Raw genomic sequence first — 144,179 nt, forward strand, 5'->3', positions numbered from 1 at the left:
TGTAGGATAAAACTTTGAATTTTCATACATACATGGAAATTGGATTAAAATAGAATTATTGGCTGGATTGAAAGTTTAAAGTTCTATCAAATAATTCAATCTTTATGTCCAATTACAGTATTAAAGATGGACCAAAGATGTATCTTTTAGCTTCTTTGCAAGCTTCTTATACTGCTGTGTCTGATTATTGACAATGACAAATTGCAAGTTGCAACCTATCAAGAATGTCTAGTGTAAAAGCCTGGTCTACTCCAATTTTAATTTAAATTAAGTGCCTTTCAAGTAGTTTGTATGGAGAATCAATTTTGAAGTTATCTCTACATTTCAAATAGATGTATGATTACATTATTTTGTGTGGAACCTAAAACTTCTGGAAAATGGGCTGAATCTTACACCTTTAACTGCCTTCAATTAAAAACAGCTCAGGCCATACAATACGTCATGAGATATGTGTGATGTATACATGAGATGCTAATTGTATTTCACAATAAAACTTCAGAGATGATTGAAATCACCACCTATTGAAATTCGCTGAAACTTATCATAAAAGCTATTATTCTGTAGTTATGTTGATATATAGAAGTTTCTGATTCTGATAAACCTGAAAATAGGATTCATGGACTTGGCATTATATTTTAAATAAATAAGAAGTAATTTTTTTTATATAACATTGAGGACAATAATGGATTATGTAATTGGATATCTTATGATTTTTATGTGTCATATTCATATACCTTTAGGCAATTGATTTACGGTATTTATTGTTGTATTTGCGATAGAAAATTTCATCTAAAAAGTGAAGAGTTGCATGATAAATGTTCGTCATTCTTGTCATAAGGAAATGACAAAAGGTTTGTAAGCGCTGCTCTGCGGTCTGAGTGCAATTTTGTTGACATGCATATTGTTGATGCATAGCAATCGTGCAATCCTATTGGAGGATTTCTTGGAATATTTTGCAGCAATCCCTTCATCTTAATTTTGTTTACAATCCTTATACTCTTTATTAATTAAATTCAAATCAAAATAACATCATTTTCTATTGAAATGGCAAAACACTTGTCTGATTAGCATAATAAGATTTTAATCCTTACTAAGGGTCTTTTTACTCATATGAATAACCACATCACCAGTCCAACACTACCATAGCCCTTCAAATTTCTTCAAAAGCCTCAGATAAAAAAAATAAAATTTAAAAAACAATTATTTTTTAGCTTGATGTAAGTTTTTGAAATTTACCGAACTTCCAAATAACTCCCAAACTTAAAATTGAAATACAATGGTGAAAAATAATTTTTTTGGGAATTTATTTTTCTAATGTTCATATACTTTGGATGCCAAAAGGTGAGCCCAAGGTTAGTCGAAAACAGTAAAATATTTTAGAGAAGCATTTTTCCTACTAACTTAGAAAGATTTGAAATCTTACTATCATTGAGCTCAAATAAATTACCAAATTGGCAAATCCAAAACTAAGGTTTCTGATCTTGAAAAAAAAATTAAAAAAATAATTTATGAAAAAAGAAAAAACTATATTTTTTGAATGAAAATGATTTCTTTGAAAATTCAGATAAAAATAATAAAAATGAATGAAAAATATTAATAATGAATGAAAATTATTTTTCTAATTAACCTGCAAAAATAAAAGGAGCTGTTTCAACCTTTTATTAGGAGAGACATTTTAAGAGAGAGGTTATTGACACCTCAACTTTTATTTATTACATCCCAATTACTTAAATTAATTATCACATCCGAATTAAAGGTCAAAACCCACTCTTCAAATATTACTAAGGTTTGCCTCAAATTACAATCTCATCATAATAAAATACTATAGCACTCATTCAAATAATTTCAGTAGCTTTTTACAATTAAAAAAGGTTCATATAAAATCCTAAACCTAAAACAAAATAATCTAAATAAAAAAATTTAAATAAGAGTTTCTATTGGCACCCCTACTTTTATTTATTCTCAACTATTCACTTATTTTCTTTATTTATTACTTAGGTTTGCCACTAATTACAATATCAACAAAATAAAATATTATAGCACTCATTCAAACAATTTCAACAGTTTTTTACAATTAAAAAAAGAGGTTCACATCATATCTTAAACCTAAAACAAAAAAATCTAAGGAAAAAAAATGAGAGTTTCTATTGGCATCCCAACTTTTACTTATTCTCAAACATTCACTTATTTTCTTTATTTATTACTAAGGTTTACCTCAAATTACAATCTCAACATAATAAAATATTATAACACTCATTCAAATAATTTTACTAGTTTTTTACTATTAAAAAAAGGTTCATATAAAAAATAAAAGAATGTAAGCAAAAGACAAGAAAAAAATGAGAGTTTCTATTAGCACCTCAACTTTTACTTATTCTCAACTATTCAATTGTTTTCTTTATTTTTATTTGGGGTGTAATAAGCTAAAGTTGGGGTGCCAATAACACTTATCTTAAAATATCTCTCATAGTAAAAAGTCGAAACACCTCTTATTTTTGCAGGTTAATTAGAAAAATATTTTTCATTCATTCATTATTATTATTTTTTCATTATTTTTTCTGAATTTTCAAGGAAATTATTTTCATTCAAAAAGCATAATTTGTTTTACATAAATTACTTTTATGATTTTCTTTTTCATAATCGAAAACCTTGGTATTGGATTGCCAATTTGGTAATTCATTTGAGCTCAATAACCCTTAGTAAGATTTCAAATTTTACTAAGTTAGTAGGAAAAGTGCTTCTCTAAAATACTTTATTGTGTCCAAGTAACCTTGGGCTCCCCTTGTGGCATCCAAAAACAATATCGGATGCTTCAATATTGTAGTGGACAAAAGCATATGAATTTTGAAAATACAAATCCCAAAAAAATAGTTATTTTTCACCGTTGTATTTCAATTTTAAGTTTGGGAGTTATTTGAAAGTTCAGTAGCCATCAATTTTCAAAAACTTAAATCAAGCTAAAAAAAAATTGTTTCTTGAATTTTAATTTTTTTATCTAAGTTTTCAATGAAACTTAGAGGGCTGTGGTAGTGTTGGAATGGTGATGTGGTTATCCATATGAGTAAAACGAGTAAGGATTAAAATCTTACCACATTAGTAAGACAAGTGTTTTGCTACTTCAATTGAAAATGACAATCCCTCCACAGACACAGTCCGCTCTTAGTGTTCTCTGCCAATCATTTGGGCAGAAGTTAATGGATGGGCAAGACTTCACCACCTAAACTCAAACTCAAAACCTTTGACTTTTTATGAAACTTCAATCCATCTATGCAATTGTTGACTGGAAATTTAAAACACAAACATTGAAAAAAAAAAAAAAAAAAAGACAAAAGTTGGAGATGATAAAGATGATGACTTACCTGACAGACTTGCAAAGATGAAGATGGAAAGAGAGCTTCTTGATTGTAAGATCAGAGAGAGAGAGATGGCGCCAACTTTCTATTCTGTTTTTGTGAAAGCTTGTTCAACCGTGTGATTTTGCGGTGGCTCATTGAAGTGTTGGTAGTCGAAAGATTTGATTGATTTTTCTGAACGAATCGGCAACTAAAAAGACTTGTTAATGATACCAAGCACTGAAATTCTGAAAAAGGAACCAGTTCAGATGAATTTAACCTTCACACGGCTTTTCCAAACGCAGTAATAGTCATTTTTATATGAAGGGGCATATAGGGATTCAAAGGTGACCTGAGAGCAGACACAGTCGCCCTTACCATCTCAACTAATCCCTGGTAGTTATGTGGAAGCCATATAAATAATATTTGCAGTGTTAACAAATGATTCAGAATACCGCAACAATTTCTATCTCTGTGAACAGTTCAATCATTTTATACAACATCCCACATACGGCTAGGTATGAGATTATTTGGATCTTGTGATCAGATCACATAGCTGTATTTCATAAATAATGATCAAGAGCTGCTGCTGGTTTGCATAATCCTCTAAGGGAAGGAGGAGATGACAACCAAGACTAAAACTAGTCAGGTAGCTGGCGAGTTAATGGTGGAACGCAAGGTATTTGAGTTTAAGGAAGTTTGGATCCAACGTAAGAGAGGGTTTGAGATAAAGGAGAAGGGAAGAAGATTGGAATCTACACTTCAGTTGCTGGATGAAGAAGCATTTTGGGTTGCTGAGCAACTTGACTTAGCGAGAACTTCATCGACATTATTCAAGGCAATATTCGAAGGATGGCAAAATCTTTCTGTTTCAGGGAGACCAAAACCTATATGGTAGATTTTTGAAACTCCAACAGTTCTCGGAGAAATTTCGATCACGTGGGATAGTGTTCCCAGCGGGGTTAGGAGGAAATGGATGGGGAGTAATGAGTATCGCGGTGAAAACACGATTAAACCCATAAGAGAAGATGAAGGTATTGGAGGAAGAGGGTGGGTCAGTCAATCCGTGGGGGAAGGTTCTTAACAAAACCTCTGAGTCTAAGCCAGAGTTCCCTGTTTTTTCAGTGGAGGAGAAGAGCCAAAGATGTGAGGTAAAGCAAGTTTACAACAATGGTATAGTGTTTGGCAAATGGAGATGGGCCTTCATCTGCAGTTCGAGCTCTAAGGAGGCAGACTGGAAGGTATTCTTCTCTAGAATGAAGCGATATCATGCTCAGTCTACGAAGATGAAATTGTTAGAGTGGGAACCATGTACTCGGATTCTGATGGTGGGTAATTAATTAGAATTCCAGAAGGTGAACTCTAGGAGAACAATCTCGGTGGGGAATGAATCTTTCAATTTACGACCTTAGTTTGCGGATTGCAATGCTTTAAAAGCAACATGGAACGATAAGGGAACGTGGGTTTGCATTAGCGGTCTGCCATTCCATTTATGGATGAACGACGCCTTCAAAAAGATTGGAGCTCAGTTAGGCAGACTTCTAGAGGTGGACAAGAATACTCTAAGCTGTGCGAGATTGGTTAGTGCGAAGCTTAAGGTCAGAGACAATCCTTGGAAGATGCCACGAGGTCTATCTATATGGATTGACGGCTTTCGATACAAGCTAGGAGTTGAGGTGACAGGAGAAGAAGCTCAGTGGCTGGAACTAGAAAAAGACTTGGGGGAAGGAGAGGATTGTGGGGTTAGAATCCTAGAGACTATAGATACCCAGGCAATTGACGATGATTTACGGCTAGTAGAAAACGTTGGAGACTTGGAGAAGACAATACCTGGAAATAGCAAATCAGGTCTGGCAGAAGCATATCTGGACAGAGGTTACGTGAGAAACCATTGTTTTTTCAAATCCTGTCATCGCTTAGGGACACGCGTCTCCCGAATTAGAATACTGCAGCCACGGCGTCGAATTACAAAGAACGAGCGTACAGTGCTCTTATTAAGAAAGGCAGCTCGTAACCTAGTCTATACTAAGTGGCTACGAAAGAAGAGTCTAGTGGCGGTTTTAAAGCCCAAGGAAGGAGGTAACAGGCCTCGGTGTGTAGGGGCCCAAGAAGACGTTGTTCGGGCAACAGAAGTTAAGAGTGGGCACAAACACTACATCGGGCTGGGCTTTGAAGGCCCATTGGGTAATAGGAAGGCTTATAAAGCTTCAGGCCTAGGCCCTACTAGGAGGACAGCAGGCCAGAAACTAAGGAGGGCTAAGACTTGATCAGGCCCGTTTACTATGAGGACTGGACCGAAAAAGAAGAAGGCCCGTGGGTGCTGTCAGCAAACTATTGAGATTATTAGAGCTTTAAGGAGACTGTTAACGAGAGTAACACATTCGTTCTCATCTCAACATTCGGATAAAAAGTCAGACGGGGTCATGGAGAGGGAGGTGTGGATGGGATTTGAAGTGGACGACACTCCGACAATAGTGGGCGAAGAAGATGACCATGCTGGGAATGAGTTCAGAGGAAGTGGGCAGAATTTAGAGGCGATGAGAAGAACGGGGAGAAACATGGAATCTGGGCAGAGGGATTTTTCGTTTGAATGTCCCAGTGACATATCCAATCCAGAGGTGGATATTGTGGCACGAACATCAGCAATAGAACAGTTGAAACAAGCTGAAAAGGTTGGTGCAGAGGAGTTAGTGGATGGGCATCTGAAAGCCTGGTTGCAGCCTGAATCTGGGGCTGTAGCTAGCTATACTATCGAGGTGCTGGACTCTTGTTCGGATAGTATACGAGAACTGGGCAGACAAGATAGGAATCAGGTGGTCGAGAATTATGAGGCAGCAATGATATCAGAAGCTTCAAGGCAGAAGGAAAAGGGAGAGGAGCAAGGCAAACACCATCTAGTTGCAGTATCCAGAATCTGGGACAGATTGCGAGCTGACTTATGGCGACATTCAGTTAATTCGAAGGTTCTGGAAACCCCAAGCAGTAGATTCGAAGAGTATAGGATCGCGGGTACCTTAATGGTGAAAATCGTCACTGGTCCATTTTCCCTTCCTCAGGTATTAGTGGTGTATCCTGGTGAGTCATTCCGTTTTAGTGGACATAATTTTTCCCGTTAGCATCGTTGTTTCTTTCTATAGATATCCCTTTGTGTGGTCCATGTGTTGTTTTATCTAAGTACAGATCTCGAGTTCCTTCAGCCTTTATCGATTCCCTTCACTCCTGTGAGCTTGCCCAAGAGAAGGAAGGTAGAAGGGAGAACAGGTCAGATGACAGTCAGTTAGCTTTGGTATCATTACACTCAACTTAGAAAACAAGGCAGGGGGATGTTGCTAATCGAACAGAGGTGTACAGGGATAGATTTTGGGTTGATAGAGACGTAGATGAGTTGATAACTGAAACTCGTGAGGATGCGATAGTGAGGACAGAATTGGAGACAGTGGAATGGTTAGTTAGTGAAGCGTTGAATTTGGCAGAAGACTTTGGCTTAGTTCCAGAGACAGAGGATAGGGAGTCATCTCTGATTTTGAGAGTGGCAGTTGGGGATTTGAGAGATAGAACTATCTTAGAAGAGGAACTCAAACGCAACAATCAAGAATTTGGAATTGAGGAGAAGAATGAGCAAATAGACTACGAGTACCCCCAGGAAATCCGAAGTTATAGGGATGGTGAGAATAATGAGTTGGTGGTGGTCGCCCCTTTGGAGATGACAAGAAGTTTAAATAGATCAAGAGCGGATAAGGTTTTGGTTAGGTTGGAGAAAAGGTAGGTGTTTCTGTCAGCGGTGGGTTTTTGATAGGTGTTTAATGTCGCTCAAAGTATTATCTTGGAATGTTAGGGGTTTGGGGAATAGGAGGAAAAGGGCAGCAGTAAAAGCTTTTATTAGAAGTAAAAATCCTCTTATTGTCACGCTTCAAGAATCGAAGTTAGCTAGTTGTGATGATCAGATCATTAAGGAAATTTGGGGGAGAAACATTGACTGGATAGCCCTTCCTGCTATAGGTTCTGCAGGGGGTATTCTTATGATGTGGAACAAAGAATGGATTCAAGTGACAGACAATTTAATAGGGGCGTTTTCGATTTCTATTTTATGTAAGAATCGGAGTGCAGACTTTCAGTGGGTGTTTTCAGGAATTTATGGCCCAACCATCAATAGGGAGAGAGAGCAATTTTGGGAGGAACTTGAAGATGTTGCAGGTTATTGGAATAAACCTTGGGTTCTAGGAGGGGATTTTAATGTCACCAGATTTACACATGACAAAAATAAGGGATCGAACATATCTAAAGGGATGAGAGATTTCAATGAATTTGTAGGGAGACATTGCTTAATGGATTTCCCTCTCCTAGGTAGACGATTCACGTGGTCTAATAACCAAGGTAATTCCAGGATGTCCAGATTAGACAGGTTTTTGGTAGACAATGAGTGGGAGGAAAAGTTTCAGAATGTTATTCAATCTGCCAGCCCTAGCCCAATCTCTGATCACACCCCGATTATGTTGGAAGCGGGTCACCCTAGAAAGTACCCTCTGCCTTTTAGGTTTGAAAACATGTGGTTGACCCAACCAAACTTTTTAGAGCTCGTAAGGAACTGGTGGAATGAATGCCCTGCACTAGGGAATCCGGGTGCGGTGTTCAAGAAGAAACTCAAATTCTTGAAAGAAAGGCTGAAGACTTGGAACAAAGAGGTTTTGGGGAGTATAGAGGAGAAAAAAAAGGGATCATGACAGAGATTGATATCCTGGACAAAAAGGAGGAAGAAAGGGAGTTGAGTTTAGAGGAAAGAAGTAAGAGAATGGAGTTGGAATCGGAATTTCAAAGAGTGGCGTTTATGGAGGAGATAAGTTGGAAACAGAAATCAAGGGTCAAATGGTTGAAAGAAGGGGATAATAATACAAAAATTTTTCACAAAATCGTAAATTTCAATAGAAGAAGTAATCGGCTAGACAAAATCATCATCAAAGACTTCATGAGGGTAGGAGAAGAAGATGTTAGGGAAGGGGTGGTGAGCTTTTACAAAGATTTGTATAAGGAAAAGGAACCCTTAAGACCGAGGCCGGAAAATCTAGAGTTCAAGTCTTTGAATCAGGAGGACAGGGAGTGGTTGGAAAGACAAATAGGGGTAGAGGAGGTTAGGTCAGTTCTTTTCTCAATGAAAGGGGATAAGCGCTGGAACCGGATGGATTTAATATGGATTTTTTCAAACATTGTTGGGATATTGTATCGAAAGACTTCATGGAGGTTGTTAAGGAATTGCAAGATAAGGAGTATCTAGATTACAGTCTTAACAGTACTTTTGTGGCTTTGATTCCTAAGAAAGTCGGGGCGGAAAAGATAGAAGATTTCAGACCCATTAGTTTGGTGAGCTCGGTGTACAAGATTATATCCAAAGTGTTTGCGTCCCGGTTGAAAACAGTTCTCCCTAGTCTGATCGGTGAGGAGCAAGGGGCCTTCATTAAGGGTAGACAAATTCTAGATGGAGTTCTGATGGCCAATGAATGTCTTGACTCTAGGATTAAGAATAAGGAAAAGGGGATGATAGGGAAAGTTGACTTACAAAAGGCTTACGATCATGTGAGTTGGGACTTCTTAGAGTACATGATGAGGAGGATGGGCTTTGGAGAGAAGTGGATCAGGTGGATAATGAAATGTGTCACAACAATTTCTTATTCGATTCTTGTCAACGGGAGTCCGGCTGGTTTTTTTAGGGGGTCGAGAGGTTTGAGGCAAGGGGATCATTTATCTCCGTTCTTATTTCTTATTATAGCTGAAGCCTTGGGTAGATTGTTCTATAGAGCTGTGGATTTAGGTAAGCTTTCGGGGTTTAGAGTGAAGGACGGTCCAATGATTTCTCACCTACAATTTGCAGATGATACACTCGTTTTTTTAGAGCATTCGAGGGACCAGGTAAGGGTGCTTCGAGTTTTATTGTGTTGCTTCGAGGCAATGTCAGGTCTACATATTAACTTGCAGAAGAGTAAGCTTTTTGGGGTAGGAGAGGTGAATGATATCCATTTGATGGCTACAACGTTGGGTTGCGGGTACGATACCCTGCCCACGTCATATTTAGGATTACCCTTGGGAGCACCCTACAATAGTATCAAAATTTGGGATGGAGTGATTGAGAGATTAGAGAAAAGGTTGAGCATGTGGAAGGCTAATTATTTGTCGAAAGGAGGGAGAGTGACTTTGATCAAAAGCACCCTAACGAGTATTCCAGTTTACTTTCTCTCGTTGTTTACTCTTCCTAGGTCCGTCGAAATTAAGTTGGAGAGGCTTATGAGAAATTTCTTGTGGAATGATAGGAGTGGCAGGAAGAGGTATCATTTGGTTAGATGGAAAGTGATTTGCATGCCAAAGAAGAACGGAGGTCTGGGTGTAAGGGGACTTAGATTAACTAATAGAGCTCTTCTAGGAAAATGGATTTGGAGATTTGGTGAGGAGAGGGGTAGTTTGTGGAGAAAAGTGATTATGGCTAAGTACGGAGAGAGGAGGTTAGGTTGGTATAACGGCGTGTCTAAAGATTCATATGGGTGTAGTGTTTGGAAAGGGGTACTAAAAGTTAACGAGGATTTTGAAAAAGGGATTAGGTTCAAAGCGGGGTTGGGAAATAGAATTAGATTTTGGGAGGACACATGGTGTGGCACGTCGTCTCTGGCAATACAATTTCATTCATTGTACGCATGTTCTATGAAGAAGAACCGCTCTATCTAGCAGTGTTTGATTGGTAATGAGTCCGGGCCTACTTGGGATTTGGGGTTCAGGAGAAACTTTAATGATTGGGAGCTAACTGAGGTGACATCTTTCCTTATACGTTTCACCTCAATGGCAGCGAACATGACAAATGGGAATGGACTAGGGCTAAGGATTTGAGATTCTCAGTTAAGTCTTTCTTTGAGTGGCTTACTCCCTCTGCAGAGCGGTCTCTTTTGGGGCCCATCATTTGGTCCAGGTTAGTACCCTCGAAAGTATCTTTTTTTGTTTGGTTAGCTTCTCTTGGTAGGATTCTTACATTGGATAATTTGATTGTGCGGGGTTTGATCACTCCTAATTGCTGTCCCCTTTTCTTGAGAGATGGAGAATCCGTTGATCATATTTTAATCCATTGCCCATTCTTGTATAATATATGGTCTACTTTCCTTGATCTGTTCCATATAAACTGGGTTCTTCCTTGTAAGTTTTTCTCGTTGTTGGTAGAATGGACCAGTAATGCTTTCCAATCCAAAAAACGGGTCCTGTGGACTATGCTTCCTTCGACTATTGCTTGGAGGGTCTAGAAAGAGAGAAATAACAGAGTGTTCAATAATAAGACTAGTAGCGTCCATGCAGGTTCCTTGGAGATCCTGGGGTGTTTATACATGTGGTCTAAGCAGGATATAGAGTTCGCGGGGACTACTTTTGATGACTTTGTATTTAGATGGCACTTTCTTTGTGATCATTGATGTTCTAAATTCTTTTTTCTTTTCTGTGTAGTTGTTCGGAAGGCCTTCTCGGCCTCCTTGTACCTCTTTTGCCTTCTTTATCAAAATATTATACCTTTCAAAAAAAAAAATGATCAAGAAATTAAAATTCATTTATAACCATTTTTCAATTGTGATTTTTTTTTTTTTTTTTCAGAAGTTTTTCTGTGCACCTATTGGTATGACTTGTCAATAATAAATACATCGAAATACAAACCAAAGACGAAAGGAGAAAGTACCGAAATGGAGATGTATGGGGCCAAATCCAAAATTACAGGACGCCGTCATGTTTTATAAAGTATCTATCAAAAGAGTCATAAACCCATTTTGATATTTATTTACTTTTACCAAAATGAGCAGAGTCTGTATGGTCACATTTGCGATTTTAGTTTTAAAGCCTTCCAGTGATCCTCAAATAAAGTACCATAGTTTTCTTCCAAAATTATGAAAAAGCATCAACTATATTTAGGGTTTAAGGTTTGTTTCTGGATCAAAATCAGGGTAGAAAGATAAATACAACATAGGTACATGGTTATGTATCCCAAGCTCAGGATCAGATTTCATAGTCTAAAAATCACCAAATAAATAATATACATATATATATTAATTCTCAGAACCAAATAAATAATCAATGTAATATCATGCACATAAACCACCATCACACCTCTAAATACAAACACAAAACACAAACCATGCCCTACTCCCCCTAAAGAAACTAACAACTTTCATGAAAATTCGGTTGAACCAACTGCTTGAGCAGAAAGACACTCCATTCCATGACCTTGTCGTCCCAAATTCAATCAGAGCTCACCAACCAACATACAGAATAAATAAATTGAATAGAGGTAGTTCAAGAAATGGATGTGACTCGGACGGAGTGGTCTGCTGATCCAGTCAAGAAGATTGGCATGGTGGGATGCCAGTCCACTGTCGTTATAGCTGCAGTATGTGGAAGTGTTCTCAAACCCCTCATATGACCTTGAACCTGAGAGCCAAATTAAATATTATGCTTGCATTAGGATGGAGAACACAGGCAGAAAGTTCACTTCGGTGACAAATAGGATGGTCAGGATCAATTAGTCTATATATGCTAAGGTCCTTACTTTAATGGCATTAGTCTCACAAAACCTTCTATTTTTTCAAGGTCATGTTTAACACGTGTTTTATCCCTCTAACAAAGAAAATGATAAAGAACAAATTTGTCTAGAAAAAAAATATGTTAAAAATGTCTTTTTTTTTTAAATTCTAAATATATATATATATATGGGTGTGGTTCAGCAGCCCTAAAACATTTTTCAAAACATGGGTTAGAAGTTTTGGAATGAGCTGATTTTTTGTGAGGATAATCTCTACGGTGAAGAGATCGTCTCCAAAAATCAGCTTATTTTGAAATTTCTAACCCTAGTTTACAAATTGAAGAATCGTGGACCGTCCAATTTTTGTAAATCACTTTTGATGGGGTTAGAAGTTTTGGAATAGGCTTATTTTTGGTAAGGATGATCTCCTCATCATAGAGATCATCCTCACAAAAAATCAGCTCATTCCAAAACTTCTAACCCATGTTTTGAAAAATGTTTGGCAAACTTTAGGGCTGCTTAACCGCTCCCATATATATATATAGATATATATGAAGGAAAAAAAATTGTGTTTATTTGTTTTAATTCTTTGTTATTTTTAACACATTATTTTGCTAAAAAGATATGTTGATGGTCAAAACTTTTTTAGCATGACAGCATGACGATTATGTATGAAACATGTCATAATGTATAAATATTTAATAAGCTTGTTTTTCACTAAAAATATGTTGAAAACTTGTAATAAATATCTAATGTATGACACATATACACAATATTTCACCTTTTCATAAATTTTAATATATCATATATATAGGATCCCGTTTTCCCCTTGTTTTCTTCCTACTTTTCTGAAGTTCTCCAACCCCATTACATGTATATTCCAAAGGGAAAAAAAAAATTCCACAGAAGTTAACCTGATATATTGGTGATCTAACTGAATCAGATGTGACTAATAGGCTCCTCCCGTTACCATCCAACACCATTTCGTGTCTGCAGATTTTCTCATTCTCGTTGTTGAAGAACCTACAGAATAAACAAACGTTTTGAAGGTTCTCTCAGCATATTTGGTTGTATGTGTTACATGGACTAATATGAACATAACAATGTGCAGGATGTAATAACCTAACATAAGTTCAACAAATAGCCGAGTGTTTGGGGAAAAATGACCTATGTAAGGCATCCATTTTGCGAAAGAAAACGGAGGCATACCAATCTGGATTGTACAGACGTGTAGGTCAACCACAAGTATCTTGTCAATAAATATTAATTTGTTAGATTAACCTACATATAACACCTCAAGGTGTAAGGCATAAGGTGCAAAGTGACCAACTGGACCTATAAAAGGTTATTTTTTAATATATTTTCAATTGTGTTTAAAATTTCCCTCTCGTCTTCTATCCAAAAAAAGAACCCTCATCGAAATAATTTGAATAATCTGTTCCCCTCCTTTATGTAAGTAAATATGACTTACATGATCTAGGTAGCATCAACCACAAGTGCTTTTGAATTTCAAGTTGAGGAGGTACAAAAAATGCTTGTGCATCAAACTCTGAAAAACTTGAGCGTTATGTTAGGACAAAGATTTTTGCTAGAGTATACCACATTAGCAATATGTAATTATGTATTAGTGGATTGAAGTTGCTAAACAAAAAGAGAAAAAGAAAAAAATTAATAAAAATGCAAGATCACGCAAGAAAAACCATCATGGACATCCCGCTATAATTAGATAAGAGTTATAAAAATCTTGCCTTAAGTGATTAAGTTTTACTTTAAATATTAAAAAATAAAATAAAAAGAGAGATCATAACTTTGTTTCTTATTGTTTCTTTATTGATGTTTCATTTATTTAGATTTTCATATGATCTTGTGAAGGTTTTTCTCTATAAAAAAAATGAGTCTTATGCCTCATACAACCTCAAGGCTTAAGCCTCAGATATGCCTCAAAACATTGCTTTTGACTAAGTTACACCAGCTGCAGTCTGCAGGGATTTAGAACCCTTAAAAAAATATGGGAGAAAATTAACATCCATTTGAACTTTTCTAATACTCAGACGGAATGCATTACACCATATGCAAGGAGTGTCAAGTTGTGCATGTACCTGCTGCAATCTCTTGACCAAAGAACTTGACCTTGGTTCTGTAGGCTCCATTCAAATATCTGCAATCACACAATAATCCCGAGTTGAATTTCACAAAACATTACTGTAAGGGGGCTTATCTATGAATAAAAACCTCGAGCGAGAAGGCTGATGAAATAATTCAAGTTTAAAGGATAATCTGAAGAGTCTGTCTAGCCTTACCAAGTAAGATTTCAACTCTTACTAAGGGTCGTTGAGCTCACCTTGTGGCATCCAAAAACATGATCCGATGCCACAGGGTTGTAGAGAAAAAAAAATTTATGAACTTTGAAAAAAAAATTTGTTATTTTTTTTACCATTGAATTTTACTTTTTAATATGGGAGTTCTGTGGAAGTTCGATAAATTGTCTATTTTCAAAACATTGGATCAAGTCCAAAAAATAATTTGTTTCTTGAATTTTTTTTGGATCTGAGTTTTTCCATGAAATCTAGAGGGATGTGGTGTTGGATTGTCAATGTGGTAATCCATTTGAGCTCAAGGACTCTTAGTAAGAGTTAAAATCTTACGAAGTAAGGAAAGCGTTTTTCTAGTCTGAATGCTTTTCCAACATGCAGCCTAACATCAAACCAAAAGTAAAAAAATGAGTAATTAGAAAGGGAGAGAGGTACTTGCCTTTCCATCAGAACCCAAGCTAAAAATGCTGGTTTCATCAGGTCCAAATAGAACAGAGCTTACAGCGGAATCATGAGCAGGCCAGCCCGTTATTTGAAGGCCCGCGGACATATCTTCAACTAGTTAAGAATTATATGTGCTTGTATTTGTATGCAATATTGGACCCTAGCATATAGAAGCAATATAGCTATACAAGGATACCAAACATGTGAATCATTCCATCAGTTGCCGAAGCAGCTAAAATCTTCCCATTGTGATTGAAGCAAAGAGAAGTAATTGCAGGAGGATCTTCACCAAGAGGAAGGACTGTCTTCATTGAAGACAAAATTTTGTTATGGCTTAATAGCTCCAGTTCAAAACAAAAACCAACGATATGTCAAAATTCAAAGTTTTCTTGGACAGTTAAACATGTACCATAGCCTTCCATGTCTTCATGTTCCAAACTGTTAATGAAGCAAACCCCATTTTGTCAAAATTACTCGAGCCATGCCTACAAGAATAACCACATGATACGAACACTTGCAACCAAGGAGGAACAAAAAAAAGGAGAAAAAAAAAAAACTGCAAGCATTTACGGAACCACATTCAGATTATTTGATTCTTTACTATTGCCGGGAACTAAAAAGCAGAACCAATGTCCTCAAATAAAGCTGTTCACATAGCAGCATGCATCTTCATTGGGAATTCCTTTGCTTTTATAATTTTACTAATTTCTCCACATTTGTTCTTGCTAGATCCAGACTCTAATATCCGGTATGGAAGCTTAGAAAACTTTTCCAAGGAAATTATGTCATCCATAAAATGGAATTTCTACCTTCTTGGAATTCACAAAGAACAGCCATTTCTTTTTTGAGGAAGTTTTCTAAGCCTTTATATAAGCCTAACTGGATACTATTCTTTAATAAATAATTTCTTGTTGCCTAATTCCCTTTGCAATGTTTACAGTAAATTCTATATATTATATAAAAAAAAATTGAAAAAAATGAAAGATTCTTTTTTGGGAAAATTACTTAATGATGTAGGGGCTTCCCCCTAACTTTTGGGTGGTAACTTGATAGCCCAATTGGTAAAATCTTTCTTTCTAAATGCCCCCTCATCTTAAGAAAAATTTGAAACTATTTGTTGATAGGCATTTTTGAACCTTGATTGGCACAATTCTTGAGGGTGCCAGCTACGACGTACACTTCAACCCCTCGAGGCTACAATGCTACGTTGTACATCTCTAGTTGCTGATGGCGCCCTGATGGTCACTACGCTAGTGCGTTCCCTTAGTCATGACAGCACAGTACCAATGCGCCCACATCGATGGTCATTGTCCTACAGGTGAATGGTGTGCATGGTACCCACATGAATGATCCAAGTAGGGGGGAAGTATGAGGTCAAGGTTCAATGGGCTTTAATGAGATCTGAGGTCACCAAACAAGTAGGCATGAAAAGCCTGGGGGCTACTGCTTCACATAGCAGAGGTATCAGAGTCACTGACACCATCCCTAGCAAGCTCCCAGGTTGACTCCCAGCCGACACAGACAAAGGCAGGAAGGAGGTTAGACTGGGATCGTGACACATCCTACCTTCCACCTGTCACCTCGTTTGGCACTTGTTTCAGACAAGGAGAGAGAAAAGGGCCCTCTATATAAATCAAGTGGTCCCTGAGATGGGACATCAGTCATCCGACCCTCAACTCTCTGCATATTCTTTTGATCCCCCCAAGCTCTCTCTCACTCACTCTCCACCACTTGGTGTCACACCCTCTTGGTTCAGGTTCAATCAGTCCTACTTTGTCTCTTCCTCAATCAAACGGGTGACCATACGTGCACGCGATTGGCATAAGTGGACATGGGATCCTATTCAGCCCATGAATCTACCAGATGAACAAAACCTTATCTACTTTTCATTTTTAACGGTGAAAAGTATCCAAATACCCTTTCTCATCTCCTTTACCTGAGTTTTTAATGGCTATTGTGATCCATTTTGACGAACAGAGAAAAACATACTTATAATTTCAAATATTTAGACTTAACTTATTCAATTCCAATGATTTGTGATGACAAACGAAGAACGGGTATCATACATTAGCAAAGATTAAGACATAATGTTTGATCTAAATATCCATTTTGCCAAGATAATATATGCATTTCGAGAGACCTATCTAGTGGCAAGCTTGAAATCTATTCAATGGCGAGATCATTGCTTGGGAAAAACAACAAGCTTGATACTTTTGAGAAGTGACGAGCTCACCATTGGATAGATCTTCTCGAAAGACCAAAACACTTTTTCTAAGATTAGGGTTTGATCCAAATGTATGTTTTGTCAAGATAATAAATGCATTTCGGGTATTCGAGAAGACCTATCCAATGAGAAGTGGCAAGCTCGCCCCTTTTCCCAACCTCGTCACTTGACGAGAGAGACTTCTGCTCCATAGATGAGATGGTTGTGATTCAACCGTGTTAATTTGTTCACACAAGACATCTCCTATGTTAAATCCATAAAAAAAAAAGGTTCTCTTGGAAGCCCAACCAGAAGGTCAAGTTCCCTAATATTGCATTTTGGGACATTTGGAAGGAGCACAACAGCAAGGTCGTCGAGGGGAAGGTGCACTCCATGCGTGAGGTCATTACCACTACTGTGTGGGTCATCTTCTTTTGGTGCAAAGTGTTTGATGAGTTTAAAGAGGCTTTCTTGTAGGATTCTCTCTTCAAATAGGAGATTGTGCAAGGAGAGAATGTAAGGGTGTGGTCATTTTTTTCTTTCCTGGTCTATTGTCTTTTTTCTCTTCATTTTCTTTTTCCCCTTTGTTCCATGTAGTTCTTCTCGACCTCCTCCTATTTTTTCTAACAATTAAATTTATACCTAAAAAGAGAACGCATCTAGCATCATTCTCTGTAAAGCTTGGAAGCCAACAATTCTACAATACAGGAAGCAGCATATTAAGATAATCCAACTTAGTATCATTGTGACAAGTGAGAAAGAATTCAACTGGTTTCAAGGGAAGGAGTAAGATGGCTGGTAAAGTACCGTCTAGATGCTGCAGCAGAGACAAAAATCGGCTCCACGGGGCTGCACTTCAGATCCAAGACACTGCAGTACAAAAAATTTACATAAGATACACAAATAACAAGCACAAAAAGGAATAATTGAGATCATGGGCAAAGATTTTGCAATAAGGACCTCGGATATGCCTCAGTTGTGTTGAGATCACAGACAACTCTCTTAGCATCAACATTCCATGCTTTAATGCCACTATCAGCTGTGCCTATGAGAAGCTATTGTCAAGAAGAATGAGGGAACTTGGAAAGCGTGAATTTCTAGCATCAAAAGTATCCAAGCATCAACATCACAAATACTACAAAAGATTAGTTAAATTACTCATCACTAAGATGTTCTATTTTACCCACCAAGCGATCAGATTTGCAGTCCCAGTCAAGTGATGTAATCTCAGCCCCACAATATATTGTTGCATTTCTAGATGTCGGTGCTGATGAATCATATGTCCATATCCTTCATTAAAAACATATAGTGAAAAAGGAATGTTAATTTAGTTTGACACACAATCAAGGAGAACAATTCTGTATTGAGGGACCTAGGTTACCCAATTCTTTGATATGGTACCGAACCGTGAACCGGTTCAAACCGAACCAGTTCGCGGTACAGTTCGTTGTGGGTTTATGATATGTAGCGAACTAAAGCGAATTCATTTTTACACTTTAACGTTTTTTCATCCCCTCCACATTTCCTTATATTTGAGATGTCCCCCTAAGTTTTCAGACTGATAGTATGCCCATTTGACCTTGATCTTTATTAATAGACTAATAAAAATGACCATTTACCCTCATTTTCAACATAAAAAGAAAAACGTTGATTTTTTCTTTCTTTCCAAAATCAGCTATCTTTAATCTGTTTTTTTTACCCTACTCATCACTTCAACCTTCAAATGCCCTATCTTTGTCTACCCCTACAAACCTGGTACATTCTCGAGTGGCAAAACACAAACCTGAATTCGAATCGAGTGAACCCACGAATCAGGTAACATAGTGAGGAACAATGGGATTGCAGTGGGGCATAATGACCTATTGATCGGTAATCCAGATAAATGAACATGTACAAGTGCATTATACAAAACCCAGTGTTGATAAATATGGTGGGCTCCAAGGCTGTCACATTTATTTTCTTTTATGTAATTTAAACAAGGGAGATTCTATTGCCACACCAACTTTTGATAATTCAACCCCAATGCATATGTAAATCACCAAAGAATTAGCACACATCTTGGGGTCGCATTAGCAAATGTTGGTGTGGCAATAGAGGCTCTCTTTATATAAAAATTGACCTTCCTTTCATGGTAACTACCTGACTGTGCCATCCACAGATGCACTTGCAATATTGTTTCCAGATGAAGAAAAGCGGCACCTACTAATTGGACTCGTGTGGCCTAAGAATGTTTCCTGAAAGCCAAAAAAATTAAGTGAGTGCTTCGTACATAAACTAGCAAAAATGTAAATCTGAAAGACATCTGTGGTAGAAAACATCATTGTTTGGATTACAGGATGAGGGACCAAATGCAAAACAAAAATGGATCTGGGTTTCAGAAAAAAGGGTCGGGATCAGTAGACTCGTGAAGAAAAGCTCATAAACAAACACACAACCCTAACCATTAAAACGTGAAATCCAACTGTTGGGATATTTACCTTACAGATACTTGATGAATCCTCAAGATATGTTTTTACGCCAACTGTTGGATTTCATGTTTTAGTGGCCGGGATTTTTTGTTTGTTTATTTTTTACATGAATCTATGGATCCCAAGCAATATAAAAAACACTTGACAAGCAATTTAACCTGGAATTCTACTTTCACTTCCGGGAAGTCGTCCTCTCTCTGCATTTCACCATTTTCTGTTGCAATACAGCCAACAAATTACTTAGTTGAGCATAGATAAAAGGAATAAATATAGTAGAAAAATGCACATTATTTGAGAGGAATGAGCATAAAAGAAAGAGACATTGGATGAAAAGGAGATATCTTGAAACAAAGCGCTTTGGTTAAGAAAGAAAAATGCTTCAAGCTTCATGTTTTTGCTTCATTTTTCTGTTCTTTTCTTTTCAATAAATGCCTAAACCGAAAATCTTTCTTTATGTCCTAAGAGATTTCTTCTTTTTTTTTATAAGTAATGTCTTAAGAGATTTCTCATTCTCCCTAGACCTAAATACAACCAAATAATAATAAATAAAAAAAGGAAGCCCAGTATTTTATCTTCAACAATTATTCCTTTAGTAAAGATGTAGATTAATGTGAATCACTGATACAGGACAACCCCGGTTTTATCCTACAGTCCATGACTTCTGATGCCCCCCATCAACCACTGATAGCTTAACCCAAAAGACAAGCACGTTTACTTCAAACCAGCAAGAGATGGCAAGCATCAAGTCAGGAACAACAACAAACCTGAATAAACACTTTCTTGAAACATTTGAATAGTACCCTTACTTCCACCATCTCCAACAGGAAGCTTTGCTGAAGAACTGGAATCATGTACTGACTCATATGGGGATGATCCTGTTGAAAGCTTAGCAGAGACACCAATATCCCCTTCCCGAGCCCCGACTTCCTTCTCTCCTAAGTGGGAACTAGAATGTGAAGCACTAGTTTCAATAAAGCTCTTGGCCGGAAGATTACCGTTATGTACACCCTTTCCTTGAGTGCCTATTAGACTGTTGGTAGAGCTACTCTTTTGAAATATGCTTGCTTCCTTTGCCAATGGGATAGTACTGAGAGGGAAAGAAACATCAACACATAATAAGAAACATAAGTAAAAATAATTAAAATCTCGATAAATAGCCATATGAAACATAGTTACCTCCGTAACTGGCATATTTGAACCTCTTTTTCCTCTAATAAAGCCTGGAGTTGTGACAACTTAAGATTAAGTTGCTTAATGTCTTTCTTGAGACATTTGACGGTGTTCTTCTCAGTACTAATCTTTAGTAGGGCAGGGGTACGTGGGATGGTTAAGGAAAATAATTGGGAAGTCAAGAAAAACCTTTAACAGCAATATCAATTTATCCTGAAAAATGTCCACTTGGTTTTTACCATATAATAATTTGTATAAGAATGAAATTAATAAGATATATACCTTTCTTCAATGACATCACAACAATCTACCATTTTTTTTTTCTTTTTTCTGTATCTTAACTTCAAATCTAGAACCTTCAATTTGATTATTAAAACAAAGTTATATACAACATCAAATTCAAAGATGATATTTCAAGTGTTAAGCAACTTAAAGGGGAAAAAAAAAAACTAGTTTCTTACTCACCAATTTTACAATAACTAGGTTTAACACATCATAATCTATCAAATTTCACTTTAAGATAAATTATAAAATGGCCTCCCTGATAAAGTCCAGATAAAACCACCACCAATACGATATAGAATCCAATATTTGTTATCATGTTCGGAAAGAATTCATACCCCAAGTCTAAGATGTAAAATTCTTAATAAATTTATCATGTTTGAATACTATGAGCTCACCATAGATATGACACAAGTAAAAGTTTATCCTAGTCTCATAAGATCTAAATACAAGTGAACTGGTTATTGAAAAAAACTTATCAAGTTCATATCAGTACCATAACAATTAACTTTTTGAAGGATATGAGTACCGTTGAAGATCTCGCTTAGAAAATTTCTGAATGAAAGATGTAACGCATCGAACCACTCCTTCGAAAAGTAAATGCGAAACAGAGGATCTAAACTTGGGTTTTTTATATATGGAATGGCTGCATTGTCAATGGTACAAAAATGAGAAATAAGAAACAGATCAAATACACTTATCTAAAAAAAAGGACTAAATAGAATTTATAACAAAAACCAGAGGAAATAAAAAATCAAGTATAGGAAGAGAGGGACCCACCAAACCATGGAATCCAATCCTGGCCTCTTTGCGACAAATTATTACCATTTGTTCCAAAAAATTCTACAACTTTGTCCATCCTTCCTGATTGTACAGCATAAACAATATAGTATCGCAGAATCGACACCTCTAATTTTGTTAGAGTAGAAATAAGTACAGCTTCAGTGGATGTAGAGAAACACTGCTTGAAGAAACTCAGTAGACCAACTAATTTTTCGGCCTGAAAATTGGGCACATATACCGAGAATACCAAATCTAAGATCTTATCAACTTGAAACCCTTTACCAATATCAGTGGACAACTCCGTCTCGAAAGCTTTGAGAGTATTTGTAAAACCTCTGAAAATAAGAAACTCTCTTACAAGCTCCTCTGCATACTGAATGTTCTCCATCCTATCCAGTGAGCCATGCAAAGAAGAGATACTTTAAGGCCTCGTTAACAAATGACATCTAGTATGGTCTCGTTCTAATTTTTCTTTACCGTGTGCAATTTAACACTTAAAACAGCTTCAAGAAAGAGACAAAGTCTGAAAGAGGTCATATTATTATTGACTTCTAGAATATAATATGCATATCATACAGACACTTATAATGAAAACATATTTCATATTATAATACTACTTATGTTTTCTCATTTGCATTTCTCACTATAATATTTTCTTCTCAAAAAATAATTTACAGATCAAGAATCCAGCAGACAGATTAAATAGGGTGATGGACAAAATGTTCCAATGGCCCAAAGAATGAGATGAAAAACCAGGGCAGGTTCCTAAAAGAAATTTAGGATAAGTTACACTGAAAAAACATTGATCTAATTTTTGGCATAAAAGGGATGTTTTTCTAGCTATTATTTGACCTAGAAAAGCTTTAATGGGGGTAAAATTGAATTGATAAATTGTGATTCTATGTAACAATAATATTTTCTAAGTATTTCTTTTGTGGCAGAACAATGCCTTACCCATGTGTAATACACATGCCGACACAATTTACAAAGGCACATGCTTCACAAGCTAAACATTGCATCCATAGAATTAGTGTAGCACAGAAGGAGATTTGAGATGAACAAAATAAAATAAAAAAGGAGTACAATTGATAGAATTTAGGAATAAATCCAATTGGAGAATATATAAAGATTGAAATGGTTTGAGAATTGTCAAAGAAAACTAGTAACAACATCAATGAGTGAGGAGAAACACTTATGTGCAAAACAAGGTGTTAAAAGGCAAAGAGTGAAGTGGATGAAAATAGTGAGAAAGGATAAAAAGGCACAAGAATTAAAGGAAGATATGGCTCAAGAGACAGTTGAATGGAAAATCAAGAATTCTTGTCACCAGCTCTAGTGATTGGGAAAAGGCGTGGATGATGACGAAGATTTAGAGATAAAATGGCAATTGTCTTATTCTAAAATATAAAGGGATGTTCATGTTTTAAATTATTCAACATGCTCCTTGCTAAAAAGATTAACATATATGTGCATGTTCCAAATAATTCAACTGATATACTTGTTCAAAAGATTAACATGTGTATGTTTCAAATAATTCAACGCATATGCTTGTTCATGAATAAATAAACATATGTCGTCACAATCAGTTTGAAAAAGAGAACATAATACATATGAAAGTGCCAACTTCAACCCCCAAGGGTCGGTGAGATGGCCAAGAGCATGCCTCAAGAAGCAAAGGTCATCAGTTCGAAACCCCCCTTAGGGGCCACCGTCAAGGGAGGCCTAGATACCTTGGTTCAAAAAAAAGAGTGCCAACTTCATAAGTTAGTAAAGTTTGTGAGTAGAAATACGAAGGACGGTTTCAAAACCGAGCTTCCAAATGGTACACACACAAAGTACAAAAACAATGCTCCTTCCACAATGAGGTTAATGAAATGAGCAATCGATGCGAGAGATCATCATTTCTGTTTTGAATTTCTTGCTTGTGGTGCAAAGCATTTAAGGAGTTCAAATACCCTTCTTCGGTTTTTTTTTTTTTTATAACTAAATAAAACCCGTTAAAAAAGACATAGTCAGTCAAGATGACCAACCAAGCCGCATCCGAGCACAAATGAACTAATTATTATTTGTAGTTTATTTGTTATTGTTGATGGTATTTTGATGTTTTCCTTTTCATATACTAGGTTGGTCATCTCAATCCACAATTTCTTCTATAAAAACAAATAAAAAAAAAAAAAATTCTAAAACACTTATAAAAAAGAAAAATGAGAAAATCAATGCTTAGCCAGTATATTCATGGATTCTTTGTTATTGTTGATGTTATTTTCGTTTGTTCCTTTCCATATGCTTTGTTCGTCATTGTAAAGGAATAAAATTACACTTAATCCAGACTGAACACGTGTCAATGCAAATCTCTATGAAGAACTTGATTTAGTACACTATATGCACCAAAATTTTAAAGAGTGCCTCATAAATTTTATAAATCAAAATAAATTCCTAAACATCATAGTTGGGCCCACAAGTTTAAATTGGGGGTCCATTAATCGGGACGGGCACCATACATTTGGGTTTGGATTTTCACAGATAAAGCCCATGATCTAAACAAAACCAAGTGATCCACATAAATATTGGGCCCTACAGCCAAATAAATGGATTTAGCCCAATAATAACCCATAGAATCCTTAAAATTGGATTTGGACAAATTTAGCCTTTTAAACAAAGCAATTAAACCTCTTTAAGTTGGGGGTATAATTGGAAAGATAAATGACCTTTAAGTCTATAAATACAAGAGCCTCTCTCATGGAGAGGGGATCTGGATCACTTTCTCTCAGAAGACAGAAGCTCTCCCTCTAGAAAAGAAGAAGCTCCCAAGCCCTCCTCCAGAGATAAAGCAAGGTTCTTCAGAGATTCGGACTCCGATTAAAGAAAAGATCAAGCATAAAGCCCTTCTCCAGAAGCCAAGAAAACATTCTCAACCGATAAAGTGCGAAGCCCGGAGAGAAGAAAATTTACAGAAGATCAAGAACAAAACAAAGCCAACGTCAAAGCATCCTTCTCAACCGATAAAGCGCAAAGCTCGGAGAGAAGAAAAGTCATCATCACTATTTTTTTGTACTTAACTGTCAATCAAAGAAAACATTGAGATCTATATCTACTTTTTATCAAAAATCAATAAAATCATTTGTGATCATATTTCACGAATCTTGAGTTAGATTTGCTGAAATTTATTGTCGACAAATTTCTGGCACGCCCGGTGGGACTATCTCAACCTCATATTTCAGTCAACTGCAAGAACATCAACTAAAGCATCAATGGCATCTCGCAACGTCAACATCATCGCATCAACTACTGCTGAGAAAGGTAAGAAAATCAGTTCTTCCAACCTTGAGTCTACTCAGGTTATCAGTCGCAATCATCATGTAACGCGAACAATGACGAAAACTGGTGGATCCAAGCTAGTGGAACCTCTCCAGCATCACTCCAAGAAGCGTGCCACAAAAACGGCACTTACAACAAAGGCATTGTGGGCGGATGTTGTAGAAGATAACTTGTCACATTCTGAATCTGATTCGAAGTCAAGCGAGGGATCGTTTAGATCTCTATCGATCACTTCTCCGTCGCAAACTTACATCTCTATCAGAGCAATGATGACAGCTAGAGCGCTACCAATAGAGGAACAAGTGGCTCAAATGGCAAACACCATCAACAAATTGACAAAGGCAATGGAGGACAAAGACATCTAAATTGCAACTCTTGTTAGTCGTCTGGAGCATAAAGACAAGGAGAATGAATCAAGTGCTGAACCTTCGCATCCTCCAAGATTTACTCCTGAAGCGTACACAGTTCCGCGTGAAGAAGAACGAGAAGACTATGCTGGCTCACATAAAGCTACGCGAGACCCACCACAGGGGTCTGTTGCCTCACTTTCCATTCAACGGTTATAAGCAATGATTACTGACACCATTCGTGCTCAGTATGGGGGCATGCCTCAGTCCTCATTGGTCTATTCCAAACCCTACACTCAACCCATCGAACAAATGTGTCTTCCAGCGGAATATCAGCCGCCAAAATTCCAATAATTCGAAGGAAAAGGCAATCCAAAGCAGCATATTGCCCATTTCATCGAAACTTGCAACAACACTGGTACATTCGATGACTTCATGGTGAAACAATTTGTTCGCTTCCTCCACAGCAATGTGTTCGATTGGTATACCGACTTGAAACCCAACTCAATAGATAGTTGGGATCAACTTGAAAGAGTGTATCTCGGTCGCTTCGACAGTATTAGAAGAACAGTGAGTATGGTGGAACTTGCTGCCATCAAACAAAGGAAATATGAACTAGTCATCGAGTACATTGAACGCTGGAAAAATCTTTCTCTCAACTACATGGATCGACTCTCTCAATTTTCCGCTATCAAGATGTGTGTTCAAGGGGTGCACTGACAGCTCATTTACATCCTGAAAGAAATTAAACCACATACTTTCGAAAAGCTAGCTACTCAAGCTCACGACATGGAGCAAAGAATAACTGTGCATCAGACTCCACGACCAAGCGACTCTCGAAGGCAGGAAAAGAAGGATGGCAAGTCCTTCAAAACTAAAGAAGTCTTATCTACCATCACCAGTAAACCTGTCAAGATCACAGGTAAGAGAAGAGAAGATCAGTCAAGAACCGATTCAACACAAGAAAAAGGAAAAGCTTGGAAAACTCTCCAAGAGCTTGAGGCAAAAGAGTACCATTTTCCTAATGCTAACGTCTTGGGCATGTTCGAAGAACTGTTAAAATTAAAACTCATTGAACTTCCAGTGCCCAAACGACCCGAGGAAGCAGGTCGCGACAATGATCCAAAGTATTGTCGTTATCATAGGGTGATTAGTCACTCGATTTAAAAATGCTTCGTCTTCAAGGAGAAGATTATGAATTTGGCACGTCAAGGGAAAATTGAACTTGATTGTGTTGAAAATGTTGCTACTTCCAACATGACTTCTCTCACCTTTGGATCTTTTGATCAAATACTCTTGGCAAGTCAGTATGCAACGCAGACTCCATCTCTTCAGATCACCAAAATTTTACCTAAACCATCACAACTCATATCCGTACATTCCGAAGTTGAAAAGGCCCATCCCACGCTGGGGGCAAGGCCAAATCAAAGAAAAATCATCACATTTCCCACTCCACCTCGACAAGGACAACAATCTCAGTCGACTTCAAATTCAAAGTCGAATATCTCAGTCTGCTTCAATTGATGACAAAGGGTGGACAGTTTTCATTCGTCGAGAAAGACGCCCAACATATGTGCCAACTCCTTCTATTTCAAAGTCAAAGAGAAAGAGAAGAAAGTCAAAACCAAGTACAGGGTCAAAGAAACGAAATAGAGCAACAAAGAAAAAGGCTTTCCGAGTTCCGCCCGCAAACCCCGAAGACATCTTTCAGCAACCTCCCCGTGTGCCGATTACTTTTCTAAAATTCTTACCCAAGAAGCTCATGAAGGAAGTCTGCACAGTTTCATGTCATCAAGTGGAAACGGAAATGCTAGAAAATGATATTGATGATAAGTCCAAAGAACATCCTACTACTTCTAGTGATGTAGATCAACGACTTGAGAAAGACAATAACACCTCAGAAACAAAAGATTCGCAGGTTGACTTGGATTTCTCCAGTGAATTCCAAAAAATTCAACATACTTCGAAGCAAAGCTCAACTAAATCAAAACAGGAAGTTCAACCTGACATAAATCCAAAACAAGACAATATGTGCATGGTCACAATTACCTTCACTAATGAGGATCTCCAATTGGGATCTCGACCTCACAATATACCTCTTTACGTCACAGGTTATGGAGAGAGAATAAAGTTCAAAGAATCCTCCTGAATTGTGGTTCTGCGGTCAACATCATGCCAATTCGTACCATGATACAAGTTGCGATCTCGTTGAATCAACTTGCTCGCAGTAAGTTGATGATCCAAGACTTCAATTTGGGTGGTCAGAGAGCTATCAGCATGATAAGAGTCAAGCTCTCTATCGCAGATTTGGAATCAACAGCTCTTTTCGACATGATTGATTGTAAAACTTCGTATCACTTACTTCTCGGTCGACCGTGGCTGCATGAAACTGGAGTAATACTATCCACGCTACACCAGTGTTTCAAGTATTACCAAGATGGTGTGTATAAACGTGTAGTAGCTGAAGATCAACCATTTGATAAAATAGAAACGTATTTTGCTGATGCAAAATTTTATTTTGGAGGCAACGTCATTTAAGAAGCACTTTTAGTTTCGGTACCCACTTCTAGTAAGCAAAAACCTGACAAAGGAAAGCATACTATGAATGATACCGAGAAGGTTTTTCCCGGTCCTCAACTTCAAAAAGAACGAGTAAAGAAGCAAGAACTAGAAACTCAACGGGTTAAGGTAAGTCGATCAATAGTGGATGCGTCATCCACAATTGTGTTGCCAACCCTAATGCTTCGTTACGTGCCGCAATCACGACGGAAGCCGGGACAATCACCTTACGAAGAGATTTCTTCAAAAACCAAACCTTATGTCTCTAAAGTCGAATTAGAGATGCTAAAAGTAGAGTTAACCCTTCCGATTACACCTTTCCAGAAATCTTACATGGTAAGGACACCTGTGAAAAATGTTATCTCAACTACGTCAATCACAAAAAGCCATGAAGACAATCTCACAAAAGTAGACTCCAAAAGTTGGTTCAGTCATAGGACTTTAAAGTTATTCAAGATTGTCAGTTATGGGAAAGGTGAACTTGTACGATTGGGTAAACTACCACAAACTGATCAAATTCATGGCTTAATCACAACACAAGTCAAACTTATTCAAGCTGGAGAAAAATTTTCATTCACATGAGCAGTGCTAGGATATACGCAAGAGACTCCAATCAAAATTTCTAAGGTAAAGACGACTTCTTCACAACATACTACAGTAGAAATCAGTTGACGTTGTGATGCTGCTAGCCAGTTGACGTTTGTCAGCCAATTAACGTTTTCCACTCCTAAACACTACTGATGAATAGCTACTTTAGAGATTGGCCAACTAACTGGACAAATAGGTCGTCGTATGGTTCTTCTGCGTATACAAATCTTGAGTCTCGTTATTCTGCAAGTCAGTTGACGTTATCCACTCCTAAGCATTACTGATGAACAGCTGCTTTAGAGATTGACCAACTAACTGGATAAATAGGTCGTCGCATGGTTCTTTTGCGTATACAAATCTTGAGTCTTGTGATTCTGCAAGTCAGTTGACGTTTGTCAGCCAGTTGACACTGTCTATTCCTAAGCACTACTGATAAATAGTTGCCTTAGAGATTGGCCAACTAGCTAGACAAATAGGTCGTCACATGGTTTTTCTGCATATACAAATCTTGTGTTTCGTGATTCTACAAGCCAGTTGACGTTTGTCAACTAGTTAACATTGTCCACTCCTAAGCACTATTGATAAACAACTACTTTAGATATTGGCCAACTAACTGGAAAAATAGTTCGTCGCATGGTTCTTCTATGTGTACATCGTTTATCACGCAACGCTTTTAACAATTCAACATTGTCCTCGTTAAGCAGACTAATAGATAAATGCTCCAGAAATTGAATAACAAGGGTTATAAGTTCTCGATTTGTAATTCTCACTACAATTCATAAAAAGGAATATGCGAAGATGATAAAGTAAAAAAAAAAATAGGGGAGGAATGACTAAGGTCCATACCTTCTATGGTTTCAAAGTTGTAGTCGAGTTGCAGTTAGTTCAAAAGAATCAGACCTTTATATCAATATTACTGATAGTCTTGGATTTGTAAGAAAAAGAGAAGCTCCAATGTTAATTCATTCACAAGTTCTGAATCATAAAAAAGCAAGACCCAATAAGGAAAAGAGACCAAGTGTGACAAAGTAATCAAAATTGGAATCAAGTTTCTTGTCAAATTAATCAGTATTACTTAATTTAAATTGATCAATCAGCAAAAGAATTTTCTTCTCCGTCGATGATGATGACAATGATGATGAAAGTGTAAGCAAGTCTGAATAATTAAGGAGTCGATACCTGATTCAGCAACATTGTTTATTCTCAATTAATTCAGTTTTCAAACCTATCCCAATCTCAAAGAGAGTCCAAAAGGGACTTTACTTTGTTGACAGATACGGATCTTTGGTTTGTTACCAAAAAAAAAAATTGGAGGGCAAATTACCCTACTCTTTTGGTCTGTTACTATAAAAAGTCAGTGTGACAATAAAATCTCTAACAAAACCAGTCAATCCAAAGGGTTTATAAATCTCTGTTCATCAACATCCATCAATAGAGGAAAGAGAGTGAAAAGGAAATCGAAGAGTTCGGCATCAATAGAGCAGGTTGGGATTAAAATTTTAAGACCCGATTCGGCTCAACCCCGTTGACTGTCTGCCAAACAGTTGGTGTGTTCCAACTATTTCACATTTCTGCCGTCATAATTTCTGCAGAAATTGGCATAATATTACTTCTAGAATGGTTTTTCATGGAATCTCACCCAAAAACAAAACTAAAAAAATAATAAGGCCTCACACACATTAACTGTTGTTATCGAAAGATTTTGGTAAATTTTTACCGTCAGATGTTCCGTTTCTTGATGATTTCTTCGATTTTCAAGGTCCAAGGGATCATTTAATTGGGAAAGATTTCAGAAAAAAGATTTCTTGGTCTGAATAATTTTTTTTTTTGAATCTTTGAAGCCATTAACGTTGCAAGTCGAAGATTATTTTGAAGAAATCGATGATTGCTGATCACCTATTGGCTTTTGGATTCAGATTGTTTTATCAAATTTTTTTTTTTTTTTTAAATTGAATTGAAAGAAGAAGAAGGAGAAGAAGAAGAGGGTACCTGTGGGCATGTAGTAGTCCAAGAATCGATGTGTTGCAGCAACAGCCCTTCAAGAATCAGCCATTAACAGCAGAAGGATTGAAAGAGATTCACCTAACCGGCTCGATCGGTTTGTAGAAGAAGTCCTTCTTGGACACGGTTATGGGGCAGAGATATGAAGAAGAAGAGAAGAAAAGAAGGTTTGAGAGAGAGGAGACGACGAGAATCACCGTTATTCGCCAAAGAGCAAGACAGAGCACATCGATTCGTCAAACTCTCAAGAATGAGCAACCATGGAAGAGATTTTTAGTTTTGATATAACTTATATCGGCACCCCAATTTTTTACTTTTTAAACTCCCACTTTATATCAGCACCCCAATTTTTAATTGTTAAACCTCAAAGGTTTCGCACAAAATCGTAAAAAAAAAAAAAAAAAAAAAAAAAAAAAAAAAAAAAGAGGATAGCCAGCTAAGCTTACTAACTTAGTAAGATTGCAATCTTATTAAGGATCCTTGCTTCACTTTCAATAAACCTGAAGCCCATTGTAATCTATTCAAAGCTGCCCAACCCGATACGAGATGACTCAATTAATATAAACCGACTCAATCGAATACTGAGGCGACGTAGTCACGACACACCAAAAGAGCTATATCAATTGAAGTGGGTTAAAAATCTGGAAAATAAAAAACTCATTTTTCCCAAAGCTTTTCCTTTTGAACTTTTAGAGGCCGGGCTTTGAGTTCACCACCTGAGGACATCATCACCATCAACAGCAACAATCGTTGATAGAGATTCAAACTAATCAATGGGTTTGCAATACTTAAAATCCCTTTTCTTGACCGTTGCTATCATCAATAAGGATAAATCAATTCTAAAAGGAAATAAGATCAGAAAGGATGCAATAAGATCTTCGTGGATAAATCCCCCAGTCATACCGTCGACCACCATAAGGAAAAATCTGATTTTGTTACCTAAACCCTGTTAGTGTCTGAGTTGAAGATTCGGATTGATCTTTTTCAAATTCTGCCAGCGTTTTTATTTACCACGAGCCCCTCCTTTAGTTCAGTCTTCAGTGGAAGAAAAGAATAAAAAATTAAAAATTTTAATTCGTTTACACCCCAACTCCAATGTTGTATTACACGTGGCAAAGCCCGTCATCATGTTAAGAGATACAAAATTGTCCGGTATGAGTCATACCTTTAAAGCCCAAATACTTCAGTCTGTTTTGTCTCTTGTGGCACCTAAGCTTTATGTTTTATCTTTTATAACCTCACATTTATGAGTTTTTTTTATAATAAAAAAAAAAAAAAAAAAGTTTCACTTCCAAGTCAGACAACTCCACCACTCAAACAGTATAACCAACTACCTCCGTTAACATCAAATCCTAGTTGTTGAAAAACAAAATGTACTCCAATCTCTTCCATTTGTGAGGAAGTGATTTGACTGCATGCACCCTAATGCTCTGTTTGGAAAAGCTGTATGTAAAGTTGCTGATGCTGAATTAAGTTGCTGAAGCTGAGAGAAAGTTGTTGTTGCTGTTGCTGAAGCAACTTGCTGAATTGAGTATATTGTTTGGTAACATGCTGTCTAACTATGCTGTTAAGATGTTGAATTGTTTGGTAACCTGCTGTTTCTAAAAATTGCTGGATGAAATTAAAAATAATATTAAAAAAAAATTTATTTATCTTATATAAGTAATAATATGTTAACAATAAGTATAAACATAGGATTTAATATTAAAAAATAAAAATAAAAATTCAATTTTATTTTTTCTATACTAACATATTTAATGTCTATCAAATAAATAATTAAATAAAATTTTACATCATGTATATATGGCATTATAAATTTGTTGAGCAATCTCATCTCGTACAATATTCATATCAGCAACCAATTCATCATCAACTTCATTTGGTGTCGTATTAGATGCGCCTCCTCTATCAATGTCAACATTTTCATCCTCATATTGTGTAAACCAACTATCAGTAACTGATTGTTGTCGAATAAAGTTATGTAAGGCCATGCACACACATACAATACGTATCTGAGTCACAAAAGAGTATGAAGCCATCCGTTTCAAAATCGAAAATCGTTTTTTCAGTACACCAAAACAACGCTCAATAACGTTTTTGCATGAAGAGTGATAATAATTGAACCACTCCTCCTTCGTTCTTGGTCCATTTCCTCTACGAAAATCATGAATGTGATACCGTGTATTACGATATGGTGCAAGATATCCTCGCATATTTTGGTAACCCGCATCAACCATGTAATATTTTCCTAAGACAATTAAGATATTTTTTTTCAGTAAATTTAAATTACCTTAATGGATATAAAAAATATCAAAAATAAAATAAAATAACATTTCATTACCAACAGGAGGATATGGGAAATTCAAACTCGGATCGCTAAGCATAGATTGAAAGACTCGCCAATCGTGTGCTGAACCTTCCCATCCAGCCAAAACAAAAGTAAATTGTATGTCAAATGAACAAATAGCCAAGACATTTTGTGTACATTCGGTCTTTCTTCCTGATCGAAATGGTATTTGTTTGTCAAATGGTATAACTGCAGGTATATGAGTCCCGTCAATTGCACCCACGCAATCCTATTTTATTTAAAAGTAAACATTAAACAACTATTATGTTATTGATTATATTAATTCAAATATTAAATAATCAATTACCTTAAACCATGGAAAATATCGTCGATCTGCTAATATTTTTGGTGGTGTGACGCTCAAGTCAGGTGCTTTTATTAAGTCATGGGCAAAATTATATAATGCTTGTAATACATGATGAAAATATCGACTTATCGTTTCACCAGAATGTTGGAATCTATCCTGATTATTTCTATTTCTAACATTATGCCCAACTGTATATAAAAAAATTGTAATTTGTTCTTCAACTCTCACTGCTCTACTATCTTGAAGTAATCCTCTATCTCTCATAAAATAACATAATCTATTGAAGACATACTTATCCATACGAAAATTGTCGTAACAAGGCACTGGATTGTCTGAATCAAGTATTTCTCTGACATATGAATCACCAGAAAGTAGTGAAGTTCGACATGGTTGCTTCATGCGTTGATTCCTTGTACGGTAGTAATGCCACAGTAAAATAAAAAAGAAAATTTTCTTCTTTGTGCTATCATCCATCTGATATTATGCAAATCACATAATCATAAACAGATAATAATTCATAATTATCCAATCATATAGAGTTTAAATGAAAAATAAAAAAATTAAACACAAATATTTCTACCAACCATAACGTAAAACTATTAAGTAAAAAATGAATTTAAGAATTTAATAAACTAAAATAATGTCTTCTAACAATTATGGTAATAAAAAAAATATCACTATTCTATTATAGTATTTAATATAATTTGGAATCATAAATCTACCCTATCCTTATAAGATTGTCCATTACGAGATCCCATGAGTCTCTTCAAACTTCATTTTAATCCACTCTGATGCAGACATACGGTCAATATCCATCAATCCAACAAAAATCTCCCTGTTAGAAGACTCTTTGAATAATTTGTCCACTAAAAACATCCATACTGGTCCACATCGATCTATGTCATTGAAAGTACTCAACAAGTTGATGCATGAGATAATAGACGTGTCTTTCTTTGCATTCTGCGTCATTTCTTGTTTTTTCAAATCCGCCTCTATACTATCAGTCATTACAGAAAGCATTCTATGGATTTCAATATCGCCTATTTTTGCATTCATTTTCGCATTCACACTTGTGGTAGAAGAGGGGTCAAACTCACTCGATCTCTTATGACGTCTTCTAGGCATATCTTCAACAGATTTTTCAACTAGATCAATTGAAGTATTTGGTATTGACCCTTCATTCACTTCATCAATATCTGCATCCAAATCATCGAGAGAAACACGACTATCTTGCATAATTGAAGAAGACGTCTCGTTTGGAGTCATACAATGTTTTCCAGTTGCAACGGTCCCACCAAATATTTGGTCTAGTTCATCTTCATACTCTAGTGCCTTATATCGAAATTGATTGGAATGTTTATTTAACTGATAAAAAATATATAACATAATCAGGAAAAAAATAATTAACTAACTCATTTAACTTCAATTATCATATGAAAAAAAAAATTACCAAAACATATGACTTCCATTGTTCATCAGTTGCTTCAAAGGATCTCGTATTCACATCCCATCCTAATCCAGATTTCATCCTAAGATTCTTCCATGCTTTCCATCTATCCTTCACATAATCCCAACGATGCTTGTATTGAACTTTGGTGTAAGATTTTTTTGACTTTTCTTCAAATATAGTTATAAAATAATCATGTCCTTTTGAGGTTAGACCCCCTCCTCCTTTACCATACTTTTGAACTACTTCAACATAACATTCCACCCAAATTTTATGTATTGTTGAATCCCAATATGCCTTTACTGATGGTTGACTAGACATTATCTTGATAAAAACTACAAAAATAAAATTTAAATTTAAAAAAAAATTAAGAAAATGAAAGTAATAAATTAATCTACACACAAATTTGTTTATGCATTAACCTGACTAAGTTCTTGTTCAACTTACTTGTAGACATGTCACCAAGCACTCTAATTAAAAAACTATTGTAACTCAAATATAGAATGAGTTTGCATTTTGTAGGACAGGACTTTGAATTTTCATTCACACATGAAAATTGGATTAAAATAAAATTATTATCTAGAGTAAAGGGTTAAAGTTTTGTTAAATAATTCAATATTTATGTCCACTTACAATATCAAATATGGACCAAAGATGTATCTTTTAGCTTCTTTGCAAGTTTTCTGTATTGTTGTGTCCTATTTTCTTTATTTATTACTAAGGTTTGTCTCTAATTACAAAATATTATAGTACTCATTCAAACAATTTCAATAGTTTTTTACAATTAAAAAAAAAGGTTCATATAAAATCTTAAACCTAAAATAAAAGAATCTAAGTAAAAAAATGAGAGTTTCTATTAGCATCCCAACTTTTTCTTATTTTCAACCATTCACCTATTTTCTTTATTTATTACTAAGGTTTGCCTCTAATTACAATCTCAACATAATAAAATATTATAGTACTCATTGAAACAATTTCAAAAGTTTTTTACAATTAAAAAAATATATATTCATATAAAATCTTAAACCTAAAACAAAATAATCTAAGAAAAAAATAAATTGAGATAATAAAAACATGATAACAAAATCCTAAAAACATATATAAACACACTTCGATTTCTTAGGGAATATCTTTACATCTCAATGATTTATTGGACATTACAATTTTCCAAGGAAAATTAAAGAACACAAAAGTGTTCACTTTTAAAAATAGAGAGCTTTTATTGCCACACCAACTTTTATTAAGAAGAATGCAAGATGGGTGCTAATTCCTTGTTGATATCATAGGAATGGTGGTGGTGTTAGTAAAAATTGTCGAGACAATATAGTCTCTTTAAAAATAATATTATTATTAGTCTCACACGTGCTTTGATAATGTTCATTAAACAAACGGTTGAGATGGGTGCATAGTCCCAAAGATTTTCAGAAAATTGCAGAGCTAAACTAATTCCTAAAAAACAAGAACTCATTTTTGAAAAATTTTAATCTCTCCACATATCTCAACCACCCTTTAATGGAGATCCTGGGCCTAGCAATGAATTGAATATTTTTTTGATACCCAATCCGATCCGATAAATATACGAACCATCGTGTTAGATCCTTCTCAATCCAATGGTTGTAATGTCAAGTAAAAAAATATGTCACACCCACATTTACTAAATGCACACCAATTCACATTGTCACTATTAAATTCCATCACTATCCCTAAATCTATAGGAAAATGACAAAACCATCAAATTGGATAAGAAAATAATCTAAAAATAAACTAATATCTAATCAAATTTATCCTAATCTCATCCAAATCCTTAGGGACAGAACATCATATCTTAATATTCTAAAATCTTCCCTCAAACTCATGGCGATCAAAGACTGATATGAGTTAGACAAAATCAATAACCCCTGATTAAGAGTCGTCATGTTGCAAAAAGGAGTTGTTGAAGGGAGTAACTGAAAAGATTATTGATTTTGTTGATGAGATAAAGTTTTGCAGGTCGTTGATGATTGATGATACACCCACATGTGTAGAAGAGATGGAGGAGCAATAGCTCAACTCAAACGAGCTTTCATTGGCCATCATCGGTTTAAGGTAGATTGTTCAACCTATGGGATTGTAATCCAAAAATGAAAAAGGCCTCTATGGGCCATGATGAACTTGATCATGAAGGATTCAAAGATTCAAAACAAATAAGAAGGAGTTTGATCACTATGGATTTAGGGCCATGATGAACTTGTTCAACTTACTTGTACCTATTTCAATGCCCCCTTCAAGGATTCAACGTAGTTTGACCAACTTGACGTGCTCCTACCCCTTCATGTGGACCTAGTATTTGTAATTGGTGTAAAAAAAAAAAAAAACTGTACACAAGTTTCTTTATAAATGATTAACATACAACTCTCTAAAAATTTCAAAATGATATTCATGTAACAAATTCTTGAAATTGAAAGGCAATTGTAATTCAAACTTCTTTTATTTTTTGATAACCACTACTTTCTAACTCTCCACGTGAGGGTCATCCATCTCATGGATGAAAAATAAGACAAAAGTTGGCAAGCCCTACCCACACAACTCTTTAAATCAACTAAAAGGTCAATGTCAACTATTAGACAAAAGTTGGTGTAGCATTAACAAAAGTTGGTGTGACAATATAACTCTATTTTTCTTAACTCTGTTTCTAACCACATGTTTCTGTGGTTGTAAGAGAACATTGTTGTCTCAAGTTCAGATTCAAAGAGTTGTGTGGGTGAATCTTGTGGGTGTTGTCGAGAGCCCAAAGGTGAGTTGAGTGTGACGAAGATGGGTTCCATGGGTGAGTCGTGAGTGAGAGAGTGTGTTGATACTGCGTTGGCCATTAATGGATGGCTGCGGTGCTGCTGTGCAAGTGAGCATTTGGAGTTAAAAGGAGAAGAGATGATGAAGGTTTGTGAGTGATGGGTGAGAAGACAAGTGTGTTAATTGTGAATATGAGTGAGGGAGGGAGATGAATATGATGCTCTTGTAGGTGTTGGAACGAAGAGAATGAGGGTGAGTTTGGGTTCGATTGAGTTGGAGAAGATGACAATGGTGTTGAGACCGAAGGTTTCTCTTTTTTCTCTCTTTTTTTTTTTCCTTCTAGATTCTCTTAAAATTTTCGATGAATAACATGCTGTGGGAAGGATTGATTTAACACACAAATATTGAAAAATAAAATAAAATTGCTTACCTGAGGGAGTTGCAGAGATGATTTCTTATTGTAAAATCAGAGAGAGATGACGCCAAGCTCTTCAAGCACTCTGTTTTTGTGGAAGAACCACGTGATGTTGAGGAGACTCGTTGTTGAAGAGTTGGAAGTCGAGAGACTCTGTTTTTGCGGAAGAACCGTGTGATGTTGCGGAGACTCGTTGAAGAGTTGGAAGTCGAGAGAGTCGGCTGTTTTTGACGAAGGAATCGGCAATTAAAAAGAGTTCCACTCCATCCCAAACACTAAAGTTCGAAAAAACCGAACGTGTTCGGATGAAATTAGCCTTCAACCGGCTTTTCCAAACAGAGCATAAGTAGGTCAAGTTTGAGTCTAAGCATTTGGGACCCAATGTACCTTAGTATCTCTTAAGCAATACCCATGATTGGGTAATACAGCACATGACCCTCACAAACAATGTTTTAGTCCAACACTTTGAAGACATAACCCAAGCCCACACCGAAGATAAAACGAGGCATACAAGAATAATTAACCGATGGTTCAAAGAAAGAACATGTAAAAAAAATCCTCATGAAAAGATATGTTCAAAATATCAAAAAAATCTTTTCTTGAGGATTGATAAAAGTCGTTTCTCTCATGATTGCAAATCAAAGCCGTGCGTTATCAACTCCTTTAAGCTAAGATACATGTAATTTTCCTATAAATCCAATGAATTCACCAAGTAAATCTTTCAAAAGACCAAGTCGAAAAGACAGAAGTTCGTCTCGATTGCTTTCTCCGACTACAAATTATCAAAGAAGCAAAGTGCGATCGATCTCAAATTTGAGATCTTCACTAGGCTTCAGTAACTTGAAAGACAAATACACTAAAAGGTGCAACAAGGAGATCCTGAGTTCTACTCAATGTGAGGATGAGAATGCCAACATAAAGGTTAATCTTTCGCTAAAGTATTCGCATGTCTGATAGCATAATCAATGATACATTATTGTCACCTACGTTACCGACCATGCATCCTTGAGGGGGCATTTGTAGGCACCAAAATTTTAAAGAGTCCCTCATAAATTTATAAATCAAAATAAAGTCCTAAACATCATAGTTGGGCCCACAAGTCTAAATTGGGGGTCCATTAATCGAAACGGGCACTATATGTTTGGGTTTGGGTTTTCACAGATAAAACCCATGATCTAAACAAAACCAAATGATCCACATAAATATTGGGCCCTATAGCCAAATAAATGGGTTTAGCCCAATAATAACCCATAGAATTCTTAAAATTGGATTTGGACAAATTTAACCTTTTAAACAAAACAATTAAACTTCTTTAAGTTGGGGGTATAATTGGAAAGCTAAATGACCTTTAAGTCTATAAATATAAGAGCCTTTCTCATGGAGAGGGGATCTGGATCACTTTCTCTTAGAAAACAGAAGCTCTTCCTCTAAAGAAGAAGAAACTCTCAAGCCCTCTTCCAGACACAAAGCAAGGTTCTTCAGAGATCCGGACTCTGACTAAAGAGAAGATCAAGCACAAAGCCCTTCTCCGGAAGCCAAGAAAATATTCTCAACAGATAAAGCGTGAAACCCGAAGAGAAGAAAATCTACAGAAGCCTCTACAGAAGATCAAGCACAAAACAAAGCCAACGTCAAAGCATAATTCTCAACCGATAAAGCGCGAAGCTCGAAGAGAAGAAAAGCTACATACATCATCATCACTATTTTTTGTACTTGACTGTTAATCAGAGAAAACACTGAGATTTGTATCTACTTTTCTTCAAAAATCAATAAAATCATTTGTGATCATATTTCACGAATCTCGAGTTAGATTTGTTGAAATTTATTGTTGAAAATACAAAACTCAAGGAGTATACTGATACATATCCTGAGACTTGTACCATATCATCTATCGCGTGGAATGAAAAAACCAAACGTGGGCGACAGCCTAAAAGAAATTTAGGATAAGTTGCAATGAAAAAAAAATATTGATCTAATTTTGGCATAAAAAGGATGTTTTTCTAGCTATTATTTAACCTAAAAAAGCTTTAATGAGGATAAAATCGAATTGATAAATTGTGATTCTATGCAACAAGAATATCAGAGACCGCTAGGCAAGCAAAAAAAGAAATCTTTGAAGGCACCTTTGCCCCTCAAATGGGGGCAACAGGAAAGACCGAGAACTATTAGACTCCAAGGTGGTCCTGGAGGACCTAATAGAGAGCCATCTCTCCTTGTTACAAGTCCATTCCCAACAAGGAACGCATATGCTGACACAATTTACGAATGCACATGCTTTACAAGCTAAACAATGCTTTCGTAGAATAAGTGTAGCACAGACAGAGACTTGAGATGAACAGTAAAAAAAATAAAAAATAAAATGAGTATAATTGAGAGAATTCAGGAATAACTCCAATTGGAGAGTGTATAAAGATTGAAATGGTTTGGGAATGGGCAAAGAAAACTAGTAACAACACCAATGAGTGAGAATAAACGTGTTGCTACAAATCAAAGTGTTAAAGGCAAAGAGTGAAGTAGATGAAGATAGTGAGACAGGATACAAAGGCACAACAATTAAATGAAGATATAGCTCAAGAGATAGTTAAATAAAAAAAAAAAACAAGAATTCGTGTCACCAACTCTAGTGATTGGGATAAGGTGTGGATGAGGAAGAATATTTAGAGATAAAACAACATTCAATTTATTCTAAAATATAAAGTGTTGTGTATGTTTAAAATTAATCAACATGTAAGTCCTTGCTGAAAAGATTAACACATTTTTATGTTTCAAATAATTCAAATCATATGCTTGTTAATGAATAATTAAACTTATGTCGTCACAATCGGTTTGCAAAAGAGAACATACTATATGCAAATCCCAACTTCAACCCCCATGCTTCAAGAAATTAAGGTCATCAGTTCGAATATCCCCTTACGGGCCACCCTCAAGAGAGGACCGGATACCTAGATTCCAAAAAATGAAAAGTTTCAACTTTGTAAGTTAGTAAAGTTTAAGAGTTGGAAATTTGATGGATGGTTTCAAAACCCACCTTCCAAAGGGTACACACAAAATACAAAAATAATGCTCCTTCCACTAATGAAATGAGCAATTGGTGCAAGAGATCATCATTTCCATTTTTGATTTTCTTGATTTTGGTGAGAAGTGTTTAAAGAGTTCAAATAAGCGTTCTTCGAAGATTTTTCTTTTTTTGGAAATTAAAATAAAATCCATTAAAAAAAGGTATGGTCAGTCGAGATGACCAACCAAGCCGCAGTTGAGTACAAACAAACTAATTACTATTTGTGGAATATTTGTTATTGTTGATATTTTCCTTTTGTTATACTGGGTTGGTCATCTCAACCCAAATTTATTTTTTCAAAAATTCTATTGCACTTATAGAAAAGAAAAATGAGAAGGTCTATGTTTAGCTAATTTATTTGTGGCTTATTTGCTATTGATGACTTATTTTCCATGTGTTCCTTTCCCTATGCTTGGTTAGTCCTTGTGAAGGGACAAAATTTCACTTGATCCGGACTGAACACATGTCAATGCGAATCTCTATCAAGGACTTGATTTAGTACAAAACTCAAGGAGTATACTGCTCCATATCCCGGGACTTGTACCATATCATCTATCGTATGGAATGACTGAGATTTGATCTTATTTGACACAAAAAAAAAAGTGATCTTAACACTCTTGATTGAGAAGAGTGGCCTTACATAGATGAGGATTAACTAGGTAATTAGGATGAATTAAGATTCCTTGGGTTTAATATTTATCTATTTAAGCATGTCCCATGTAATGGGAAAGGAGGGAAGAGAGACTTGTAACAAGATTTTGCTAAAAATTAGTGGAATGGCTCTTTCGAGCGTGGGGACGTAGTCGTTGGCTTCACAATGAACACCATAAATAAATATCGCTTGTGTTTTCTCTATTTTTTTCATATTGAATGATTGAATAGGAATGAACTTGAAATCAATGGTTGTTGGAAGAATCTGGGAGATCCACAACATCCTGAATTTTGTTTCTTCATAATCATCTCAACCCCCTATCTTTTTTTCAACAATTTTATTACACTTATCAAGAAAAGAAAAAAACAAGAACTAATAAAATGAAGCAACTCACTTAAGGACTGTTTGAAATTGAAAATGACTATTGGGAATAAAAAAATTCAATTACTCAAACATTCTGTTATCTGCCTTTTGAACACAATCGAATCCAAGGGGTCCAACTCAAGTCCCTAAAATCAAATACTTTAGCAGATAACAAACAATACTTTAGATTTAGATATTAAAATAATAAAAATATGATGAAAACAATCGGGGGTTTCTATAATCTTCAATTTAATCAAATATTCAAAACAAATATAGGGTTTGTTGTAGTAGAAATTAAATTGAACCAACACTACAAAGATTAGAGAGAAAATAAAACCAACAAACAATACCTCGCAGTGTTTCAGAGGAAAAGACAAACATGGATGTGAAGATTCTTAAGTTCTGCGATTGAGGAAAGAGGACCTGCTTCTGGATGGCATCGAAAGCATAGGGTTCATGATTTGCTCGTATCCGAGTTGACTCGTCCTAGTCGTTTAGTTTTGGACAAGTTAAATTAATTTACATTTAGTTAATATTTCATGAGTCAAGGGATTCAGACCCATTTATTTATATTTAAATAACTAGTGGGCCCTAGATGTGTGTATAATCCAAATTTCAAACAGAAAAAATGATGAATGAAATATTATATTTAGTAGGGCGAGGACATTTATGAATTAGATAATCTTGATTTTAATTTAACCAAGCAATATTAGATTTGGAGATTAAATCTAATACCTTCTTTATTTTATATCATTAACTTCACAAATATATAAATGTAGACCCACTCATTTTTAAAAGTATGATGATCAGAGCCACTCACCCAATACTCATTGGATGGGTCAAAAAAATCTATAAGGAGCCCAGGATTTGAGAAACTTGAGATATAAAAAAAACTCCTATAACCATAGTACATCATAGTTAACTATTGAACTCATGTTATCATACAACCATACCTCAACATGAGCATCAATCTACAAAATCACAAGGCCTTTCAAGAAAGAAACCAATCACCAGTGACATATCCAGAAAGTATACATCAATAATGGTAGGTTATATTAATCAAGCCAAATAAGGAGGTGTTCAAAAGAGCAATGTGACATTATCTCTATATCGAAATAAAATAATCATTCGTCAAGATTATTGATTCCTACACAAATGTATGATAAATTTAAACGACTGTCACTTTAGTACTGCTGAACTTTAATGTCAAAAAGATAATTTTTGAATAAAGAACTATTTAAAATATTGCTGAATTTTAAAAAGCTTTCTTCCTAAAAATGTAAATGCACATATAAAATTTGTAAGTTAAAATCTATATTTAGTAATAGTATTATTAACAATAATAGTGGATTTTTGAAGTAGGCATTGTAGTTTAAATATTTATTACCTTTAATTTTTGGAGAACATCGACATTACATTTGAATAACTTTTCTACCTCAGTATCAAATAGTGTCACATAAATTTTATCAGTTTCATCAGCAACATATACCTATTAAAATAATAAGATTAAAATTGTATTTTTGAATGATTAAAAATATAAATAATTATATGAAATAATATCTTCAATATATTCTTATTTAAGTTTTATAAAATTTTCCTATATAAAATATTAACATTCGTTTTGTTGCATTTATGACAATTATATTTTCCTATAATCTGAACAACTTTTTTATTACAAATCTTGCATACAATATACAACGGGTCTTTAGTGTTGTTCAATTCCATAATTTCTATCTTAACTTAGAATAAAGGTTGGAAAAAAATCAATAAAAAGAAATACAATAAATTAAATTAAAAAATAATTAAGCTATTGTAGTATTATTTTACTTACATGTTTAATGTCTTCTGATAATGAAAGAAGTTCTTTCAATGTTATTCATTCATATTTTGTAGTTTGTTGACATTTCAGCAATTCAAAATTTTGTATCTCCATCATTGGAAAATATTTGTTAAACATATTTTGAGAGATCAATTAAAATCTTCAAAAAATAATATGTTATTTAGAAATTAAATTAAAAATTAAAATGGATAAAAATATTTTATACCATTATCTCAATTTGAAGACTTCTTCATTTGAAGGATTGATATCTAATATTGAATTCGTAATAGAAGAAAGAGAAAATCTTGTAAAGAAAAAAATAAGATGATAAGAGATAATATCAATTAAATGTAAGAATTAAAATGAGAATTTTTAACATTAAATAATTCTAAATAAAATATATTAAAATATGTATCTCAAAATGATTGTACTTTCAAAGATGTTGCAATTATTATCGGATTACTTTTAACAATTTGACTGAGTTTTTCACCAATAATTTTTGTTAAATTTGCCCATAATGTCAAATGTATTGGGAACGACGAACTTATCAAATTAAAAAAAAATAGTAATAAATGAATTTAAGATAAATACATAATTAATAATTTTAAATAATATATTTACTTACGTTAAATCTATTAAAGTGATTTGACGTCGAAAAATCTCAATTCCTTCATATATATATATATATATATATAAATACAATTCAAAAGGAAAAAATATATATATGAGATGAAAACAAAATCTATATCATAATTATAATAATTACATAAGAGCATTAATATAAAATTTTATATTTCACAATGAAAATCAATTGATTTTCCTAGAAAAATAGGGATTGGAATGATGGATTTTAGAGATGGGTAGATTTGTCATCGCTATATCATATAAAGATGGATTTATGGCCTATAATGACGGGTTTTTCAATCTCTATAACCATTCTTTCTTCTATTGACATCAAGCCAACAACCCAAATCCTTACGATTTTACACTTAAAAAGTTGGCATCTTCAAATTGTTCAACATTATCTTATCCAATTTGACCAATTCATCAACAATATGCCAAAAGCTCAACGACAATATATAATTTTACTACATTAGTTCACCAAGGTTTGAAACATACATCCATGAGTTAGTGGACTTCAAATAGTATGCAATGTGGCATGTTTATATGTTACCCATTAACCCAATAATCAGAGAGACAACAGAAAATTGAATAAATACAAAGTTAACAGCGAATAAGTTTTCAAATATGTATTTTCTTTTACACAAAGAAAATGACGTGTCATTACAGTTGTTATCAATCTCTCTACTTTACCCCCATTTCGTTATCACTCCAGTGCCTTTCTCCTTTTATCTCCCTCGACACAACAATAACTACTTAATGACTATCAACTTAATTTAGACAGAAGTTGGAGTCACCTCTCTCAAATTATATCTGACTTGTCCAACGTCTTCAAGGTCTTTATCTTAGTGATTTTATTTTTACTACATTGGTTCACCAAGGTTTGAAACAGAAACAATAAGGAAAATCCACACAATGTAACCAAAAAACAAAAATCTATAATAGGAATTTGATCAAACACCTAGCATGATTTGATCTTAAATCATAAAAAGAATAAATTTCAATAACAAGTTTGTATAAAAACCATACAACCAAAAAACTAATTAAAAAATAACTTGATCATCCCTAATTAAGAAACAGATCGATCAAAATAGCACGAGAAATAAGTAAATTGAAGCAAAATCCACACAATGTACCCAAGAAACAATATAAATGAATTAATTTTTGTGTTTGTGGAGAGAGAGATTACTATGTTCAAAGAAGTAGCTTGTTCACGCCTTCGAGCAATCCAAAGTAACAACTTATTGATGCTTGGGAGAATCCAAATCCAATACAAAATTCAAAATGAGAAAAAGAATATGGTTTTGGAATATGTTTATGTTGAAGATGATGGTTTGTTAATAATAATTATTAAAAAAAATATGATTTTAAATTAAAAACGTAAGAAAGGTAGACGTATCCGCTGAATTAGAATAAAAAAGAGTAGTTAATAATAATTATTAAAAAAATATTTTTAAATTAATTTTTTTTAAAACGTAAAATAAATGTGTGAAACATTTTAAAAAGGGACGTATCTATTTCAATCGAAATAAAAAATAGTGAAACATTATAAGAAGCAACGTTCTTGAATCTAAATAAAAAATAGATTTTTTAATAATAATTATTAAAAAAATATTTTTAAATTTATTCTTAAAAAAGAAAATGTAAGAAAATTAATTTCCTGAAATAAATAAGAAATTTGTTAATAATAATTATTTAATAATAATTATTTAATAATATATTTTTAAGTTAATTTTTTAAAGAGAAAACATAAGAAAAGTAGATGAATCCGCTTGAATCAGAATAAAAAAAATTAATAAATAATAATTATTTTAAAAATTAGTTAATAAAAAAAAAGTTATTTAAAAAAAAATTTAAACATAAGAAAAATGTTTCAAATATATTTTTAAAATAATTTTTTTATTTAAAGAGAAACATAAGAAATGTAGACCGCTTGAGTTAGAATAAAAAAAAATTAGTTAATAATAATTATTTTTTAAAATATTTAATTTATAATATTCATTAAAAAATATTTTTAAATTAATTAAAAAATGTTATAAGAAAGACGCATCCGTTTGAATCGAAATAAAAAAGAGATTTTTTTTAAAACGTAAGAAAAATGTTTCAAATATATTTTTAAAATAATTTTTTATTTAGAGAGAAACGTAAGAAAGGTAGACCGCTTGAATTAGAATAAAAAAAATTAGTTAAAAAAATTATTTTTAAAATATTTAATTTATAGTAATTATTAAAAAAATATTTTTAAATTAATTAAAAAAAGATTACAAGAAGAGACGTTTCCGTTTGAATCGAAATAAAAAGAGATTTATTAATAATAATTATTAAAAAATATAATTTTAAATTAATTTTTTAAATAGAAAACGTAAGAAAGGTAGACGTATTCACTTGAATCAGAATAAAAAAAATTACTTAATAATAATTATTAAAAAATATTTTTAAATTGATTTTTTTAAAACGTAAGATAAATGTATGAAATGTTTTAAGAAGGGACGTATCCATTTGAATCGAAATAAAAAAAAAGTGTGAAACGTTATAAGAAAAGACATATCCGCTTAAATCGAAATAAAAAAGAAATTTGTTAATAATAATTATTAAAAAAATATTTTTTAATTAATTTTTAAAAGAGAAAACGTAAGAAAATTAATTTCCTTTTTAGGAGGTAGAGGATTAGTGGGCTTTGCACGTGCGATACACGTGCAGGCTATATGATCCAAAATTCAAACTGAAAAATAATGAATTAAATAATATGTTTAGTAGGGCGAGGACATTTATGAATTAGACAATCTTGATTTTAATTTAAGTAAGCAATATTGAATTTGGAGATTAAATCTAATACCCTCTTTATTTTATATCTTTAACTTCACAAATACATAAGTGGAGATCTACTCATTTTTAAAAGTATGACGATGAAAACCACTGACCCAATACCCATTGGATGGGTCAAGAGAATGTAGAAGGAGCCCAAGACATGAGAATCTTGAGACATAAACAAAACTCCTACAATCATAGCACATCATAGTTAATTCTTGAACCCATATTATCATACAACCATGTCTCAACATGAGCATCAATCTACAAAACTACAAGGACTTTTAAGAAAGAAACCAATCACCATTTGTTGGAGTAGATACAAGATAAAAATTAAAATTCTGAAAAAAATTAAAAAAAAAAACTTACAAGGAGTCCTGAAATTGAAAAACTTGAGATCAAAACATAACTTCTACAACTATAGTATATCATAGTCAACTCTTTAACCCATATCATCATACAACCATGCCTCAACACGAGTATTAATATATAAAATCACTATTAACTATCAATCATCATCTACAGTAAATTAAAAATCCACATCATCCCAACTTACACCAGTGTTATTGCATAATATTATATTCCAACATTCCCATATACTTTTTGTTCTATTCCATTTATTCTTCATTTGACTTCGTACATATCTAAAGTATTCATTCGTCAAGATTTTTGATGTCCACACAAGTACATGACAGATTTAAACTACTACCACTTTGGTACTGTTGAACTTTAATGTCAAAAAAATAATTTTTGAATAGACTACTATCCAAAATATTGCTGAATTTTAAAAAGTCTTCTTCCTGAAAATATAAATGCACATATAAAATTTATAAGTTAAAATCTATATTTAGTAATAGTATTATTAATAATAATAGTTGATTTTTGAAGTAGACATTGTAGTTTAAATATTTATTACCTTTAATTTTTGTAGAACATCGACATTACATTTGAATAACTTTTCTACCTCAGTATCAAATAGTGTCATCCAAACTTTGTCAGTATCATTAGCAACATATAAACGTAACATATACCTGTTAAAAATATAAGATTAAAATTTTATTTTTCAATGATTACAAATATAAATATTTATATGAAACAATAACTTCAATATATTCTTATTTAAGTTTTATAAAATTTACCTATATAAAATATTAACACCTGTTTTGTTGTATTTATGACAATTATATTTTCTTGTAACTTGAACAACTTTTGTATTGCAAATCTTGCATGCAATATACCACGGGTCTTTAGTGTTGTTTAATTCCATAATTTCTATCTTAACTTGGAATAAAGGCTGAAAAATAAAAAAACCAATAAAAAATATAATAAATTAAATTAAAAAATAATTAAGCTATCGTAGTATTATTTTACTTGCATGTTTAATATCTTTTGATAATGAAAGAAGTTCTTTCAATGTTAATCGTTCATATTTTCTAGTTTGTTGACATTTCAACAATTCAAAATTTTGTTTCTCCGTTGTTGGAAAAGATTTGTTAAATCTATTTTGAGAGATTAATTAAAATTTTGAAAAAATAATATGTTATTTAGAAATTAAATTAAAAATTAAAAATTAAAAAAAACGTATTCGTTTGAATCAGAATAAAAAAATTAGTTAATAATAATTATTAAAAAAATATTTTTAAATTTTTTTTAAAAAACGTAAGATAAACGTATGAAACAATTTAAGAAGGGACGTATCCGCTTGAATCGAAATAAAAAGTGTGTGAAACATTATAAGAAGAGACGTATCCACTTGAATCAAAATAAAAAAGAAATTTGTTAATAATAATTATTAAAAAATATATTTTTAAATTAATTTCTTAAAGAGAAAACGTAAGAAAGGTAAACGTATCCTCTTGAATCAGAATAAAAAAAATTAGTTGATAATAATTATTTTAAAAATTAGTTAATAAAAATAATTAGTTATTTTAAATTATTTTTTTTTAAAATGTAAGAAAAATGTATCAAATATAGTTTTACAATATTTTTTTTATTGAAAGAGAAACGTAAGAAAGGTAGAACGCTTGAATTAGAATAAAAAAATAGTTAATAATAATTATTTTTTAAAATATTTAATTTATAATATTTATTAAAATAATATTTTTAAATTAATTTAAAAAAACATTATAAAAAGATACGTATCCGTTTGAATCGAAATAAAAAGAGATTTTTTTAAAGAAAAATGTTTCAAATATATTTTTAAAATAATTTTTTATTTAAAGAGAAATGTAAGCGCTTGAATCAGAATTAAAAAAAAATAGTTAATAAATTTTTTAAAATATTTAATTTATAGTAATTATTAAAAAAATATAATTTTAAATTAATTTTTTAAATACAAAATGTAAGAAAGGTAGACGTATCCGCTTGAATCAGAATAAAAAAAATAGTTAATACTAATTATTAAAAAAATATTTTTAAATTATTATTTTTAAAACGTAAGATAAATGTGTGAAATGTTTTAAGAAGGGACGTATCCACTTGAATCGAAATAAAAAAGAGTATGAAATGTTATAACAAGAGACGTATCCACTTGAATCGAAATACAAAAGAGATTTTTTTAATAATAGTTATTAGAAAATATTTTTAAATTAATTTTTAAAAGAGAAAACGTAAGAAAATTAATTTCCTTTTTGGAGGTAGAGGATTATTATTATAGTTTGTTTTCCTTATAATAAGTTGGATTTGCATAACTGGTGAACATGCTCAATCCCAAAATGTATATTTTGAACATTTAAATCACTAAAAATTTAATTATTTTAGATATTAAAAAAAAACACAGCCTAATTGAGCTAGTCAAATTTTTAAAAAATTTATATTCAAAATATAATATGAGTTGATTTGGATTTTGAATGAGTCAATATGATAATAATAGACGATTCACATTGACCATCTTGCCTGATTACCTTCCTGATCAAGATGACCTGCTTGAGCAATTAGGGGCAAAGCCAGGATTTTGCCCATGTGAGGGCAGTATGGAAAAAAAATATTGTAGGCGCAATAGCGAATGATTTTTTTTTTATCCATCAATGTTATCTAACATAATAGGTAAAAAAATTTAGAGTTTGAAAATTATTGTGGACCCCCATTGTAAATTTGCCCTTGTGAGCCATCTCAATCCCGTATGAGTTCTAAAAATATAATGTGTGTGATGTGGTTGACAATTAAAAATATCGGGCTTCGTACCATGTCTAGTCCTAGATGGGAGGGGGGGTGAATATGATAAATTAAAATTTCTTTCGATTATCCAATTTTAACTTAGATTGATAATTTAACTATGTGTTCTAAGTCATTTACCTAACATCGATTTTGTATTCATGTCTCTCATTTGCATTTAATAAAAATACACTTGAAATAAAAACAATCATTTAACCATGTCATTCAATGGCACATTCATATACGATTTACCTATTCAGCATTTATGACATCTTATGACATTCAAAGCATTCAAGTGTAAGTTGTGGAATCATAATGGTTTGACAATCTGCTTACATCCATTCTTACGGTAAGTCTTTAGTTTGCAATGTAATAGTTATTCATGTAGAATCTAACATTTATGGCATATCATACATAACATAATATTCATTCATAACATGCATTCATCTAATTATAACTTAATAGAGGCATTTCCACAAATAATAGACAAACATTTTATAGTGGTTCGATAACGTGCCTACATCCACTCCCATGGTTCCTCCTTAAGAACTTGGTATTCACTATCAAAGAGGTTTATGGTTCACCTCGAACCTTTTACATAGAATTTTTATACCTAGGCTAAATTCTAAAATCTTAAGATCAAGAGAACGCATCATCTCGAAATTTATGAGTTTTATATATCGGAAACTCACGAACCTCTACTTTTGTCAAGAATTATTAATTCGAACAAGAACTTGATTTTTTAGAGCTGAACCAAGTAATCACATACAATGTTTTTAACATTAAAAATAAAATAACAAGGACTCACTCAACACAAGAGATTTACTAGTAAAGTTTTAAGGTCTTCAAGTTCTTGAGTCAACAAGAGCTTTTCGACGATTCGATGTTCCAATCACGTCTTCAAATTCTTCGACTCTTTATGTTTCACTCCTTCATTCAACATCAACTCATTGCTCCAATAGATACGCCAATGTATGAAAAAGTTGAGGGAATGTGAAGAAAGGATTGAATCAAAAGAAGGGCATAGGTTGAATGGAGTTTCAACTAAGATTTGGACATTCCAATGTGTAGAGAATGCTCTCTAAATGAGAGAGGGGGGACTATAAGTTCTCTAGGGATCAATCCAACCCACAAATGAACTCAAGAGTAAGTTTTATAGGCATTTGAGGGGTTTTCAAAGCCTAATGATAAAAATATGACCATTTGGCACTTGGTGTTGACGGCGCTGTGAGCCACCATGAGTTTCATCGATGACGCAGTGAAGTTAACTTGGTGGTGTTGTGAAATTATCAAAATGCCACTAAAGGATATTTCAGCCATAACTTTCAAACGGTAGCTCCGATTGACATGTCATTCGGGAATCTGATAGATCTTACTATTTAAACTGCCACCAATGGGCCGGGTCATGGCATAAGTGGGTGAAAGGACCAAAATGCCTTTTTTGCCACTTTGGGTCAAAACAAGCTTTCAAAAAGTTCGGTGATGAAACGATTTGAAGGTGCAGTAAATCTTACCTATATAAGGTCCCCAAACAATCACCTAGGAAAGATGATGGTCTTAAGGTGGTCAAATTTCTAATGTCCCATAAATAACCAAATTTGGTTCTTGAAGGTTAGATAAAGGAACGGTTCGAGGAAAGAATTTTTCTAATTAATATGGGTCAACCTATCAATCATCTAAGTGTTGAGGAATGGTTTAGGTGGTCTCATTACCTTTTAGGCTTTGTGCACATACATTGAGACTTTTTGTCGAGGTGCGTGCGATTGAGTAGTTTTATAGGAGTCTTCATGCGTCTTCAATAACAAATCAATCCGACACTCAACATTAGTCTCATTATTGACAAAATATTGAACTAACAACAATGTGGTTTTAAAACTCAAATGGGTCTAAGTTGACTAAGGCTATTCAACAAAATCCATCGTGCAGGTTTTTTTACTGTGAATGACACACGTCTTGAAACTGAATGAATTGATTGACCCACTTAAATATATTTCTTTATTCTTTTAATTTAATTTATTTAATTAATTATTTTTTACTCAACAAGGAGCAAGAGAGGTTTCATAGTAATAGAAAAATATTTATAGACTCATAAGGCATTTTGAAAAAACAAAAACTGGAATAAAAAAGAAGACACATGTTGACACAGAGGTCGCGTGTTTCAGTCATAAGGGGTCCATTTTTTTATGTTCTATTTGTTATTTATTGGCTCTATCTTTTTCCTTACAAAATTATTTGACGTCTGACGAGTGTAATGGGTCCAAATACATCAACTAATACCAATTACGAATAAAGTCTTTTTGACTAAAAATCCATCCCTCTAACAAAATCTCCCATGCGTATATTGGATTGTGAGAGAGGGGGACCATTCTTACCTGGAACCTTACTTCTCCACCTAGATGACATTGATGGCATAGGTGGACGATGCCTATGGATGACGTAGGTGGACGGATGTAGGTAGACGTTGCCTATAAAAATGTTGGCCGGTGGAACGAGTCAAAAGGGAAGGCGAATGAAAAAGAGGATCCAAGAGATAAGGAGATCCCTTGTAGGGAGGAAAATGGGAAAAAAAATTCAAACCCTTCTTTGATGCCCAAGCTCTTTTTTTATAGGCAAGCAAGCATTAAATTACTAAAATGTCCATTTATCCCATGACCCATAAAGTAATGAATTCTTTAGATAAAATGTTAGAATTTGCGATTACGTGGATCATAAGATCTCTTGGTCTCCAAACCTATGGTCTCTTTGTCCCCTACATTGACTACGTTTTTGCCCCCTCATTTACGGTCAGTCCATATGACGTAGACATGGAGCAACTTATTTTTGAGTATCGACATTTAGCCCCATGCACGGTGCGGATGTTGTAATGACATGGGGCAGGCAATCCTTAGTACAAACCATAACATTGGAGACTAGCGATTGTAAGTCATGATGCTTGAGTCCCCACTTCATGGGCACAACATAAATTTGAGCCCTCCGATCATATTGTATAAGTATATAAATTTGTGCCAACAAGCATTTGAGAAGACAAGTGATTGTATCGAAGATTGCGTTAGGAAGCCAGTGAGCGATTGGAAAAACAAAAGCCTAAGAAGGCAGATGCTTGTGGCGAAAAACGTGCTAAGAAGTCAATGAGTGTCTTGAAAGATAAGCTCCTAGGAAAACGATGGTTGCAACGAAGAATGTGCCAGGGAGTTAGTGAGTGTTTGGAAAGACGAGTGTTCAAAGTGGTTGTGGCGAAAAGCATGCCAGAGAGTCAATGAGTGTCTAAAAAGATGAATGCCTAATGAGATGGACGGTTATGGCAAAGAGCGTGTCAGGGAGCTAGTGAGTGTCTAGGAAGAGAGCACCTACGGAGCCGGGTGACTGTGGTAAAGAGTATACCAGGGAGCCAATGAGTATCTAAAAAGACGAACGCCTAAGGATGTGAGTCGATATGGAAAAAAAAACACTCCAGGGAGCTAATGAGCATTTGGAAGAGACAAACGACTATGGCGAAGAGTGTGCTAGGGAGCCAGTAAACATCTAAAAAGATAAACGTCTATGACTAAAAGTATGCAAGGGAGCCAATAGGTGTTTGGAAAAACGACTGTCTAAGAAGATGAAGGACTATGACTAAAAATACGCTAGGGAACCAGTGAGCATTTGGAAAAACAAACACCTAAGGAAGCAGACGGTTGTGGCGAAGAATGTATCAAGGAGTTAGTAACCATTTAAAAAGACAAACAATTATGACTTAGAGTGCCCCAAGGAGCCAATGGGCGTTGGAAAAATGAGTGTCTAAAAGGACGAGTGATTATGACAAAGAGTGCACTAGAGAGCACGTAAGCGTTAGAAGAGGATAATGACGAAAGAGGCAAGCGATTGTGGCTAAGAGTGCACCAGGGAGTCAATAGTCGTCTAAAAAAACAAATAGCAAGGCTAGTGGCTATAATAAAAAGTGCAACATGGAGCAGTAAATGTCTGGAAAGATGAGCGCCTAAAGAGGCAAGTAATTATGGCAAAAAGTACGTCACAGAACCAGTAAGTATCTTGGAAAACGAGCGTCGAATGAGGCTAGTGGTTGTGGCTAAGAGCACATTAGGGAGCCAATAAGTATCTTGGAAAACGAGCACTAAATAAGGATAGCAGCTATGGCTAAAAGCACACCAGGGAGCCAATAAATGTTTAGAAAGACGAATCCCTCAAAGATGTTGCGTAGACCTACAATGGCACCGTCAATTTAGATCGAAAATATGGCCTCTACCCTCATGTGTTCAACGATAAGGTCAATGGTATTGTTGCCCCAAACTTGGGATTCCAATGAAGCCCGAACTTAGATAATAGTTACTTTGCATTTGCTACAATGTCGTTACCTAAATCGAGGGCTATTGTCGAAACTCAAAGTACACAAAGTATTTGGCACCATCACCTAGAATCCAAATGGCATTTGTAGACACCCCAATTTGCATGAACCCATTAGAAGAATCCAAAATTTTCTCGAGTTGCTTTCAATTTAGAGCTTAAGCCCTCTAACGGCACATTGCCACTTGGCACCATTTTCATGCATACATGCATACATGCATCATGTCATATAGTTTTGCATGCCCATACCTTGTCCTTAATCCAATCTAATTTCACACCCACCTTCCTAATCATAGACCGACTTAATTTCATATTCACTCTTCATTAATCAACCCATTATCCATAACCTAAGTCCATACTAAATCCACTCTCAAACTTAACCTTAATACTCAAAGTCCATTATCCATTATCCATAACCTAAGTCCATACTAAACCTAGTCTTACTAGCAAAAGTCCATGACCCATTATCCATAATCTAAGTCCATACTAAACCCATTCTCAAAATTAGCCTTAATACCCAAAGTCTATAATCGAAGTCCATAACTAAAATCCAAACCCAAGTCCATTCTAAGTTCAATATCAAGCCCATTCTAAGTTCATTCCCTTACACCCTCCCAAAAGGTGACACATGTTGATCTCTCATAAGCCCTCAATACCTAATGCTTTAATCTAATTGGATAGTGAACTCCCTCTTGTGAAAACCCAAGAATACCCTTCTAAAAAAGTATGGTTAAACTAAAAATATACTTTGATCTTTCGTAAAAATTGATAAAATTGAGATAACTTTATGGAACTCTCACATTAGTCAATTTCAAAAATATACATTCACCCTTACTTTATGAGTTATATACAAATGAACTAAGGTATACTTTTTACCAAATACTTCACCTTTACACATGTTATTCTTCCACTCACTCTTTTATTAATCTATTTCAAAAATATACATCCACCTTTTGCTTTATGAGTTATTTACAAATGAACCAAGATCTACTTTTCACCTATCATTCCACATTTACATATGTCACTCCCCTACTCACCCTCCCAAAAGTACTTTTTATTCTCTCACCTTTATTTATCAAAAAATCAAAGATCAAAAAATATTTTTTGGATTTCTTCACAAATGTCACTTTTACCCTCATACAAATAAAAAATTCAAAAAGAAATAACATAAACCTCATATCCATTCTCTTTATTTTTAGGGTTTGACCACTTTATCCTCAAAAGTTTTTCAAAAACTCTATAAATACCCTCATTTTCTATGAACAAGGCATGTTCTCAAGCCCCCATCTCTCAACCTAAAACTCTACCAAAATCCCTACTCATTCTCTCATATTCCAACTTCCAACTCAACAACTCTCATCTTCTACCCTCAACTAAATCATTCAACCTTCAAGTTCATCTCTCAAGGCTCAAGCTCATTCAAAACTATTAATGGACAAGGTGGGTTAGGATCTAGTTTACTTTTGAGTTTGCATATTCTTTTTCTATCCTTCTCTTTTTTTCATTTTTAAAAATCTTTAAGATATAATGGAGAACCCTCATTTATCCTAAGTAAATTAAACCTCAACCTTGGGTATGAAATGCTTGAAGCAGTTTGATCAAAATGAATGAGGTTGAAACTTTTTTTTAATCTATTGCCTCTCATGCATCATATGTACACTATGCACACACCACACATGTTTGACCATGATAAAGAAACGTGTAACTCTTTTGATAGAGTTGAAATTCTAAGTTTCTAGCTAATCATACATGTATTAAAATTATGGATCTAAGGGGACTCTATCCATGGAACTTCTCTAAAATCCTAAGCCAACATTTCAACTCATATAAAATGTGGTGACTCCATGGGATGTCCTCTTCCATAAGATACTCCCTATCTCAACACTAACATTATACTATCTTCCAAAAAGGTACATACCCCCCATGGGCGCACACCCATTTCATGCATCTCATGCATTTGTTGTTTAGTTAACTTATTCAAAAATGGTCAAATTTAAAAAGTAACACCTTAGGTGGAGAGAATGAGGTGTTTAACACCTTTCCTATTCTCTAATCGAATTCCCTTACCTAAATCATAGGTAGACCATACATTTTCTATGAATGAGAGTCACTAAAATATCATGAAAAATGATTTTTTTTTTTTTTAAATCAATTCGAGTGCTCATTCACACCCATTTTCAAAAAGAATGGTGACGACTCCAAACAATGTAGCATTGAAGTTCAAAAATAAACATTCTCATGTCTACAATGATGAGTAACGAAGCAATGTTGTCGTCATCCCAACTTGAAAGTGCATCTAAGAAGACGATTGTTGTGGCAAAGAGCACACTAGTGTCGAGTTTAGAGGGGAGAATTACATACCTTTTAGTGCCTTTGTCTATGTATTGATAGATGTGAAATCCTAGGATCCTTTTTGATACTCTTTTAAATTTTACCCTTATCCATTTTAATAAGTGGATATTGATTGGGAATATCCCTCATTGATATCATTTCCTTATTTAACCCGTCCTTTTCGAGATTTTCCTTTAATAAAGATTTCAACTACATTTAACCACGCCCAATTCTTGATTTTATTGGGATTTGGGTTGATTAAGCCATTCTGCAACGTAATCTTTACCCGATATTCTTTCGACCAACTGAGACCTGAGCCCACGGTTGATTTGCGACTGAGCTTACCCTTGGATATCCATGCCTAATCCGAATCCCCAGGTTCCACAAGTCGCTCCTTGGTACCCAATGAAAAACATCCTCCACAATCATCATAATCACGATTATTATATCATCATTTTCACCCACATCATCACATAATCATCACCATATCATAATCATCATAGTCATGATTATGATTATCATCATGATCGCCCCCACCATTATTGTCATCCCCATCATCATGATCATCTTAAATGGTTGAAGCTGATTAGGTTTGGAAAGAAATAAACAAGGGCCTTTTTATTATTTAGGTATTTTTCATTAATCAATTAAAGGAGACCAAAGTCAAGGAGCATGTCATAAATTTTTATATCCTCCATCAAAGGAATTTTTAGTACACACTTTTAGATTAATGGCTTCTACCATCATTTTCCCTAATGTTAAAAACTTCGAGAACTTTTTCGATAAATTATCTTTGGGAGCGACTAGTTGCACATCACCCATTACTGCTTGCATCCCATCACTTGAAAAATACCCCTTGCACTCCATTTTTACCAATAATTTGTAAACCACTTTTGATGGATTTAGAAGTTTCAGGTTGGACTGATTTTCTATGAAGATCTTCTCATCATAGAGATTACCCTTACAAAAAATCAGCTCAATTCAAAACTTTTAACCCATATTTTGAAAAATGATCGTTTTTTACATATATTTTTACTTATGTCCCTTGGAAGCCCAGGTCCCCTCGACTCCTAAGAATGACTCGCCAAAAAAACAAATGATCCCGACCCTTTAAATGCAAAATCCAATGGTTGAGATTTATCCTTGGGATAAATATCTCCGAGATTTATGTTGTCAAGATACTCGTAAAACTCAACCATTGGATTTTGTGTTTAAAGATCATTTGTTTTTTTTTTTTTTCAGGAGTTATTCTTAAGAGTCAACGGATCCCAAACCACACACACACACACACACACAGGGTGGCATTTAGAGGCCATAAAGAGAGTCAAACATTTTTTTAATGTATGAGTTAGGAGTTTCAGCACGGGCTGATTTTTTGTGAAGATGATCTCTATGATGAGGAGATCATCCTCACCAAAAATATGCCCATTCGAAACTTCTAACCCTATCAAAAGTGACTTACAAAAATTGAACGGTCCATGATTCTTCAACTTGTATACTAGGGTAAGAAGTTTCAAAATGAGCTGATTTTTGATGAGGATTATCTCTCACCATAGAGATCATCCTCACAAAAAATCAGCAGAATCCAAAACTTGTAACCCCTATTTTGAAAATGTTTGGCACAATATTTGGCTCTCTTTAGGGCATTCAAACGCTTCACACACACACACACACACACACACACACACACACAAGTGGATATTTTTAAGATTGGGGTGCAACAAAAGGCTTGTGGTGTGGAACTAGTCGGCCTTTTCCTTTTAGGGATGCACTCCACTGCCGCCACCACCACCACCTCACTCACTCACTCACTCAAAAACACACACACAGACATTGTTTGCTGCCATTCAAACTGCATAGCCCAAAAATCAAACTTATCAGAGATCCATTAGTGGATCTTAATCATCCAGATAGAGATAAAACCGTGGACAGCTAACAAAATATGAATGTTACAAGCCCACACATATTTACAAAACAGTGAAAATCAGTTCGATCCGAGTCCCCAAGATTATTACAGTACTGCTAGCAGATAATACAGAAGACAGAAATATGATATAAACAATGCAACTAAACTGAGGAAAATCAATGTATGGATTCGTCGATCTGGATTGCTTACTCAATGGGCTCAACCACAAACGATGAACACAAACATGAGATGGAAAAGTGGAGGATCACCTAATAGGAGTGATTTACACTCTTTGGCTCCCCAGATCGATGGACACATACATCACCTAGTCAGTTGAAGGCACGGACACATATAGATGATTTCGACAAGGTTGTATCCTTGAATTATTCGGGAGGAATATCACGAAACATAGCTGGACTTGGGTTTTGTTTTTTGTTTGACGAAGAATGCTGATAACATGCTTTTGCTGCGAATAGGGGCACGGACAATCTCATGACGAACCCCATTGTCAAAGGACTTGAATGTTGTTAATGGTTTTGAGGCCTCCAAAGAATCCTGCATAAAGAAATATATGTCAGAAATACACTTATAGAAAATAGAAAATGAAAGAATGACCCAAAGAGACCCATCAAAAGGAAATATTCCTTTCAACATACGCACCCCCAGAACCTCCCATTGCAATGGGTTTTCGGTCTTTTCTTTTGTGGATAGAATAAGCTACATTGATTAGAGTCCCATCATATATTCATCAATCAATAGAAATGTCGTGTAATTTATGATTCTAAAGATAATGTCAAAGGTTCCTTAGATCAAATATAGAGTAATCTTAAAACTCCAAAAATATGGTGCATTCAACAAGAATTTCTTATTACTTGATTTTTTTTGTCATGGGTATGTAGCATTCGCACGTAGAACAAGCAAGGCCTGATTTTGGGTGAAGCTAATCCCCCCTATGGCAGCCCATTGTAAGACTTCCAACCCAATGAAATATGGATTTAAAATTAGTGGTGAAATGAAGGGCCCAGAGTGTTGATTAAAAGTTAAAACACTCTAGACTGTTCATTCCAGTGTTTAGTCCATTTTTCATAAGGTTGGGATATGTTGCATGTATTTTTTCAAACATCAAATGATAAATGGATGTGGGGTCCACGTGGAGATGAATCGATGACCGGTTTTTGGCGAGGATGATCTTCTTATAATAAAGAATCCTCATAAAAAACTATTAATTTTTTTCGTTTAAACCTAGAACCCTAAGAATTGTGGAATTCAACTTAACAACGAAATGGATGGTCCAATTTTTTTTTCTAACCTATAAACCACTTTTCACAAGGCTCAAAATGGAGAAATATGTAGTTCATGTAGGAATAGAAGGGTGAAAGAAATAAGGAAATCGATGAAAGATTCAAAATTTCTCTAAGGTACATAGATCATTATGTTGTCTTAGACGACACATGTCCTCACTCTACTTGAAAATGTGTTATAAGGTTCCCAACGAATTTGTCTCCAGGATACAACAAAGCCCAAATTTACACAACTATATGTTTCTTCAAAGTTCGTACCAACTATGAAGAAAACCTATCCTACAAGTTCTCTGATGCACAATGCCTCTTAAACACCAAATGATAAAGAAAATATTACAATGAGAGAGAGCAAGGGAGTTGTTTTTGAATTGTTATTGTACATTTTCAATTGAAATCGGCCATTCTATAAATAGACTATTGTCTCTTAATTGAGGATAGCAATAATGATGAGGGGCCTTCTCTCTCTCTCTCTCTCTCTAGCACTTTGCCCAGGAGAATTCCTACCTTGAACTCTGAGTCCCATGAGCATTGATGCGTAGTACAGACCTCGCATTACGCCAAATTAATGTGGTTTAAGCAGTAACTGGGGAACTACCTTTGCATGCTCGGCACTTGACGTGTCTAAGACCTTATCCACCTTGTAATACCTTATTTTGTACATCCACAGTCTCAAATTACATTAACTCAAACTAGTAGAAAACGTCCCTAAGAGGTCCTATTTATAAGTTTCTCCTCAATCTCCACCTTCCCTCACTTAACACAATTATACTTAAAATAAATAAATAAAAATTCCAAATAATACCTAACAACTAAGAACTAATATTAATGAAATTAAATCTAGTTGTCCAGAAAATTGCAGATTCAGCGCATATGGACAATTGGGAACCAAACTCCCATGTCTTCCCGACCTCTAATACATAATTTCCAATGTGAAAAACCAACCCACAAGGTGTAAGATCTCCTCCCTATTTATGGCTTTATTTTGTTCTTGGCTCAATGAACCAATATTTTCTTCCAGCTAAAGCAAGCTTCTACATCCTCATCTCCCTCAATAGTTCAAATAATGAGGCGCAACTCCCTCTGGACAAGATGCGGGACATCCCCCCTTGTGAGTTGAAATTTTTAGGCTCAATGGATCATGGACTTGAATTTGGCTGAGGCCGATTTTCTCACAGTATCATCTTTCCCGAGTTGCCAAAAACACTTGTTCTCAAGTTTTAAATAATGTGCAGCTTCGACCGATAATATTTAATACTCCATTCTTTTCTCTTTTTCTCCTGTGTTTTCTCAACCTTTTTTATGCACCAATTCGTCCATACCTTTTTTTTGCATCGCTTCAAACTTTTCTGATGATGGTAGATACATTAGCTCAAGATCATGTCCTTGATACAACTATTAGGAATGTCAAGAGAATTCACTAAGGACTATAGGATCAGTCCTTTGATGCTATATCTAGCAAATCACTAGGGAAACAACCCGCTCAGATACTAATTTGATGCAATTATGCAAATGATTCTTCGAAAGATGGTTGAATCACCGCTTGATCGATGACATCATCAAATCAATCAAATAGATTGACAAATCACACGTACCTTTTCTGCATTTTTCTAACTCTTTTGATGACCATCGATGTGCTATGATTTAGCTCAAGTTCACATACTTGATACAACAATTACGATCATCAATAGAACTTGCCAAGCACTATTGGATCAATTATTTGCTTACACAACTAGCAAATCAGCAGGAAAGTACCCATTTTGATATTAATTTGATACAAATGATTCTCCAAAAGATGGGTTGGATTATTGATTCATCAATGACACCCTTAAATCAATTGAATAGACTGACAAATCACATATACATTAAAGAAAATTTCAGCATACATATGAGAAGGAATGGTTAATTTGGATAGCTATTTGAAGCCTGATGCTACTGGTGGTAAGACCGTGACCATATAAGACTAAATGTATAGATCCAAATGTGTAAAAAATCCAGAAGATAATCTAAACTAAATGGAATGCTCCCCCTTAGTCCTGTTAATATAGTTTCTCTACAACCCTAACCACTCAAATTAACTTTACAATTTATTTATATAATTACCAGCCTTCCCAACTACCTTATTTAATTCGTCAACAGTATTCTTCAATTCCTTCAAAAAGAATTTAATTCCAAATTCATTAGGTGCCTAAAAGACTCCCTTATGTACCTAGCATAATGGTGTTTGAGTTCAACACCAAAACTAACATCAATATTTGTGGACTTTCAACAAAAATGGATCCCGGTAATGTTCATGTGTCGTTTTGACACACTGATTCCCTTTCTTTTCTGATTATCCATTAAATGGGCTTCTATCTGAGATGCCACATGAACTATCATGTGGCCCACTCACTATTAGATGGCATGAAAAATCATGTTATCCCTTTTCATACTGATAGTTTGTTTGTAACCAAGACTAAACTATTTTGAACTTTGTTTGCATCATTTAAAACTAAGTCTAAAATAAGCGTAGGTTGTTAGAAAACAAAGTGCAAGCTGCAACAAAGTTCTTGCCTATAGACTTTACCCAAAGACATTTTGCCCTCAAGATGGAAATCAACTTTTCCCTTTCTACTTCATCCAGGTCCAAATTTAGACCCTTTTCATCTTCCATGTCCCAAATTGAACCAGTCCACTTCTTTTAATACCACCAATTTCCTAAAATTGCAGCAAATCACCAACCTTCTTTGTCATCAAATTCAGTAGAAAAACAAATTAGTTATTTCCTTTATTGTAAAATCGAGCATCATTCCTTTCAACATCCCAAATAAGTCATGAAGTTGAGACCCATTTTACAAATCCCATCGATGATGAGGTTCAAGATGAGCTCAATGATAAAGCAGTTATTAAACTTAAGCTTCACAAGGAGGAAGATCCAAAACTTCTTTCCATTTGTTAAAGAAAGCAGAAAAAAAAGTGAGGTTGTGAGTTTTGGTCGTCAAAGATGAGATCAATCCCACATCTATGCCAAAGTGATCTTTTGAACAGTTACCATGTGAATTATCTCTTAGGGATATTCAACACCCTTATGAGATAAACAAGACTACGACTTTGGATTAATTACCTTTGAAATTGTGATCCCTAATGATTCAGATGCTCTAATTATCTTTTGAGCTTATGACTCTTACAAGTATTTGGAAGAGATGATGTCCCTACAACACGTAAGGGGCATTCAGACTTCCAATTCAATTGGTAAGATTGTTTACAAATTGATTAAAACTGATGTATTGAATCAATGCTTTGATCAAACTAGAGGACAAGTTTTTGTTAAACTCAGGGTAAACAATACAAACAATATTCCTCAAATCAAAGATCAAATCACCGATGTACCACCATCAAGCCATCCAAAGGCTAAAGACATCACCCAGTTTGAAGTTGTTTGATCTCGGGATCAAACTACATGAAAGGTATGCTTGACTTCCATCTTATCTAATGGTAAATGAACTGCATGGTAACCCACGTGGCACCACAAATGACTATTGTAATATGTTATGATCAATTTATGTCTTTATGTTTAGATGTTTATTTTTTTCTTTTGTAAGGGCCTTTATGCCTTTTCACTCTTATTATTTTAACATATACTCTTCCCTTGCTCTGATGGTGGCCGACGATTCTCTTTCTATTACTCTTCTTGGTATCAGAGCCCTAAAACCCCATTGACAGCTCCTCTTGGGTCCTTCTATTTCTTCGGTTCTTTGGTCCCTTGAAGTATCATCACATTACTCTCTTCTCCTCCAACTTTGTCATTTGATCTTGGAATCAAGCACACCTAGCAGCAGGTTTGTTTAAGAGTTCCCCTCCTTCGGGGGTTCCTTTTCCTTTTATTCCTTTCTGACCTGGAGTGTTCTACTCGCATGCTGCAACAGAACTATTTGGCTGTTTTTTGCAATAAGCCTACACTGCAGGCTGTTTTCTATGCTGCCAGGAGGTCACTGCAATAGTGCTGTGGGCTGCGATAGGACTTCTAGCTGTCTGTTCAGAGCTTTGTGAAAGTTCTGTGGACTATGCAACAGTTCTAAGGGTCTTGCAATAGTTTTTTTGCTGTTGTGTGATTGTGATTGGGCTGTTAGCCTCTTGCGACACTGCTGTGTGGTAGTTCTGTGCAGTGAAACAGGGGTGTGGCCTTGCGATAGTGCAGAAGAATTTTAAAAGAGAAAAATATCAAGTCTCATAAAGAGAGCTTGAAATATTTTTATAACCCATAAGAAAGAAATGGACATAAACGCCCTTACACAGAAAGCATAACAGAAATAAATTTATATAAATCAAACTATAACTAACTATCTATTCTAATATTTCCAATACTCCCCCTCAAGCTGGGGCAAATATATCAACTAGGCCCAGCTTGGCTAGATGAGAGTTTGTGACAGAAGGTCCAACAGACTTTGTAAGCATATCGGCTAGTTGATCTGAAGAAGAAACAAAGATTGTCTTAAGTACACCAGATCGAACTTTCTCCCTGAGAAAGTGAACATCAACCTCAATGTGCTTAGTTCTTTCGTGAAGGACTAAGTCAGATGCAAGCATGATAGCAGACTTGTTGTCACAGAACAACGAGGATGAGCCAACAGTAGGAAATTCCAACTCTATTAGCAAAGATCTAAGCCAAAGAATCTCACATGTGCCAAGAGCCATAGCACGATACTCAGCTTCAGCAGAGGAACGAGAAACCATACTCTATTTCTTACTTTTCCATGAGATAAGATTACCGCCATAGAAAGTACAGAAACCAGATGTAGATCTCTTATCTGTAAGAGAACCCGCATAATCAACATCAGTGAAACATGACAGATGTGGCTGAGCAGTAGATGAATAAAATAAGCCTAGACCAGGACGAGACTTCAAGTAGCGAAGGATACGATACACGGCATCAAGATGGTACGCGGAACATGCATAAACTGACTGACTACACTAACTGCGAAGGTCAAATCTGGTCTAGTGTTAGTCAGATAAATCAAACGGCCTATGAGTCTCTGGTAAGATGAGGGATCAGATAAAAGTTTCCTAGATTCAACATGAAGGCGATGATTCTGATCCATCGGAGAAGAGGCAGGACGACAACCAAGCATACCAGTGTCCTGAAGAAGATCCAATGTGTATTTACGTTGAGATAACGAAATGCCACGGCGTGAGCGCGCTATCTCTAAACCCAAAAAGTACTTAAGGGGACCTAAGTCCTTAACCTCAAAAGCACTACCCAACTGACTCTTAACCCTGTCAATCCAATGTGCATCATCTCCAATTACTATAATATCATCTACATAAACCAAGACAATGGTATTACGGCCATCTACTCCTCGTCGAATAAAGCAAGTATGGTCAGAGTGGCATCTGAAAAATCCCATAGATAAAATGACCTCAGAGAAACGTTGGAACCAAGCTCGCGGAAATTGCTTTAGGCCATACAGAGATTTAAGAAGGCGACATACTTTCCTAGAATACTCCCCCTGAAGATGAAACCCAGGAGGGGGATCCATATAAATGACCTCTGTCAGATCACCATTGAGAAATGCATTCTTCACATCAAGCTGGTGAAGAGGCCATGAATGACAGGCCGCTAAAGAGATTAGTAAACGGACAGTAGACAGTTTGGCTACAGGAGCAAATGTGGCCCCAAAGTCCTTTCCCGGAGTCTGCGTAAACCCTTAGCGACGAGTCGAGCCTTGTAGCGATTAACAGTACCATCTGCGAGATACTTAATGGTGAAAACCCATTTACAACCAACAGTTCGCTCCTCAGAAGGAAGAGAAACAAAATCTCAGGTGTAATTCTTCTGCAATGCATCCATCTCAGTAGTCATGGCTCTAGTCCACATAGGATCACGTAAAGCCTCAGATACAGATCGAGGAACCTGAATAGAGTTTGTGGTGGAAAGATAGGCTCGATAGGAAGGAGAAAGACCCTGATAAGAAACAAATTGGGCGATAGGGTGATCAGTAACACACCCTCGCTTACCTTTGCGAAGTGCAATAGGTAAGTGAGAGTCAGAAATAGAAGGGGCAAGCGGAAATGTATAGGGGGATATACCTGAGTCCAAGGAGGAGGTTGGCAAAGTTTGAGAGAGGAGAGGCGACGAGAATAAACTTGTAACGGCGGCGACGAAGATGAAGATGGAGAGAAAATTGTAGATGGTAGCACTATTGGAGAAGAATCCTGTAAAGAAGAAGAGTCCTGCAAAAAAGATGAAGTACGAAAATATGGAACATTTAAAAAAGAAAGTGACATCCAGGGAATGAATAATACGATGAGAGAGGGGATCATAGCACCGATACCCCTTTGACATAGAAGAGTAACCCAAGAAGACACAACGGGTAGCTTTGTTATTTAGTTTGGTGCGATGAGGGGTTCTATCCTGAACAGAGCAAGTACACCAAAAAAATCTAGGTGTAATAGTGAAGAGAGTGCTATCAGGTCGAAGAACATGAAGAGGCACCTGTCCCCCTAAAGTACGGCTCGGAACACGATTTAGGAGGAAAGCAGCAGTAAGAACTACCATATTCCAATATGACTTGGGAACATGCATCCCTCGCAGAAGGCAACGAACGATGTTCATGAGGTGGTAATTCTTACGTTCCGCCACCCCGTTTTGCTCAGGAGTGTATGGGCAAGTTAACTGATGAAGCATACCACGCTCATGGAGATGGGAGCGAATCCCATCAGAAATATATTCCCCGTCATTATCTGTTCTAAGAGATTTGACGGTAATGTTGTATTGAGTTTGAATCATTTTAAAGAAATTAACAAAAATAGGTAGTACCTCAGAGCGAGAACGCATTAAATAAACCTAAGTACAACGAGAATAGTCATCAATAAATGTAACATAATATCTATGACCATTAAAAGTAGTAACAGGGGAAGGTCCCCCACACATCAGAATGAACCAAATAAAAAATAGCATTAACTCTATGCATGCGAGGAATATAAGAGGTACGGGTGTGTTTAGAAAGTTCACACACAGAACACTGAAATTTGTGTCCACTACAAGATTGTTTTAAATTAGGGAATAATGAACATAAGTGCTGAAAATTAGCATGTCCTAAGTGAGCATGCCATAAGTCTAAAGTCTGAAAAGAAAAATTATGATTTCCAGTGAGTGGGAGCACGGAAGTTGGAGCAGCAGTAGATGGAGCTTCAAACATGTACAGCCCATCCCTCTCATATCCCTTGCCAAAAATCCTCCTCGAAGTCAGGTCCTGAAAGACACAGTGAGTAGGAAAAAACGTTACAGAACAATTAAGCGATTTTGTAATACTACTTACAGACAGAAGGTTAAGGGATAAGTGTGGAACATGGAGAACAGAATCAAGAGAAAAACCAGGGATTAGAGATATAGAACCCTTACTGTGAACTGAGGTAAGAGATCCATTGGCAAGACGAACCTCCTTATGAGTAGTAGGAAAAATAGAAGAAATAAAATGATTGGACTCACCGGTCATGTGATCAGAGGCACCAGAATCAATGACCCAAGTCAGAGGAGCAGAACCAGACTGAGTGGCATGAAATGCAGAAGAGGTACCTGGAGGAGTGGTAGTAACAGATGCGACTGTCGAGGATGAGGGAGTCTGAGCCTGGAGTTGATCTCGTACAATAGCTGTAATCTGTGTCTAAAGATGTTGCAAATCAAGAGTAACAAGGGAAGCATGATCAACAGAGGTAGATTCCACAACAGCAGCACGGGACTGTCCCCCAGAAGATCTCAACAGGTGGGGATAGAGCTGAAAGTAGCGAGCTTTCTCATGGCCAATCTTCCGACAGTGACTACATGTAAGACCACCTCCTTTACCACGCCCACGGCTCCCACGGCCTCGATTCCCGAATCCTTGAGTACGGGAATTAGAAAAATCCGAATTGGCTGCAAGAGCCATCTGATCTGTATCTGGAGCGGAGATAGTGACAGGAGACTAAGTCTGTGAGGGAATGACACGGCGACGACGCTCATCACTATCAATAGTCACAAATGTCTCAAATAATGAAGTTAGAGGAGTGGTATTAAGGATTTGGGTCCGTAGTGCCTCAAACTCAGGGCGCAAACCCATGAGGAACTGGTATGTCTGACGTCGAGCAATCCTTTTGACCACATACCCGGCTACCTCTGCAGATAACTCAGCTATAGACTCATAGTGTGAGAGCTCCTCCCAACGGGACTGGAGGAATCCAAAATAATCTGCAACACTCTGATGTCCTTGGGTAGCTTAAGCAATATCCCGGTACAGTTCATAAATCCTCGAGTCATTGCGAGCATGTGCATATGTCTGAGTGAGAGCTACCCACAAAGAAGAGATAATCTCATGATACATAAACATAGTGTAGATGCGTTGCTCCATGGAATTGAATAACCAACCAAGAATAGTGCAATTATCAATTTCCCATTGTTCAAATTTGGGATCAGTGGGGGGTGGCTTAGGAATACTGCCTAACAACCAACCAGATTTCCCTCTACTACCCAAATAAAGGCGTACAGACCGAGACCAACTCTGAAGGTTCGACCATCTAATGGGGCATTGATGATGCGTTGGACGGAGAAATTAGCCCCAAGAGTGGTGGTAGAGTCCTTAGTCTCGTGAGTCGTAGTCATTGCAAACAAGTAGTACTGTATTTGGATTGAAGGGAGGTCTCCCGTAGTAGTACTGTTTAAGACTAAAGAATCCTACTAATAGTTGTCTGCAACCCAGAAACAGCCCCTACTGCTGTTGTGGGTGTGATCTAATCAAAGAAACAACCCCAAAGAATCCTACTAATTGTTGTAGGGGCTGATTATCGATCACCCAACAGCTGTGTGTTGTTGTCGAAGAGCAGATCAGGTCTTGTAGGGCTGATCGAGGTGTACCCAATAGTGGACTGCTGCTGTATGGTGCAATAGAACTGATCGTAGGTGCTATAAGGTGTTGTTGGACAGATCGTAAGAAAGATATAGGCTTGAGGAGGTCTACTACTGCTGTCGCAAAGCACTCGAGAGAGTGTAGGTGGAATCGCAACACAGGTAAGCACCTGCTGTAAGAACACGGACCTGTAGAAACCTTTTGTTGCTGTCGTAGATCACTATAGGACTAATAGACCTGATCGCAGATGAGATTCAACCACTCTAGAGCATGTAGGTTAAATAGCAACACCTGTATGAACCTACTGTTGCTGTCGCAGGTCACTGAAGATCATCTAGATCTGATCGTAGGTGGGAGACAGATCTGTATGAACCTACTGGTGCTGTCGCAGGTCACTGAAGAGCATCTAGATCTAATCGTAGGTGGGAGACAGACCTGTAGGAACCTCCTGTTGCTATCGCATAGCACTTTAGGGCTTGTAGGTCTGATCGCAGATGAGATTCAGACCTACTACTACTGTCGCAAGGTATTAAAAAAGCCTAAAGGCTGATCGCAGGTCAGATTCTGATCTGTTGAAGAGATGTGTGGGCTGATTGCCGAAAGAAACCCTAACGTAGGGTACAAAAAAAAAAATTAATCACAGTGCAAATCTCTATTGCAGCATGTGAAGGGTTACTAAAGTCTCTATCGCAACATGCGATTGAGAAGACAAGAATCAGAAAAAAAAGAAACCCCCGAAAGGGAGAAAATCCGGATGAAGCTGAGTGAAGTAAGTAGGGAAGAGGAGGAACAGAGTTAGGTTTTTTCTTTTTGGCTCTGATACCAAGAAGAATTTTAGAAGAGAAAAATATCAAGTCTCATAAAGAGAGCTTGAAATATATTTATAACCCATAAGAAAGAAATGGACATAAATGCCCTTACACAGAAAGCATAACAGAAATAAATTTATATAAATCAAATTAGAACTAACTATCTATTCTAATATTTCCAATAAGTGCTAAGCAGGTTTGTTGTGATGCTGTTTTGGCGAATGGCTGCTATGGACTATTGTTGTTCCCTTCTTTCTTTTTAAGATCACACATTGGACTTTGGTTTGCCTGCGACCTCCCTTCAAACCAAATCTTACAATATTTGTTTTGTTATTCCTCTTGGCGAGAACTTCTATTTTTTTTAAAAGCTGCTGTGAGTTCAGTTCTTTGCCTCTTTTTCAGTTATCTAGAAATCTCGTATTTCTTGTTCTTTTTTTTTATTCATCTGTTTTTGAAAATTATGGCATCGAATCAAGAAAACAAGGAATCAAAAACTTCTTTTGGGCACGACTCCTCAATCCAACGTATTACTACTGCCCTTTTGGATGATTGAAACTTTTAGTCTTCGTCTCGGTCTCGGTTTGTGAGACTCTATTTGGGAAGTTGCGGCAAATCTGGATGGCTTTTGGGTAATGTTATCAAGCCACCTACTACTGATCCCAAATCTGAACAATAGGAAATCAATAATTGCATTATTCTCAGATGGTCGTTTAATTTTATGGAGCAGCGGATCTACATTATGTTTATATACCATCAGATTGTCTTATCTTTGTGGTCAACTCTCACTCAGACATATGCGCATACTCAGAATGATTTGTGGATTTATGAGCTTTATCGAGATATTGCTCACACTACTCAGGGGTCTCAAAGTGTATCAGATTATTTTGGGTTTCTTCAGTCTCGATGGGAGGATATCTCTCATTATGAGTCTATGACTGAGTTATCTGCAGAAGCAGCCGAACATGTGGTTAAGAGAATTGCTCAACATTAGACATATTAGTTTCTCATGAGCTTACGCCCCGAGTTTGAAGCTCTTCGGACACAAATTCTTAACACATCTCCTTTGTCTCCCTTATTTAAGACTTTTGCGACTATCGATAGTGATGAGCATTGTGGTCGTGTAGTTCCATCTCAGACTCAAACTTCGGGTAATCTTTTTTGCTCCAGCGACAGATCAAATGGCTCTTGTAGCCAATTCGAGTTTCTCTGGCTCTTGTACTTAGGGAGCTGGGAGTCCTGGCCGTGGGGGCCGTGGTTTAGGGAGTGGTTTCATTTGTAGACATTGTGTGAGGACTAGTCATGAGAAGGCCCGTTGCTTTCAGCTCTACCCTTACTTGTTACAACCTACTGCTACTCCTTCTTTGGGGCAATTTGCTCCTCGTGCTGCCACTATGGATTCCTTACTAATTTCGACCATTAACCCTCCAATTTCTCTTGGAACTATTATTTGCAGCAACTTCAGACCCAGATTGCCACTATCGTTCGAGATCAGATCCATGCCCATACTCGATCATCTTCAACTATGGCCTCAATTACCACACTTCCAGGCACATCTTCTGCATTTTATGTCTCTTAGTTGGGTCCAGCTCCTCTGACATGGTTATTGATTTTGGTGTCTCTGATCACATAACCGATGAGTCCAACCATTTTACCTCTTCTACTTCTCTCGCGACTCCTAGGGAGGTTCGCCTAGCTGATGGTCCCTTACACCTATACATAGCAAATGTACCATTCCCGTATCCTCTGATATTTCTCTTGATTCTGTGCTTCATGTTCCTCATCTTTCTCTTAACCTCTTGTATGTGAGTAGTATTACGAAATCTTTAAATTGTTCAATGACTTTCTTTCCTACTCACTGTATTTTTCAGGACCTGATTTCGAGGAGAATTTTTGGCAAGGGATATGAGCGGGATGAGTTGTATTTATTTGGTTCTTCGCATACTACTGCTCCAGTTTCTGTGCTTCCCTCCTCTGGGAGTCATACGTTTTCTTCTCAATCTTTAAACTTATGGCATCCTCACTTAGGACATGTTAATTTTCAGCACTTATGTTCTTTATTTCCTACTTTAAAAAATTCTTGTAGTGGACAAGAAAACTTTTGTAAACAAATGAAATTTCAGGAAAAATACTCCTCTAAAACGCCAGGGAGAGTTCGAAACAACTTCATTATATATAACATATTACAAGGGGATAAACTAGTTTGGTTCTCTAAAACTAATTCCATAACAAACTTCTATAACAAAATTAATTAATTACAATCTTCTAGAAATCTAGCTGGATCCAAGTCATCATGATGAGCTGTCACATGCTGACTTGTCAAGTGTAGAAGCTTCTTCTAAGTTCTTATGGCTTTCATCCCCCAGCAAGCTGAAGGGTCGAGGTACGATACATAGTCTGGACTTCAAAGAATCGAACCTTGAGCTTGATAAATGCTTTGTTAACAAGTCTGCTACTTGATCTTCAGTTAGAACATAGCAGAGTTATAACTTATTTTTAAGAAATAGATCTCGGACAAAATGAATGTCTATTTCAATGTGTTTAGATCGAGCATGAAACACAGGGTTTGCTGCCATATAGCTAAAACTGATGTTGTCAAACCATATAATAGATACTTGTTGTTGACGAACACACAATTCTTGTAAGAGTGATAAAGTCCAGACAATCTCAGTTGCTGTTATGGCTAGTCCTCTATACTCTGATTCAGCACTACTTCTAGAGATCACCTTCTTTTTTCTTGCAAACCAAGACACTAGATTATCTCCAAGAAACAAACAATAACCACTAGAGCTTCTTCTGTCATCAGGAGTCGAAGCATAATCAACATCTGTATAGGTTTGTATCTAAAGATGAGTAGAAGGATTAAGCCTAAAGCCTTGTTGCATAGTACCCCTCAGGTATCTTAGAATCCTCTTTGTAGAAAGCCAGTGAGCCATTGTTGGGTTATGCATGAATTGACAAGCTTTGTTGACAGCAAAAGCAATGTCGAGTCTAGTTAGAGTGACATATTGTAAGCTCCTACTATGCGTCGATACTTGGTTTGATCATCAAATGGTTCTCCATCAGACTTAGACAAACTTTTGCCAATAACTCTTGAGGTTTTTGCTGGTTTACAGTCAAGCATCTCTGTTTTCTCAAGCAAATCAGCAATATACTTGATTTGAGATAGGTGTATAGATTGAGCATCATAAAGCACCTCTATTCCAAGAAAGTAAGATAATTGACCTAGATCCCTCATTGCAAAAGTAGAGTGCAGGTGTATTATTAAAGCATAAATCTGAGTTTTTGAGCTTCCAGTGACAAAGATATCATCAACATAAACCAACACAAGTAAAGTATATGTTGAAATAAAAATAAGTCTAGATGTCCTTTTTAGTCATTTTACCTACTTGGATTATGTAATAGATTTAAAGCCTAATTAGGGCTAATTAATAATCTAATTTTCTCTTCTCTCTATTTCGAACTTGGTATCAGAGCCTGCTCTCTGAAGCTATATCGAACTCCTCCTTCTTCATCTGTAACAAACCTCAATCGACTTCTTCCTTAAAACAAATCTCTACACCACTCGTCTTCAACCCATATCACCCCTACGGGGGTTTTCTGCTACTGCAAACCCTAATCGCATCATGTGATAGGGAGTTAAACAATATTCAAAGCCTGCGATCAGGCTGTACTTACAGCAACGATGCTGTTTAGGGCCTGCAACTTCTAAGGTGGCTGTATCTCAGCCTTGCGACACCCAAGGTGGCTTTAGTGAAGTCCTGCGACACCCAAGGTAGAGCCTAGACATCTGCAATCACAGCAAGTGACTGTGTTTAAGCTTTTTCAACACAGCAGCTGGCTGTTCTGGTTCGTGCGACACAGCTGGTGACTGTTTGGACCCTACAACTACAGCAGGTAGTTGATTCTTGAGCAGACGAACCCAATAAGTGGCTACTCTGCCCTGTGCGACACAGCAGGTGGCTCTTTTAATTGTTTTTTTGAGCAAACGACACCAATAGGTGGTTGTTGTGTCTTGTGCGACACAGCAGGTGGCTGTGTTTTAGTTTTCCGATCCCCGTAGTGGTTATATGAGGGTGCCGACAGTGTTTTTGAACACCTACGGAATTTTTCGATTACAGCAGGGTACTGTTTAAGGCTGTTCTCACACTTATTTTGCTCATTGATTCCCTGTACTTGCGGTAATGATTACTTGGGTCACCCACAACAGTGTTTAATCAACCTTTATAACTCTTTCGATCCTGCATTGTCACCTTTAGGGTGTTGCGATCACTTTATTCTAGAGAGTCGTGCCCTCATCTTCTTGAACTCTCTTCAAACCAAAGTACTTGGATTATTTGATGGGTTCTGAATCATCCTCTTCCTCGATCACTGGTATTAGTAATGGATCAAGTGGTCTTCCTTCTCATTCAGCTGACTTTCCAGGCATTCAAATTACTACCGTGAAATTAGATGGTCCTAACTATCTCCTTTGGGCACGATCGGTTGAAATGTTCATTGGTGGAAAAGGGAAGATCGGTTACCTCACAGGGGCAGACAAACAACCTGCACAGACCGACAGTTCTTACTCACATTGGTTTGCTAATGATTCTATGGTCCGTTTTTGGTTGGTTACATCTATGCAACCACATATTGTAGCCAGTTTTATGTTCTCCTCGACAACAAAACAGATATGGGATTCCGCAAAGAGCATTTACTCACAATGTCAAAACAATGTCCGGATTTTTAACCTAGAGCGTGAGATTTCTCGACTCTTATAAGGTGACTCTTCTGTTACTACTTATATATCACAACTACGTGCTTGGTGGGAAGAGTTGACATTTTATTCTTCGTATTACACTTGGAAGGACCTTGATGAGACATTGTATGCGTCAATTCTGGATAAGAATCGGCTTTTTCAGCTTCTAGCAGGTCTCCGGGATGAGTTTGAGTATGTGAAAGTTCATTTATTGGGTATGGATCATTTTCCGTCTCTACAAAATGCATATTCTTATGTCTTGGCTGATGAGAGTCGTCGCGCAGCTGTCTTACCTCTTTCTTCAGGAGATCACTCCACTATGCTTGCTCGCCTTCCTTCTTCACAGCCTCCCAGTGGATCGCTGCTTACCCGTCAACGACATAAGTGTGATCATTGTGGAAAGTTGGGTCATGTGAAGGCTCGTTGTTATGCACTTTATGGTCGTCCTAATCAGAATCGTCAACAGTCTCAACGATCTTCCGCTCATGTAGTCTCTCAACAGACAACTGACTTAGCACATCCTTCAACTACTACTTCCTCATCGGATTCAGTATCTCTATCCCAAGTCGAGCTTGACAAGTTTAGAAAATTCTTCAATCAGATGGAGACCTCATCTCAGTCAATTTCTACCTTTGCTCACTTAGGTACCTTTGCATCTGCAAATAGTGTTTCCACCACTTCCTCACCATGGATCATTGATTCTGGTGCCTCCAATAACATGACCGGTACGTCTTCCTTTTTTAAAACCTATAGTGTTTGTTCAGGTCATCGTAAGGTTCGCCTGGCCGATGGTTCGTTGTCTTCTATAGCTGGTCAAGGTCATTTTCCTATTACATCTTCGTTGTCCCTAAATAACACACTACATGTTCCTCAACTTACTACTAACCTTATATCTATTAGTAGTCTTACTAAAAATTTGAACTGCAGTGTAACTTTTTATCCCTTATTGTGTCTTTCAGGATCTATGGTCGAAGAAGACGATTGGAACTGGACGTGAAGTGAATGGATTGTATCTCTTGGATGTATCAGGTTCATCTAGCACCCATTCTGTTTTTCAACTTAATAGTAATAGTAATAGTCAGTCCAATAAGGCTCTTGTAATGCGTTGACACTTACGCTTAGGCCATATTTCCTTTGGTTATTTGAAACACATGTTCCCTGATTTATTTAATAATAACAAATTACTTGATTTTTCTTGTGAAACTTGTCAATTAGCTAAACATGTGCGTTCTTCTTATCCTATTAGTATGAATACTACTGCACCTGATTTGTTTGACCTCATTCATTCTGATGTGTGGGGTCCTTCCCCAGTTACATCCACTCTTGATTTTCGATATTTTGTCTTATTCATTGATGACCACAGTCACATTACTTGGATCTATCTTATGAAACACAAGAGTGAAGTTTGTGGGATCTTCAAGCAATTTCTTGCTATGGTCCATACCCAGTTTGGTCGTACAGTCAAGACTTTCCGTTCTGATCATGGAACTGAATGCACCTATAATGAGGTCTTAAAACTTTGTTTAGAGTTTGGCATTGAGCATCAAATGTCTAATGTTAAGACCCCTCAGCAGAATGGTCGTTTAGAACGAAAAAATCGTCATACTCTAGAGTTAGCCCGTGCCATCTTTATTGGTATGAACGTGCCACAATCCTATTGGGCCGATATAGTTCTTACTGCTGTCTACCTTATTAATCGAACCCCCTCTCGGGTTCTTCAGTTTGCCACGCCTCTGTCTCAGCTCTGTCCAGATCGTCCCGTGTTTCCCCTGTCTCCGCGTGTGTTTGGGTGTGTTTGTTTTGTTCAAATTCTTGACCAAACTCGTACTAAACTTGACCCTAAGGCCGTAAAATGTATTTTTTTGGGTTATTCTTCTACCCAGAAAGATTATCGTTGTTATCATCCTCATTCTCGATGGCGTTTCATTTCTCGGGATGTTTCATTTTTTGAGCATACTCCCTACTACAATGGATCCGTCGGAATTCAATCTGAATGATTTCCCCTAGACTCTCCTGATGATCCCCTACCTGTCCCCTTACCTCTTCCCTTACCTGTTACTCCCTCCCCCTCCCTGTTCGTTTGTCACCTCTTCCCATGTAGGTTTACTCTCGGCGTCCATGTGATACTATCATCACTCCTATACCAGACTAGCTCGCCTCCTCGCCTCCAGCTTCGCCTCTTTCTGTTCCATGTGATGATCGTCCTATTGCCACTCGTAAGGGTAAGCGCACTTGTACTTATTCCATTTCTAATTATGTATCAGATTCAGCTCTCTCACCCTCCTATCAAAGTTTTCTTGCTTTTGTTTCCGCTATTTCTCTTCCTACTACTATTGCAGATGCTATTACCCATCAAGAGTGGGGAGCAGCTATGATTGATGAGTTGACTGCTCTTGATAAGACTTAAACTTGGGAAATTGTTCCTCTCCCACCAGGAAGGAAAGCTGTGGGATGTCGCTGGGTTTTCACCCTTAAGCATAATCCGGATGGTTCTATTGCTCGTTATAAGGCCCGTTTGGTGGCCAAGAGTTATGCTCAGACTTATGGGATTGATTATCAGGAGACATTTGCTCCGGTTGCCAAGATGACCACCATTCGTGTTCTTCTTTCTGTTGCTGCTATTAGGGGCTGGCCTCTCTATCAGTTAGATGTTAAGAATGCATTTCTCAATGGTGATCTTCAGGAAGAAGTATATATGGTCCAACCTCTTGGGTTTCTTTCATCTGCTTCTCCTACCCATGTTTGTCGTCTTCGCCGTTCACTTTATGGACTGAAACAGTCCCCTCGCACATGGTCTGAGCGCTTTACTATGGCCATGCATCAATTTGGATTCCATCAGAGTTCTGCTGATCACACTCTGTTCTTGCGTCACTCCCAGGGTAAAACTGTTGCTTTGATTGTTTATGTGGATGACATTGTTCTTACTGGAGATGATGATGATGGCATTACCGAGGTAAAAACTTACTTAGGCCGTCAATTTGAGATTAAGGATCTTGAAAATCTTCGCTATTTTCTGGGTATTGAGGTTGCACGGTCCCGGTCTGGTATATTTATTTCTCAACGCAAGTATGTCTTGGATTTACTGGGAGACTCCGGTCAGCTTGGTTCTCGTTCCGTTGATACTCCTATTGAGCAGAATCACAGGTTGGCTGATTCTTAGGAGTGTGTGTCGGATATTGGTCAATATCAGCGTTTTGTGGGAAAACTGATCCATTTGTCTATGACTCACCCTAACATTGCCTATGCTGTTAGTGTTGTAAGTCAGTTTATGCACTCGTCTCGAACATCTCATCTTATTATTGTTTATCGTATTCTTAGATATCTTAAAGGATGTCCTGGTCGAGGTATTTTATTCAGTAATCATGGTCATCTTTGTGTTGAAGCATGGACAGATGCAGATTATGCTGGTTCAGTGACTGATAGACGGTCTACTTCTGGGTATTGTACTCAAGTTTGTGGTAACTTGGTAACGTGGCGCAGTAAGAAGCAGGATGTGGTATCTCGCTCGAGTGCTGAGTCAGAATACAGAGCTATAACACTTGGAGTGTGTGAATTGTTGTGGCTCAAGATCTTACTAGCTGACTTGTGTCTTCCTGTGCCAATTCCATTCTTCCTATATTGCGATAATAAATCAGCTATTAACATAGCGGCAAATCCGGTTCAACATGACAGAACGAAGCATATCGAAGTTGATCACCATTTCATTAGAGAAAAAATTATTTCTGGATAGATTTGTACTCCTTTTGTTCCTACATCTCAACAACTTGTTGATGTTCTTACAAAAAGGTGTTAGCAAAACCACCTTTGAAGGTGTCTTATCCAAGTTGGGCGTTATTGATATCCACGCACCAACTTGAGAGGGAGTGTTGAAATAAAAATAAGTCTAGATGTCCTTTTTAATCATTTTACCTACTTGGATTATGTAATAGATTTAAAGCCTAATTAGGGCTAATTAATAATCTAATTTTCTCTTCTCTCTATTTCGAACTGTATCTGTTTTTCCAAAATAAACAAACATTGAACTATTTGACCTTGAGCATATGAATCCCTAATTTAACAGAGCTTGACTCAATTTTGTAAACCAAGCCTTTGGTGCTCGCTTCAAGCCATACAAGGCTTTCTTTAGTTTGCATACTCTGTGTGGGAACTGCTGATGTGAAAACCCAGGTGGCTGAGACATAAACACGTTTTCTTCTAGATCGCCATTTAAGAAGGCATTTTGGACATCTAGTTGCCTAACTTTCCATCCAAAAGTAAGAGCAAGAATTAGCACTATTTTTATCGTTGCTAGCTTAACCACAGGGCTGAAAGTATCAAAAAAATCAAGCCCTTGAGTCTGCTTATAGCTCTTTGCCACCAATCATGCCTTGTGCTTCTCTAAAGTCCCATTTGCTTTGTATTTGAACTTAAACACCCATTTACATCCTATGATGCTAACATTTGAAGGAGGATAAACCAATTCCCATGTGTTGTTTTTTTGTAATGCCTCAATTTCCTTTTGCATTGCTGCTACCCAATCAGGACATTTCATAGTTTGCTTGATTGTAGATGGCTCCTTCTATCGTGTTGCTAGAAACAGTTGTTTTTTTTTTACCATCCCATTTTGAGACATGGTTACCATCCTTCTTATTTCTAGTACAAATTCTGCAGGAATAATTTGAACTGGTTGTTGGACAATTGGAGATGAAGGAGAAGTTGTTGGTGGATCAGCTTATTCTGAAGGAATAGCAACATGTTGGTGAGTAGATTGTGTAAGAACAGGAGCATGACGAGATTCAGGAGTAGGACTTGTTGATGAGAGTGTTATAAGAGCAAGTGTCTGAGCAAGTTCTTGTGTAGCAACAACAATTGGAAAAGAATATGAGATTAAAGGAAACTTGCTTTCATAAAAAACAACATGGCGAGTTAGATACACTCTTCCTGACTTGTAATCTAGACACAAATAACCCTTATGAACAGTAGAGTATCCAAGAAAAGACATTGAATGAATCTGTATTGTAACTTGCGTCTATTGTATGGTCTGATAAAAGGGTAGCATAGACACCCAAAAAATTTCAACATAGTATAGTCAAGTTCCTTATGAAAGATAAGAGAGTATGGAAAGGTAAAATCTAATACTTTTGTTAGCATTCTATTGATTAAATGAACTGTTGTTTGAAAAGCATATGGCCAAAATCTCAAGGGTAAAGATGCATGAGCCAAAAGAGCCAAACCTGTCTCCACGACATGTCTATGCTTCCTCTCCACTTTCCCATTTTGAGCAGAAGTGTAAGGACATGAGAATCTGTGAGCAATGCCATGGGAATGAAGGTAGCGAGCAAAAACCTTGAATTCTCCTCCATTATTAGATTGAAGAGTTTTTATTTTGATATTAAACTGATTTTCAACTAGACTTTTGTGCTGAATAAAAACTTGCAATGCTTGATCTTTAGTCTGCAAAGGAAAAAGCCATGTGAATCTTCTATTATCATCAACAAAAAAGATAAAATATCTAAAGCCTAAAGTAGATAAAACAGGAGCTGGTCCCCAGATATCAGTATGGACAAGCTTTAATGGTGAAGTTGCTCGAGAATTTGATATTTGGAATGGCAATCTGTGACTTTTTGCATGTTGGCAAGAGGAACAAACCAAATTCTTATTCTCTGAGCATGAAATATTACAATCACTCAGAATCTTTTGTACAACATTAGGTGAGACATGTCCAAGGTGATCATGCCAAACCTCACTACTATCAGTAGAAATGTTAAAGGCTAATACAGAGTCTTTATTCAGAAAGAAAGCACTATTATTCTTTGAATCTTGTAAACTAGTGACTGAAACTTATACAACCCATTCTCAAGTCTGCCTCGAGCTAGAACCTTCTTCGAACACCAATCCTTCACAATGAAATATTTGGGATAAAACTCAATCATAGAGTTATTTTTAGCACATAGTTTAGCAATATTGATTAGATTGCCAGAAAGAGAAAGCACATGATAAACCTTGTTAAGAAAAAAAACTGTAGAATTAGAAACTAGAGATTTAGTACCAACATTTGAGATAGGGATTTGTTTACCATTACCAATTGTAACTTGTTTTGAACCAGTATAAGGAGTCATATTCGAAAGAGTAGTTGCATTTTGGGTCATGTGATGGGTAGCTCTAGAGTCAAGGTACTAGGAATCATCTGCAATAGTCTTAGGAGTAGCAACCATTGTTGACATTTGACTCTGAGCTTGATTGTTGTTAGTGGATTGTTGAATCTGAAAGGTAATATCAAATCTATGAAAACAATTTTGAATAGTGTGTCCAAATTTACCACAAAGTTGACATTGAGACTTTGTATTATTGTTGTTGCCTCTTCCACCCTGGCTTCCACGACCACCACGACCTCTACCTCTTTAGGTATAGTTTGAATTTCCTCCTTGTCCAGTACCCTGGTCTGATGGCTTCTGATATCCCTGATTGCTCTTGCATAGTTCTTTCAACCTGCATACTTGTAGTTCTGAACAAGATTTGCAGACATTGTTCCAGTCTGATCAAAGGAGTTTTATTGTTCTAAATGATGCTCGAAAGTCAGGAGCAAGCTATAAATAGCTTCAAGAGAGAGCTGGTTGTCTCTAGCACTGATTGATGTTACCACAACATTGTAATCAGCTCCTAATCCAGCCGAAAGATTCATAATCTGATCTTGTTCAGAAACAGGTTCCCCTATGGCTGCAAGACTGTCCGAGAAACCTTTAATCTTCATGATAAACTCAATCATTGACATTTGAGTTTTTCTTTGTTGTTTGTAACTACAATCTCAATTGCATAATTTGAGGAAGATGGGAAAATTTTCTCAAGACCATTCCAGGCAGAATGTGACGTGGTATGGCCTACAATCTGAGCCATAATCTTAGGAGTTAGAGAAGAATAGATCAAACTTAGGATCAATCTATCCTGTCTACGCCAAGTTACAAACTCTGGATTGACAGCTCTAGTAAGAGTAACAATTTTCTCAGGACAAACTGATAAACCTTCAATGAAATTCTCAAATCCATTTGCATAGATCACATTATCCATTTACGATCTCCAAAGGACATAGTTAGATTGATCTAGCTTAACAGGAAGAGTATGATTGAAGAACTGCGAACCTGAAGCCGGAGCAAGAGAAGAAGATTGAGACGCTCCAATCGATTCTGAGAAGGAAGAAGAAGAGGTTGATCCAGATGCAGAGGTCGACATGATTGAATCACCAGGAAGAGAGAAGAAAAATGATTGGTTTCCAGAAAAATAGCGAGAAAGCGAAAGAACTTTGCTCTGATACCAAGAAAACTTTTGTAAACAAATGAAATTTCTGAAAAAATACTTTTCTCTAAAACGTGAGCGAGAGTTCTGAACAACTTCATTATATATAACATATTACAAGGGGATAAACTAGTTTGTTTCTCTCAAACTAATTCCATAACAAATTCTATAACAGAATTAGTTAATTACAATTTTCTAGAATTCCAACTGGATCCAAGTCATCATGATGAGCGGTCACATGCTGACTTGTCAACTGTAAAAGCTTTTTGTAAGTTCTTACGGCTTTCAGGACACAAGTTACAATGCTTTGTGTATGAGCTTTCTAAACTCATACGTACTTCTTATATTCATTGTATGCATTGATTTAATACAATGTTTGATTTGATTCATTCTGATATATGGGGGTTTCCCCTTATTACTGTTTTTACTAGTCATCGGTATTATGTTATATTTATTGACGACTATTCTCGTTGTACTTGGGTCTATTTGATGCATTCTCGGTCTAAGGTGTTACCTATTTTTGTTAATTTTCTTAAAATGATTCAAACCCAGTACAACATTACTGTTAAATCTCTTAGCTTCGACAACGGAGGGGAATATATATTTGATGGAATTCGTTATCATTTTCATGAGCATGATATACTTCACCAATTGACTAGTCCCTACACCCCTAAACATAATGGGGTGGCGAAACATAAGAATTGCCACCTTATAAACATTGTCCGTTACCTTCTTCGAAGAATACATGTTCCTAAGTTATATTGGAATATGGTTGTCCTCACCGCGATTTTTTTTTCTTAACTACGTTCCGAGTCGCACCTTAGGGGGTTACGCCTCTACATGTTCTTCGTCCTGATAGCACCCTCTTTTGTATTACACCCAAAGTCTTTAAGTGCACTTGTTCTATTCAAGATAGGATCCCTTATCACACGAAATTAGATGACAAAATCGTTCGATGTGTTTTCTTGGGTTACTCTTCTATGTTGAAGGGATATCGGTGTTATGATCCCGTTTCTCATTGTGTCATACATTCCCTCGATGTTACTTACTTTCCTGCCACATTTTCTTTGTATGATCTTTTTCCTGTAGTGTTGCCTTCTCCATCTTCACCAATGCTTCAGGTTTACTCTCACTGCCCTCGCCCCTCTCCAACCTTGCCAATCTCCTCCTTGGACTCAGGTACATTCTCCCCTACCCATGCTCATATCCCTTCTATTTCTGATCTTCACTTACCTATTACACTTCGCAAAGGTAAGCGGGAGTGTGTTACTGATTATCTTATTGTCCAGTTTGTTTCCTATCAAGGACTCTCTTCTTTTTATCAGGTTTACCTTGCTGTCATTGATTCTATTCGAGTTCCTCGATCTATTTCAGAAGCTTTACGAGATCTTCAGTGGATTGCTACCATAACTGTTGAGATGAATGCTTTGTAGAAAAACCATGCCTGGGAGCTTGTTCCTCTTCCTACTGGGGAGCGTACTGTTGGTTGTAAATAGGTTTTCACTATCAAGTACATTGCGGATGACACTGTTGATTGATACAAGTCACGCCTTGTTGCTAAGGGATTTACACACTCTAGGAAAGGATTTTGGTGCTACTTTTACTCCTGTAGCTAAACTTTCTATTGTTCGCCTCCTTGTCTCCTTAGTTGCGTGTCACTCATGATCTCTTCACTAACTTGATGTGAAGAATGCCTTTCTGCATGGTGATCTGACTGAGGTTATCTATATGGATCCCCTCGTGGGTTTCGTCTTCAAGGGGAGTATTCTGGGAAGGTATGTCGCCTTTTCAAATCTTTGTATGGCCTGAAGTAATCCCCGCGAGTTTGGTTTCAACGCTTTTCTGAGTTCATTTTATCTATGGAGTTCTCTAGATGCCATTCAGATCATACATGCTTTATTCACCGAAGGATTTAATGGTTGTTATGTTATTGTTCTGATTTATGTGGATGATATTATCCTGATTGGAGATGATACCCAGTGGATTGAGAGGCTAAAAATGTTATTGGGTAGTGCTTTTGAGATTAAGGACCTGCGTCCTCTCAAGTACTTCTTAGGGATAGAAGTGGCCTGCTCTCGCCATGGTATTTCGCTATCTCAGCATAAATACACATTGGATCTTCTTCAGGACACTAGTATGCTTGGTTATCGTCCTGTTTCTTCTCCTATGGATCAAAATCATCACCTTCATGCCGAATCTGACGATCTATTATCTGATTCTTCTTCTTATCAAGGACTCGTACGCTGTTTGATTTATCTAACTAACACCAGACTAGATTTGACTTTTGCGATTAGTGTGATTAGTCAATTTATGCATGCTCCGCGCACTTCACATCTTGATGTTGTTTATCGCATTCTTCGCCATTTGAAGTCGCGTCCAGGTCTTGGACTCTTTTATTCATCCACTGCTCAACCTCATTTGTTATGCTTTACTGACACTGATTATGCTGGTTCTATTACGAATAGGAGATCTACCTCTGGTTTCTATACTTTCTATGGTAGTAACCTGATCTCATGGAAAAGTAAGAAATAAAGTGTGGTTTCACGCTCTTCGGCTAAAGTTAAGTATCAAGCTATGACCCTTGACACATGTGAGCTTATTTGGCTTTGATCTTTTCTGACAGAGCTGGGATTTCTTGTTTCCAGTTCCTCCATACTGTTTTGTAACAATAAGTTTGCTATTATGCTTACTTCTAACTCTGTCCTTCACGAGAAAACCAAGCATATAGAAGTTGATGTTCACTTTCTCGGGGAGAAAATTTGATCTGGTGTCTTTCAAACCGTATGTGTATCTTCTTTCGATCAACTTGCTGACATGCTTACGAAGTCTGTTGGTCCTTCTGTTACTAACTCTCATCTTATCAAGCTGGGTTTAGTTGATATATTTGCTCCAACTTGAGGGGGAGTATTGGAATATGTTATAACCAGTTTATGTCTTTATGTTTAGATGTTTAGTTTTTCCCTTTGTTAGGGCATTTATGCCTTTTCACTCTCATTATTTTAATATATACTCTTCCCAGCCCTGATTGTGGCTGACGATTCTCTTTCTATTACTCTTCTATGACAACCCATTCTGAGACTCCTATTGGGACTCAAATTGAAGAACCAATCCCAAATTATAAAATAGATAATCATAAAGATCAGAAAACAGTGTGTATTAAAGCGACACATGAACATCATTGGGATCTATTTTCAATTAAAGACCACCAACATCAATGTTTTAGTGTCAAAGTTAAACCCTGCCAACTAGGGACTTTGGGAGTTTCCTAGGCACCTAACCAAATTAGAGTTATGTTCTTTTGTTGGGGAGTAATAAATATAGTTGAGAAATTAATTGATGTAGTTTGGTAATGTAAATAATTATCTAAGTAGGTGGGGTAAGTGGGAATGTTAATACTTTAGTAATTAATTTGGGTAATTGAGGGTCATCAAAAAACCCTACTACTATGACGAAGGGATGTCACAGTCAATTTAAATTATATTATTTTTGTGTTTTTATTCATTTGTGTATATAGGTTCAATCTTGGAAGGTTGGTCTTCACAATTGATAGCTGAAGTTCGGATTATCCATCCAAATTAACTCTTCAGTCTCTTATATAGAAATTTTTTTCTTAATATCTGTGTGATTTGTCAATTATCTGAATAATTTGAGGGTGTTGTTGATTAACGGTGGTTCAACCCACCTTCAAGAAATAGTTCACATCAATCCTCTTCCTCTTCATGAATTTGCTCATGATTATGCTCATCAACTCTTTAGGCCCAACAAATATTTCCCCCTTATCACTAAGGGAAAAAATAACCAAATATTATCAAATAATAATAATAATAATAATAATAATCTTAGAAGACACTGATAGTGCCACAATGAAGTATCATTTTCGAACTCCTAATCAGGCTTGTTGCTGTAGAAATCTAATTTAGGGCTTAGAGAACATAAAGAGAGAATGAAGAGAAAAGAAATTATAAAAAATTGATTCTTTATTTCTCCTTGTAACGTGTTTACATAAGTTACATAATAAATAGGAAAAGACAGATAAGGACATGAACATAAATCAGAGGAACTAAATAAAAAGAAAACTATCAATGATACTCCCCGTCAAGCTGGTGCAAAGATATCACACATGCCCAACTTGCCCACAAGACTATCAAATTGGCATGACCCAAGGCTTTAGTGAGGACATCGGCTAATTGTTGTGTGGTAGGAACGAAGATGGTGTAGATGTCATCGAAAGTAACGTTATCCCTAACGAAATGACGGTCGACCTCAATGTGTTTGGTGCAATCATGTTGGACTGGATTATGAGTTATGCTAATGGCAACCTTGCTATCACAGTACAACTGAAAAGACATAAGAGGTGAATAGCTGAGTTCACAAAATAATAGTCGTAACCAAAGTAACTCACATATGACAAGAGCCATGGCTTTGAACTTGACTTCAACACTTGAACGGGCAACTACAGACTGTTTCTTACTGGGCCAAGTTACCAAATTACCACCCACTATAGTGCAATACCAGAAGTCAAACGACAATCAGTAATAGAGCCCACCCAATCAACATCGATCCATGCTTCCATACACGTGTGACCATAGGAACGAAATAGTAAGCCTTTCTCCGGACATCCTTTCTGGTATATGTCATACGAGGGGCATGAATTAATTGGCTAACAACGCTTACGGCATAGGCAATGTCGGGTCACGTATGAGATAAGTAGATGAGTTTACCCACCAAAAGTTGGTGATTGGACTCGATTAGAGTATCAACTGGTTTAGCCCCAAATTTGCCCACCTCCTGGAGCAAATCTAACACATACTTGCGCTATGAGATAAAAATGCATGTCTTAGACCGAGCTACCTCAATACCTAAAAAATATCTCAAAAGTCCAAGGTCTTTTACTTCAAAGCGATTTCCAAGAAGACGCTTCAAAGTTTGGATCTCAGTAAGGCAATTGCTTGTAATGACAATGTCATCGACATACACAATAAGAACTGTAGTCTAAGGTCCACTATGTTTGAAAAATAATATGTGATCAACCTGACATTGTTTGTAACCCACATCCTACATAACAAAGCGGAACCATTCAAACCACATGTACGGGGATTGCTTGAGGCTATATAAGGACTTCTTTAGGCGACATACTTTCCCATCAGCATTGGAAAAAAGAACTCCTGAAGGAGTATCCATGTATACTTTTTCCTGAAAATCACCATACAAGAAGGCATTCTTCATATCTAGTTGGTGAAACTCCTACGAAAAGTTAGCTGCCAAGGAGAGAAAGACATGAATAGAATTCATTTTTGCTAATGGGACAAAGGTTTCTTGAAAGTCAATGCCGTAAGTTTGAGCATAGCCTTTGGCAACCAACCGAGCCTTGTACCTGTCAATCAATCCATCTAACTTGTACTTCACTGTAAACACCCACTTCCAGCCAACAGATTTGTTTCCCTATGGTAATGACACCAACTCCCAGGTATCATTCTTTGCTAAAGCTCTCATTTTCTCATCCATAGCCTGTTTTCACTTAGGATTGAAGATAGCTCTTTTCACACTGGATGGGATGGAACCAGAAGACATAGTAGCTATAAAAAGAGCAATAGGATAGAGACACATCATGATAAGAAACAAACTAAGAAATAGGGTGCAAGGTACAAGTACGTTTACCTTTCCGAAGAGCAATGGGAATAGTAAAATCTGAACAAACCGAATTTGGCTCCTTAGTGGTGTGGCATGGTATATCCGCATTAGCTTGTTTTTCCTTTCTAGTGTTAATGCGTCCAAACAGATTAGGATTAGGCACTGACATAGGTGGTTGCACGGCTTCTCCAATAGATTCTGGATTAATTGGTAAAGGTAGTGAAACGGGGAAAATGACTCCAGAAGCGACTCATGATTAGTGGATGGAAGAAACCACTTCCCTTGAAAAGATTATCAATCAGGACTAGGAAAGTAATACTAATCTTCAAAGAATGTGATGTCCATTGTATCAAATAAAAAACGAGTAGGTGGATGATAAAATTTATAACCCTTCTGAGAATTGGAGTAACTAAGAAACATAGGGTCAAGTTTAGTGCGAGCAAGACTGAATACATGAGCAAAACCTACACACCCAAAGACTCGTGGAACCACAAGAAACAAAGGACGATCAGGAGAAAGGAACAACAAAAGGGGTTGGAAAAGTATAATTGATAATGTAACATACAGTAATAACTACTTCAGATAAAAAATGCTTAGCAACGTTCATCCCAAGCAACAAAACTCTTCCTAATTAACAAGTTACATTTTTCCTTTCTGCAATACCATTTAATTGAGGTGTAAAAGCACATGAAGTTTGTTGTTCTGTCCCTTGAGTAGCACAAAAATTTTTCAAGCCCCCATAGGAATACTCCTCTCCCTTATATGAATGAAAGATTTTGATATTTACTCCAAATTGCATTAGAACCATCGCATGAAAATCTTAGAATATGGAATAAATATCATCTTTTGTTTTCATTAAATATACCCACATATATTTGCTATAATCATTCACAAAGGTAACAAAATAACGAAAACCCAACAAAGAAGTAACGAGGGATGGACACATTAGAATGCACAAGAGAGAATAAAGATGAACTTTTATTTTAACTTGTTGGATAAGAGGAATGACAATGCTTTGATAATTGACAAACTTCACATTGTAACTCTGATAATGACATAAACTGAAACAAAGAAGGAAATAAACGTTGTAAATATTGAAAAGAAACATGACCCAATCGAATATACCACCGCATTATTCGAGATTTATTGACTACCCTACTACTACTACTCTGAGAAGCATGAACATGTGGGATGTGTTGAGAAGTTGGGACATTGAGAAGGTATAAACCATTTGCTTCACGACCATTGCCAATCACCTTCTTCGTTGCCAAATCCTAAAAGACACAATGAGAGAAAAAAAAAGGTAACACTGCAATTCAAATTTTTTGTAATACTACTAACAGACAAAAGATTAGTAGTGAGATTAGAAACATGTAAAACATTGGACAAAGGGAAACTATGAGGAACCTTAATGGTTTTTTTACCGACTATGGATGATAAGGAACCATTTGCTAGGCGGACTTTGTCCTTGCCTGAACAAGGGCTATAGGAAAGAAAGACAACATACCTATCATGTCCTCTAAAGGTCCTGAATCAAGAATTCAGGAGTTGGAGTGAGATGAGGATAAATGATGAGCAGTGGCAGGAGTACTTGTGTGTGCAGATGAAAAGGTCGCAGTGGAACCATCCAATAAAGCCCTCAAACAAATAATACCCTCCACAGAGAATAGTGAATGTATTGCTAGAGATGGTATATCTAAACTCGGGGAATCATTTAGTATGTCGACAGTAGAAGCATGATGAACTGAGAAAGATCGACCCATAGGTTGAAATGAATCAGGACGGCCTATCAAGTCCTAGCACTTTGCTCGATTATGCCCAAATTTGCCACAACGGTTACACTTCGGCTTTTTTCTGCTATTGTGTGCCTTGGTGGATTTATCAAACTTCTTCACTCTTGAAACTTGTCCTTCTCCTTGTCTACTAGCTGCCATGATAAATCTATCACTAATAGGAATGTCTAGATATCCCATAGCCAAGCATCGACTCTCCTCACTTTGAACATGAGAGTACACAATGCTCAAAGGAAGTAGGGGATCTCTGTTCAGAATTTGAACTCTAACCATCCCAAACTCGGGATTCAAACCGACGAGAAATTGGAAGTTGCGACGTGCCTCAACATGTTTGTTGATCTGTACACAAGCTTTAAGGCTTTCCCAATTGAAGGGTGAATAATGATCGAGTTTTTCCCACATGCTGTGCAATTTAGAAAAATAGCCTGACAATGTCTTTTCCCCCCTATTTAAGATGTGATATATTTTGTTCCAACTGATAGATTCCAGCACTATTCTGAGTCTGAGAGTAAGTTTGAGTCACCGATTCCCAAATCTGATGTGCGGTCTTCAAGAAAATGTATCTTCTACTAATATGAGGTTGCATTAAATGCAACAACCAAGACATAACTTAAACATTCTTAGCATCCCATCGGTCGTACTTAGGATCTAAGATATTAGGTTGTTTCTCTTTCCCATTCAAATAGCCTACCTTCCGTCTTTCATGGATGGTTAGTTTCGTAAATCGATCCCACTCCAGGTAGTTTGTGCCATCGAGTTTGACTATGGTGATTTGGAGGTTTGGATTTTCATCTCTGACGTGCGAGGATCCAAAACCACCATTGGTAGATTGTCTTGAAGTTATTTCTGACATGACTTCGGAGAAATAAACTACTCATGAAATATCCAGATCAAACTAGAAATTACTTGGAAACACTAATGAACCATGTAGAACCTAAGATAAGAATTCCTGATGAAAGAAAAGGCCCTAGGTGATTGGAGGCAACCCTAGAGATTGGCCCTAGGTGATTGGAGGCAGTCCTAACATGTGGCTGAGGTGGGGTGACAGCCCCTAAGAGGTGGCTGTTGATGTGCGGCAGCCCTTAGGTGGGTTGTTGACTTGTGGCACCCCTAGGACGTGTTTGTTGTCTTGTGACAGATCTAGGATGCTATTGGATGACCTATGATAGCACCTAGATGGTAGCTACTGGCCTGCTACAACCCTAGAAGAGTGGGTGACAACCCTAGAAGGGTGGGTGACAACCCTAGGGCTACAGAAGGGTTTCGGAACTCTCTTCGATCTTCTCGGTCATCACCAAAGCTCTGATACCATGTAGAAATCTGACATAAGGTTTAAAGAAGATAAAGAGATAAAGAAGAGAAAATAAATTCTAGAAAAATTGATTCTTTATTTCTCCTTGTAACTTGTTTATGTAAATTACATAATAAATGGGAAAAGATAGAAAAGGATATGAACATAAATAAACATAAATCAGTGGAACTAAATAAAAAAGAAACTATCATTGATAACAATTATGTTTATTTGAAAACATTTTATCCATTACACATGACGTAAAATCCAAATCAAGCTAGAATTCTCTCGAAACCAGAAGATTGTTTTAAAGACCTTAACTTCTAGGATTATCAAGATGCTACGACATTCTCCATCTTCATTCAAAACCACATCGAAAAACATTCCTGGTTCATTATGTTTAATGAACATTTTAATTCTAATATCCCCTATTTCTTTAAATAATGGTGGTTAAATTTCCTAACCTATGTTGACATTCCCCAATGGTGTTCACTAAACTCTATGGAAAAAATCATCCAAATCATCAAAAATCCAATTCCTGTCCAACTCTTAAATTTACCATTAACCATAAACTTCAATGAATCATAATGTGAAAATTCAAAATCAATAAACTTAATTACCTATGAAACGTCAATGCTTATACACCAAATCTATACTAAATGATGGAACAAATTCTCCTTCTAGTTCTAAAAAACCACCTCACCTTATTCTTCTCTAAAATCTGAAGTCGAATCTCATTCGTCTAATAAAAATACCGATTCTTCATCCAATACTTAACCTTTGTTTTGGTCTTATTGGTCCTCTTCAAAAAATACAAAATAAAAAGGCAAAAAATCTTCAGATAAATCGACATAAATTCTTTAACCAAATAAAGAAAATTCTTGAAGATAAAAATTCGATTAAACAATCTGATCTTGAAAGAGAGAATCTTGAGGATCTAAATATAAAATGATTGTTTTAACCTTGGCACATTATTCAAAGATATTTTGGTAAAATTACCATTTGATTCATTTATTATCTTTCTATAATATTGCCCATTACACCAAAGTTCAACACTTTTACCAAGCCTATTTGATTGCAAGGAATTAGTTTTCAAGGGAATAAATATTTCTTAAGAAAATGATCATGGGAAAATGAATTCCATTTTTAGATTTGCATGTAGGAAAATATCAAAAAGAGTGTTGGCTTTTAGCAGAGTTTTAAAACTCATCAAGTCAACTAGACCAAGTCAACCTGACTTGATTGGATTATGAGGTAACTTGACCCCAAAAATTTGATTGAACCACCTCAACTAGTCAACTCAAAAATGCAGCTAGTCAGGTCTGAAACTCAATTGAGTTATTCAGCTTTGGATAATAATTTTGTAGAGAACAAAAATTAAATATTTTGTTTATTTTAATACAATAAAGCTATTTTTTAACTTTTTTGTAAATTCAATATATATTTATTCGACTTATTCAACTCGAATCGTGAATTGTTGACTTGACTCGACTCAATGAACATCCGTTGAGTTTTAAAACTATGATTTTTAATTTTGAGGGTGGAGGTAAATCATTAAAAAATAGGGAAAATTACTTAAAGAACCTTTGTGGAGGGACTTCTTTCTAAATAGTCCCTACGTTTTGGGGGGTCTCTGAATAGTCCATTTAGTAAACTTTTCTTTTCTTAACAATCACTAGACCTTATCTCCCACATTTCTCGTGATTGAAGGCCCTAACTGTTCGAACTCATCGTTTTCATCCAAAAAATATTGGATTTTTGGCACCTCAATCATGTTTCGGAAACTCCATTCTGTCGGGAAGGATTTAAGAAATTTTCATACAATTTGAAGATGTATATAAAAAACTATTTTTTCAAATTTTTCTTAGTTTTTGGATGAAAATGGATCAAGAATGGTTCTTTTGGGCTTAAATCATCTAGACAAGTCGTTATCGCAAGTTTTTAGTCAGTCTTTCCATGTATTTTAGTCGAAAAAACTCGAAAATTGAAAATGGGTGGGTTTAACTAGTGTCGAGTTCACCACTCTTTATTTAAAAAGTGGTGAACTCAACAGTAAATAAAAAGAGTCGAGTTTGACATTAAGTAGTGTTGAGTTAGATAGTAAAAATTGTGAACTCGACACTAAATAAAAAAGCATTGAGTTCAACAGTAAATAAAAGTGGTGAACTCAATAGTAAATATTGGTGAGTTCGACAATAAAAAATTGTGAACTTGACATTAAATAAAAATCGTCAACTTCGACAATAAATAAAAGTGGTGAACTCGACAGTACATAAAAAAGCAGTGAGTTCACCAATAATGAGGGAACATTTAGAAAAGAAAAGTTTACTAAATGTCCTGCCAAGACATCGTCGAAAATTTAGGTCCTTTAAGTAATTTTCCAAAGAAAATAACACTAGATGGGTAAATCATTTTCCCTAGGGTAGGATGGGAATCCACTTTCCTTCATGAAGATTCTTTCTTAACCCCCACTCAATCGACTCCACTGGTCAAGACATGTAGTAGAAGCTCTCAAAAAATCATTGTAGAGTGGGAAAAACAGCCCATGTGAAGACTATGGGCCGTCACGTGGAAATATCTTACTCAACTTTCCTTAAAAGTCTACAAATATGAGATTTTTTTAAAGTAATACAAGATGTTCTTTGCAATGTTGGTATCTTCTAAAAATTTATAAGTATTGAAGAAGGTATGAATATCTGTGAAATCTTGTGTGTTTTAGATTCTTCAAATTCTATAAGTCCTTTGATCGCACTTTGGTCTCACATTTTATTACATTGGGTTTTGTGGCATCCCTTTGATTTCACATTGAGTTTTTGCTCAATCTTTTCCAACGTTGGGATCAATCCTTGTTTGCCGATAGGAAAAAATCTTGTGGGGGTTCCTATCTTTTGCAATCTATTGGGGTTTGTGGTTGAAAGAAATAGAAGAGTTTTCAATGACTCAATTTCCACAAGTTAGGAAGCCTTTTTAGACGTTCTAGGTTTGCTTTTCTATTGGTTTAAGATTTGTTCGGAGTTCAAGGGTGTATTTTGTGAGGACTTTGTTTTTTAGATGGGCTTAGGGCTTAAAATGGTTTGGATTTTATCCAAAATCCGAGTGATCCGAATACGAGTTTTAGTGGATTTGATTTCTTCAAGCATATCCGAATTAAAGCATGGGTTGATGTCTCTTGACCTGAGACAGATACGGGTCAGATACGGATCCATCCCTATATTCGCCAATATCCAAATGATATATTATTTTGTATGTCGTATGTTATATTTTTATATTTTTCAGTCTATCATTCATCAAGTATTAGGTGTAGTGTTCAAAGCTTCTTTTAAAAAAGGGAGAGGTCTCAAGTTCAAATCACATTTAAACCACATTTTTCAACAAATTACTTTGCAATGGTTTGAAATTATCCAACCCGACTGACCCGATTCAATTAATTCGGTTGGATCGGATCCAGATATGAGTTTAATGAAAGTAAAAAAAAATCAGATATGGTTTGAGCTAGTAGGATATGGATCCAGATTTGGACCCGAATTAAAATCCAGACATGGATATGGGTAGACACATATCCAGCCCGAACCCGACCCGTTTTAAGCCCTAGATGGACTTCTTTGTGTGAGCCTTAGGCACTGCTTTCTCTTGGTTGACCTCGACTACCTTTTGTATTCTCTTTTTTCGTGAAATACAATTTATACTTATCCGAAAAATAAAAATAAATCAAGTCCTTAAGTTTTTATAATATTTAGTCAGTTGAGTTACAATTCACACTGCGTTCATCAGTATTTATGTAAAGTTATTGCTCACTCCTGTGTTCATAAATTAACAATATTCAGCACTATTTGACACTATTTAGTACTCTTCAATTTTGCATATTTCAAATCCTAATTTTAAATAGTGAGATTTTAAATTTGAAGATTCAAGGTTACCATTTTGTTCAGACAATAACAGTGACAGTTGTCCTTTCAAGATTAATCATAATCAGAAATTACTGCACATTAAAAGATAACTGAACATATGCTCAAATATGCAAAGCTAACCCAATGCCAAAAATACGAAAACTAATTCTGTAAACAATCATGCATTCATTAGAAAAGTGTAGTGTCTGCCTGAGTTGTTTTTGTTGTTGATTTTGAGATTGCCCTCCATGTGAAACCAAATGTCTGCATAACCGCACTAGAAGCTGGACTTCTGCTGGCTGGTTGAGGATGAGCATATGAGAAGTTTGATTGTACCACCTCTTCAGAATCTACAAACATAAGAATTTGCAGCATAAGAAATATTACTTGTTTTACAAAGAAACTACCACGGGAAAGGGTTTGTAATCTAGTCTTGCAGTAGTGTGTTCTGTGGGGTGTTCCCTTTCATAGTTCTTTTAGTTCTGTACTCTTTTGGGTGGTCACCTCAACCCCCTTTTACTTAATGAAATTATCTTGATCTTTACCTATCCAAAAAAAAAAAAAAAAAAAGAAGTTTTTTGCCTTTTCAGAATGATTCAGCAGAGACTGAATTGAAACATTGAATGTTTTGAGAAAATTTCGGAATGTCTTGGAATGTTTCGGTTGAAACTGTCTCAGTTTTTCTCCTCACCAAAACATTGTATCAAAACAAGATTTTAAACCTTATTTACTATACCTTGAACCTAGAGCACAAACAGTGGCAAAGATGATCAGAATTAAAAGAAAATTTATGCAGAAAGCACTCTAATGAGAGATACCAAACAGATGGAAGACCCCAGAAATTGTTCCAGAAACCTTTGGATCTTTAGAACTGCATAATAATAAGAAAATGTCAAAAACTTTTAAGCTCTCAGAGATTCTTTAGCAGCAACTCTGTTGACTACATGTAGTAAAGATGTAAAAAGGAGAGCATAAACTTACCCTGGCGATTCACGTTGGATCCCATTCAAGTTTGATTTAGTTTCTGATGCTAAATGCCAGGAAAGAGGTTTTGATGCAGGAGTACCTAGAGCTTGTGCATAAAGATCAACAATAGTAATATGATCATGTACTGCAACATGGTTTCAAAACTCGTTTTACAATTATTTATATATATATATATATATATATATATATATAATTAGGTAGATTAGAAGATGTTTAATCCTTAAATCATATTTTATTTAGATAATAAATATTAATATTTTTAAAAAATAACTATTTTATTAAAATATACAAAATCCTTGTTGACTTGGATGTGTTTTGACCGACTCAATCAAGATTTTCAAAATATCGTCCGAGTCATCTCGCTTGTCTCGTGAGACTTTGCACATGTGAGATGCCTTGCCTATTTATCTCGTTCATGGACGATACCAAGATGACTGGGGCGAGTCATCTTGGTCTCGAACGAGATTTAAAACCATAATTGGATAAGAATGCCACCAGACGATCAACAACTAATAATGAATGGATTTTAGCGTGCTCCAGATCCTCCACAAAAGAAACTAAGTACCTGAAGGATTAATATGTGGCCTTGCTTGAAAGAGTTTTTGCCTGGCATCTATCTGCACGTATGGACTAAAATGCACCTTTTTGTTGACAGAATCTAGCTTGGAATTTCAGCCAAACAACACAAGATACAATCACACATTATTCTTAAAATCACAAATGAGGGTTTAACATGTTCCCTAAGGGCACATGACAAGGTCCACTAAATACACCTTGGAAATAAGCATTTGATGGTAAAAAAAATCTTTTTAGGGTATTTTTGGTAGGAAATTCAATTTTCAAGGTGTATTTAATGCACCTTATCGTGTGCCCTTAGAGCACATATTAAGAAAACTCCACAAATGAAGCTAACCGCATACTTGGTAAGGTGTAACGCTTGTGATGTCTCGGAAAGACAGTGAACAACTGCTGCTGCCTTAGACCTTCTTTATCCGTGTATGTTTCGCATGTAAGAAGTTGCTAATTAACATGGTAAGCAGGTCAACTTCTTTTCACATTGATAATATTTGTAGGATAACGTGTTCAGTAAAGTAGACAAGTTACCTGACTAAGACATGAAATATTTAGCTCCATTGTCGCAACATCGACCATTTTTTGCTCAAAGAGGTCAGTTAATTTGTAAGCAACAGTTCCAAGGTGATCAACAACCTTTACAATGGCCCGTACTGCATAGTCTTTCAGGTTTTCTAGTACCCTGGCACAAGATTGCATAACATTTACGTAGTGGAAACCAAGAAAAAAATGAACAAAAATCCAAACACAGAGTAACCATGCTATGTGTATGCTGTTCGGGACATGTGATTCAAGCCAGGGTTAAAAATCCAAAGCTCATGATTCCATATGAACACGTATTACGAACACATGCTTCGCGACACACACAAAGTTATAAGTGTCAAGTATGAAGAATCAAAACAAGTACATTGCAAAAATCTACCTCAAAAAGATGAACATCATTGTTTTGTTTTTAATAAACGTGAGTAATAAGTAATTATTACTAGGGGTAGTATCGTTTACTTATTACTAGGGGTAGTATCGTTTTTTCTTTACTTTTTTATTTGATTGTGATGTATAATAAATTGTGTGGCTACGGTGGGAGTCAATTTCGACTACTTCCAAGTTTCTAAAACCTCCTCTTCAAACTCTTAATCTACAATAAAATAACCAGGTTCCCCCAAATCCTATAAGCTTGGGACTCATTCAGAACCTCTTCTTATCAGCAATAAATTGCTAGTTTTCCTTGTAAACTATTCATTTGGATGTATGAATCACTCTTGTGCCTTATTCTCAGCTTATAGCCACTATCATATTTAATTTGTGGATAGTAACTTGGATAACCTTAGATTCTTCCAAAAGGCATTAAAAAAAGTGATGAATGCATCATTTCAAATAAAATTGGTTGGAGAAGTACTCTTACATCTGTTTCTGCTCACTATGAAGATAAGACTTTTCACAATATTCAGCAGCAGAATAAAGTTGAGGCCGTATGTTCTTCAATTCCTGAAATAGCCAACCACAACAAAGTATCAAGCCAAGAACTAAGCAACAATGTTTGTAGTTCAACGGCTCAAACATTGGCACGATAGACAAAATTATCAAGAAAAAACATACTTATCACATTGTTTTTCAAAAGAAGATCGGCTTAAAAGTCAAGGTCCATGGATTTGCATTTCTCCCTCACAAAACCACCACACAGTTCACCAATAGCTTGAATAGTGGTGAGGATCCAAAAGGATTTTAAGATCAAAAACTGTCACCCAAATGTTACTAGGTTTAGAAATCTTCACCCGAACAGCCCACTCTGGAACTCCAGCTTTTTACCAAATTTCTCCAGTCTGAAGAATAGGATATTTTGTCATCTACTCTATGGGAATCAAAAGCACAAAATTTCTTAGAAAATCTGCCAAGGATGTGCAACCCTAGTAGCAGGAAGCTTCTACCTTGCATGCCACTCCCGCATCAGGGTCCCAATCCCGCCTCTAGTGATAAAATTGTTGAAATTTCTAATTTTTTTAGGACACTCGCGCTTCCAAAATAAAACCGCTTCTTGGTGCTTCTAATAACTAAGGGTGCAATCAGTACCCATGTACCAAAGGTTGACTTCAGCAACTTCTTCGAAACTTTTAATACCCCCTAGTTGAATATTTAGATATTCTTCCCTTCATTCAACATTAACTTTCACCAAATAAAAGGTCAAGTTTCTGAGGTCGAGGGCACATTTTGGGGAACCAATAAGACCTTCCCCTATTCCTATAAATAAAAAATGGGGATGATTTCTATTGATGGCGGTTGTCCTACGAGGTCTCCAAGGGGCTAAGAGTGGCCATAGAGAAGGGAAGGTTTTTTGGAGCAGGCTGATTGAGAATATAGGTGCACCACAAGAGGTGGAAAATTAACACAATTATTCTTCTTACAAAATTAGTATATGAAAAAGTATTAGAATGCTAGCAATGAATTCAGAAGGGGAATCTGCTTTGGAAAAGGGGATAGGAGTCTCATTTTGGGAAGATTTATGGTGTGGAGACAAGACTCCAAACACTATCTTCATGTTTAAAATTTTCTAATTGGAAAAAAACAGCTTAATGAATGACTTTTGCTGAAGGTTGGAGATAGTACTGAGTGAAAGTCAACTCTAGGTGAAAATTGAATGACTGAGTATTGGATTCAATGGACCCTCTACTTGATGAGAGGTACTCAATTTCAATTGATAATGAAGGAAGATCATGGACCTATGATATGATGGCCACTTTTCAGTTTGATCGTTTATCTTACATTATCTCGTCAACTAGACCTTTGGTCTTTCTAACTAGCTATGTGTGGGGAGCTCAAGTTACTTCTAAAATTGTTTGCTTCGCTTGCAAAACAATTTTGGATAAGGTTATGAAGATGAATTACATGAGATCAAGAAAGAAGATTATTGCAGACCTTAGTGTCATGTTCATGTACAAGGTTAGTGGCCAGACGTATGATCACTTGCTAATGCATTCAGTGCTTTTTTGGGCATCCACAAATATGCCAACAGAGCACCATGCAAAGCCAAAGAGGAACATTAGTGTGCTCTAAACAAGTTCTTAGAATGAAGCATGACACCTTACCCCAGGATCAGAATTCCTATTTGCAACCGCCTGTACAGTTGTTGAATTCAAATTCGCCCGATCGTGGGAGATAGAAGAACCATTCATTATGTTATATCATTAGGGTAATGATCCACCAACCTGCTAATGCTTTTTATGAGGCACAAACAGGAGAATTTTTCTTGGAAACGAAAGAACTACTGAAACTCAGCGAAACCCTCACAAGGGCTTATGTAGAAAGAACAGGCAAACCTTTATGGGTAGTATCTGAAGACATGGAAAGAGCAACAAATTTAGAGTTCCTAAAATGAAGCATGAAACCTTACCCCAGGATCAAAATTCCTATTTGCAACATGGTGTCATAGGAGTAAACATCACTCTGTTGTAATTGGAGGCAAAGACCAAGATTCCATTAGAAGGAGATGCCCTCGCTTGGCACCTCACTGCAAAATGCCCTCGTGACAAGTAAGAAGCCAAGGCCATGAAACTTCCCTAACAATTAGCATATTGCATAACTAACCATATTTTCAAGTGTTAGGACTTGTTTTGACACTCATGACTGATTCAATTAAAGTGAATTTTTTTCTCATTGCACACTGCATAATCTATAAATAAAGGGTCCGAGATATTGTGACAGGATAATGGCCTCAATTTCTTGTGCAACTTTTATGCCATTACTCCCCCCACTCCTCTCTCGTTTTGGTTCCAACAACTTCACACTTCTTGTATTCCCTCAATGCAACGATGATAGCCATCAATTTGATTTAGGAGGAAGTCGGAGCCAACCCACCCACATCACATTTGACTCATTAAGCTACGACACCAAGTCCCTACCGATCTCACACAATTGGTGTACAAGGTTGAAGGGTTTTTTTTTATTATTACTTCAATCACTAATATTTATTCTCTATAAGATGACTCATTTACCTAGTGGCAAAACAGCACCCATCAAATTGAAATCCATCCAATATATTACAAATCTGCAGCAACTTGGTTCTTTGGTCACATCATTTAGATTCTTAACAATGCCCGTAATTTATTCAGATTTTGGAACCCAAAATAGTTGCATTTGTATGAATTGCGGCTCACACAAGGGACACACTTAACTTAATCATTCCAAAAGAATATAGCAGCCAATGTCAAAGAATTTCATCATAAGCATACATTTATGATATTTTTGGTTAGATAGCAGTCCTCTCTTTTAAGAGATACACAAATCAAATCAGTGTGTTTAGAGCCATATGATGACTTATGAAGATAAGTCGAGTCAAGTCAAAGAATCGTTCGTTGACTTGATGAGTCAAAAATTAATTTATAAATATCTAAAAAATTTGAAAAAAAAAAATTATAATAACTTTTTTTTTTTTTGTTCTGTACAAAATATAAAAGAGTCGTGCTGGAGTAACATTGGGATTTACTGCGATTCTCAATTTCTGACGTGGGGTGCGCACATAACCATAGATTATTTCCTCCAGATACGAGTAAAAACCATCTACGGTTATGTGTACACCTCAACGTCAGAAATGAGAGAATGGCAGTAAATCCAATGATACCCCAGCATTAGTGAATATAAAATATAGCCACGTAACAGGGTCAATTTGTTTGACCCAACTCGCTGATTTTGTGAGCTGACTTGGCTGAGTTGATGAATTGGAAAGTTCAGGGCCGAGTCGAGTCAATTAAAGCGAGTTTCGAGTTAAATCGACGAGTTCTAAAGCTATTCCTGTAGCTAAGTAGCAATTAGAGACGGCTATCAAACAAAAAGTAGGAACGGAGATGATTGAGAAGCTCAAGTTCAAAATTTGAGGGAAATTGAAAAACAGAAACATACATACTAGCAGAAAAGGGCTACAAACTTGAAGAAATCTGAAGTGATATAACTATCACTGAGAGAGATTCAAAACCATAAAATTTAGTAGCTAAGAAAACCTAAATGAGATCAAATCCAAGAACACCAATAATCTACTCCACAAAACCTAATTTGTGAGAAGAGAGAAAGAGAGAGAGACGAACCTGCAACGCCTTGACGAAGTCCATGCTTCTCTCCATGGAGACCTCATCGAAGGTCATGGAAGGATTCTGTGGCCGTAATTTCTGCATTTTGATCTCTCTGGATGTCTGATTTACAGAAAAAATTCGACAAACGAAGAAACTCTCGACATTGGAAAAAAATTTACAGAGCAAACTTGAAGGTTAAAGTTGGTGGTAGGTGATGGTGGGAAAACTATAATAAACAGTAAGAGAGACTGAGACTGAGAGAGATAGAAGTCGAGTCGTTGAGAAGTCGAGTCATGAATGGATGGACCCCACAAGAAAGAAAAAAAAATACACGTGGCACATTTCTGAAAGTTATTCATTGAAAAATTATTTAAAGGACACTGCCGGTGAAAGGATTTTTTTTCTATATAGTGCTTTAAGTTTTGGACAGTAACTTGATAGCCATTTAGTAAACTTTTTATTGCTAATGATTTTCGAATTCGATATTTTTCCCTTACTCGGCTGACGTTACAAGCACCTAAAACAGTAGATCTTTTTCCACATCAGCCGAGCATAAATGAGTGAAAAAAATCGAATCAGAAAATCACGACTCACTTTCTATTTCTTAATGGTATTAAAACCGCATCTCACGTTGTAGTATTTTTAAAATATTTAAACTATTCTTTTTCTCATCTGTTTCACATACTTAAGGTTTTCTAATTGTGATTGCAATTTTTTTAAAAGTGAATAGTGAATGGATATAATATATTTTTAATTTAAAATATTTAAATATATTTTTTAATTTATTTTAATGATTTAAAAAAATATATTAAAATTTCAAAATTTTTATAAAGTGTCCAGCTCTCTACTTTTATTTATTGTCTGGTTCATCATTTTTTTTTGTTGAGCTCACTATTTTTTATTTTTGAGTTCGATATTTTTTATTGTTAAATTCGATAATTTTTAATAGAATATTGAACTCGACAATAAAAAGTGGTGAACTCAACACTATAAATGTGATCTAGATTTTTTTTTTATTTTTTATTGTAATTATTATTATTTTTTCTTTTACTACGATAATGGATTGATCTTCTTGAAATACCTAAAATACATATATCATAATTGTGATGGAAATACCCAAAAGTAAAGTTGAAATCTTCAAAATATTTAGAATCTCAATTTTGTTTTTTAGTTATTATCAAAATCATTGAAATAAATTGAAAGATACATTTAAATATTCAAAATTAAAAGTATATCATTCTTCATTCATCAATTTTGATAAATAAAAAAATCGTTGGAATTGATATCAATCCCAATTGAAAAATCTAAGTATATGAAGAAGATGAAAAAATGATAGTTCAACTATTTTAAAAACATTATAAGGTGAGATGAGGTTGAGGGACCTTTACAAAGATAAAAGTTTAACTAAATCAACTATATAGAAAGAAATCCTTCCCTACGATCCTTTAGGTAATTTTTTCTTAAAAGTTTGACCCACTATTATGTGAACCTACAGATGATGAGTGATTTCTAGCCGTTGAATCCATAAGGGTTTAATTTGATTGGCTTGAAATGTAAACTAAAAATTCAAGGAAATAGTGAGCTTAAAACATGTGCCAAAGATAGCACGTATTGGAATGTTCAGACCCCCCTAAGATCGATACTAACAAGAAAAATATTGAAATGAACTAAATCAAATTTTTCCTTGACCAAAATAATGCCTTGAGAAAATATTTTAGAACTTTAGATAATTGAGGGTGATGGAAAAAAGAAAATGAAAACCTAGATATGATTTCTCAAAATGTCACATGACACTTTCTTTGATCTATCATTTGGCCTAATTAGAATTATCAATATGGAGCAGATTTGATCCAGGACAAATCCAATATCAAACTTGAAGCTAAAAAAATAAGAATATGATCAAGTCAACTTATTTACCAAATCTAGACATTTGGATCCAAATATCCTTCATTAATAAAAATATTACAAAACAAAATATTTAATATACCATTGGGACAAAGATTATCCAAACCCATTTCCATAGATTATCAAATTGGATCTTTATCGTGATCGAAATCCTTGATCCATTGCATAAAAAATCATTATCATTTGATAAGATTTGAGAATCATTTTAAATTAATCAATATATAAAATCATTCATCAATCTAATTTTTATTGAGTCTTATAAAGTTGGTGTTATGGAAATTTAGAATATCTTTATCAAAATTCTTGGTAAAGTTGTCTTTCATGGTAGGCGGGACCATGAGTGATGGTGACGCACCATGAAAATTGAGTTTTGGGATTTAAAAATTCCGAACCCACCACCTCAAAGAATTAAAGCAATACTCTCTCTTGCGTGACGTGACCCATAATAATTCACTTGGTGACGGGTTGGATTCCACCGTTCACAAAATGACAAGAAATAACACACGATCCTGAGAGAGAGACGAACATCAAACTAAGTCGGTAAAAACCATTTCTTAAAGACTTGAAAATCTTGTGTGAACCAAGCAACTAGGCCGGTCATTTTTAGAGGAAAAGTGATATTATATCTAGTGGTGACCCATGGCTATCAAGTTTTAAATGACTCCCAGTCGTAGTACCTAGTTGTGGCCCCTTGATTTGAAGCACTCCACCTCTTTGTAACCCAAAACTTCATTATTATTTTATTGGTCCAAAGTTAAACAAAGATCTAGACAAAATTTCATAACCGTTGGATCTCCACAGTTCCAACAACATAGATTGTTTAAGACCACATGTTCAATTGGTTTCACTTATAATTTGTCAAAATTACAAACACCACCTCGTGTTTAAACAACCCCAAACCAAACCCCTCTTCTTCACTCTCTTCTCTAAACCTAGCCCTAATCTCTCCCATCTCTAGTGGTTTTTCTTCTCGACTGCTATTGTCTTCATTTCAGGCAACGATGAAGGTTTAGGTGGCCTTCAACAAACCAATAAAAAAATTCATGATCAACATGGTGACTAACAGCTAATGCGCCACTAGCTTGCAAAAAATAATTTAACAGGTAAATTTGAAGGAAAATACTTTGTAAACCAAAGGAAGAACTCATCAACACCAATGTTGATAGTATGCAACACTCGTATATAAAATACAAAAAATACTTGAAACAAATTTTAAAATCATATAGCAAATTGAAATTCAAGATCCAAGCCATAAAAATGTTAAAACTAAAACAAATCCCTTCAAGTGAGAATATTAAAAGATTGAATAGGAAATGACAATCCAATTATATAGTTTAGTTTTCTACGGCTTGAGCCTTCCATAGAACTTGGACTTCTCTTGTGTAGTCTGGAACCGGCCATGGCCAAACTTTGAGGATGTATCAATGGATTTGAGCTTAATTTTCTCCATTATAATCGTAGATGTTTGCTTTAGTTGTAATAACATAAAAGTTCAACTCTTATCTCAAGAAAATTTGAAGTTATGACTTTGTAAATTTTGAGTTTATACTATAATTTAAAAGTAAATCTTGATTTATAAATATTTTAGAAAATCCGACATCACCAATGATTTAAAAAGATCGAAAAACATATCTTAGCCTGTAAGCACGTCTTAATCAGACGTCGAATGAAAAAAATTGTCAAATCCTTGAATTTTATGTTAAGTTTATACCTAAAAGGAAAAATAATTGTTAGTTAGAATTTAGGAAATACGATCATACCATTATATTCATGGTAAAATTTTTTTATGAATAGAGTCTAAGTTTTTGAAACCATCGATGCCACCGTCAAAAATTTCTTCTACCATCGTCAAAATGCTCTCTATCGATGGCACCGACTATACTATCAGTGGCACATACATTTTAAGCACCTTCTTTCCACTAAAAATATTTAAATAAATTTTAGTTTTCCATTTGGAAATAATGGGAATAATTTAAAAATCTAAATATCAAATAATTAAAATCTAATTTTTTGGTTCAAGAATAAAATACAGATTATGGTGTTTTTGTCAAATTTTGAAATCTCGTTTTCTCTAACCTTCCTTCTTATTAAGCTTCAAAAATTATATTCATTTATTAAGACTTTAATTTCTAAAAACCTATTTTACGTTTGAAGAACTTTGAAAAATTACATTTTTAACACTTAACCAAATTTTCATAACTTTAACCATTTATTGTTTTGTCACGATTTTCGGGTCTTTCTACTCAATCAAGACTATTATATGTGATCGGTTGATATCTAATCACAAACATTTTCTAGAAAATATATACTTAGGAAGATAAGAGATTGATTAATTTATTAATGGATGGATAGTGAGAATTTATGTTCTCCCCAGATTGAATGGGATAGTATTGTAGATACCCCAACTTGAACATGCCCCTACTCGAAAGGGCCCCAAAAAATTAGATTTTATACATACTTGCCAACGGGCCTAAAAAGTCCAGGTTCCTAAGATCCTGTAAACACCCCATTTTTCGCACTCGCCTAATTAATCAACTCAACAACCTGATTACAACGGTTCCCAATATGGATGTTTATTCCAGTGCTCTATTTTATTACTAGATATGTTTCAGAAATTTGGATGAGGTATCTCAAGCAAACAAAACCTTAGAAACCATGCTACGCTAGGAAAATATAATCCCAAAAACATAGAAATCATTATCTTATAGACAAAAAGAAGTTTCACGATAAAAATCAGTAAAAAATTATCAAATTATCAAAATACCTCTTACCTCAAAACATCCCTAGAGCCTACATTATGTTTAGAAAAATTCTTTCAAACACATAAAACAATAAATCGAAACCAAATAAACCATTTCGCTAATTTTGACAAAATTCAACAAAATTATGAAAATGCCCCTTATAAAGATCACGACCATTTCGCACAAAAAAATTCATAAATGACACAAACCAATACTCCCATTAAATTCCTTAAGAAAAATCGATTCCAAAACATCCTGGAACATTAAAAAATGACTTAAAATGCAAAAAGTCATCTCCTAGGGTAAAACGGTAATTTTATAATTTTAATAATTAAAAATTCTGAAATTAATAATTAAAATATTAATTAATGTAAAGTAAAATCCTAATTAAAATTAAAGTCAATCAAGTAAGACTTAAGTCAAAATCTTAAATTCTAGTCAATCAAGTGAGATCAAAGTCAAACCCTAACCTTAAAAGAATTCTAACTAAACTCTAAAATTATCTAAAAGAATTCTAATTAAACTCTAAAACTATCTAAAATAATTCTAATTAAATAATAAAACTATCTAATGTAATTCTAATTAAACACTAACTCTATTTAAAAATAATTCTAATTAAACACTAACTCTATTTAAAATAATTCTAATTAAGCACTAACTCTATCTAAAAAGCACCTAAAAAAATCTATAAATAAGGTTCTCTACAACTTATTTTTGGATCCATAAATAAACCCTAGAAAAAGTAGGTCAAAAAACTTCCCTAACCCTAAAAGAATTCCAATTAAACTTTAAAACTATCTAAAAGAATTCTAATTAAACAATAAAACTATCTAATGTAATTCTAATTAAACACTAACTCTATTTAAAATAATTCTAATTAAACACTAACTCTATCTAAAAAGCACCTAAAAAAATCTATAAATAAGGATTTCTACAATTTATTTTCGGATAAAAAAATAAATCCTAGAAAAAATATGTCAAAAAACTTCCCTAGCCTCCCATAGACTCTAATTTTGAAGCCCTAACTTCTTACCTAACATCTATACCCAAACTTTAGCTCAAAAAATACCCAAAAATTGTTCAAAAACACTCAGAAATCCAGAAAAAAGTTAGAAAAATCAGATCTAAGAAGAAATTACCTTGTCTTGTAGATCTGAAGCGAATCCAGTGACAAGACAAAGCAAGGAATATTAATCAAGGGATCTCTCCTTCAGATCTGAGGGAATCAAAATCATTGCGTTCGTGAAGGTAAATATTTTTTATTTTGTTTATTTAGGTCTTTTTAGCAATGTAGTTTTATTTAGGGAAAAGTAGAGACCAACATTTACCGGGCGAGGTTGGTGCCTAACACCTTCCAACCCAGTAACGTGATCCTCGGACCCATATTTTCTTTCGTAGATTAGTGTTATTTGTCTTTTAGAGTCAAAGTTCGGTTTATAGACCATAATAACTAGGTGGCGACTCCCAAATCTCAAAGGTCAAAAGCGGATCCGCTCACCTGGTGAATCGAGAACGCTTTCAGATCCCCTAAAGGTCTAATGGATCCACAGAAAAGACTTGGCGTACCCCCACTTTCCCCACCTTTCACCGCTCTACTCTTGAAATCAAAAAATCCTAAGCCTGCTTAAGGCTCACAAACCATCAACTCACCAAAAGCCATTTCTCACATTATCCAACCTAACCTAGACTTAATCCCACATCATCTAAATCCTAAAACGTACCTACCATCAAAATCCCATCCTAAAATAATCATAATCAATTCCAATAACCTAAAATCATTTAAAAAACCCAAGCCCAATAGACCAAAACCTAAACCACTTCAAACCCACATCCATAATCCAAAACCCTAACCCACAAACCATTATCTATATTAACCAATCACCCTTTGATCATCAAATGGGACACATATCATCACCTTAACTCACCTTTCTCATCCAACTACCTACTCCCATCACCTTTCTTTAAAAATCATCTCAACTCATACCCTTCCCTAACATACCCACATCACCTCTCTAAAAATCATTTCAACCCATACCCTTCCCTAACCTACCCCCATCACCATCTCTAAAAAAATCATCTACCATCATCTCAACCTATACTTTTATCTAACCTACCTTTATCACCACTTACAAATCCATCTCCACAAACCAAACTCACAACCCTTTTTCTCCAATCAAACACTCATTTTCTCCAATCACTTCATCTAATCACTTCACCTCCCCATCTCTTTTTGATACATGTCATCATCCCCTTAACTCTCCCAAAATTCAATCAACTAATCCCTTACACAATGCATTTTCCTAATCAAAACATCACTCTCCTTTAATCTACCTAACACTCAATCAACAAATCATTTTCTTACACCCTCATTCTCTTAAATCAAACACTCATCATCTTACCTCACGAAACACTCCACCAAAATGAATTGGGTAGGATCCAAACCATTTGGATAAAAAAATTATCTACTTACCCTCATCACAACTACCTTCATCCCAACTCTAAATTTCAAACCCCTCACCTTCAAATCCTATGTCATTCTCTACTCTTTCATTACTTCACCCTATTATAAATATCCCTCATCCCCTTCCAAAATGGGTACCAAGTCTTAAACTAAAAAAGTTCTATTCTCAACTCACCTTTCTACTCTCAACTATTTTCTACTATATTTTCACATTTTCACATTAATAAAAAATACATTATCATATTTTACTAAGAACTCAAAGAAGAAGACATAGAAAAAGAAGAAGAAAGGAAAGAAAGAAGATCTCTAAAGCTTCAAGGTGGGTCAAAGGAACACATATCCTCATCTCTCTCTCTATTCTCTCCATATCTCTCTTCTATTATCCCCTTCATCTCTTTAATTTCTTTTTAGAGAAATATAGGATGTGATGCTCCCCCTCCCCTATCTCTAGTAGATTAGACTTCGATTCGATTGAAAGTATAGGGGTTGTAACCATTTTCAAAACAAAAATCAATTTTAAAATTTTTAAACCATTTTAAGGCAATAGGTATTCGGGTCCTTCTCAATTCATGAGAATGGATCCATGACCATAGCCAATACTTTTCAAAACACATATAGTTCCCACAACTAAGTATTTATAAGGATCATCTCCTTTAATGGATGATTTTATAATCGAGCCAAAAGTAAATCCCTATTTAAGATACAAGTTATCGACATGTGGCACTTTATTTTACTTTACATTTTCAATCAAAATGACAAAGTTCTTTGAGATTACCACCACTTGGTAGAGAGAAAGGGGTGCCTAACACCTTTCCTTTCTTTAATTGAGCTGTTTACATTGATCTTCGATTGGATCGGTATCTTATCCATCGAGACACTAAACGTCAAAAATGACACTTTTTCTAAAATGGACATCAGGTGACTATTCACACCTTTTTACATATATGAATGGTGGTGATTTCAAATCTTCGTAGAAGTGATATTCATAATTGAAAATCATGCATCTACAAGTATCTCTAGAGATATGAAAGATGAATGGATAAATATCTTATGTTCATACGACCATGTGAAGATATGAGGGATGGGTTGATAGACAGATAGATGGATTGCAAAAGTGACTAGAGAACACTACCATTACTTGTATTTTTGATAAAAATAAATTGTATATATGTAACAAAATAAAACTATTTGTTTACCAATAAATGATCATAGAAAGCTTAGAAAAAGTAATGCATTGCAATTTTTTTTGAAGTGGCGGATCAATCTAGGATAACACTTAATGTTATATATTTTTTGTAGTATGGGATACCATAGAACGTAATACAACTTTTGAGATCTAATAATTTCTTATCTTCTTTCCTGATGAACATTTGTATGTAAACCCAATTTTTGTACAGTGTAAAATTAGTCAAAGTTCATATGTATTGTTTCTTGATAGACTTAGACATAGGGAGTTCACTCTTAGGCTAATTAGTAATCATTAAGAGTCTGTAGTCATTATCGACTTCATCGTTAGTTGAACTTACTATTGAGTTCTTGGTCAATGGTTAGTTTGAGCTAGATAAATGCTCATCCAACTGTGGTATTGTAGACCGACCACAAAATCAGATAAAAATGGTGGGATTTCACATTGGAGATTAAGTATTGAAATATTAATTTTTCATAATCGAGGAGGTTATATTGACGTGTTCATCAACTCCCTTATCGATTATATCGCCCTATTTATATTATGTACTTTTCTTTATTTTGTAAGATAGATAAATGTTTTTACTTTAAAGGCATGATCGATTATTTTCCTGATAGAAATGATAGATTGATGATTTTTACAAATGTTTACTACTTTTATTTAGTAATTATTCAAATACTTTAGTATGATAAAACTTGTATTATTTAATTGTTCAACATGATTATATGTTGCATGTGTAACTAGATGTTAAAACAGTATATATCCTATTGAGAAACTCCTCATTACTCACCTTACCATTTACCATTTCAGATTACCCTGCTATTGAAGAGCCTATATATAAGGAGTCATACGAAGAGGTCCTTAAGGAAGAATATGTTGATGAGCTGCAACCTCCATCGGCATGAAGATGGTATTAGGGTTTAGTAGTTGTCTATACTTTTTATCTTCAGAAACTTGTATTTATTTCAAAACACTTTATTTTTATTAGAATGATGATTATGGATCATGTTTATGATTGATGTTAGCATCCATAAATTGTTAATTATTATCTATTGGTTATAAATTTTCATTGCCTTACAATTGTTAAAAATAAGAATTGTTGTTTATTATTATATACTAAAATGGGTTAGGATTGTTAATCACACCTCGAGATTTTAACACTTAATTATGGGGATATGTGTCAAGATTTTGGGGCATGACACTGAAAGTATCCTCGATCCACAGGGAACGCGGATATGCTTTTGATTTTTGAAGTTTGAGAATCGCCACCTAGTTATTACGGTATAGGAACCGAACATCGACTCTAAAAGGATAAAACAACTAATCTATAAAAAAAAACTAAGTCTGGGGATCAAGTTATGGAGTTGGAAGGTGTTAGGCACAAACCCCGCCCGTTAAACGTTGGTTTCTACTTTTTCCAAATAAAATTATATTATTAAAAGACCTAAATAAATAATAAAAATATAAGAATGAAAAATACATAGATGATCACGACGATAGTTCCCTTAGAGTTTGCGGAGAAATTTCTTTCTTGTGATTCCTTGTTTCGTTTCCGTTATTGGATCCGCTTCGGATCTCTAAGATGAAGTATCTTCTCCTTAGATCTAAGTGTTTTTTAATTTTTAATAAATTTCTAGATATTTTTGAAAGGGTTTCTGGGTGTTTTTTGAGCAAAAGTTGGGGTTTGGATGGTAGGTAAGGGGTATGTCTTCAAAATTAGGATTTTTGGAAGGTTGGGAAGGCTTCTTGATTTATTTTTTCTAATGTTTTCTTTTTCATACGAAAATAGGTTGTAGAGACCCTTATTTATAGATTTTTTAAAGAATTTTTTAGATAGAGTTAGAGTTAGATTATATTTCTTTTAGATATTTTTAGAGTTTAATTATGTTTTTTTTAGATAGTTTTAGAGTTTAATTAGAATTCTATTAGATAGTTTTAGAGTTTAATTAGAATTTTTTTAGATAGTTTGACTTTGGTCTTATTAGATTGATTAGGGTTTTGACTTAAGTCTCACTTGAGTGACTTGATTTTAGGGTTTTGACTTAAGTCTTACTTAATTGACTAGATTTTAGGATTTTGAGTTAAGTCTCACTTGATTGACTTGACTTAAAAAAATTTAATTTTAATTAGGATTTCACTTTACATTAATTAATATTTTAATTATTAATTTTAAAATTTTTAATTAATATTTTAATTATTAATTTCAGAATTTTTAATTATTAAAATTGTAAAATTATTATTTTACCCTCAGAAAGGACTTTTTGCGTTTTAAGTCATTTTTCAATGTTCCAAGATGTTTTGGAATCGATTTTTCGTAAGGAATTCAATGGGAATATTGGTTTGTGTCATTTATAAATTTTTTTTGTGCGAAATTGTCATGAACTTTATGAGTGGTATTTTCATAATTTTACCAAATTTTTAAAAATTGACGAAATGGTTTATTTGATTTTGATTTGTTGTTTTATATGTTTGACAATGTTTTTCTAAGCGTAATGTAGGCTCTAGGGATGTTTTGAGATTAGAAATATTTTGGTAATTTGGTCATTTTTAGTGATTTTTATCGTAAAACTTCTTTTTGTCTGAAAAATGATGATCTCTATATTTTTTGGATTATATTTTCCTAACGTATCGTGATTTTTAAGGTTTTGTTTGTTTGAGATACCTCATTCAAATTTCTGAAATATATCTGATAACAAACAGAGTATTGGAATAACCATCCATCATTGGGAATCGTTGCAATCGGATTGACGAGTTGATTAATCAAGCGAGTGCAAAAATGGGGTGTTTACATATGCCCCTCTTTGGCAGTGGGTTGAAGCAAACTAGATAGCAAATCTATTTTGGTAGATAGTACAATATCCGAATGTCAAAGCTAGTGACAGGTCATTTTATAGTCTGATTTAACAATTCGTCGGGACGTTCGGATCCTTGAGGGTAAAACTTTCCCCGAACAAGTTTGTCGGGTCCTCGAGCTTGAACTCTCACTGACAATGTCAAATCCTCAAATTTTAGAAAATTCTTTTTAACTAATACAAAAGTGTACGTATGTGCAATGATGTGATGCTTACTGAGTAAAAATGTGTCAGGTCCTAGAGATTTTCTCTCACTGACAATAATGATTCAAAATTAAAATGTGCTTATGCAACGAAAGCAATCATGGCAAGGTTGAACAATGAGGTAATTAGAGTCATAACATTGTAGGAACTTCGTTAAATCCTATTTAAAATTCTTTTTTAGAGTTCGAAAAAGTTTGAGTCTTGTTTATCGGACTCGAGTCTATTGTAACCACACTTATCGGGCTAAGGAACTTAAACAATCCTGTTAATTCATTCTATGATTCAAAAAAATTGGAGTCTTGTTTCTCAAACTCGAACTTATTAGAGCCATGCTTCTCAGGCTAAGGTTTATAGGAACTTAAACAATTCTGTTAATTCATTCTATGATTCAAAAAAAGTTTGAGTCTCGTTTCTCGAATTCGAACTTACTAAGCCACGTTTCTCGGGTTTAGATATATAGGAAGTTAAACAATCCTTTTAATTCATTCTATGATTCAAAAAAAGTTGGAGTTTCATTTTTCGGACTCGAATTTTTTAAGTCACGTTTCTCGGACTTAGATTTATAGGAACTTAAACAATCCTATTAATTTATTCTATGATTTAAAAAAAGTTGGAGTCTCATTTCTCGGACTCGATCTTATTAAGCCACGTTTCTCGGGCTTAAATTTATAGGAACTTAAACAATCCTACTAATTCATTCTATGATTTAAAAAATTTGGAATCTCATTTCTTGGACTCGAACTTACTAAGCCACATTTCTCAGGCTCAGATTTATAGGAACTTAAACAATCCTATTAATTCATTCTATGATTCAAAAAAAATTTGAAGTCTAGTTTCTCGGACTCGAATTTACTAAGCCACGTTTCTCGGGCTTAGATTTATAGGAATTTAAATAATTCTATTAATTCATTCCATGATTCAAAAAAAGTTTGAGTCTCATTTCTCGGACTTTGGCTGAGGTTTACAGGAACTTAAATAATCATGTTAAAGTTGGAGTTTCACTTCTCGGACTCGAACTAAGGTTTATAGGAACTTAAACAATTCTTTTAATTCATTCTATGATTCAAATAAAGCTGGAGTCTCATTTCTCGGACTCTGTTTGAGGTTTACAGGAATTTAAACGATCCCGTTAATTCATTCTATGATTTGAAAAAGTTTGAGTCTCGTTTCTCGGACTCGAACTTATTGGAGTCACGCTTCTCGAACTTGGATTAATTAAGGACTCGGTATTATCGAGCTCAAAAATTGGGAGATTAGGCCTTTATTGGCTTATCATGCATCTGGATTCATAATTATCATTGGATTTCGTTGGACTTTAAAGTTTTTGTAAGATTTCCCTTTTTATCATGTAATTAAGAACAAAACTTTGGAATCACAAAGACTTTAAAAAATGCCCCTAGTTTCAAGGTTGGCTTTAACTGGAACTTGACTACGAAATTGATGGAATGGATTGCATGAATATCTATGGAGTCTAATATATGAGAGATAGAAAAATCGACATTCCTTTAAATTTTCAAAACTCTTAAGATTATCATATGTGCAATAAAGAATTTGATCATTTTCTTTTGAGAAATGTTTAAGCTGAACTTAAAACCTTGATAATTATTGGAATAGAAGATCTTTTTCTTCAAAGTCGTAGATGGTTCTACATTTTCCTTTGGCGAACACTTGAACAAGTAAACATACTCCTAAATATTGTACAATATTCAAAATGTCTTCTGAGTTTTTTCGACTTCAACATTGTTTTAATCGAATGTTGTGGTTTGAATGGTTCTGCATTTCCTAGTTTCTACACAAACTTCTTTCTGAATTTTTCTTTTTGATGAGACCTTTACTCTAATTTGATGATGCCCTAATTTTTGTTTAGGTTGCTTTTCCAGGTTTTCAACCTAGCGGATTTTTCTTTTCTTTTTCTAAAGATGCCTTGATTTTTATTTAGGTTACTTTTTCATATTTTCAACCTAACAGGCTTTCTTTTTTATGGTTATGCCCTAACTTTTGCCTAAGTCACATTTTCAGATTTTTGACTTAGCGGACTTCTCTTTTTTCTCGATGATCTTGAATATTCAACTCGACAGCTTCTTGGTTCCCTACACCTTAACCGAGTCAATTAGCATTCAGGAGGACTTAATAGGTGGGCTTAGGAAATGGTTTAGAAAGAAAGGGTAAAAAGCTTGACTTCCTAAAATGCTCATAATATAATATTATCTTTTTTTGTCATTCTTTTCTGTAAATTCATTTGACTCTTTTTTTCTAATGCCCTTAGTTTGACATTTTTTTCTTTTCTGTCAATTTTTTCTAATGCCTCTAGTTTGACATTCTCTTCTTTTGAACGTTTCAATAAGAGATTTTCCTTTTGGATGACACTTTTCTTAAGATAATACATTTTTTTACATGATCGGGCCTGAAGTAACTTCTCAGGTTGCCTACGTAGCCCAAATATTTCTTTTTCTTTTGGGATCAGGTCAAATCGTAGCTCATACTTAGACTTCCTTCCCGAGGTTGGTTGGTGTGGTTTAGAAAGAAACATGCTATTTGATTTTTTTAGAGGCTACGAGGGGCTAAAGAAGGTTATTTTCTTCTTGGAAAGACAAGAAAATGATTTGACTAAATGAGGCCTCCTTTGGTGAAATGCTACTTGACTTAGTCCAAGTTTCATGAACTCGATATCTAGATTGCTTTGTCAAGTAAAGTCTTCTTTTGAAAATGAAAAATCTCCAGTCTTCTTCTATGAAATTGAGTTCTTTGTATTTGACATTGACTCGTTCAATCTTTTCCAAACTTCGAAGAAAATCTCATATCTTTTTACGAATGAGAATTTTTCTCTTTTGAATGAAAAACATGATGGATCCCTTCTTGTGGATCTTAGCACATTTGTCGATGGTTTCATCTATATCATTCTTGACCAATAAACTTCGACTTTGAAGTTCACCATCGACTTTATGTCTTGATTTATTTTGGTGCAATCTATTCTGATGAGACCATACAAGAACATTGTTGAATTTCTCAAGTAAATTTCTTATTCTCTCATGTTCCCTTGAGGATATTGTAGTACCCATTTGCACTTTATGAGTGTATTATTTAATTCCAATATTTATCAAATTTAATTAGTGAACTTTAGGCATTTCTCATATCAAATTTTATGTTCACATTATTATTGCACGCATGATAATCAAAAGCTTATTTATTTATTGGAATAAAAAAAATATAGATTGACAAAAACCCAAAATAAAAAAAACTTGAAATGTCTAAATAAACTCAAAATTGACGCAACTGAAGCTAAAAAAAAGATTTAAAGCGAAGACATCATTCTGAATGAAGGGTCATGATTCTAGGGTCTATGCCACTTTGGATATCTTTGATGAATGACTTAAACTTGTCTGATTTTACTATCTCTTCATATTCTGATTCAAACTTATCATATGCTGAACAAATCGTTGCTTCAATAAACTCTTTGTTCTTTAATTCTTTCACTGCCTTAGTGTAGGTGGGCTCGTTTTGGCATGATGAGGATACTAAGTGAATGAAGGAGCCTGGATCAACTGATTCGGGTTTGGATATGGATATTAAGATCAGAGTAAGAGGGGGTTGATTTTGAAAGGTAGGCAAACAATTAGTCTTAACATTGGGAGTAGTAAGAGCGGGTATGATGGCTTTTCCTTGCTCAATAAGGTCTTGGATAGCATGACGGAGGGTAATGCACTTATCAAGAACATGACCAGGCATTTGATGGAATTTACAAAATTTTCCATTATCCAAGTTTAAAGGGAGGGGATTAGGTAAAATCTTAGGTTCCAGTAGTGTCAACAATCTCCTTTTCATTAATTTTTGATAGGCAACACTAAGGGACATTTCCAGATTGGAAAATTATCTCATCGGCTTAACTTGTGAGGACTGAGTAGCTTGGGGAGGTAGGGCGAAAGAGGTGTTGGCCACTTGTAAAGAATTGACATTGGGTTTGAAATGTTTGGGCTTTGACTTAAACGAGTTACCAAAGAGTCCAGAAGAGTAAGCATCCTTGACTTGATTTCCAACCTCAAGGAGGGACTGAAAAGTAGGAAGGTACTGAGGCATCAAGTACTTGGCATAATTTGGAGTGAGATTCCTGATGATGATCTTGACTTGTTCCTTCTCTTGAGGTCGATCCCATAATTGAGCGGCTTCAGCTATCCATCGAGCAATGAACTCAGTAAAAGTTTCATTGGGCTTCTGTTTAGTAGTTTCTAAATCTCTTCTTGTGAGTTCAGTATCCGTATTGAATGAATACCGACCAATAAACTCCTTCATCAATTCATGCCATGTTCTTACCTGAGATGAGTTCAATGACATTAGCCATCGTAGGACAGGACCTGTAAGGGTTCTTTAAAAAAGTTGAGGCATCTGTTCTTCACTCAGTCCCTGAGATTGCATGATGCCGACATATACTTTTAAGTGAGTTGTAGGGCACCCAATCCAGTCAAACTTCTCCATGTCTGGCATTGTGAACTTCTCTCACAGATGGACCGTGGAAAATAACGTCATTGCCCTTAATCCCAGAGTAAGATCGTCATGGGTCTTTGATATTCTTCAAAGCAGTTTCAACCTGAGTTATTCGATGAGCTAAGATAGGGTCGACAGGTAATTCATTATCTTCTTGATCTTCGACGATGTCAAACACAGCCTGAGGTTATATAGCTTTATCTTTTCTCTTTTCAATTTTCAGGGATTTAATTTGTGTTTAGACAGAAACAATAATCTATGCTTGAAAAGATTCTAAAATCTGACGGAGCATAGCTTCATCCATGGTACTTGTTTCTTTTTGTGGCAAATACTAACTACTTGGCAATGGTACTTTCGAAAGATGACTTTTTTTACAGATCCAAAGTGGTACAGATGGAGGTTTAGAATGTTTGGGACCAATTATCACTTGAGTGGAAGTACACCAAGATTAATCATTGATTCTGAAAGTTCAATTTTTAATCACATGATTAAAATTTTGAGATTAGCCTAAGTCCGATGGGGAACATTGAATCCAATTGCACTATAAGTCTATAGTGACCAAGAAGGTGAAAAAAATTAGTCACGGGTTTACCCTGGATTGGGATAAAACCTTTGATCAGATAAAATATTTTGACCCCAGGATCGCATCTATTTGGTATAAAATGGTATGAATCTTTGAAAGTAAAACCAATTAGTCCAACCGGTTTGATGTTGATCAATTTGATCCATTTGTCGATGGGGCCAATTGACTTACATTTCACATATTGGGTCGGACCGATATTGCGGGTCTAGTTTGAACGGTCTGCAGCGGTCCGCCCACTTACCTGTGGGTTGGATTGATTAGAGCAACTCGAGAACACCCATAGTCAGTTCGGGTCGTGACCTATAGGAAGGTTCATAAACTCTAGGTTTACTGTGTGTAATACAATTTATCTAGCCACCTTTGCCCAAGTGCACCTATATACCTATCGAGCGTACTCAATCAGACGGTACGTGGTGACTTGATTTGATATATCGTATAGGTGATAATCTAAAACTCCAACCCACTTTTTTAAAGTCAAAAGCAGTTAGTTTAATCTCCAGTTGAGAGGTGGTGCACAATGCTAAGCAAGGGCCCTCTTAACTATCTCTCGTCTAGAATAGACGTAGTCTATGCCCCTTGTACAGTAGGGTACAGTGGGACAAGATCTTACTTAGGCACTGATTTTGATCAAGAAATGCAATTAGTGAACTTGAATTATCTTTGATATACCGTATAGGTAGAGTATAGGGTTGTAGCTTTCATAAATGGTTTAGCATCCCACGAGGGGATCGACCACATACTAGTACTACGTTGACAATCAAGACATGTGATTGTGCGGCTTATAATAGGACAAAAGGTTCAGGTTACTCCAGCATGGGTGCATCGATATACCTTTCAAAGTCACCTGATTAAACGGTACTGATGCCCCAGTTTTATATATCCTAAGGTACGTGATTGGAGTCGTGATTTTCATGAATGACGTCGCATCTTCGAAGAGACCGGACCACGCACTAGTGTCATATTGGCTAGAAGGGACATGCAAGCGTGCAATGCAACAAAATAAACGTGCTAGTGGTGTGTGTAAAGTAGGGTGGGGTGTGCCCGGGGTATTTTCAGATGAATGGGCCAATGGGCCATATCATATTATCACAATATGGATTTCAAATATTAAACAAAATACAAATAATATCCATAATATTTAATTCAAAATCAAAGCATGCACATCATAAAGATATATCAGATCATGGCATATCAAATGGGCAATCACAGAATATTCAATCAGATTTAACATTGAAACCAACATACAATGAATCAAAACAATTTTTTTTTTTTATCTTTATGGTCCAATCAAAGATCATTTTGGGCGACCTTAAACAAGTTGAGATTTCAAAAAATATATTAAGTTAAGAATGAAATGATAATTGTCGAGATAATAAAATATAATCATTCTAAAAAAAATTATTTTTATTATTTCTTTTAAGAAAACAAATTAAATTTTATTTTGCTGAGCAACACTAAAAAACTTCTTTCTTATTTGAAGAAATTGATCTCTTTTTTTTAAAAGAAATAAAGAAAAATTGAATTCTGTTTTTTTTTAAAAATTTGTTCATTTTTTTAAGAGAAAAATCGAATATTGTTTAAAATAAAAAAGTTTGAAATAAAGAATTTTTTTTAAAACGTTTTTATTTTTTATTTTTTTTAAAAACGTTTTTTTTTATGTTTTTATGTTTTTATGTTTTTATTTTTTTATTTTTTATTTTAAAAATGTTTTTATTTTAATTTTTTTTAACGTTTTTTATTTTTTTTTTAAACATTTTTTTTTAATTTAAAAAAATTAAATTTTTTTTAAAATGTTTCTTTTTTTTTTTAACTTTTTTTTTTTTTTTAATTTTTATAAAAAAATTTACTATCAAAGATCAATGCATGTACCCTAAAAAAATTAAATAAAAAAACTAAAAAATAAAAATAAATAAATAAATAAATAAATAAAAAGTATTTTTATTTTAAAAAAAATCTTTATGATTCAACAACCTTCATTCCATTTTACCTCATTATTTTCCTTTAAATCATTAAATTATTTGGGAGTCTCCTAAATCGACTTTTAATTGGGACCACAAAAAAACATCTAAGAATATGCTCTCCAAACTTTTATAGCCAATTTCAACATCATCTCATCCTCAATTCATATGTCAATTTGAATATTTCATTATTTAGGTTCATCCAAAATGACCCTAGATTAAATCATAAAAAAAAATTATATGCCAAATCAAAGTATCTAAAATCGAACCAAAGGATACCAATAAATGATAATACAAACCCAAAAAAGAATCCAAATAAAAATGGGTCAACACCCATTTTTCCACATCATCATCCTCTCAATATCCTGTATTATTTAGGGTCATTCCAAACGACCATAAATTGAATCATCGCAAATTATATTCCATAATAATACGCTAAAAATGATGCCGAAAGAATATAATACAATCCCAAAAATAAACTAAAAATAAACAAAACAAACATAAGAAAAACTAGGTCTAAATGGTAATATTCCCATACTTAGGGGTTTTCAAGTTTGATCCTCAATAATCCCCTGTGGAGTCGCCACTGAAAGCATCCTCGATCCGTGGGGGACATAGATTCACTTTTGATTTTTGAGGTTTGGGAGTCGCCACCTAGTTATTACGGTCTAGGAACCGAACATCGACTCTAAAAGAATAAAACAACTAATCTACCAAAAAAAAACTAAGTCTGGGATCAAGTTACGGAGTTGGAAGGTGTTAGGTACCAACCCCGCTCAACAAATGCTGGTTTCTACTTTTTCAAATAAAATTACATTACTAAAAGACCTAAATAAATAATAAAAAATAAGAATGAAAAATACCTAGATGATCACGATGATAGTTCCCTCAGAGTTTGTAGAGAGATTCCTTACTTATGATTCCTTACTTCGTTTCAGTTATTGGATCTACTTCGGATCTCCAAGATGAAGTATCTTCTCCTTAGATCTAAGTGCTTCCTAATTTTTGATGAATTTTTGAGTATTTTTGAAAGGATTTTTGGGTGTTTTTTGAGTAAAAGTTGAGGTTTGGATGATAGGTAAGGGGTTAGGACTTCAAAATTAAGATTTTCGGAAGGTTGGGGAGGCTACTTGACTTACTTTTTTTAGGGTTTTCTTTTTCATATGAAAATAGATTGTAGAAATCCTTATTTATAGAATTTTTAAGAGCGTTTTAGATAGAGTTAGAGTTAGATTATATTTCTTTTAGATAGTTTTAGAGTTTAATTAGAATTCTATTAAATAGTTTTAGAGTTTAATTATGTTTCTTTTAGATAGTTTTAGAGTTTAATTAGAATTCTATTAGTAGTTTTAGAGTTTAATTAGAATTATATTGGGTAATTTTAGAGTTTAATTAGAATTATTTTAGATAATTTTAGAGTTTAATTAAAATTCTTTTAGATAGTTTGACTTTGGTCTTATTAGATTGATTAGGATTTTTACTTAAGTCTCACTTAAGTGACTTGATTTTAGGATTTTGACTTAAGTCTTACTTAATTGACTATATTTTAGGATTTTGACTTAAGTCTCACTTGATTGACTTGACTTAAAAAAATTTAATTTTAATTAGGATTTCACTTTACATTAATTAATGTTTCAATTATTAATTTCGTAATTTTTAATTATTAAAATTGTAAAATTATCGTTTTGCCCTCGGAGAGGACTTTTTGTGTTTTAAGTTATTTTTCAATGTTCCAGGATGTTTTGGAATCGATTTTTCGTAAGGAATTCAATGGGAATATTGATTTGTGTCATTTATGAAATTTTTTGTGGGAAATGATTGTGAACTTTATGAGGGGCATTTTCGTAATTTTGTCAAATTTTGTAAAAATTGGTGAAATGGTTTATTTGGTTTCAATTTATTATTTTATGTATTTGATAGAGTTTTCCTAAGCGTAATGTAGATTCTAGGAATGTTTTGAGGGGTATTTTGATAATTTGGTCATTTTTTTAGTATTTTTTATCGTAAAGCTTCTTTTTGTCTGAAAAATGATGATCTTTATATTTTTGGGGTTATATTTTCCTAGCGTAGCGTGGTTTCTAAGGTTTTGTTTGCTTTAGATACCTCATCTGAATTTCTAAAACATATCTGGTAACAAACAGAGCATTGGAATAACCATCCATCATTGGAAACATTCGCAATCGGGTTGACGAGTTGATTAATCAGGCGAGTGTAAAAATGGGGTGTCTACAGATATTAGTAGTAATTGCATAAAGATGACAACACGCTTCTTCGGCCCCACACACCAACCCTTAATCATCAGGTAATCTTCTTTCAACACCCCAAAGTGAAGGAAACCTCCCAAAGGGGCTATGTCATTTTGAGTCCAAATCTATCAAATTCAATTAACAATTAATATAAATGATACTGCCTCGAAATAACCAAATCTCCTTTACATACTAATACTGGCTACAACTATAGTTAACAATAAGTGGAACTAGAAAACTACGATACTAAAATTTAGAAGTCTAATATTGATTTCAGTCCCTGTAAAAAAATGAAAAGAAAGTGCCACTATCATGGTCAATGGTGTGTAAGGAGATGTACACTATAGTTGTAGGTGTGTAAGGCCCATGCCATCAGATGTGAGGGTTTTGGTCGCTTGATTCGTCATTGCTTGAGATGGAGACAATGATGAGTAGAGATGAAGAAATATTGTAGGTTAGGGTTAGGGTAAGATAATAGAGTGAAGTAGAGATTTGGGAAAAAAATTATGTTTGTGTTATACATGAGGAGGGGTGAGGGAGGTAATTTCAATTTAGAATAGTTTTTAAGTAAAACAATTAGAAATGTAGTCTTAAACAAGCTTTGTCGTTGGATCTGTGAAGATCCAACAAACACAACTTTTTATCCAGAACTTTGGCTAGCAATTCGATAGTCAAACCCGACCATATATATAAACAGTGGCAAATACTTGGTCTATTGGGGGTATCAGAGGAGAACTAAACTCATAAAACTTTAAGAAGTAGAAAAAAATATTTTAATTTACTGTACATATGACACCTCAAGATAAAAGATGATTGATAATATTAGTGCAAATAAAGAATTTTTAAAAATATTTAACGGTTCAAGAGTTGTTACCATTCCTTTTGAAAATATTTTTTTAAAGGACTTTGAAAACTTGAGATAGTTATGTACGGAGTGGAGTTTGGACAAAATGTAAGTTCTTTGTAAGAAATGATTCAATTTCAAGCAAACTTTTAAGTTGATCCCATTGGTATGGGGAACCTTTGAACAAGTTTGTTTTGACTTAAACATGTAAGAAAAATACTTAAAATACATTTCTTGATGCAAATCCAAAATATGACATGCTCAAACCTAAATGACTAGAAATTTTAACCTTTGGATATAAATCATTGTCAAACCAATCAAATCAACTCCATTTGGAGATATTTTTTTTATTAAGATGGACTAGACTTCAGTGTGATTCTATAAAAAAACAACCCATTTGGAGTCCTAGTTTTTAATTATAACCTTAAAAAATTGTTGTTTCCAACTTTCTGTCGACATAGATACATGTCTCTTCTTCAAGCTATAACTTCTAAATTACTCCAAATATTATTGATCCCTTTGGTGGATAAAAAAGTTAACTTCAATTTCTCCAATTGAAATAATTTTAAAAAGATCTTTTCATAAGCGAGAACTATATGTTCTAAGTCGGTTCAATTTTTCTAAAATTTTCATTATTTTTAGCAGCATAATTTCATTAATGTAGGAAATATGCTAAGTAAGGAAAATTCTAGATAAGGAAGTATGGATGATGTAATTTATGAAAAAATTGATTTGGCAAAGGTAAAGAGAATATAATTTCATAAAAAAGTCTCATCTTAGCTTTTTGCCTCATGAATGTAAACTTTCTACATGGTGAGAGTTTTTCTTTTAGCAAAGACAAATGTGTTTATTTCTAGAAGAGGCAACCGATCTGTTCATTTTGTCATTTATGCGTGAATTTGATAAAAATGAGTTATAGATCTAAGGTACCTTTCTTCCATCCTTTTCTAGGTCTATTGCTCGAAGGCCTTATCTAAGCAAAGCTTGACCGATTGATTTGGATGGAATTTGGGGGGGTTTGCACACAAAACTTCTAAGTTACCAAGAGAAAAAATAGGATTAGAATGAGAAATTCCTATAAAAAATGCATAGATAACAGTACACACTTGGTTCCTTTGGACTTTTTGATTTTCTTCTTCAAATATTTGAGAGGTAAATAGTTTGAATAGATGAGAGAATGAGATGAAATTTTTGTAGAGTTTCTTGACTAAAAAAATTAGTGTTGGAAACCTTGAGACCCTCTTCTATTTATAAATTTATTGGGGGCTCTTTAGATATTCTACACATAACAACTTACATTTATTTTCAATAAAATAAAGAATGTGGACTAACATTACCTTTCATCAATGAAGTTTTGATGGTAATTTACCATTTTAAGTCTTTACCAATTAAGACTATCAAGGGATAGAATAGTAAAATACCTCAAGATTTCTAAAGAAATATTTTAGAGAATAGGTTGGTCCATACCCATCAATCTTGGAACAATTGCAATAGTTGCTTTTGGGGTGGTATAACCTTATCCCTAAAAAAGAGGTTTTCATAGTAATTTACCCCCTATGTGCCTTAACAAATTAAGTTTAAGGTGGTAAGTTCCCATTAAAATTCTATAGAGAACTTTTTGGGGCACAAATGTCCAACATTTATTTTTCAAAACTAGCCTAAGAGTTATTTATATTTGCATAAGAAAACTATGATTTAATGGAGAATTTTTTAATGAAGGTGGGGGAAAATGTTAAATCTTAACCCGTGTGGATGGGGAAGGGTTTGAGATTAGACAAAAAAAGGAGGTTAAAGTGGTAAAACACTCTTAGATATTTTAATTTATAACTAAAAAATGAATGAAAAAAATCCACCTAGCTGATTAGTAAAAACTCAAATTTGAGAGGCCAAGTGGTAGGCGAGGACCAATATTCTCAATAAAAGCATATTGTGACCAACCTTGTCTATTGGACTTTGTCTAATACAAGGTGCAGGACTTGGGTTCGACCTAGGGGGTCGGAACTAAATATATATTTTATATATATAAAAAAATTAAATTGCACCATTGTAGCCTACAAACTTTTTGATTTGATCTTATTTTGGGTTTGAGCAATTTAGGGTGTTTACAATTGCCCTTCTTTGCAGGAACTGATTCAACGAATTGCAAAGATTAGACAAACCATTAATTGTCCAATGAATTTGGCTGAATTTGGCTTGAACAAAAAAAAAAATGAGTTAGTTACAATAAAAAGAAAAAAAAATATGAACGTAAGGATAATAACTGCCTTGCCTAGTTGGAAATACAATGTCACATGGATCAATGAACAATAATTAGCAAAAGGGCCCGTCGCGTGAAGTCAAATTGACGAAATTTGCACCCCCCCTGCGCTGTGCCCGCACACGCATTAAGGATATTTTGGACCAATGGATCAAATCCTTCTTGAGCCCATGGGCCCCTTGTGCGCGTGCGTGGGCTTATCCAAGTCTCTCTCTCATATACACTTAAGTGATATAAGAAGTTCTATATAAGAACTAGACAATTTTCTTATTCCTATCCGATGTGGGACTAAAGAGTTTCTCTTATAAACTCAATAATCTTATAAACCACATACAACAAACCATGACTAATAGGGGTTCTTAGGAGTCGATTTTTCATTCACCCATAATGGATTTTTGACAACTTAATACATGAAACTATTCTCTTCAATGAGATGAATAAGTTTTCCAAGTGGTCCGGCCTCAAAAAACTAATGGGACCCACTTGAATCATAACTCAAATATCCCTACGTGGTCACAAAAATCTGGATAAAATTGCAGATTTTTTCCAACAATAACAACACTAGCATTGGAGGTAGGGAGAAATACCACTCGTACAATTAAGGGGTTGTTGGTGTTATAATTAGCACCCAAAAAAGTTGATTGTAAATATTTTAATTAATAATAAATATCTCAATTATTGATTGAGGTTCTAATGATTGGATCATGCGTGTGTTTTCTTTATATATATAATGGGTATATGATCAATTTTCGTTAATCATGAGATGATTAATGAATTATGAGATATTGTAAGGTGTTCAAGTATTATTGTAAGATAGCTAAGTAGTTGAATGAGAGTCAATGCAAGAGATTAGGCTATCCAATTCCTTATACTTGAAAATGTCATAGTCATAGATGAAGCAGAGTACTTCATCTTGCTGGCTGCGAGAATACTGGTGTGTTCTCATTAGATCAGAATTGACTAAATCTCAAGTCAACATAATAAGGATTATGCACACAATATATGAGTGTTTAATTGTACAATGACCGATTGCGTGTAAAAGGTGAATCATGTTGAAATCTACGATCAAGTTGATTCCTCTTATATAACAAATAAGTTCAATGCCTCCTTAGATCAGAGAAATTCATTTATTACTACATATCTATCGAATTACTTTCATAACACTTAGGTGAACCCAAATTTTGCAGGTTCACAAAATGGTGTTCATTAGGTAGTTAGTGAATTGTTTAAGTGATGATGAATATCCAACAAGGGATCCATACCCATTAATTTGGGGAAAAATCCAAGATTAAGGAAAGGTGATCTTTAGTCATCAACAATCTGTAGGTGAAATTTATTTAATGTTTATCAATAAAAATATTTTAACTTTAAAGTTTATTCTTTACATATTTATATTTTAAAAAGTGTTTTAGAGAGAGAGAGAGAGAGAGAGAGAGAGAGAGAGAGAGAGAGTTTTCATGTTTACTATTGATCATCATAGAGCCTCAAATAAGTTCTTAGAGACTATGAGTTAGATAATGGAATAAATTTCAAGAGTCTCTAAATAAGATATTGATTAATAAGGAAAGAGTACGTTGATTAATATTTATTTGTGAGAAGGGACCATTGTGTTAAATGTTTAATTTTGAGAGTTCAGTTGTAACATAGATATCCCATGTCACTCACAATTCCCAAATATAAATTGATCATGGGTCTATCAATTTATAAAGGGATAGCTTGGAATTAAATATATTATTTTTCCTTATCCAAGTCTGTGATATTTTTTGATGGATCAATCGGCTAAATATTATACAAGAGTTTTATAATATTATTTGATAATAAATTGCATGATATCATGATCACTATGAAGGATGTTATAGTCATTTCATAATAATTATGGAATGAGTAGAAAATTATTACATGGTATACCTAAGATACATGATTTTATTAAATAATGTATTTAATATAAATATTAAAAGTTAGGATAAAATTATTAAATGAATCTTAAACAAGAAGTTAGCTCATGGTTTTGTGAACCGCTCCAAAGTCCAACGTTTAGATCCTTTGCTTAGTCAAAATTATAGAAATCAAATTCCTAGAATTTTGGATTTCAAATAATTTTAAATTCTAAAAGATATTCGATAATATTTATTATATATCTCGTTTGTAACCAAAAAGGTTTTGGAGATAGAAATAAATATTTGACTGGGATTTGACTTCCTATTTTTATAGGTTTCAAGGTTTAAGGTTTACTTATAAGAAGGTATGACCATCATAGAGAAAGGTGTGGAAGTGTAAGTCCAACAGACATGCCACCCATTCTTTGAGAAGCAATGAATAAAAATTAATAAGAAATAAACGTTTCTCTCTCTCTCTCTCTCTCTCTCTCTCTATATATATATATATGAAAATGTTCAGCAACAAACATTTTGACAAACATTTTGGCAAAACATTTTTCAAAATATGGGTTAGAGGTTTTGGAATGAGTTGATTTTTGGTGAGGATGATCTCTACAGTGAGGAGATCATCATCACCAAAAATCAGCCCATTCCAAAACTTCTAACCCATCAAAATGGTTTACAAAAAATGGACGGTCCACGATTTTTTAACTTGTAAACATGGGGCTAGAAGTTTTGGAATGGGCTGATTTTTGGTGAGGATGATCTCTATGGTGTAGAGATCATCCTCACCAAAAATCAGCCCATTCCAAAACCTCTAAGTCATGTTTTGAAAAATATTTTGCCAAAATGTTTGCCAAAATGTTTGTTGTTGAAAGGGACCCATATATATATATATCACGTGCAAGCAATTGGAGGCTTAAAATCATTTTTGAGGGGTAGAAGAATATAAATCTTGGAGAAGAAGCTGGAAAAAAAAATACCTTTTTAAAGAAGAGATCACTCAAATATGCTTGGTGAAACCAATAAAAATATTGATAAAGGAACACGTCTTTAATGTTTGCAAGCATTATTGATTGAGATCAATCGAGGATTTCTCTATCTATTATTATTTTTAAATAGCGTATTAAGGCGAGACTTTTATCTATTTAAATTCTAGATTTATAATCATGTTAAGATAGATGAGTTCAAGATTCTATGGTTAATCATTAATGGGATAATTTTGATTTATTTAATTTTTTAAAATTGATTTTTTGTTTGCATTAATCTAAAATAATCTCCCTTCAAGTGATATTAGAGCCATGATTTAGTCATTATATTATTTTTCTTCTAAAAGAATAGATGATGCTTGAATCGTTATTGAACCATTAGATTAAGGATTGATTTTAAATGAGTTGGATAAATTGATTCCGATGCGTTGATCAGCATTAAATTGGATCAGAGGTTATCTTTAATTAAAAATAAAATTATATTAAAATTTGATATATTCTTGATTTAAGAAAATCATTTAGATCTGCTCAATTGGACCAATTTTCATAAATCGAGGCAGATCCAATGGTTTTTTATTGAAGTTGTTGTTTAAAATTGTTTTAAATAAATAAAAGTTTCTTGAAGAGTTTTAAAATATTTTTTAATAAAATTTTATTTTATTCTATCAATCTTGATTGGTTTAACTTTCCATGACCATCTCCATATTTTTTAATTGGATTGCCAATATCATTTTCTTGATAAAAATAGTTTTATTGATTAGTTTTTAAATAAAATTTTATGAAATCACTTTTTACATGAAAATCTTGTTATATTTAAGGTCCAGATCTTACTTGTTAATTGTTACCATAATAGATCATCAGATTTACTTAAAATGGCTGTTTTTGAGCGCTTGATTACATCCGATCAACTAATCATTGATTGATATGATTGGGAATTATGATATTTAATGTGATTATATGTAACAACTATTTAACATATCAGATCTGTTCATAAGTCATACAATTATTTTATTTATTAAATGTTTGTATTTTATTTATTAAATGTTTATATTTTTTAGAAGATTATTATGAAAGTAGAACAATAGAGGAGAGGAGAGGTGAGTAGAGATTTGAGTTCTTTTTTTATGTGAGACTTGGTAACCATTTTTGGAAGGAGGGGAGGGGTATTTATAGATGCTTGGAAGATATTTAGGAGTATAATGGGGTGAAGAGTTGGGATAATAAAGAATGGCATGAATTTTAGAAGTGAAGGATATAAAATTTGGAGTGTAAGTGAGGGTAGTTGTGTAATGAGAGAAATGGGTTGTATTTTAACCCAAATGATTTGGATCTTACCCAAATCCATTTGGGTAGAGTATTTGGTGGGGTGAGATGAGTGATGGTTGATGGGAGGAATGGGAGTGTAAGGGAGTTATTTAGAGAAGGAGAGTTAAGATGGTTGAGGAGGTGAGGTGTTTAGATTTAAGAGAATGAGTTATGTAAGAGGTTGATAGATTGATTTTTGAGAAAATTAAGGGGATGAAGACATGTGGCAAGCATGATGAGAGAATGAGGTGATGAGATTGATTGATTGGTTGATGGTGGTTGTTTGATTAGAGAGAAGGGTATGGGTTAGTTAGTTGATGATGAGGGGGGTATGGGTTGAGATGATTTTGTTGGAGTGTTTTAAGGAAAATGATGAATAGAGATATGGGTTGTGATGTGGGTGGTTGATGGTGTTAGAGAATGATGATAGATTAGAGTGTGTAGGATATGGGTTGTGATGTGGGCGGTTGATGATGTTAAAGAATGGGGATATGTTAGGTTTGGGTAGGGTATGGGTTGAGGTGATTTTGGAGATACATGATGTGGGTTAGATGAATTGTTTAGAGAATGATGATAGGGATAGGTGATTATATGAGGGAGGTGAAATGGGATGATGACATGTGTCATCTTTTGATGTTGAAAGGGTGATTGGTTGATGTGGGTAGTGGTTAATGGGTTAGGGTTGTGGGTTGGATAATGAATTGGGTATGGGTGATGTCTTGTGGGCTTTTAGTGTTGGGCTTGAGTTGTAGGTTATTTTGGATTTGGTAGGGCTTGTTTTGGATTGGATTTTGAGGGTGGGTAGGTTTTAGGGTTTAGGTGACATAGGGTTAATTTTAGGTTAGGGTGTAAGGTGGGAAATTGGTTTTTAGATAATTAAAGGTTTATGGGCTTTGAATGGGCTTAAAATGTTTGTGGATTTTGAGGTAGAGCGGTGGAAGGTAGATGAAAGGTAGGTATCCCAAGTCTCACATTTTTTAATTTTTTAATTTTTTTGCATTTTTTGAAATCATTGATTTGATAAAAAATACCACGTGTTGGCAAATCGGGCTTTTTGGGCCTGTTGGGGAATTTTATCGAGCTTTTGGTATTTTTTGGATGCAAGCATAGAGCAGTGAAGTTTGGAAAGGTGTAGGATGGGTCTGATCCCTTTGGTGGGTCCCTTAGACCATTGGGTGGTCTTAGGGGCCTCGATTCAATCAAAACTATCATTTTAATATTTTGGGCCTTATAGGCCCGTTGGCCTATTTTGTTGGAAAATCGATATTTTGAATGGAGCAGGGTAGATGGGAGCTTGCCGAGTCCCTTTGGTAGGCCTACTAACCCATTTCGAGGTTTTAGGCGCTTCGATTTGGTAAAAATGTCAGATTTTAATACTTCGGGCCTTCGAGGCCCGTTGGCCCCATTTATTGGAAGACTACTATTTTTGGGCCATTTTAAGTGAGGGCCCGTTCAAATTGGGGTGTCTACAACTGCCCTTCTTTACAGGAATTACGTGCAAAGAACTGCAAAGAATAGACTAAACCCCTATTTGTACGGGTCAGACGAAATTTTGTAAAATATAACTTCGAATTACCGGTTGAATTGACGACTTTCGTAAGAAATGGTTACTCAAGCACGGGGTCTGACAGAGTTACTTTATTGATTCCTTAATCTCGATGGCGTAGAGCTCATGTGAGATCTCGGATTTGATGAAGATTTGGTGATTTTGTGAAATTCGGATATTTCTCAGTCGTGTTTTAACAACTCGGAATTGATTGTAACTCGAAAGGATTTTTGAAACTCTTTTGATTTTTCTAATTTTTTTGAATTTTTTTTTGAATTTTTATTTGATTTTGATTTTTCATCTCTCCCCTTTTTATTTTATTGACTGATCCGTGCTTGAGGCACGGATAACATTTGGAACGATTTCATCCGTGTTTGAAAAACGGGTAGCGCTCTTGTTTCTTTCATCCGTTTTTGGGGTACGGATCTAACCAAACTTTCTTTATCCGTGTTGGTGACACGGATAGGATAAATCTTGCCTCACTCGTACTGGTAACACGGACCAGTACGAATTTTAAACTCTTAAAGCCTGCGCGCCTCTTTCTTTCGATTTCTCTTATTCTTCCTCGCGATTTCTCTCCATTTTCTTCGCCTTCTTCTTGTTTTTACTGGTTTGGGCATTTGGCATGATCGTTGGGTCTACTTGGAGCGCGTGCATGGTTTTTGGGTGCTTGTGAGAGTGACTTAAAGCTTCGAAAAGCTTCTTGGGCGAGTTACGCGCTAGAGGTGAGTTTTATCTTCATTTTATTCTTCCTTTTCTTGCTTTCATTTGCCGTATGGGAATGATAACGAACACCTTGATTTTCCCTGGACACAGACTCTTCTTTTGTCATTTTATTGTCTTCATTTTGACTTCTTTATATTGTGATGTTTTCGTGATTCTTCGAATGTCTGAGATGGGCATGCTTGCTTTTTGAAATGTCATCATGTTTTAAGAACAATTATATTTCGCTGTCACTTGCCGTCTCTTTATCTTGCTTGCTTTATTTCGATTGATATTGTATTACCTGATTGGCCTTGAATGTATAGTGGTGGTAGGCTTGTGTAATTTTGAAGGGATGATGGTTAAGGGTGAATCCTATTCGGGTGAGTTTTGGCGAAGATCCCTGTATGCTTTATGGTGGCAAAGGATTAAGTTGGAGTAGGAAGGATGATGACATATAAGCGTGGGTATTATAGATGATAATGAAAGTAGACTTTTGGATTAACTTAATACTTGGATTGGTAGGTGTTTGGATTGCTTTGGGTTGGATGAGGTGACGTGGGGTGGTTTAGTTGAGATTAGTGGTTTGAAGGCTGTTCCGGGTGGCTTGGCTTTGGGGTGGTTTAGGAGTCAGGTTAGGCAGAGTTTGGGTTTTTAGTGCTTGGTTGGGTTTGGACGAAGCTTGGATTTGCAGTTTGTTAGTGATAATGGATGAATGATCAGACTAGGGGTGGTGATGATGGGTAAGGACAGGTGGTCTTTCTCTTTGGGGTTCGGGGTTGTCTTGGGTTGCTTGGGTATTGTTTTGAATGGGAATTAGTGGTGATTTTTGGGATTGGGTTAGGCGTGGACTAGGGGGTTGTTTGGGATTTTTGAACGGGTAATGAGATAGGATGGTCGGGGTGATATTTTGGGCTATTCTGATTGAGTTGGATTGTTGATAATGGGGGCCTGGGTAGGTCGATTCTTTTTCTCTCTCTCTTTCTAGCATGCTTCGATTTGGAATTGTCTGTTTATCGTGCTTGTTGTGTTTTCTTTATTAAATGTGAACATTCTGCCTTGCTTCAGGTACATTTCCTCTCTTTTGAATAGTATTTTCTTGTGATGAATGATTATCTGGTTTGACATAGGCTTTGGCTTTTGATTGGTCGACTAAATTGGGTCAAAAATGGATTAATTGGATTAGCATGGGTTGACTGGATTGATTAGGTCGACTGGTTTGTCTGAATTTTGGGATAGGCTAAATTTGACCGGGTATGACTGGATTTGATTAGACTTTTTGGGTTGACTGAGTTGACTGGGTTAATTAGGTTTTGTCTGGATTTTGAGTTGACTGGGTTTAATGGATTGATTGGGTTTGACCTAGATTGGCTAGGTTTGACTGAGTTGGATGGGTTTGACTTAGATTGACTAGGTTTGACAGAGTTAATGGAGTTGACTGGGTTTAATGGGTTGATTAGGTTTTGACAGAGTTAACTGAGTTGACTGGGTTTGACCTAGATTTGACTAGGTTGGATGGGTTTGAATGGGTTTTGACTAGGTTTAATGGGTTTTGATTAGATGGACTAAGTTGACCTAAGTTAGGTTTCGTTTAGGTTGGATGGGTTGACCTGGGTTAGGTTTGGTTTAGGATGGATGGGTTGACCGGGTTTGACTTGAGTTGACTGGGTTTGACTTAGATGGACTAAGTTGACCTGAGTTAGGTTTGATTTAGGTTGCTTGGGTCACTAGATTACCTCGAGATAGGCGAATAAGACCTTTTCCTTTGTTGACTCAATAACCTATTACCTTGCAGATGGGTAGAAAGCAGAGGACTTGAGTGGCACGACATTCTTCAGATAAGGAGGAGGAGGCCAGACCCAGGACCCGGACTCGCTTTGCCTTGGGGTCCGGTGTGGCCACAGAGTATGGTTGGCTGAGATATCCCTCGCGGAGGCTTGACTCGTCTTCAACGATCGGTTTTTCTTCAGGTAGTCGAGTAGAGGAGGCCAGTACTTCTCAGAGTGGCCTGGCTGAGGACTTACCAGGAAGCAGTGGTGGGAGAGGTAGACGTGGTGGGAGAGGTCGGGTTGATCGGGCTGTAAGTGCCAGTCGAGTAGGTAGAGAGGTTCCCAGGGTTGAGATCCCTGCAGAGGAGAGCGAGAGGGTGCCAGATACCTCTGTTCTTCGTGGCCTAGGGAGATACGTTTCGATACTGGTCTGACTGGACATTCTTACTCCCTATCCATCGGCCAGTTTCAGAGGGAGATAGAGTGCATTTTTGTCTACTACTGCCTCATTCTCAGATGACATCCGAACGCAGTTTGCTACCGTGGGCTTTGGTGCTTTCTTGCAGATCCCGGCTCTTAGGGCTGATCGCCCTTTGTTTTTAGCTATGGTGGAGAGGTGGTTCCCATCGACTCATTCCTTCCATATGCTTGAGGTGGAGATAGGCATCAGGCCTTCTGACTTTGTGGCTATCACGGGCATAGCGATGGATGGAGAGCCCTTGCCCCTAACTATGTTGACTGTTCAGGAGGTAGGTGAGCTGCTAGGTATCATCCGAGTCCCTGCCTCCATGGTAGGGGAGATGGGCAGGATCAGTACGGAGGTGCTGATGGAAATGTTGTTGATAGAGGGGGAGGACGGAGCTCCTCACACCTACAGAGAGAGATCGGCCCGTTTCGGTGATTGTGATTTTGACATTATTTTTAGGATTTGCTTTCTCCTTCTCATCGGTAACTGTTTCTTTCTGGCAGGACGATTCTTCAGTTTCTACCACCTTCCTCTCAGTTATGCACGACATTGACCACATTGGCGATTTTGACTGGGGGAGTCTTATTTATGGTACCATTCTTGCTGGTTTAGACCGGGTAGTAGAGGGCATCACTGTACCTCGTGAGGTTGGTATCTCCACACACTTCTTCTGGTAGTTCATTGAGGTAAATAGATTATTGACTTTACTCTTCAGTTGTTTCTTCCCCAATATCTCGTTCATTGTTTGACACTTTGTACTTTCTTCTAGATATTTGTTCATGTCTACTTTCCATTCTATCTGCCCACTTGTCGTCATCCTGACAAGGGTTATCCATTGGGCGCTTTTTGGGCCACCAGAGATGCTAGGGCTATCAGGAGCAGCCCTAGGAGTGCCCGGGCCCACATTGATTGATGCCGACTTCGAGACGTGAGTAGTGTAAACCTTTTACCTCTATTTGGCCTTGAAGCTATATGTATCTATTTTCTGACTATCCCTTTTGCGGATCTTCTCTGTCACTTTGCGAGACCTCCCCCGCATTGTCAGCGAGAGGTAAGAGGTGAGGAACGCTTACAGGCGTAACATCATACGACAGCACTAACCCTACTTCATTGGAGAGCAGTGATACACATTTTACCTAGGGGAGCGTCTGTTCTTCCAGCACGACGGGAGCCTTCGCATCCCTGTCGTTCCACCTGAGCCTATCTTGGGTGCTATGACGGTGGATGAGTATCTTGCCCAGGCGAGGGGCGTAGATGCTGCTGGATTGGTGAGGGGTGGTGACTACCAAGCCTGGTTCCGAGAAGCCTCTATTGGGTGCATCATGCCTGTTGTCACCGCTCGGACCGGGATCATAGAGATCGGAGGGGTCCTTCTTTAGGAGCATGCTATCACAGTACGCATTCTATCACTGTCTCTCTTCCTTATAAGTTTCTGTATTTCATTCTATCACTGTCTCACTTGATCAATGTTCTTGTTCTCAGGCCGATGATCTTCATCGTCTTTGAGAAGGCTACGATGTGATCGAGGCCTAGGCAGCGAGGGTCGTGGAGATGGAGAGCCTCTAGGGCTGAGGTGGAGGAGCAGGCTGCTCAGCTCGAGGAGCAGGAGGCTCGCATAGAGGCGCAGGCGGCCTAGATCCAGGAGCTGGAGCTGGAGTTGGAGATGGCCCTGCGGGAGTCTCGTTTTCAAGCTGAGATGGTATGTCACTTTCTGTTTCTCTTCTGTTTCATAGATTGTAGTTCATGAATATTCTATTTTGATTGGTTCTCTTATGATCTTTCAGGATGATCATCGACGCCAAGACGGAGCGAGTACCTCTGCACGGCCTCCGACACCTCCTAGGGAAAGTATTTGCATTTTAGTTGTTTATTTCCTTGCATATTCTGTATATATTTCTGCATGTATTTTGATCTGTTTTGCTTTTCTCTTTTCAGGCTTTCCCTTCCACCGGACCCTTTGTCTCGGGTGCTGATCATGCGAGGACCACAGAGCAGGATGCTGTCCTGGGTGTAAAGCTTTTCTTCACGGATTTTGAGGGACGACTGTGGATGCACGGTCTACCTTCTTCCGGGGTGTTGGGCTTTGGTGCTGTGGCTGGATCTTCTTCTGGAGCGGTTCTGGAGACTCAGAGTGCTCGGGACAATGCTCCCCCCTCGATCTGATTTTGTTGTACCTTGCATTTCATATATATTTTTGAATTAGACTCAGACACATTTGTAAACACTTTGCACTTATGTTTATCTCTTTTTTTGTGCATTTGTTGTATTATTTTGATCACATGTGAAATTGACTTGAGCTTCTTGGACGTGATATCGATCATCAGGGCTTTTGAGTCCCTTGAGTGTTGGTGAGTTTACGAGCGGGTAAAGGGTGCAATCATGGTCTAAAGGACCCTTCGGGCGTGTTCTTGAGTGATGTGAGCTGTTTGGGGCCCATGATGAGTGAGGTGGTTTTTTTTTTAAAACCTGATCTGGCCTAGTATGATCCGGGTGAGTTCCCACGTGCCCGGTATACATTTTGATGGCTTTTGAGAGTTTTGATGGCATTTATCGAGCATGTGGGAATCTCAATCATTTCCATGTGATATTAAGGTATCGAGCCCTGAGATGACTGTTATGTGGTCCTGATTTGTCAAAAACTCAAATGACTTAGGCCCCAAGGCTAAAATGTTCTGGTTCGTGTTCTCAACACGGATAATTTTACCAAACTTTCATTCGTGCCAGGAGCACGGATAAGGCATTTTGGTTTTTATCTGTGTATTAGGCACGGATGAGTCACATTTTGTTTCATCTGTTCTTGAAATACGGATAAACTTGTCTTGATTTTATCCGTACTTTGGGTACGGATTGATCAATTTTGCCTTCATCAGTGTTTAAAACACGGACCAATACGATTTACTCCACACTTTAAGCCTATTTCACCATCAATTTTGCCCTAACATTTCACTTTTCGCGATTTTACTTCCCTCTTTCACATTTTAGGCAGATTTTTACTCCCCTTCTTCTTCAAAGCTTCTTTTCAAGCTCAATGGAGGTGCCCTCTATTCTTCCCAACTTAAAAGGTATGGCATTGTCGATCCTTTCTTGAGTAGTTGGATAAATAGTATGGATAATGATGATAGAGCTCAATGGTGTTTGAATAAGTTGGAGTTCACTCTTTCTTTGCCCAAGGTCCCATTGCAATGGGGTTTGATTGAGGCAATGTTAGGGTGTTAGATCCCCGAGCTCAATCTCTTTCGATTCTGGGAATATGAAATGCCTCCCACCATTGAGGAGTTTGAAGTGTTGTTGGGGCTTGAGATATTGGGCCCAATTGTGATTCCACCATTGCATGATGGATACCGAAGTGAGGCTTCCGACTTCTTGGGGTTAAGCTGCAAGTTTTTGAAGATTTTGGATGGTGGATCGGTTTTGAAGACAATGTACAAGTCTTTCTTGATTGAAAGCCTCACGGATCCCTTGAAGTCGTTGATTCATTTTAATGCCCTCACTTTGATGGTGGTGAGTCAACTGCTATTTTCGGGTAGCGGAGACATCGTGGACCTTTCTCTCATTCACGTAATTCAACAAGTCCGGGAGGGACGTCGGTTGGCACCGATGCTTTTAAGCGAGATGTTCCAATCTCTCACGGCTTGTTTGTTCGGTAGTGATCGAATTTTCCAAGGATGTGCCCCACTCCTGTAGGTAAATTCGAAACTTAGCTTAGATTTAAATTTAAACTTAACTTTATTAGTTTCCAAGTTTAGAATGCTCTGGTTATTGTAGCTTTGGTTTATGGATCATCTGACTTTAACTGAAGTGGTGAATCGCCCATTTTGCATTAACGCCAATCTCATACTTATGATCGAGGCAAGTTGCTCCCTTCATCTTAGGTTGTAAAGAAGAGTGGTATTCTTTTATTGGCAACCTTGATGATGATGAAGTAAGGTGGGTTGGTGCCTTCCAACCTCGAGGGTCTCCCGTGATTGCATTTGATGGTGCCCGTTTACTTGTCTTGATTGGTCTTCATGGGGCAACTAATTATATACCACTTAGGGTTCTTCGTCAATTTGGTTATGATCAGGGTGTGCTCATCCTCGAGAATTTCAATGAGTTGGTTGGTCCTTAGTCAACTGCACTTTTGAGTCGACTCGTAAAAGAATGGAATCGAGTTGAGGTTCTGAGTCGACCTATCTTCGCAGCACACCTATTCCCGGCATACGTTCATTGGATTCGAGAACTCGTCTCTAGGAGGCCATCGGTGTCGATAGTTCCTCGAACACGCCTGGGTGCTTCATCCTTATTTGATTATCAAGATCGATAGAGGAGTCTCAAATTGATCATCATCGAATTCAGGCTATCTGGCTTAAGTTTGAGAAGAAAATACAGAAAAAGATTGCTTGACTAACATCTGCCCTTGCCCAGTCTGGATCTAGTGATAGTGGCGAGGTGGTTAGGCTTCAAGCTGAAGTAGCTGAGTTGAGAGATAGACTTGCCCAATTTCCTCATTTTGATGACTTTGCAACTTATTTAGTAAGTCGTGATATTTCGAATGTTGAGAAAGTGATGATGAGCCAGGCTGCCCGGAGCCGTGGAGGAATGTCTTGACTCATTTTTCATTTCTTACCATGATGTTTGACTGCGTTGTACTCCCACGTTTTGTATTTTCTTTTCATTATCTGAATGTATGCCAAATGTTGAAAGATTAATACAAAGAAAATAGGTTTTATATTTACCTGGCCTTAGGTATATCTATTGTTCTTAAAAACATGAAGTTTGAATAAGTCCTACATTTTTCATCATTGGCCGAAATAGTAGTTTTTTTACAATTTTATGAAATGTCTTTATCAAATGAGTATGTGAAAACGCCCTCGATCCGCGGGGGTGCTCGGATCCACTTTTGACTTTTAAGGTTTGGGAGTCGCCACCTAGTTATTACGATTTAGGAACTGAATACTGACTCTAAACGGATAAAAATAACTAATCTACTCCAAAATAACAGAGTTTGGGGATCAAATTACGGGGTTGGAAGGTGTTAGGCACCAACCCCGCCCGACAAACGCCGGTCTCTACTAATTCCCAAATAAACTACATTGCTAAAAGACCTAAGTAATAAAGAAAAATTAAAAAATTTATACCTTTTCGAAGACAACGTTCTCGTTCCCTCATATCTGAAAGAGTAACTCCTTGTACAGTATTCCTCGCTTCGTTCTGTTGTCGGATCTGATTTCTGATCTCCAAGTTAAGGTATCTTCTTTTTGGATCTGTGAGTTATTCGATTTTTTTTATGGATTCTAAGGTATTTTAGAAAGATTTTTGGGTGTTTTTTGAGCTAAAGTTGGGGTAGGGATGTTAGGTAAGGAGTTGGGACTTCAAAATTATGGTTTATGGGAGGTTAGGAAAACTTTTTGACCTACTTTTTCTAGGGTTTATTTTTTGATACGAAAATAAGGTGTGAGGACCCCTATTTATAGATTTTTTAAGGGTTGATTTAGATAGAATTAGTGTTTAATTAGAATTCTTTTATTTAGAGTTTTATTTTAATTAGAATTGTTTTAGGTAGAGTTGTATTTTAATTAGAATTGTTTTAGGTAGAGTTATATTTTAGTTAGAACTCTATTAAATAGAGTTATTATTTAATTAGAACTCTATTAGGGTTTTGACTTTTGGTCTTATTTGATTGACTTTAATATCTTGACTTTAGTCTTACTTAATTGACTTTTAATACCTTGACTTTAGTCTTTCTTGATTGACTTTAATTTTTTGGACAACCCCCTCTATTATATCTTTAATTCTTTGGACCCCCAAATGGAGGGGTCTTTAAAGAAATATCTTGCGAACCCTCAACAATTTTGCCTGAGAGCCTGATTGATCGATTTTTTTAGTTCAAAATTTTAAATTAATTTTATTAATGTTTCACTTTAATTATTTAATATTTTATTTATTAATTTCAAAATTTTTAATTATAAAAATTGTGAAATTACCATTTTACCCTCGGAGAGGACTTTTTGCATTTTTAGCCGTTTTTCAATGTTCCAAGATGTTTTAGAATCGATTTTTCATAAGGAATTTAGTAGAAATATTGGTTTGTATCATTTATAAAATTTTTTGTGTGAAATGGTCGTGAACTTTATGAGGAGCATTTTCGTAATTTTATTAAATTCTTTGAAAATTGACGAAATGATTTATTTGATTTCCATATGTTATTTTATGTGTTCGAAAGGATTTTCCTAAGCGTAATGTAGGCTCTAGGGATATTTTAAGGTTAGGGGTATTTTGATAATTTGGTCATTTTTAGTGATTTTTATCGTGAAGCTTCTTTTTATCTGAAAAATGATGATTTCTAAGTTTTTGGGGTTAAATTTTTTTAGCGTAGCGCGGTTTCTACAATTTTGTTAGTTCGAAATACCTCATCTGGATTTCTGAAATATATCTGGTAACAAAATAAAGCATTGGAATAAACATCCATCATTGGGAACCGTTGTAATCGGGTTGACGAGTTGATTAATCAAGCGAGTGCAAAAATGGGGTGTCTACAGATGCCCCTCTTTGGCAGAGGGTTGAAGCAAACTAGATAGCAAATCTATTTTGGTAGATAGTGCAATATCCGAATGCCAAAGCTAGTGACAGTTCATTTTGCAGCCTGATTTAGTAATTCGTCAGGGTGTTCGGATCCTTGAGCGTAAAACTCTCCCCGAACTAAAGGTTGTCAGGTCATTGAGTGAGAACTCTCATTGACAGTGTCAGATCCTTGAATTTTAAAGAATTCTCCTTAACTAAAAAATGCAAGTGTAAGTGTGTACTGTGTGAAACTAAGTAAAAATGTGTCAGGTCCTAAAGATCTTCTCTCATTGACAATAATGATTCAAAATTGAAATGTGCTTATGCAACGAAAGCAATCATGGCAAGGTTGAACAATCAGGTAATTGGAGTCATAACAATGTAGGAACTTCGTTAAATCATATTTGAAATTCTTTCTTTTAGAGTTCGAAAAAGTATGAGTCTCGTTTACCAGACTCGAACCTATTGTAGCCACGCTTCTCGGGCTAAAGAACTTAAACAATCCTGTTAATTCAATGTGATTCAAGCAAATCTGGAGTCTCGTTTCTCAAAATCTGGCTAAGGTTTATAGGAACTTAAACAATCCTATTAAAATTGGAGTCTCGTATCTCGGACTCGAACTAAGGTTTATAGGCACTTAAAAAAACCTATTCATTTTATGATTCAAAAAATTGGAGTCTCGCTTCTCGGACTCAAACCTAGGTTTGTAGGCACTTCAAAAAACCTACTCATTCTATGATTCAAAAAGTTGGAGTCTCATTTCTCAGACTCGTACTTAGGTTTGTAGGCACTTCAAAAAGCCTACTCATTCTATGATTTAAAAAGTTGGAGTCTCGTTTCTCAGACTCGAACTTAGGTTTGTAGGCACTTCAAAAAGCCTATTCATTCTATGATTCAAAAAGTTGGAGTCTCGTTTCTCGGACTCAAACTTAGGTTTGTATGCACTTCAAAAAGTCTATTCATTCTATGATTCAAAAAGTTGGAGTCTCGTTTCTCGAACTCGAACTTAGGTTTATAGGCACTTCAAAAAGTCTATTCATTCTATGATTCAAAAAGTTGGAGTCTCGTTTCTTGGACTCGAACTTACTAAGCCACGTTTCTCGGACTTAGATTTATAAGAACTTAAACAATCCTATTAATCGAGCTTAAAGTTTGAAAAATCGGGCCTTTATTGGCTAATTATGCATCTGGATTCATAATTATCATTGGACTTCATCGGACTTCTAAGTAAGATTTTTCTTTTTATCATGTGATTAAGAACAAAACTTTGGAATTAAATGACTTTCAAAAAAATACCCCTAGTTTCAAGGTTGACTTTAACTGGAACTTGACTACGAGACTGATGGAATTGATTACGCTTGAAAAATATGGACTCTGATGTATGACAGATAGAAGAAATTACATTCTCTTAAATTTAAGACTCTTAAGATTATCATATGTGCAATAAAGAATTGATCATTATTTTTGAGAAATACTTGAGCTGGACTTAAAAAATCTTAATAAATATTAGAATAGAAGATCATTCTTCTCTTCAAAGTGGTTGATGATTCTACATCTTCGATTAACGAACACTTGAACAAGTAAACATACTTTTGAAGATCCTACAATGTTCAAGATGACTTCTGATTTTTTTTTACTTCAACATTGTCTTCGTCGGATGTGAGCTCTTGGCTGAAAAACGAATATTGTAGCTTGAATGATTCTGCATTTTCTAGTTTCTGCACAAGCTTCCTTTTGAATTTTTCTTCTTGATGAGACATTTTCTCCCATTTGATGATGCCCTAATTTTTGCCTAGATCGCCTCTTCAGGTTTTCAATCTAATGGGCTTTGTTTTTTCTTTTTCTGATGATGCCTTGATTTTTGTCTAGGTCGCCTTTTCAGGTTTTCAACCTAGTAGGCTTTCTTTTTTATGGTTATGCCCTAAATTTTGCCTAAGTCACATTTTCGGATTTTTGACTTAGCGGGCTTTTTTTTTTTTAATGATCTTGAATAACCAACTCGACAACTTCTTGGTTCCTTACACCTTAACCGAGTCAATTAGCATTCAGGAGGACTTAATAGGTGAGCTTAGGATATGGTTTAGAAAGAAAAGATATAAGGCTCAACTTTCCAAAATGCCCCTAGTTTGATATTCTCTCTTTTCTGTCAATTATTTTGATTTTTTCTAAATGCCCCTAGTTTGGCATTCTTTTCTTTCGAACTTTTCAATAGGGGATTTTCCTTTTAGATGACACTTTTATTAAGAGAATACACTTATTCTTTACGTGACCGGGCCTGAAGTAACTTCTCAGGTTGCCTATGTACCCCAAATATTTCTTTTTCTTTTGGGATCAGGTCAAAACGTAGTTCATACTAAGATTCCCTCCTAAGGTTGGTCAGTGTGATTTAGAAAGAAGAGGCTATTTATATATATTTTTTAAAAAGGCTGCAAGGGGCTAAAGAAAGTTTTTTTTTTGGTAAGACAGGGAAATGGTTTGACCAAAGGAGGCCTCCTTTGATGAATGTTGCTCGATTTGATCAAAGTTTCAGGAATTGGATTGCTCTGTCGAGTAAGGTCTTCTTTTGAGAATGAATATTCTTCAGTCTTCTTTTGTGAAATCGAGTATGATTGAATTTTCTGACTTTCAACTCTTCTAAAACTTCGAGAAAATCTTATATTATCTTATGAATGAAAAATCTCCTCTTTTGAGTGAGAAACATGGTAGATCCACTTGTAAGTCTTTGCGTCTTTGTCGATGCTTTCATCTATATCATTTTTTACCAATAATCTTTAACTTTGAAATCACTCTTGACTTTATGTCTTGATCTATATTTTTATGCGATCCATCCATATATCCTTATGAGACCATGCAAGAAATATTGTTGAATTTCTCAAGTAAGTGTACTATTCTCTCATGTTCTCTTGAGGATAATGTATCACCAATTTGTAGTTCATGAGTGTACTCTTCAATTCCGATATTTACCAAATTTGATTAGTGAGCTTTGAGTCATTTCTCATGTTAGATTTTATGTTCACATCATTATTGTACACAGGATAATCAAAAGCTTCTTTATTTATTGGAATTGAAATGAATATAGACTGACAAACCTTACTAAAACCCAAAAATAAAGATGACTAACTGAATTCAAAGACTTACGCAACTGAAGCTAAAGAAAACTAAGAAGACTTAAAAGACGACATCATTCTGAATGGAGGGACACAATTCTAGAGTCTATGCCACTTCGGTTATCTTCGATGGATGACTTGAACTTGCTTGCTTTTACTATCTCTTCATATTCTGATTCAAGCATGTCATATGCGGGACAACCCGTTGCTTCAATAATTTATCTATTCTTGAGTTTTGTCACTGTCTTAGGGTAGTTGAGCTCATTCTGGCATGGAGCGAATGCACTGTTAAGATCAATTGGGTGAATGAAGAAAACTGGGTCAATTGATTCGGATTTGGATATGGATATTAGATATAGAGTAGGAGGGGGTTGATTTTAAAAGGTAGGCAAAGGGTTAGTCTTAACATTGGATGCAGTAGGAGTAGGTATGGTAACCTTTCCTTGTTCAATCAAGTCTTGGATATCATGATAGAGAGTAATACACCTGTCAAGAACATGACCAGGTATCTGATAGAATTCACAGAATTGTCCATTATCCATGTTTGGGGGAAGAGGATTAGGTAAAGGCTTAGGTTGTAAAGGTGTCAACAATCCTCTTTTCATCAATTTTTGATAAGCAACACTAAGGGACATTCCAAGATTGGTAAACTGTCTCCTAGGCTTAGCTTGTAAAGGCTGAGTAGCTTGAGAAGATAGTGCGAAGGAGGTGTTGGCCACTTGTAAGGAATTGACATTAGGTTTGAAATGTTTGGGTTTTGAATCAGACGAGTTACCGAAAAGTCCCGAAGAGTAGGCATCATCAACTTGATTTTCAGCCTCAAGGAGAGATTAAAAAGTGGGAAGGTATTGAAGCATCAAGTACTTGGCATAATTTGGAGTGAGATTCCTGAGGATAATCTTGACTTATTCCTTCTCTTGAGGTCGGTCCCATAATTGAGTAGCTTTAGCTTTCCATCGAGCAATGAACTCAGTGAAAGTTTTCCCGGGTTTCTGTTTAGTAGTTTCTAGGTCTCTTCTTGTGAGTTCGATATCCGTGTTGAGTGAATATCAACCAATAAATTCTTTCATCAATTCATGCCATGTTCTTACCCGAGATGAGTCCAATGACATTAACCAGCGTAAGGCAAGACCTGTAAGGGTTCTTTGAAAACGTTGAGCCAGCTGTTCTTCACTGAGACCCTGAGATTGCATTATGCCGACGTATACTTTTAAGTGAGTCTTAGGGCATCCAATACCGTCAAACTTCTCCATATCTGGCATTGTGAACTTCTCTGGCAGACGGACTGTGGGAAATAATG

The 144,179-nt window shown here is 35.5% G+C and overlaps 3 protein-coding genes across 7 annotated transcripts; all 3 read right to left on the minus strand.

The window, feature by feature from the left end:
- Positions 1-11,368: 11,368 nt before the first annotated feature.
- On the minus strand, positions 11,369-30,647 carry LOC147380478 (uncharacterized). 2 transcript variants are annotated; one of them, XM_086431656.1, is made up of 17 exons: positions 30,326-30,646; positions 29,183-29,311; positions 21,522-21,913; positions 21,265-21,387; positions 20,466-20,607; positions 20,054-20,376; positions 19,448-19,503; positions 18,961-19,055; positions 18,009-18,111; positions 17,782-17,876; positions 17,629-17,691; positions 15,028-15,103; positions 14,815-14,923; positions 14,614-14,726; positions 13,962-14,020; positions 12,777-12,885; positions 11,369-11,771 (listed from the first exon to the last, which is right to left on the minus strand). In XM_086431656.1, exons 3-17 carry the CDS (start codon positions 21,910-21,912, stop codon positions 11,637-11,639), a joined length of 1,992 nt encoding a protein of 663 aa, XP_086287782.1. In that variant the 5' UTR covers position 21,913; positions 29,183-29,311; positions 30,326-30,646; the 3' UTR covers positions 11,369-11,636. The 2 variants fall into 2 exon arrangements, with proteins under 2 accessions (XP_086287782.1, XP_086287783.1); XM_086431657.1 differs by lacking the exon at positions 29,183-29,311 and having other exon boundaries at positions 30,326-30,647.
- Positions 30,648-33,641: 2,994 nt separating this feature from the next.
- On the minus strand, positions 33,642-37,969 carry LOC147380479 (L10-interacting MYB domain-containing protein-like). Its single transcript, XM_086431658.1, has 3 exons — positions 37,638-37,969; positions 34,442-34,773; positions 33,642-34,356 (listed from the first exon to the last, which is right to left on the minus strand). Exons 2-3 carry the CDS (start codon positions 34,757-34,759, stop codon positions 33,736-33,738), a joined length of 939 nt encoding a protein of 312 aa, XP_086287784.1. The 5' UTR covers positions 34,760-34,773; positions 37,638-37,969; the 3' UTR covers positions 33,642-33,735.
- A 20,656-nt stretch (positions 37,970-58,625) lies between these two features.
- Positions 58,626-101,134, minus strand: LOC147380480 (protein ABIL1-like). 4 transcript variants are annotated; one of them, XM_086431659.1, is made up of 10 exons: positions 100,878-101,134; positions 97,208-97,290; positions 96,337-96,487; positions 96,153-96,252; positions 95,798-95,890; positions 95,227-95,356; positions 95,064-95,116; positions 94,456-94,595; positions 79,588-79,807; positions 58,626-59,229 (listed from the first exon to the last, which is right to left on the minus strand). In XM_086431659.1, the coding sequence occupies exons 1-10, from the start codon at positions 100,962-100,964 to the stop codon at positions 59,183-59,185; spliced, it is 1,104 nt and encodes a 367-aa protein (XP_086287785.1). In that variant the 5' UTR covers positions 100,965-101,134; the 3' UTR covers positions 58,626-59,182. The 4 variants fall into 4 exon arrangements, with proteins under 4 accessions (XP_086287785.1, XP_086287787.1, XP_086287786.1 ...); XM_086431661.1 differs by having other exon boundaries at positions 95,227-95,311; positions 100,878-101,133; XM_086431660.1 differs by having other exon boundaries at positions 95,227-95,317; positions 100,878-101,132.
- Positions 101,135-144,179: the final 43,045 nt, after the last annotated feature.

The sequence above is a fragment of the Akebia trifoliata genome, unplaced genomic scaffold (assembly GCF_017979445.1).
Source record: "Akebia trifoliata isolate Shusen 1 unplaced genomic scaffold, ASM1797944v1 Contig01390, whole genome shotgun sequence".
NCBI lineage: Eukaryota > Viridiplantae > Streptophyta > Magnoliopsida > Ranunculales > Lardizabalaceae > Akebia > Akebia trifoliata.

What these genes read in the sequence shown, in the direction of transcription:
- LOC147380478 (XM_086431657.1), bottom strand. Translation starts at nt 21,912, where the DNA reads ATGGAGAACATTCAGTATGCAGAGGAGCTTGTAAGAGAGTTTCTTATT. An exon ending in GGATTGGATTCCATGGTTTG is followed by an intron (nt 21,388 to 21,521) that starts GTGGGTCCCTCT and finishes TTGACAATGCAG; the next exon opens with CCATTCCATATATAAAAAAC. An exon ending in TGGAATGATTCACATGTTTG is followed by an intron (nt 14,727 to 14,814) that starts GTATCCTTGTAT and finishes AACTAGTTGAAG; the next exon opens with ATATGTCCGCGGGCCTTCAA.
- LOC147380480 (XM_086431659.1), bottom strand. Translation starts at nt 100,964, where the DNA reads ATGCAGAAATTACGGCCACAGAATCCTTCCATGACCTTCGATGAGGTC. An exon ending in ATATTTCATGTCTTAGTCAG is followed by an intron (nt 96,253 to 96,336) that starts GTAACTTGTCTA and finishes CATGTTAATTAG; the next exon opens with CAACTTCTTACATGCGAAAC. An exon ending in TAGACATGTCGTGGAGACAG is followed by an intron (nt 59,230 to 79,587) that starts GTTTGGCTCTTT and finishes TTCTTTATGCAG; the next exon opens with GATTCTTTGGAGGCCTCAAA.
- LOC147380479 (XM_086431658.1), bottom strand. Translation starts at nt 34,759, where the DNA reads ATGTCTAGTCAACCATCAGTAAAGGCATATTGGGATTCAACAATACAT. An exon ending in AATGGAAGTCATATGTTTTG is followed by an intron (nt 34,357 to 34,441) that starts GTAATTTTTTTT and finishes ATTTTTTATCAG; the next exon opens with TTAAATAAACATTCCAATCA.